Genomic DNA, 121,896 nt, shown 5'->3' on the forward strand with positions numbered 1-121,896 from the left:
CCAAGCTCTCCAAGCTGGATACGCTCAGGCTGGCGTCCAGCTACATCGCCCATTTGAGGCAGATCCTGGCTAACGACAAGTACGAGAACGGTTATATTCATCCGGTCAACCTGGTAAGTGCTCCGGTGCCGCTGCGGCGTCCGGGGGGCCAGAGCGCCCGCAGTGGATCCCCGGTGTGAGTGTGCGCTCCAGGCTGGGACCCACGAGTCTCTGCCACCGCAGCCAGTGCCTCTAGGGGACCAGTGCAGGCGATCCCCACCCGGCCCTCGCTCTCTGCCTCCCAAGCCGCCGGAATGCGGTGATTTATGCGAGGGTTTGACGTGGCAGCCCAATTAGGAGTTTGCAAGCGTGTTGAGCTGGCAGAGGAGGGATCCCTCACACTCGCGCCAACGCCTTCTGGGCTAGTGCGTGACAGAGAGAACACGGACAAGATGCTGCGTGCTGAGGAGGTATTTTGTGAATCCCTTTATTCTTTTAGCTGAAGTGTAGAACTTGATTTGCCCCTCTAATTCTTGTAAATAAAAGACTCCTTCTTTTCCAAGATATATAGGACTGTTAGATATGAACACATTCATGCTACCCCATAATTGTACAATAAATTCCCAACTACTTCAATATTCCGCGCATTTCTTAAAGGTGAATTAATATTTTCAAATCCCAGAAGGTCTAGTAAATATCAACACTATCAGTACATCCTCAAGAATATAACTGTAATAAATAATATTAAAATAGGTCACTTCACCTCAAAATTTAAGAACATGTGACTTTTTATCTTAAAAAGTCACGTTCACTGAGCCTAACATTTTTCTCAAATGCATCCTACTGTTTAAGAAATATATTTTAATTCCCTTTTCCACTTGACTTAATTTTAAAACTTCCAGGCTCTAAAGAAAAACAACAACTAACTACCCTTCTGTTTATGTATGATAAGAAGGAGAGGCTTTCCTCTTGAAAGTGGTCTTATCGGCCAGCACTAGCGAGAGAGGTTTGAAGGCTTGAATTGTCTTCTCCCTGAATTGGTTTCAGGGACTGGGGGCAGGAGGGGGATGCAAAACCACATTTTGCTATCAAAAATATTTTTCTCTCCAATTAAGAGTCAGTTTCTTTTTTTTCTAACAAGTAAACAGCTTTTTAAAATCTGTAACTGAAATGAGAATAGTGTCTTCATTCCCAGCTGCTGCTGCTGCTGCTTTCATCTTTGAATAAGAAACTTAAGTGAACTTTGTTATAAACATCACGGAGAAGGGAAGAGAAAGCTATGCTCGCTCAGTCCAGTGGGAAGAGGATCTTAAAATACGCGAGTATATTCTTTTATTAGCACTATTTGTTTTGAAGAGCTAGCAATTAATTTAGAAACATTGGTTCTAGCCCTCGTTTGTGATGGAGGAAACGAAAGTTAGATGTGGAGAGAGGGCTGGGAAGCCTGACCACTGCCTCAGAAGAAGGGCCAGAAGGGCGCTTCACCTGGAACCCTGTGCCCAGTGGCGCGAGATCCTTCCCGTCTTCCCTGCTCGGGCTCACGGTGGCATCTGCCTCCGCCGGGCTGTGCCGCGGTGGGAGCCACTCTGGGTTTTCCAAGGGTCTCCTCTCTTGGGTTTCAGTTCCAGCCTCTCTGTGCTCCACCAGCTCGAGCTGTGACTTGGCGCCAATGCTGCTCTTTGCTTTATCCAGCCACAGGGCTCACTAGGACAACGAGGAAACTGCAGAGATAACGGGTGTCTCCAAATCACTGCCTGCCCCCACCGCGCCCTCTCCTTTGGTCTCAAGCTCCCAACCCGCCCCACCCCTCCTCCAAGACCACTTACCTCCACCCTCTTCTCCCCTGCAGACGTGGCCCTTTATGGTGGCCGGGAAACCCGAAAGTGACCTGAAAGAAGTGGTGACCGCGAGTCGCTTATGTGGAACCACGGCGTCCTGACCTTGGAGGTGCGAGTCTGGGAAAGGCGCGCTCCCGGGGGGAGCGGGCCCCGGGAAGGCAGACGACCCTTGCCCTCCCTGCTCTCTGTCTCTGCTTTCCCCTTGCAGCGCTCCTCTCCCTGTCCCACCCCGCGAGAACACTTTGCAGCGACGAGGAGATTCGTTTCCAAACCAGAGGACATCAACTGTACTTACAACGATTCCCATCTATTTAACTTTATTAACTTCTACCGTGAATGATTCTGCGAGCCTTGCTGGTCCAAGTGCAATATGTAATTATAAATATATAAATAGATAATAAGAGCCTATCAATGTGTATCTTTTGTACAATACGTTGTAAAATGTAGATCATAGAATAGCTGACTTTGACAGTCACATTTATAAAGTAATTCATTTAAAAATATATTTTTTTCAAACAAGTTTTGCTACTTTCAAAAATAAATCTTTCTTTATGTTGCTAAAAGCCCTGATATTTGGTGTGATTTTTAAAATATATATAGATATTTGGAAGAGAAAGGTGGGAGCTATGGGGGAGCTAGATAATAAAGTTGTTCTTTTGAACTTCTATCCAAACTTCTAGAGGTAGAAAATGATTCAATGCGACTTCCACCATGAAGGTGTGGACCATATTTTGCACTGAAACCTCAAAAAGAAACTGGTCTCTCGGATTTGTAGGTTACTTTCAAGACAATTAGAAATGATGTAACTGTAAACAAAGAAAGGGCAGGATTAAAGTCATTAACAGTTACACGTTTTAAGAGAAAAACACAGCAGAAAAGGAAAATCTTGATTTTCAGGTATTTCACAGTCTAATTGCTGACACCAGCAGGAAGGTAAACCCCACAGTCTATGACTTACCAGGCGCGGACAAGAGCCCAAGCAAGCTTTATTACAAACTAGTGAAGAAATAATGGGTACTGTGAAAAATGTAAATTCCATCCCTTTGGAATGTGTTTTATGATTTTCAAAGGGCTGCAACCTATACCATATATTTATTAATAATTGATAAATTACTTTTAGTAACGCACATGCCTGCCTTTCGGTTACGTTAGCTAGTGCGTTCAGCTCCCCTCCACAACTTCCGGCGGACTGGATTTTAATTTAAACATCTTCCAGGCTACGGAACAGCTCGTTGGGGAAGATTAAGTTGAGATAAACAGAGAGGCGAGTCCGAGAAGCCTGGGACCGGGTTCCCTCGCTGCCCCAGCGCAGCCCGCGGCGGCCGATGCGCCAGATGCCACCGGGGCTGTTTAATGTTCGGGGTTATGACCGCAGTGTTTACAAGACGTCTTCGGTTATTTATACTGTTATTCCTCGCAGAGGGCCTTGAAACTTCCGCTTCATTTGCTCTTTCTTTTAGATTTTTTCCCCCTTTTTCTTGTCTCAGTTTGGTACCTGGAGGAAGAGCTCCCCCGCTCCTGCACTTACCTCCAACCAACCCCAAAGGCCGCTCAGGGGGTGGAGCCCTCAGCCAGGCCAGCAGGGAAGGAGCAGGCGATGCCTGTCTTGACCCGGGGAACCGCAGTGCGGGAGGAATGGTCTCTGCCGAGGGTAGTTACCACATTACCATCCTCCAAGAGCTAGGAACACCGGTAACTCCTATCCACGTGCTTGTGGTTTGCAGCCCGGTCGGAGGACCGCTCAGGTCTCTACTAATCCCCCACCCCCTTCCCCGACTTGACCTTCAAGAGAGCATTCTAAGCTACGGCTGCCACCTCCACCTTTCCCAAATTCTACCCGGGGGACAGTGCCCCGCCTCGACGATCCGGAGCTCAAGTCCGAGATGAGTACGAGAAAGATTCAGTTGTCTGCAATTTACGTTCAGCAGATTTTCCAGGCTCCCACTGACGGTTTTACAAACAAATGCTCAAAATTCTGAGCACCCCCTAGAGAAGAAATTTCTGCTTGATCATTCTGGGTCGACCCTTAACCGCAAATGGATTTGTTAAAAAAAAAAAAAAAGTCCTCCTGCCTCCCACCGACAGTCTGCAGCCTGTGCTTTCAGCGTGAGGCCTGAATCTGTGTATGCGAGACGCACAGGTTAAGCCCTAGTTGTGCGACCAGTTTTCTCCTGAAAAGGTTTAGGTCCAAAAGTGGGGATAAATGTGATTATAATCATAATAATAATCATACTCACTCTTTTCGTCTTGTGCCTCACAAAGCCTTAGTGGGGCTTAAAGGAAATTATATTTTGGCAACTGCTTTGTAAAGGAAAAGATCCGTGCAAATATTGGTCACTTTAACTAAGTGGCTGGCGGTAAGCTGTCTATACACACCGGACCTGAAACTGTTCAGGCAGGAAGCTCAAGAGGGTGTGTTGATAACACAGAGGAGATGGTCTTTTTGTTGCAGGAATCAAAACATGTCTTTGATGCAATGTTGAAGGATACAATTTCTCTCTCTCTCTCTCACTCTCTCTCTCACACACACACACACACACACACACACATGCACACACGCACACACACACATTTATCCCCTCTCAATGTTCTCCAAATTTGTCCAGAGCATTCTACCAACATGACTATTTCCTAGAAATCCAGAATCCAGAAACATTCAGAGAGCAAAAACAGTGTTGGGGACCAGTAGATAGGACTACACTGGTGCCTGGCTGTCAGGAAGCCCTGAGCACAGGGGCCTCAGCCTTCGGGCCTGGGTACACTTGGGGACCCAAGGGCTGTCCACTGAAAAGAGCCAGCAACATGGTGGGAATGGCTGGGTGGTGGCTCCCACTAGTCCCAGAAGGTGGCACTGTGATGGTCCCACACCCCTCCACACACACGTCCACAGTCTAAACATCTCTCCTTCCCATGGGCCCTTCTCTTCCACCAGATCATCAGCACTGCCACACCCACTACGCCCCACCTCCCAGTGTCTGGTGCTCTTCTGCCCCTCAGTTGTGACTGCAGGCGATCACGCCAGCCCAGGTACTTGGTATGTCTACATTTCAATAGGCGGCAAGCAGCAGCTAGGGGAGTAGGGGACCCCTTTTACTACAAGCCGGATAGTTAGGGGTGAGTAAGGGTTGGAGACTGCCCTGTCTGTAACCTCTTCGTTATCAAAACTATCTTAGAAGGTGCTTTCAGAAAGAACCAGAATGACCGAAGCAAGTTGCAGAAGCCTGGAAGGAAAATGAAATGTCTCAAATAAGCATGTCTGCGAGTTCTCAGGAGAAGAGACAGATATTGAAAGTGGACTGTAGCTGGAGAAGTCCCTTTTCTCTCCCTCTCTCTCTCCCTCTCATGCTGTAATCGCCTGTATGTCTTTGCACAGGCAACTCATTGTGCTTCCAGCAGGTTTTCACAGTCACATCAGAGACTTCTTTCTAAAAGAAGTAAACAATGTCGATACTTACTGGTTATATTTAGCAATAAATGGGAAATACTGCCCAGGGAGGCTTTTAAGCCAGTGGTTCTCCAGCTGTGTCGGAATCACCTGGACAGCTCCTGGAAATAGATTGTTGGGCTCCACCCACCTGTATTCCAGATCAAGATTAGGGGTGGGGCCCTAAAATTTCCACTTCTAACAAGTTCCCCAGAGATGATGATGTTGCTGGTCTGGAAATCACACACCAAGAATCACTCTTTGAGGATCTCTCTCATTAGATAAACAAAGACATTGAGGCAGAGGGAAAGAAAATATTGGGGAATTATTTTTTCTTAAGAGGTTGCATGTTCTGAACTCCAGTTTCATTTACTTTCCTATTCACTCCATGATGGCATGCAGTGTATTATTAAAGGTTAAGTGCCAGTCAGGACATCAAACCATTCGTCTTCTGAAAATAAAAGATTTGCGCGACCCTTATGGAAGTACGTACGCTCTCCTCTTGGGCCTTCAAAGAGATTTCAGTCATCGGGTGATGAAGGAAAGACCTGGATGGATTAGGGCCCGGCTGCTGTTGGCTCCGTTGCGACCCCTAAGGGGGAGAGAAATCTGGGCACCTGGCGCTCGTAACCCCTGCGTCTTCTCGGTTGGGCACCAGGTCCGCAAAGATTGCCCCTTCACTCCAGGGGGAGTAGGTGGGTTTGCTCTGGGGTGGGGACCTGTGCTTCCGGCTGGTGGGAAGTCGGCCTGGGGTGGGGGGCGGCGGGGTGATTGCCAGACGGAGCTTGCGGGCAGGTGAGGGACCCGAGCCAAGAGGCGGAGTAGGGAGCGGCTCCTCCGCGGCTTTTCTATCCGGGAGACGAGTTTCTGGAAGTATGCAGGGGGAGAAGACTGGAGGCTCCGAGTTCCGAGCTCCAGCCTACACCGCTTCAAGCGTCCACATCACTTTCCGGGCGCCGCCTCCGAAACAGCTGAGAGCGTGTGCCAAGGCGAACCTGTCCCGCGCCGAGACACCGCTCAGGGAAGGTTCTAGGGTAATAACCCAGCTCAGCCAGCAAGGAGAGGCGTGGTCCCCACCCAGCTGGCAAGCCGAACTTCCTTTCTTAGCTTTGCATCCTTTTCTCCAAATTCTGGCCATGCCCTTGGAAGCTTGCGGGGTGCCAGCGGCATTCTTGAGAGCCCGGCTGGCTTCCTCCAGGCGTCTAGGCTCCAGGCGCCTTTGATCTTCGGATCTGGCAGCCTTAGCTGGCCCACCCTCCAGCCCGTTCACGGAAAGATTAACCACCCAGAGGACAAGGCTAAAGATCCCTTCCCAGGACAGAGCGAGGAGAAAGGGGTGGAAAGGGCGGAGGGAACAGTTCAGAATGTCATCGAGTTATGAGACCAGACTCCTCCAGGCAACACCACCGCATCCTTGTACCCAGCACCCAGCGTAGTGCCTGACACCTTAATAAATGTTGAATCGTGAGTGAATCATTAACTCTCTGAGGCTACCGTGAAGGAGATAAGATAGAGGGCAAACGAGGCAAAGAAATTGACGGTAGGGCTGTTGCCACGGCCAAATTGAAATTGAACCTCTTATTTGAAGTCTGTGTGCGCATTTGAGAAAAGAATAAAGCAAGCAAACGTGTTGGGACCCGATGGCATAAACGGGATGGGATGTTTGAACTGCGCTCCCCGCCCCCCGCCCACTCAGATGAAGTCTGTTCTCTCCCTTTCTGCAGAAGATGACATTATCAGTTTTGAATTTATATGGCCCTTAGGTCAGAATCATTAGCTGAAAAGGTGCTTTGAAGAGTGATGTTAATTTGAGACTATAATGTAGACTACAAGACTAAAAAGACCTTATTTTAAAATTAATCCAGTGGATAATGAGGAAGTAATTTGTTGCCTTTTACAGACGTAGGTTAAATCTATATCTAGTGGATGGTGTACTGGAAAGAGCTTTTGACTGAGTCCTTGGACAAGAAATTTGACCATTAAAGACCTTGGCTCTTCCATCTGAAAAATGGGTATAATGATGACCACTTTAGTAAGATAATGCATGTGGTTATGTCTGGTTATGTGACAGGCATTAATTAATATTGGGTTTTTTCCCTCCCTTCTCCCCTTCTTCTGGTCTTAAGGTATAAAAGTGCCTAAAAGAATGATATGCATTTCCCCTAAATAGATATCTAGTGAATAGCAATTATTAAATAGAATAGTAATTATTATATAACATTATTGAATTCTTGTGATAATTTAATCGCTTCAGGTTGTCTTGAGTATAATTAAAATAGGTTATCATTCAGGTCTTGTATTTCTTTAGTGAGATCTCATCACCTTATCTTCACTAGATCCCACTCTATTTCAGTGCTTATAACCTGATTAATAAGTAATCATTATTTTTTTCATTCAGTTTTTTTTTTAAATGGAGGTACTGGGGATTGAACCCAGGACCTCATGCTCTCTACCACTGAGCTACACCCTTTCCTCATTATTCCTTTGTTTCTTTACTCAGTTTATATTTATCTTCAGTAGCTCCATGAGGGCAGGGAGCATGTCTGGCTGGTTCACCTTGGTTTCCCAGACCCTAGCACAATGACAGGCACATGGTAAATAATGAAGAGGACTGAGCGTACAAAGCTTAATAATAAGTTTCTTAAAACTACCTCTGTCTTCTAGGTGAGTTCATGTTGCGTTGCTATAACCAGGGGCTGGTTTAAATATACAATCTAATTTTAATTTTAGAATTTAGTAATAGACACTTATTCTATAATAAAAATAAATCTCTAATGAAAAAAATCACCATCAATTCTGCTGAAGGGAAATTAACCTGAAATATTGGTCCTCTCTACACGTGGATTCCCCCTTTAGCCCTGTATCTCAAGAAAAGGTCTATGTTAAGTACAGTGTCTTTCAAAACAATGTGTATCTCCCTTCAGTATTCTTCTTATCACTGAGGTCCAGTCACCTCTAAACTTTTCTGCTAGGTTCCTGGGATTATTCACTAATGAATCGCTTTAGAATTTTTTTTCTTCTTTTGCACTTTATGGGAATCCCACAATCTTCTGTTGCCCTCTAATCTCTTATTTTCAGGCATCTGTCACCCGTTCAATAGCTCCTTCCACTATCTTTTTTTTTTTTTCCTTAACAAGCATTCTTTCTCTTCCCATCAAGGACTAAAAAGAAATCCAAGACATCTCTAAACCCAGGGGAATTTTTTTAAACCAATAGGGCCATTTGGTTACAAGGAACAAAAATCCCTTCAAATTGGCTCAAATAAAAAGGGGAATGAGGCATTGTAAAGATAGTCCAAGGAATCTGGCTGACATCTCCAGGCAGAATATAAACAGTTGGGAAAATCTATTGGGAAACTGAAAGCCAGGAGTAAAACTCCCTTCCTCTCTCTCTGGGGCTCTCTGGTCTCTTATCTCTGCTTTCTCTGCCAGTCTTCTGTGTTTTCTCCTTCGATTCTCTGCACTGACTTACTTCTACTCCCTCTGAACTGTCTGTTTCAGATGGGACTGGTTTGTTAGGTTGCTGACTATGATCCCAATTCTATAAGAACATGCAGTTGCAGACTTCGCTATCTGAAATTTTAGTCTCAGCACCTCTTAATTGGAATTCTTACAGTAAGTAATATTCATATGGACTATAGTAGGCTTGTTCTAAGAGGCTCTGATGAAATTCCTCAGATCAGTTGTATGCCTTTTGTCCCATCAGCTGTGGTTGGCTGGGGATGGGTGGACAGGTTGGCTGATGGCTGGGGAAGGTTTTTTGAGAAGGAGGCTCAGGGCGAGACTAGAATCCCAGATCTGTTTGCTACAACTGTAATCTAATGCAATCAGGGCTGAGGTGCCCGTACAGGGGCCACCTGGTTTTATTCTGCTGCACCAGTGGTGAGCAACGTGTGTTTGGGAAAAGATCATGTTCACAGGTAGCACTGTATTTGTGATGCAGGAGAAGGGTAGAGATACCAGCATCAAGAAAACATGCATTCATATAACCAATGACCTGCTTTATGGAAAAGAATAATTTTATTGAGAAAAATCACCACCACTTGTACGCCAATGCTATTGTTGGGAATATCTAGGAAAATACTAAGCCGAGTAGATTTAGTTTTATTAATCTTCTTCATCCATTTGCATTATACAGAGCTCATTCATATACACTATCATATTTTATCTTCAAAACAACCGTAACCAGGAGATATTATCATGCTTGCTTTTCATACAAGGCAACTGAGATGCTGCGAGAGGAAGTAAATCACCGCAAGTTAAATGGTGGACAAGTGGCAGAAAGCTGAGTACAGAATTTTTCTGTTTAATTAAACTGAAATTAGCTCCTGCCTTGAACCTAGGAGACTCCCTAGGGTAAAACAAATGAAGGATGGTTATAACCCTAAGAAAGAAATATTTACAATAAAAGCATGACATGAAGCTTTTTCTATTAGAATTTTTATTTTATATTTATTTAAAGATCTCTTTTAGACTTACTTATAAGTATACTTTTTATCCTCTATCACCAGGAAGGATACAAAAAAGCAAATTATAGGCAAATTAAATTAGTTAATCCAAAAATCTGTTTTATATTCAGAATCCAATTCATTCCAAATTATTTATTTACTGTCATTAAAATCTGTGATTTTTCTACTCACTATATATCAGTTTTTGTCATATAATAAACTACCCCAGACTCCAATGGCTTTGCACTGTAAGAATTTGTTATTGCTGTCAGTTGGACAGTTCTGCTGATCCGAACAGGGCTCCTCTGTTCTTGCTGAACTTGCTTATGTAACTGTGGTTGGATGGCAATTTGTCTGAGAGCTAGCTGGTCAACAATGGCCACACTCACAAGTCTGATGGCAGGCTGGCTCCTGGCTGAGATGATGAGGGTAACAGGGCGACCTATCTCTCATCATCCAGTAGGCCAGCTTGTACTTGTTTTCATGGCAACTGGGAAGGGAACAGAAACTCACAAGCTTCTTGGACCTCAGTTCAAAACTTGTATAATGTCACTTCAGCTGCATTTTATTGGTTAATGCCACTCACAGAGCATCCTAGATTCAAGGGATGGAGAAACAGATTCTACATCTTGATGGGGAAAGCTGCAGTCACATTGCACTGAACATGGATACAGAGAAGGGTGAGATTTGGGACTATTTTTACAATTAATTTTCCATATCAAGGTTTTCCTAAAACTTCTTCTTATTCAGAGTCTAGTCTTTCTGAATCATCTCCCACTTTGAATTGTCAATATCTAGTGATTAACCACCCAATTTTGTCCTCTTGGTTACCAAAAACATTATTGAAAGAGTTCTCCTCTATTATTACTGTGATTTTTTTTCTAAACCACTGATACTCATTCTGCAAATTTCAGTGCTTCCCCTTTCTTGATTTTGTCAGAAGGAAGAATAAAGAAAAGAAATAAAGAATAAAGAACAAAGAAAATTTAAAAAAAAACTTTCTTTTGCCTATTCTTAGAAATTTGGAGTTTTTTCTGACTCTACTTGTCTTGCTGAACATATATGTAAGGGGCTGAAATGGTGACCCCAAAGATATCAGATCCTAATCTCTGAAAACTGTTACCCTAATTGAAAACAAGTCTTTGCAGATGCAATTTTAAGTTAAGGATGTTGAGATGGAGAGATTATCCTTGATTATTTGTGTGGGCCCTTAGTGCCACTGCAAGTGTCTTTATAAGAAAAGAGGAGAGGGAGATTAGATACACAGAGGAGAAAAGGTGATGTGAAGACAGAGGTAGAGATTAGAGTGATGCAACCACCAGGGGTTGGAATAGATAAGAATAAATAGAAAGAAATAGATAATAGAACCTCCAGAGGGAGCAGAACCATATTTACACCTTGATTTTGACCTAGTGAAACTGATGTTGAACTTCTGGCCTTCAAGTGAGAAAGGATAATTTTCCATTGTGCTAAAGGACCATTTGTGGTCATTTGTCATAGCAGCCACAGGAAACTAATACAGCATGTGACAGACAATCTGTTGCCTGTATCTCAGTAACAAAATGTAACGGGGTCATCTACTTATGGTTTACTTCTTTTCTTAAGTTCTATATAGCATTTGGATGTGGCTTTGTAAGAAAGTATGGAAATGTGGATATTCCTTCAATGACAAATACTTCTGTTCCTACATATTAGTTCACTCTATTTCTGTGCCTTGCTCTGCATAACAAAATTATATTTATTATTTATATAACAAAAGAACGTTTTTTTCCTGATGCTGTGTAATCTTTGTAAAGACATTTTCAATGGCAACGAAGCCCAACATGGATGATATCAACAATATAGAAAATTCAAACAAATAGACCAATGTTAAGATGCAGCTCAGTTTTAGACATGTGAAAATAATGCATCTTAGAATGATGATATAGAATAGTTCACTTCATCCCATGAATCATCACTTAGGGTCCACTTATACAAGATCCTGTGTTATACACTGAAAATTGATAGGATGACACCTTCTCGATTTCCAGCTTAGGTCTTCCTCTCCAGTAGTTGCAGAATCTCTTCTCTGCAAGGACCTGAAAGAGCAGGGCAGTCTTGTGTTCTAAAAAAGCACCTACTGTGCCAGTTTCCAGCAGAATGGGCTACCGGGATATACTGGCTGCCTCTGCCACACTCTAAGTTAGTGCTGCAGACACCTCAGCCTGTCATTCATGAAGCTAGCCCAACACGGAGCATGGCCTCTACTCCAGACTATCCAGCCTCCCAGTAGTGGACAAATATCTGGGGAAGTGATTTCTAAACGGCCCTTTCTGCTTCCAAGGCGGTTGTCCTGGAGGCTTTTATTTTCCTAAAGCTAAAATTGGATCTCAGACCATTTGGAGACGGGCTACATGTGGTGGGCCATCTTTATGCCACACTGATACAGGAAGTCATTTTACAAATATGTTCTCTTGGTCCAAAGGAAAGCATTTTCAGAATATGACAGGTGCATTATCAGAAACTTATCTTCACTACTGGAAGATCAACATCAAAACTATGAACGATGGACCGTAAGGGTCAGCCATGCCCTATGAGAGATGAGCTTAACTTTTTATTTCTTCCCCACCTTTCCCTCAGACTTGAACTTCCCAAAGCTTTTTGTCTCCAGTACCTATCTTTTGCTTTTTTCTTCTCTTTTGAATCTTATAAATCAACTCACAAATTATATGATACTGAATTACACTGTCTTTTTCAATAACACATTATCAGGAACATTCTAATTGACTAGAATAAGGTATTTTTAAAGTGATATTTTCAAAAGCTTGTAGACAGGACTGAGCTTTAGGGGTTCCATCAGTAAGTTGCTCTGACCCGAAGGTAATCATTTAATCTCTCTGTGCCTTGATTTCTTCACCAGCAAGGTTTCTGAAGTTCCTTTCAGCATTAAATTACAAAGTCATAACTCTAGAAAACCACTTCATGTGGTCTTTGAGCCAGACTGCTGGTATTTGGCCAGGAAAATGCCCAACCAGTCTCAACTAAATGTAGAAAATCCAGAAAATGCCAGTACCATAACCAGTTTTAGAATCTCTAATGGCCCTGACCATCAGAACCAAGAAAAAAATGTGAGATTTCTTCTAAGACTCTCTTATTAGAATGATTTCCTTTTCCACATGTTACATAATATTTAGAGAAAATTCAGAAACAAACTATATGTTCACATCTTTTTAGTTACCATTCCAACCCTGGTCTGGGCTTATCTCTACCAATGACTGGGTAAGCAAAATATGGCTGAAAAGAGGATGATGGCCCAAAGGCATGGTACTCTCTGAAGTCCTACTGAACCTTTGAAAGATTTAATGTCTTATCAAATTTTATGTATCCCGTCCACAGTTTAGCTAACCATTCCATGATTTTCGGGTAGTTAGGTTGTATTTCACTTTAGAGGATATCCGTTTTAGATCTTTGCCTGCATTTTCCAGAAGTAGAATTCTGGGCCAAAAGCATGACTCATGTTTTAGGTTCTTCATATGTATTACCAAATTGCTTCTCATTTTACACCCTGTCAGCAATTACCTAGATCACTACTTGGACTGAATTTTAAATTGAACTGTTTTTCTCTCTTGCCTGCATGGGGGAGTCTAACCATCGAGCAGGGAAAGAGAATGAGGGGTTCACATGAGTTAGTTTCTCTCGTCTCTGCTAGCTTATATCATTGATCCCTTTTGGATCAACATACAACTTAAAAAAATAATGTTTGTTTTTGGGCAAGGCTGAAGGAAAACATGAAAAAATTTAAATTATTATAACTGTGCAGATGTTGAAGGAGGGAGTAACCTTCTTTCCAAATTTTTGCCTTTCCGTTTCATCCCCAAGAACCTTTAAAAACAACATTTCACCTTGTATGCCATACGGAAAAGACTTTTACTACCCCCAAACCAGATGGTCCCCAAGTAGGTGTTGCCAAATTAAAACAAACTGCTCCTAAGTAATTTTTTTCTGATAATAAAAACAATTTATGATTATTTTAAAACATTTGGAAAGAAAAGGTTTACTTCCAGAGATACAGGTTGATAAACATAACAAAATTAGGTTAATATTGTACAGACAATTCATACTCTACTCTTCATCATTTAATTTTATTAAGCAGGCTTTTTGCCATATCGTACAATTTTTTGGAAACATAATTTTTAAAGACTGGGCAATTTTTCATTTAATGTATAAACTATAATTTATTAATAAGTTTTTTCCAATTTTTCCTATGATAATTCTACATTAAACATCCTTGTATCTTTGATTATCTCTCAGATGATTACTTTGGATAGATTCCTGGAATTGGAATTCTTGGTTGGAGTCAAGGGAGTGTCTGGTTTATCTCTTTCTCTACCTATTTAAGAATTTATTTCTCTGGTGATGAGGTTGAAAGGCAGGATGAGAGAGGATGTTTCTTTATTGACTGTCTACCCCTGTGGTCCTCTATTGGTTGTTGCTTCTTACTTGCCCTCACTGCCCTCTCTGTAGCAAGGGTCCAAATATGTCCTCTCACTTGGATGCAAGAGTAAGTTCTTCTGCAGGCTCTTTCCTGGAAGGGGGTATATTGGGAGGGGAGAGGATGCTGTGAAGCCACCCTTCTGCACAGTTCCTTAAAGTGGAGTTTGTCTTTACATCTTCATGTCCAGCTTTCCCAACCCTTTTAGCATCTGCCTGCTTGCCTCTGGTGTCCTCTCACCCTGTGGTCAGCTCTCACCTGTCTCCAGTTCTGTTTTCCCTGTTCATGTGTGTGTATGGGCAGATTGGTGAGTGAAGTGCTTAAGCTGAAATCCCCCAAATTCCTTCAGGGGAAAAGATGCCAGTCTCATAGTTTTTAAGGCACCCTCAATGTCTACAAGGAATTTTCCTGACCCTCTCTCCCTTACTTGATTTGTGTGTGTTTGGGGGGGTGGGGATGGTGGGTAAGAATCATTCTTCCTTTTTCCAAAGGAAGTCAGTGAAGAATAAACAGATCCTACATAAACCAACAGCATCTGACTCCAAAGACTTTCCCCTCCACTACCACTAGCCCTGGGTCTTCTGTTTATAGGACTGTAAGGGAACACTGAGATGATGTTTGAGGTTGGAGGAAGGGGAGTGGGTGTACTGGGGTAATGATTGGAGGCAACAGAACTAATTCGCCCAGTTGTTTTAGCCCTAAGAGAGATGTCAGCCCACAAATGTTTGTGCTTCCTTGGAAGTGTCACTGTAGAACAGGTTTCTTGATGAACTTTTGCCCATAGCCTGTAGCCTTAGTTGCTCAAATCAATGGAGAAGCCTCACTTAACAATTTTGCTATGTATAGAACATACTATAAATTTTATTTTTCAGCTTGCTTTTTAAAAAGTCATACAATTTCATTTATGGATACCATATTAACCATTCCTCTATTTATGGATTTTTTTCTAATTATGTCCCCTATTATTAAACAATGCTAAAATAAGTCTATTCTTTATGTATTCTTGTTAGTATTTGTGAGGAATAGATTCTTACAAGTAGTATTGCTGATCTTGTTCAAATTTTTGTATGGCTACTATCAAATTGCTGTCACCAAATTTTGAAAAAGCTTGTACTCCCAGTACTAATTTCTTCATACCTTTGATAATACTCAGTGTTATCAAATTTTAAAACTTTTGCTTAGGACTTCTGCTTCCAGAAAGATGAAATAGATGTATTTTTCTCTTTTATGACTACTAAGTATAACTAAAAGCTCTGGACATTTTATATAAAGCAACCATAGACTTCCAAACCAGCTAGAGACCTTGGAACCTAAGAAACAATATGACGTAACTGCCCTGCAGTGTTGGCGGGGACCGTGTGAGGAGCCTGGACTTCCTCTCCCACCTGGCAGTAAAGAGGTCGCCCTCCACTTCCCTGCTGAGGTGATGTTAGAGGAGGTCTACTAGAGAATCAAGACTTTTACCACCACTCAGCAGTAACAAGTAGGAACTAGAACCCAATACCATTTACATTAGCAACCCCCAAAATGAAATACTTAGGTATAAAGCTAACAAAACATGTACAAGATCTATATGAGAAAAACCACAAAACTCTGATGAAAGAATTCGAAGAAGAACTAAATAAATGGGGAGACAGTCCACATTCACAGATAGGAAAACTCAATATTGTAAGGTGTCAGTTCTTCCCAACATGGTCTCTAGATTCAATGCAATCCCAGTTAAAATTCCAGCAAGTTATTTTGTGGATATCAACAAACTGATTCTGAAGTTCATATGGAGAGGCAAAACAGGCAACACAATATTGAAGAACAATGAAGTTAGAGCTATCATAATCAAGGCAGTATGGTTTTGCCAAAAGAAGAAATAGATCAATGGAACAGAATAAATAGCCCAGAAATAAACTCACAAAATATAGTTAAGTGATCTTTGACAAAAAGGTAAAGGCAATACAATGGAGCAAAGATAAATTTTTCAACCAATGGTGCTGAAACAACTGGACATCCACATGTGAAAAAAAAAGGAATCTAAGCACAGACCTTACACCATTCGCAAAAGTTAACTCAACTGGATCATAGACCTGTATACACCATTCGCAAAAGTTAACTCAACTGGATCATAGACCTGTATGTAAAATGCAAAACCATAAACTCTTAGAAGATGACACAGGGAAAAATCTAGATGACGTTGAGTTTGGCGATGACTTTTTAGATACAACAACAAAGGAAGAATTAATAAGCTGGATCTTATTAAAATTAAAACCTTCGCCTTGCAAAATACACTGTCAAGATAATAAAAAGACAGGCCACCGACTAGGAGAAAATATTTGAAAAATACACATCTGATGAAGGATTGTTCCCAAAATACACAAAAACAATTTTTAAAAAATGATTAAGAAATGGGCCAAAGGCTTAATGGACACCTCACAAAAGAAGATACACAGATGGCAACTGAGCATATAAAAAGATGCTCCACATTATATGTCATTAGGGAAATGCAAATCAAAACAAGGGACTACAACACACCAATAGAGTGGCCAGAATCACTGGACTTGCCATGCTCCCCACCAGCCTGACGTGGTTAGTTTGATGGAATAGAGGAATGGCCTTTCGAAGACACTTACGGCACTGGCTAAGTGGCAATACCTGGCTGGGTTGCGGCAGCGACCTCCAAGAGGCTGTATGTGCTCTGAATCAGCGTCCAATATGTGCTGTGCTTCCCATAACCAGGATTCACAGGTCCAGGAGTCAAGGGTGGAAATGGGAATGGCTCCACTCACTGTTACCCCTGATGATACCTATGCACACGGCCTTAGGCTCTGCGGGCCTAGGGGTCCTAGTTCCCAAGGGAGGAAGGATCCCACCAGGAGACACAACAACGATCCCACTGGACTGGAAGTTGAGACTGACATCTGGCCACAAGCAAAGAAGGGGTTATTGTAGTGGCTGGAGTGATTTACCCTGATTCACAAGGGAAATTGAGTTCTACTATACAATGAAAGTAAAGAAGAATATACAGGAGATACCCTCGGGCACCTGTTAGTACAGTCAATTCTCTTTATCTGTGGTGGCAGTGTTCTAAAAGCTGACGCAAACATTGAGTTAGTAAATACTGAACCACTGCTTCTAGGAGAAATATGTATATATTTCACACGTATACATATATTTCTCACATAGTTTACATCTTAATCCTAAGACAACTCAGCCTGGTAAATTCTATTTTCCTCATTTCACAAAAGTAAAAATGCTACAACGATCTCAAAAAGTTTCATTTTTTTTTAAAGTGAAAATGAGGTTCAGAAGTGTTCAGTGACTTGCCTTAGGCCACCCCACTAGCAGGTGCCAAAGCTGGAATTCAAACCCTGTCCCGCTGGCCCCAGAGCTCGAACTCCTTGCGCTACACTGCACTACCCTGCTGCTCTGTCTGCTGGGTATCCTTGTATGAGAGTGGAAATGAGAAGGCAGAGTGGAGCCTTTTGTCTAACCTAACTTAGAGACATGACCGGCAAGTGGTTCAAATTTTTCTTTGCTCTGTTCATGTCTGCCAATGACCACAAGGCCTGCAAGTATTGAGGATTATAAATACATTTTAGCATAAGTGAATTCACAAATTCAGAATCCCTCAATAATAAGGGTCAACTGTACTTCTGGGCAGAGAAACAGAGTGTTAAGGAATATATATATATATATTATATATGTATATATAATATATTATCAGAAATGGGCTTATTCAATTATGGAGGCTAAAGTGTTCCATGATCTGCATCTGCAAGCTGGAGACCCAGGAAGGCCAGGGGTGTAGCTGCAGTCTGAGTCTGAAGACCTGGAACCAGGAGAACCAATGATTCAAGTTCTAGTCCAAGTTCAAAGGCCTGAGGATCAGGGGAGTCAATGGCGCAAGTCCCAATTCAAGGGTGGGAGAAGACCTACGTCCCAACTCAACAGTCAGGCAGAGAGATGGAGTTCTCTCTTCTTCTCCTATTTTGTTCTGTTCAGGCCCTCAACGGATTGGACAGTGCTCGCCCCCCTTGGGGAAGCTGATCTGCTTTACCCACTTTACTGATTTAAACGCTAATCTCATCTGGAAACACCCTCACAAACACATCCAAAAATAACGTTTAACCAAATAACTGGGCACACTGTGATTCGTCAAGTTGACACATAAAATTAACCATCCCATCCTGTAATTAAATCCCTGGAAAGCCATAAAAGTCTAGTTCAGCCGGGACTACTAATGGCCCAGACCCTTCAGGGATGAAGACTTGGGTCACTTCACCAGCTAAAGAACCATGACTAGCTGAGGGCCTTGCTGAGGGAGAGGGGAAGATGAAACAGGTAATGGGAGGAGGTAGCTGTAAACGCCAGCTACAACCGTCTAACCAGCTACGGAATATAGGGCTATACTAGTCACAGTATTTCTTCCTAGTTCTGTTAAATACGTTTGCATGTGTTTAAAGGAATTATTTTTGTTTTCTTCCCTCTCTTATTCCTTTGTCATCTAAGGTAAGATATATTAACGGCAATTACTTTTTATCACATTTTTAAGCATATCAAAGAGAAGAGTGAAAATCGTCCAAGGATACTGCGTCCCCTTCTCGAGGAAGGGTTAGCGTGTTTTGGTTGTATGCAGGATGTGTAATGGCAGGTGGAAGTCTGACTTTGTTGTCGTCCTTATGTGGAGATTAAGGGTGGTTTATGGAGGCATGTATGTGAGCCAAGTGGACAAACAGTGGACTGAAATGGTCTTTTTGACACATCAACTTGGCTAGGCTGTAGTCCCCAGTTACTAAATTAGAAGTCCTTAATCAATTAAAGTTGGCTTTAAGTAAGGGTAACTGTCCTGGATAATCTGGATGACAATTAATTGAAAGATCTTAAAGCAGAGCTGAGGCTTCCTTGAATAAAAAGACATTCTACCTGAGTTCCAGCTGCCCTTTCTGGCAGCCTGCCTGTGTATTTTAGATTTGCCTACACAGCCCCACAATCACATAAGCCAACTCCTTGCAATAAATCTCTTAATATTTATCTCCTACTGGTTCTGCTTCTCTGATATACACGCCAAAAGAGAATTAAGGGTATGGATAGAATTAAAGCTTGCCAATCAGCTGCAGCGGACTTTAAGACGGGGCTTTAGCCTTGATCACCCAGGTGAGCAATCGTAAGGGTTGTTAAATGTGGAAGAGGGAGCAGAAGGGTCAGTATCAGAGGGACGCACATGGGAAAGACTGGACTGCCACTGCAGGCTCTGAAGATAGAAATGAACCACAAGCCAAAACAGTGTCAGCCTTTATAAGCCGGCAATGGCAAGGAAACGGATTCTCCCCAAAGCTGCCAGAAGGAATGCAGCCCCGCTGACATCTTGATTTTAGCCCTGTGAAACCAACCAGCTTCAAATGTCTGACCTCCCAAACTGTAAGAGAATAAATTTTTGTTGTTTTAAGCCATGAAGTTTGCTCAGCAATTTGTTACAGCAGCAATTAGAAACTAATACACCAAATCTATAAAAGCTGTCTTGAAATTTTCCCTACACTAAGACAGCAAAATGTAGAGAGTGAAATATATATATTTAGTTTAGAAATACATGTAGCCTATAATTATATAGTTTATAAAAATAAATATCATTTAGATTATGAAATATATACCTTTGTTTATATAAATTTTGATATAAAAATTATAGCACTGGCAACTTATTCTTTATAAAAGAAATTCAGTAAAAAATAATTACCGCTAGGATTAGTCTTAGGTGAAAGAATGTTCAAATAGAAGTTTTCACTGAGGCACTACAATCTAACAGATGTTAAGATTCACAGCAGAGCCCCCTATGAAGCATTTATAAAGAAAATGGTCTGGAAAAATTAGTTTCATGATCCTTGAATCCCTCAACCAAATCAAAGACTATAAAAGGGAACAGGAAAGTGTGGAGAGAAAGGAGATTGTTGTGTGAAGACTATCTTTGGAAGAATACAGTGTGTGTGGTACAGGACTGAGCTGTGAGCCCCATCCCACCCCAACCCCAAGGGGGAAGGGAGAAGCCTGCCATCACATGGGTAGCAGAGGTTCCCCAGAGAGCTTCAGAAGTTAGTTCTTTTGGGGGGATAGGATTGGCTCCCCCTGAGGCCATAGAGGTTAACATTCCCTGTGGCAGAGCCAAGAGTGAGATACTGCACCGGGTTCTACATACCCAGAGTGTGTCCCCACAGGAGAGTGAGAACAGGCATGAGGTGGCCACGGGTCCAGTCCCAGCAGACCACCTGGAGAGGTAGAGGGGCCCAACAGTAAGTTGAGTCCACAGCTAGAGCCTGAAGTGACCACCTGACGTGGAGATGCATGTGTCTGGGACAAGGGACAGTGCCCATCACAGAAAGATTGCTCTAAACATCTGCCAGGTCCAGAGCATGTGGTCAGGTTATCATGATGCTCTGTTCCTGTAATATCTTTCCTTTCCCTCACGTGTCTCCAGACCCACTCCTTCCCGTTTCAACTTCTGGGGGTCAGAAACTGGCAAGGTTAAGGTGTTAGAGGAGGAGAAAAAAGGGAGGAGAGACCGAGATGAAGCCAAGTATCTGCCCCCATTTCCACTCAAGTAGGTCTGACCTGAGGAGCTGAGGTTTAACACACAGTCCAGTTCAGAATTTGTACCGCTATCTTGGGTTGGATATTCTAACTACTGAATTGAGACTCTATGACACTTAAAATTGTCTGCTATCTAAGAATCAGCACGTACGTTATAGGACTTGCCAAATTTTCATACAGGGGAATAAGAACTCCCACTGAACGCTTTTTAAACAGGCAATAGGAGAATGGATGGATAAAAAAAGTAAATAAAATGTTTATATTACATCAGTATAGCAGTTAGGGTTACAGGGACTTTCTGCTCCTCACGGCATTTTCCAGCTGGCTTGGAAAATCAACACTAACACCTTCTCCCTATGAGCCCCCGTTTCTGTTGTCACACATGAACTGGACACCTAGAATCATCGATGTTTCCTCTCTTATATCCAGCCATTCAGTCTCTAAGGTATTCTGCTTTTAAAATAGTTTTATTTATCTATTCCTTTCTTTCCATCGCCCCTGCCCTCCACCACTCTACTGTGGGTCCAGATTGCCTCCTATCTTGGCTACTATAGTAGTTTCCTCATTAGTGTCTTTGATTAGGTCTTAGGGTCACTTTCCAATTCAGTCTATTCTACACAGAAGCCAAATCTTCATGAAAACATAATATCTCTCCATGTTTCTTTGCCTAACATTCAAAGCTTTCCATGATCCGACTCTACCTCCTTCCCAAATCTATTTCCACGTCTCCCCTAACCAATGTGCTTATTCTAGGTCAACAGTTATGCCTCTGCACCTTTTCCTTATGCCTGAAATAGTCCCATGGTTGTGGCTCTATTTTAGGTTTGTAAAATCCTATCCTTCCTTCAAAGTCTGATTGAAATGCCACCTCCTCCATGAAGCCTTTCCCAATCACCTCAGCTGGAAGGTGTAAGCTGCAGTCTGAGTAAGGAGAATTCTAGAAAGGTACAAATCAACCTAATTAAGTCAGCTAATAATTGGAAAAGGCATAACATTTGCAGGTTCCCGTTATTTTTGATTTTCCCACTTAGTGAAATGTATGCATCCGAGCCAAGGATGGACTGACAAAAGGGACGCGATTGACATAAAAAAAGCAAACCCTCCATTCCATTCAGAACTTTCCAAAATAAAAGACAGAGGAAATTTTGTCACGAGAAAGGTATTATTATGGCAGAACAGAGTTCATTAGGTTTCCACAGAGGCTGGATCAGCCCATGTCCAATCAGAGGGCAGAAACCATATAAGTTATCTGAACAGGAAAAATTCAATTTAAAAAGTTACTAACTGCAGCAAAAGATTAACTAGAAAGGGAGAACCCTGGGGCTGAGGGAGCATACACACAGGGGAACAAACGGAAGAGAAACCCCTTCCCAAGGCTAGGATTCAGGTTTTAGTGAGAAGTCCACTGGACGGAGAAGATCCCCGTGTTGTTCTGGACCAAAGCTAGTCCATAGCAGCTTGGAGCAGAGGCTGGCGAGCAAGGAATTTCAGCAGGGACCAGCATGCAGGGAACACTCCTCTGGGGTGGAGGCAAGCAGAGGCTGTCAAACTGGCAACCTCGGCTGGGACTCACTAGGAATTTGCCCTCTGGAAATTTTACGAGGGAAAGCCATCCACAAGAGGTGCCACTCCTCGGAAGCCACAGAGCCACCAGAGGAGATGGTGGGTACAGGCCCCCGCAGGGAGGTGCTGTGTTCTATTGGCCACCGGATGCTGCAGGCTGCCACACATGCTACAGGCTGCCACACGTGCTGCAGGAGCCTGGCCTGCAGAAGCTGACCCCCGGAAGGAAAACAAGTGAGTGGAATGGAAAGGGGCGCCCCTTCCGCCCACAGTGTCCCTCTGGCGCCCTCTACTGACAAAGCTTAACATCCCACCGGGGCAAAGGAGAGATGCTTATAAAATTCAGCACCGGATGGGTGCGTTTTGAGCTGAGCAGTCAAAAAGGGGGGATTTGGAGCCGAGAGGCAAGACACTGATGACTGGAACACTGCTAAAACCATCCTCTTCCTTTGTTTCTATTTGTCTCTTCGTCATACAAAATGAATATGTAAATCACCCTCCCAGGTATCCAAATCCCAGGGTTTCTCCAGACACCACCACCACCGCCATCATCAAGAATTCCAAGGAAGTAAAAAACATTTCTTGAGACTTACTCAAGAATAGATGTTTGCATACATTATCTCCCTGATGCAGGGTAACACAGTCTGCACTGTGACATAGTAAGCAGGATGTAAGTAAACGCTACTGTTCTTTTTAATAAACATACGAGGAATTTGAAGTTAGAGAACACACAGCTAGTAAGTGATAGATCTAAAAATCTGAACCTGGGACCAGCTGACCAGAAAATTGCTGCTCTGTTCACTAACTCAGCCTGACTTTCTTACCAAGAGACTGAATTTTTTGTTATGTGCTAAGAAATTCCATGTTCTAGGCAAAAACGTAGTGCCTCAACTAAGGTCCTGCCTTTGAGAAATTCTTCTGGCAAGAATCTGCTACTTTTAGGATGACGCACTTTTCCTGAGAATGCTTAAAAAATACAATAGAAGTTACAGCTTTTTCTATGAAATTCGATAGTTCGGTTGTTAAGAGTGCTTAAAGTCTAGTTGTACATACATCTCTGCTGCTGAGTGATCCTATAAGCCTAACATTTATGGAGCACTGAGTACATGCTAGGCATTGTGTTAGGAGCTACCAGCCCCATTTTTCAGATAAGAAAACTGAAGGGTGCGGAGGTTGAACAATTTGACCAAGTCATCACGTGAGTGCTGGCACTAGAATTTGAATCCAGAATTGATCTGACCCCAGAGTTCAAGTTCATGACCATGAGGCCAGGGCGCATCTAGCTGCCCCTCAGTTGTACACTTTCTTTATTTCAAATATTCTAGATTTTCAAGTTTTAAAAATATAAAATAGGCTGAATATAATTTTCAGTTGCTTTCAATTAATAAAAGAGACTGCTCCTTGAAGATTGTTAGGCTCCTTTAAGAATGTCAATCTATTTTACAAGAGGAAGCCCATTTCTAACCCCATAGATTAGCAAGGGAAGAGTTACTGACATGCACCCCTTGCCCGTTTTCATTAGTTGCAAGTGAGGTAGGGCAGCCATAAAAAAAGAATAAAATAATGCCATTTTCAGCAACATGGATGGACCTAGAGATTCTCATACTAAATAAAGACAGACAAAGGCAAATATCACATGATATCACTTATATGTGGAATCTAAAAAATGGCATAAATGAACTTACTTACAAAACAGAAACAGACTCACAGACATTGAAAGCAAACTTATGGTTACCAAAGGGGAAAGAGGGTGGGAGGGATAATCTGGGAGTTTGGGATTAGCAGATACATATATATAAATAGATAAACAACAAGGTCCTACTGTATAGCACAGGGAACTATATCAATGTCTTGTAATAACTATTATGAAAAAGAATATGTATATATATGTATAACTGAATCACTTTGCTGTACACCATAAACTAACACATTGTAAATTAATGATACTTCAATTAAAAAATATAAATAGAAAAAAAGCAAGAATAATAAAGGGGGGAAAATATAAATAAATAAATGCTTCACTTGGCAATCATTAAATTCTATTTAGCTAAATTATCTCATTTATATAACATGTCTATCATGCCAGAAGTATCTGATTGTTTTAAAAGAAAGGCAAGAACAAAGAGAATTTAAAAAATTTAATATCTTATATTATTTTACTTAATTTGGTTTTATAATATAAAATTGCACATATTTAGACCTATTTTTAAGATTAAAAAAATATAGATCCCTAAGGGTCTTCTAGAGACCTCTCAATCTGTGGACATCCACCAATTATATCTTCCTGGGACTTTAGGCAGCTCTATTGCTCAATCTAAAAGCTATGCTAAGAGTTCTTAATGTAGCTTGAATAGGATTTCACGTTCTTGCAAATCCCTCTACATGAGTCAAAATAACAATTATAGAAGTTGGTAATTACTATTCTAATTAACGGAAATTGACCTTGCATAATTTCCCCAGTCTCACACATCTTTGTATAAACCCCTCCTTACTGTTCCAGTATGCCACCACACGGTGGCAGCCTTGTTTCTCGTTTCCTCCGGTATTTCCACAGCAGGGATCCTCATTGTTACTGAATGGGTAGTGGGTTTAGAAAGAAACTAACTGATTTAGAACTATGTCTGGAGGAAACTAGTAGGAAAAATTGTGTGAGTCTTTGTTTCCTTATTTATAAAACTGAATTGATTTCCAAAGTCCCTTCAAGCTGAGATTTATGATTCCAAAGTTGACTTGACACTGACCTTGAATCTACTAAGATTATGAGAAGAGGACGATGGGTCAGAACCTTCAGGAGCCAGCTGACCAGCACAGGCAAAAAGTAAGGAAGTAGCGAGGGAGGGAGTGAGGTGAGGGTTTCCCAGCATTTTTCAAATGGAAGGTAGGAAAACAAGCTCAGCAAACCTCTTCGAACGTTTGAGGTTCTCTTGAGCAAAAGGAATTAAGGAAGAGTGTGGTTGGAAGCTACAAATGAACTAGAAAACACTGATTGTAAGTGTTTAATTTCCATACCCTGGAAAATGTGCTAAAATCAATCCTTATGTATAAAACTACCATCTCAGAAGAAAACCAGAAAGAATCAATTCCTAATGAAAGTGACCCTAACAGCTGCTTCGTGGAGAAATACAAAAACACTCCAATCCAATCAAGGCATAGTTTCAGGGGGGAAATCCAATACCTGATAAATAGTATTGTAACAGCGCTGAAGAAAAAATAAGTTAACAGAAAGATAGCCATCTGTATGATGTCTGAAAAATGGGGAGACAAAGAAGAATTTAAAATGTCTTCTGCAGCATTGTTTAGGAACGTCTTTTTTTCATTCTCAGTATTTATATTTAAAAACACACACAGAGAAATGGAATTAAAAGAAAAAAATGGTCAAAAATAATATATTATCACTAAGAGAAAGTCTTGATCACATTGCAAATGTATTTGGTCCATTTGAGGTAAATATATTTTTTCAGCTTTTTTGGAATTTCTTCTGCTTTTCTTTCTCTAACTTAATACTTCACCCATGAACTTTCAGGCTTTATTCTTTAGAGCAAATAAAAAGTTTGTTAATTGTGTTAGTTAAAACTCCTATGGCTTTATTAATTTTTATCTGCTTTATCTCTCAATAATTCAGGGAGATTCATTGGCATGTCTGCTCTGATATCAATTTATCAATTTCTCATCATATATCTATTCATTTGTTTTGCCAATATTAATCCAGTATTAATATGGCTATTCATTTTCAATGGTTAGCATTTTTGTGGAATCATTTCCATTTTTTAGCTTTCATTCTTTTTGTTCTTTAAATATAAAGAATCTTTAGGAAACAAGTAGTCTTAAGAGTTTATTTTAGTTTTTAATCTACCAGAACATCTCTCTTACTTACCTGATGAGCTTAATATATTTATACACAGAACGTAGTTGAATTATTTTTCATCTATTATCATATTTTCTGGTTTTTTGCATGTGAAGTTAATCTATTTACATGTATTATGTTTACTGGAAATTTTGAAACTTGTTTTCTCTAGCTTACTTTATGCTCTCTTTTGTTCTACTCTGTGTTTTGTTCTCCCTTGACTTTCTTTATATCCATTTAAGTATTTATTTGTTTTATTATTTTTGCCTTCTATTAGATGGGAATTTATACAGTCTATTTTTTTACCATCTCTTAACAGTATCAGTAGTCTGGTAATCTTATTTACCAACTTAACAATATCTCACGTTAAGCATGCCTTCACTCCTCTTTTAAACAATACAAGTCTAACCGCACTTTGCATCAACTTCCACTTAATTGAATTGCTAATTGAATTGCTCCCCCAGTTTAATTGAATTGCTGAACAGCACAGCAAAATTTCCAGAGCAGAAATAAAGTAGACAACTTTCCCACCACTAGAGGGCAAGATGTATTTTCAAAATAATTTTTTATTTTATATATTGCAAAATAATATTATTATTTACATTAGTTGTGAATTGACTTATTTATCCAATGACCAACTAAATTTTGTTTCAAGAAGGTGGCCGGCAGGGGAGGGTATAGCTCAGTGGTAGAGCACATGCTTAGCATGTACAAGGTCCTGACTTCAATCCCCAGTACTTCCATTAAAATAAACAATAAACAAACAAACAAACTTAATTACCTCTCCCCTGCAAAAAAAAAAAAAAAAGGTGGCCTGAAGACACAAACTTACCTCATTAGTGTTTCAAAATTCAACTAAATTAACAGAAGAAATACAAATGAAAATTAATTCAGAGCACTAAAAAGGAGTCTAGGATGCCAGAAGATTAAAACAGTGGAGAATTTCTGAACCATATAAAGGAGACGTCACACTACAGTGTTAATTCTGTGGAGAGGTGGGATGGCAGGAGGAGGGGGATTTAAGGAGACTTAATTTTGTGTGTGTATGTTTGTGTTGTCTGAGTTTCTACAGAGAAGTATATTCGTGTATTATTTGTGTAGAACAAAAGATTACATAGTTATTTATAAATAAGTGGGTTGGGGTAACTACCTCCAAGAGGCTTGGCACTAAGGGAGCTGCATGTGTTGCAGGAAACATATGCTCAAGCTGCTCACATTGTAGGAGCTGCGTGCGCTAGTGAAACCTGTCACCTTTCTACAATAAATCAATGCTGTGTTTCTCTGTATTAAGATACTGCTGTCCTTCTTACAAGTGAAGTTCTCACCTTTCCCCTCAAATGGGCAGACACTGAGTCCTCTGAGTCATTGTATCCGTTGCTGCCTATATTAGTTAATCCTCAAATTCAGTCACCAGTCCCACTGGATATTCTGTTACCTAAAGCCTAACTGCAAAGTCACCCTGGGTAGTGAGTTACAGTGTGGCCTCAAAAAGGTCCGTCCAAGTTCGAACCTGTAGTGCCTGTGAACATGACCTTATGTGAAAATGGGGTCTTTACATAAAAAAACAAATGTATCGTTATTAAAGGGGAAAGGGTGTGGGGGAGGAATAAATTAGAAGTTTGGGGTTAGCAGGTACAAGCTACTGTATATAAAACAGATAAACAAAAAAGTGCTACTGTATAGCACAAGATATTTAATATCCTGTAATAAACCATAATGGAAAAGTATGGAAACGAATATTCATATGTGAAACTGAATCACTTTGCTGTACACCAGAAACTGACACAACATTGTAAATCTACTATACTTCAATAAAATATTTTTAAGAGAAATAGTCTTTAGAGATGTAATTAAATTAAGGATCCTGAGATGTAATTATCCTGGATTTAAAGTGGGTCCTAAATCCAATGACTGGCATCCCTTATAAGAGAAAGAAGAGGGGGCTTTGAGACACAGAGACACGCCGAGGAGAAGACAATATGAAGATGGAGGCAGGGATTGGAGTGATGTGTCATAAACCAAGGAATGTCAAGGATCCCCAGGCAGTCGGTCACCAGAAGCTGGGAGAAAGACATGGAACACATTCTTACACAGAGCTCCCAAGAGAAACCAACCCTCTCAATGCCTTGATTTCAAAATCCAGGCTTCCAGAACCGTGGGAGAACGAATTTCTACTATTCAAAGCCACCAAGTTTGCGTGACTTGGTTATAGCAGCCCCAGGAGACCACCATAACTTTTGACAACTTGAGCATAAAGTAAAAATGGGAAGCAGAGAAAGGGAGAAAATGGTAAGCAAGTACGAATAAACACATAGTTATAATAAGTCAATGGAGAATATACAAAGATGCTGCAGTCCTTGTTTCTGTCATTGTTCACAAGACCATAATGAATATCGATGGCTTCCATTTTCCTCTGCCCTTTCTGTATTTCCCCTGCTCTCAGCCAGGACCTCAGCTGGTTGGGATTCTTGGCTTAGTGAAATGACTCAAATCTTCATTTCTGAAGGTTCTGAGTCATCAAGAATCCTACCTTTTATTTATGACTGCTTTAATTTTTCATTAACCTTAGTATTAGACATGGAAGACTAAGAGGATCCCTGGAGAATCTTCTGGGTTCCAGGCTGCCCTCCTTGCCTCCGTTGTGTAGAATAAGTGAGCCAATTTCTCCTTGGTAATCAGAATCAATCACTCCAGCCAGCAGATTACCCCATTTTTGCTTTTTGTTTCAGTGATACAAGGAACCCCAAATGAGCAGTTGGCAGCTTCAACTTCCAGTTTAGTGGAACCATTGCATTTCCTGAAGGAAGCATTCTCCCCTTGGGGACTAAGATCTCTACACCAGCAGCAAGCAGAGTTCTTACGTAAGGGAAGAAAAATTCTGAGAGCAGAATATTAGGCGAAATTGTGAGAAGAGGCACTCCCAACCCACACTTTGATTCAAATGTGCTCTGGCTCTGGGAGAGAGTATCACATAATGGCCTCTGATTCAAAATGCATCCGGTAAAACAGAATGGCGTTCTTCTGGGTGTTGCCCCCTAATTGGACTGTAACTGAGTTTTCAGTAAGTCATTTTGCTGTTCAGTTAAGCCAGCTGCTTCCAAGTGATGGTGTATGTAGTCAGTTAATTCCATAGGCTACACTTCCTATGTTGGGAAGTGAGTACCCTGATCAGATGCAGTGTTGGGTGTAATTCACTGACAAGAAATAAACCACTTTGTGAGTTCACAGATTGTGGTGCTGACAGAAATATTAGGAGTAGTTGAAGCCAATCTATTTCCAAAACGTGTAATTATTTCAATGAGGATGAATCTTTGCTCCCTCAATGATGGACAAGGTCCAATGTAATCAACCTGCCAGATGGTTGGGTCATCACTCTGAGGACTGGGGCAATATCAGGAACTCAGCATTGTTCTCTGCTCTTGACAAATTAGGCACTTGGCAGAAGCATCAGCAAGGTGAGCCCTCATATGGGGAAATCCAAGTTGTTGAGCACATGTGCAGCCTGCATGCCCACCGCCATGACCACTTGGTTTCTGTGTCTTTAAGCAAGCACTGGGGTGGCTGGGCAAGGAGGCTGTTGATATCACAGAGTGTGCCAATCTGTCCACCTGATTATTAAGTAGATATCTACTGTAGATAAGATAGATTATCTACAGTAGATATGTTTAGTGTGCATTCGAATAGGACACAAATATCTTTTTTAAAAAAACAAAAATTTATTTTTAAATATATATATTTGTATTGACGTGTAGTTGATTTACACTGTTGTATTAGTTTCTGATTGAGTTAAACATATATGAATATTCTTTTTCAGTACAGGCAACTACAAGCCACTGAATATAGTTCCCTGTGCTACACAGCAGGACCTTGTTGTTTATCTGTTCTGTACAGAGTGGTTGGTATCTGCCAGTTCCAAACTCCCAATTTATCCCTCCCTCCCCCCTTTCCCCGCTGGTAACAATAAGTTTGTTTTCTATGTCTGTGAGTCTATTTCTGGTTTGTAAATAAGTCCATTTATATCATCTTTTTAAGATTCCACATATAAGTGATATCATATGATATTTGGACATTTGGATATCAGAACACAAATATCTTCAAAGTTTGTGCCCATTTCGAGAAATCCATTCATGTATTTCCCCACTCTTCCTTGTCACCAATCTTCCAATCCCATTCCATCTAGAAAACCCACTGGCAACTGCCCATTCTGGTCCTCCCTCACTCCAGACATGACGGGCAAACAAATACACTGTTCGAATTTATGCCCGCTTGGAAGATTTTCCTTCACTGCCGACTGCCCTTCAGACCCCTGCATGGGGCTGGGGGAGCTACCTGTGTGGCAGGAGATGGATTCTAGAAAAGCCTTCCATGCTTCAGATGCCTGTCAGGGAAGCACACTAGAACCAGGAAGCAAAACCTTCTCCTACTTCAAAGTCCCTCCAGTGCTTTCTACTGTTAAACATCGTGATAGCTAGCCAAAGAAGAATGCTTAAAGGGCCAGGATCCATCCTCACAGAACAGGCCCACAGTGGGAATCTGGAACTGAGAACAACAACGCAGTCACAGTGCAGATCCTGTATGGTTGCCCTAGCTTAGCTCGGAGACTCACTCCTCTGTCAATCACTGTGGCTACTGCGCCTCCCGTCTGACTCACCTTAGACGGGAGGCAGGCAAAGAGTCGAAGTAGTTTTCCCAAATAGGAGGGAAGAGTACTCTTCCCAGAAAGAGAGAGGAGTTCTGGGTTGACAACACAATAAATGTACCCTTCATATCCCCCTTGGCTGTTCATTGTGTATAAACACACACACACACACACACACACACACACACTATTTTCTCCATATCTATACTTTCTCCTAACGTAAAGCAATGATCCCATATGCAAATAAAAATATGCTCAATCCTTATTCAGTGGGAGGAGAAAACTCAAAGTCACATCCAGGCCAAATTCAGAATCTTTGAGTGTAGTCAGTCTTGATCAGGTCCAGATGTAACTAAATGATGAATGTTAAGTTTTCCCCCAATGCACAGATATACAATAAAGGAGGTGGGGGTAGGATAACAAAAACTAATGAGAAAGGACAAGAAGGAGACGCACGTTGCAGAGGTGGTGAGCACATACCATAGCCTGTCGGACAAAAGTAAGAAGGGTAAGAAGGACCTCCCTTCCCCAGCAGAGAACTGAGATCTTTGGTGAGCCAATCAAAGTGCCAGCATTTACTTTGTTTATTATCCTCAAAGACCCGACCTTAGAGGAGCAGTGAGAAGGAATCTCCGGGGACTGCCTGGGCAATGGAAGTCATCTTTCTACAGATATGGAGACTGGGACATTGCCTTTGAGACAGCAGCACACCAGCAGATGACTTTTGCCAGGCTGAGGCCTTTCTGGCAGTACCTTCAAACTTACTTGGCTGCTAGTCAGTGTCACTTGGGGGAAATCTATTAGCTTGTTATCAGAAATCTCATTGAGACCTAAGCTTTGAATATGGACTCTGCCCTTCCTGCTTCTATCTCTTGCCAGGAAACTGGCCTGGCAGCTCTGTCAATCTCCCTAGATCTTAGTTCACTGTCTGTGCCATAGACTCTGAGAGCAGAGGGAGGGAACAGCTGGGATCATAAAGCCAGGTTACACTATCAGACTCTGACCTCTCAGCTGAACACACCTCGACTGGCATAATGGGAGGAATTACCTTTTGCAATTGGTAAGAGTGCGCACAGCAGGAGATACTGGAGAAGAATCGTGAGAAATGAGGATTCCCTGACTCTACTGCTCTGCTGGGACTCTGCATTCCTAGTTAGTGCGTTAACTTTACACGAGGCAGAAAATTCAGCTTTTCAATTGGCTGAGTAGATACTGATCCCTTTCAGTACAGGATAACCCAATCGCTGGCAAAAAGCACGCCTCTTCACAATGCTGTTTCAGTACTGTCCCACTATCGCATGTCCCTTTCTGAAAGGTCATGTTGGACCACAGTTTTTCCCTCTCAAAGCACTAAGGGAGACAAGCAGTAGCCAACATATTCCAATTGTCTGATTTTTATTTTTTTTTTAACCAAATTCATGAAGCTGGAGCCTTAGGGGGCATAACTCTATGGTGAAGGATCCATTTTTTGTGTATTTATTTTTAGTTACCAGCCCAACACAGACAAATGCTTTCTTAAATATCAAAACTGAATTGTTTAGAAGCCACAGTGATGTCAGATTACTGAAAGTTTCAAAATGCTCCTCTTGACTTCTGTACCTATTTCACTGCTGCTGACCAGTACAGTTTACAGACTGGCTTTGGTCTATATATCGCATTTTAAGTAGCATGGATCTAACTGAGAAAGCTTACTATTCTCTCAGCCTAGGTGTCAATTTCTGTATTGAGTCTTGGTTCAAAACAGACACTATATATATTCAATAAGGAATCATATTATAACCTTAGCTGGCACTTGAATAATGGAGCCCATGATAAGACCTATGAAGCCCCTGGGCTTTATTTCATTGTCTTACTTCTTTCATCTTGAAGTGAATTCCTTGGTCAGAGAAATGATGTTTGAGCTAATGTGATAATGTATAAGCATTCAATAATAATAATAATACAAAAATTCTATGGAGAATGGTGCCTGCAGTAAAATCAAATCCAATGCCAGAGTGGAGAATTACTGTAATGAGATAAATCGTTGACTAATCTGTGACAAAAGGGGAGTAGAGTGCAAAGTAACAAGCTCAATACCAGGTATCTTGCCGGTCTCCTCATAAAGACCTGAGTCACTCTAAAGTTGGCTTTTCATCAGTGGCAGTAATCATTGGAATAGAGCCTTTCCCCTGCTATTTCCTTGGTAAATCAGACTATGTCACTCTACAGATTAAAACCCTTCACTTCCCCTAGCACTTGAAGGAAAATCCAAACTCCCTTCTACTTGGCCCAAAAGGCACTTAAAACTTCCAGACCTTAGTTTCTCTCTCATCTCAGATGCTCTTCCCCTTGCTCTGATCATGATGCCCCATCCGCTAGCGCTCCAGCACAGCTGGTACAGAAATTGAAACAAAATGAAACTTCCATAATTCTGCAGTGCTTTTCAGTGCTCGAATACTTTGCTTAACAGAGCGGGAAGAAAAAGATCAAGAGGCGTCCTTGGAGACTCCGTAAATAGTGAAATACCCAAATGGTCGCCTACTCCCAAATTCCCCCAGAAGTCAGCTTATGTCTTTTCTTTCAAAAGGACTGTGGCGTTACCATTTTTCATGCATAAGATTCACACCAATCAGAGTCCGGGGACCCAGGAGCCCGCCTCAGGGCCTTTTATTAAATCAGAGCTGCCCGTTGGCTTCATCCAGTACCAGAGGTTTCTGACTGCAGCCCAGCTCTGGAGCAGAGGCCTGCGCTGGCCTGGGAGTGGGGCTCCGGGGGCGCTGCGGGGTTCCGCGCTGCCTGGAGCTCCCGGGGCCGTTATTCGGGTCTCGCTCCAGCAGGCAGCGCCTCCTGGATCACCCCCCAAGGGGTCCCGAGAGCACCCGCGGACCCCAGCGCGTCGGTTCAAACTGGCGAATGTGCGCCCCTCGGGGTCCCCCGGGTCATTCCAAGGCTACTGGGGCGCAGAGCGGCAGAAGGGTCTCGGTCCCCAGGCACCCAGCTTCCACGTGAGCCCCAGCCTGCAGCAGCCCTTTCCCACCTCCCATCCTTTTTGGATCCGGCTACGCGGCGTAAAAGCCTGTGAAGTGCCTCCCGGCTCCCAAGGCAGAGTCCGACCGCAAACCCAAGTTGAGTAAGGAATATCGACGGGACACGCGACAGAAGTCTGACCTACACTCCCTGCCTTTTCTGTCTCTGTCTCTCTCCATCCTATCAATCTATCCGTGTATCCATTCTCTCATATCCTACCTCTTTTAGGACTACGGTTACAATTCCTTAATGAGAGCTTTATCACGAAGGCATAAATTAACGCGTTTATTTTAACCGAAAAAGCGAAGCAGGACTTTTTTCAGACAGAAAATATCTTCGTTAGAATCAGCTTCGCTAATTATGTTGAATGGCGAACCTTTTCTACAAATTGAGCTAACGAGAAAGTTCTAAGGTTCTGGGGGAAAAAAAGTCTGTGTATAATAAGCTGTCCGCCAGAAATAACGTGTTCACGTTCAGCTACCAGCTAAAAATGCACAAGGGATATACAGTTCTTTCGAAATCTTTTTAGGCGATTCTCAAGCAAAAAACGTCTATCCTAATCATACCTTTCCCCTACTACCCACACCAATCTAAGCACTTCGGCAGGCGCGGCCCGACCTGGGCAACCAGGAAAAAGGAAGAGAAAGTGGGGGAAGGGGCGGGGGAAAGTGAGGGAGCAGCGAGAGACGGAAGTGAGTGGCTAGCGAGGAATCCAGAGGAGCCCTGTCCGGCGGCGCTCTAGCCTCCGCACGCCGTCTCTATGCTCTCCCGCGTCTTGTCTATTTATTGTCGCGGGGAAGCGGCGGCCGCCCTGTACCCGGAACAACAAAGCACGAAAGACGGAGCCCGGGCCTTGGGGGCTCCTAGCAACGGGCCGGGGCGGGAGTTCCATGGAGACTGGGGAGCGAGCCCGCCTCATCATCATCCTTGTCCTCCAGCTTATTCTTCGCGTCCGCCGCAACCGGCAGCAGCGCTGCCGCCGCGTCCTTTGCCGCCGCCCGCTCTTCCCACGGTAACCCCGTCGGCGACCCTGGGCAGGGGGAGCGCGGGCGGCCGGGCGGCCTGAGTGCCGGGTGCGGGGCGTCTGGGCGCGGGGCGGGCGTGTGCGGAGCCGGGGCCGCGCTGCGGGCGGGGTGTGCGGGGGCGGATGCCTGGAGGAGAGGCGCTCAGCTGCGGGGAATCGGTCCGGGGGCCGAGGGAGGGTCCAGTTCTTGGGAGGACAGGGTGTTATTTGGGGATCTCATCAGGGATAACGGGGTGGGGGTGGGGCGTCACTGCCTGGGAGCGTTATCCAGCGGGGTGTGGGATAAGAAAAGAGGTGTTGTATTTTTCCTGTTAGCCACCACTGCGAAAGACGGAAGGGAGATTGCCCATCTGTCTCTATGGAGCCCTCACCCAGGGGAAGAGAAATCGTGCAGAGATGCTAGGGGTCCGTCGCTTCCCAGGAAACTTACAGCTGCCTCTGCCGCGGCTGGAATGCTCCCAAATAGCACCTTCATCGGTTCCTGGTTCTGGCAATGCCAACAGCCTCGCCTTATTTTATTATTAGTAGCAGAAAAATTAGGCTTGATGAAGAAGGATGAGGAACTGAGAAAGGTAAAATGAATTGTAGAGAGGGCTAAGGAGGATTGAGAGTCGGGATATGCTCTGAGTGATAGCCAGTAAGAGCCCTAAAAGTGGATTTAATTGGGAATGACGATTTTTAAAACTCTCTCCTTCTGCCGAGATGTGCATCTGCGGGCTCTGTCAGTGTGCTCATTGTAATAGGATTCAGACTGCAGCCAATCCACATCTGTGAGCTCTCTGACTGCATCTGTCACCTGCAGTTCCAAAGCGACACTGGCAGTTAACCAGCGTGGGCTTGTGAATTTAGGGTCAAGAACAGTGCCTTAAAATTGGCTCAGGGAAAGAAAAGGAAACAAAGCTTGGTGTGGTTTTTGTGTGGAGAAATAATGACAGATTCTCTGGGGAAATTGAAAAAAGGGAAATATGAGAAGGTTCAGCTATTCTAACATAATCTGCAGTCTCTTTGAAAGTTTGAGAAAATGGCAGTTCATTCACATTGAGAAAGGACTTTTATCTCTGTGCGGTTTGAGGAATTATTTGCAGTTGATATGTCCGGTTACATACTCATCAGCTTATGATCTCTCTTTAAGCTTTACATCACTAACTGCTTAATGATTTTATGCTTTCCAAAACCATTCCAGGACAATAAATGAGGTTTTCCTGTGGTGTACTGAAATGGCCACATTACATACTACAGTAATACCATTTTCTGTCCAGTGGGGGAAAAGCTCCTTATATAAAGTTGAAGATTAAAGATGAAAATAAAGCTGATAAATTGCAGAATCAATTATGACAACCACGGTTTCTGTTTGTCCTTTACCTTTTTCACTAACCCTGGCTTGTCTGAAACAAAAAGGTGTCATCCTTGTTCCCAGCCTCCTCTTTTCGTAGTTTGCCCTCAAAATCAGTCTCAGAAACTGTAACGATCTGCTGCTATGTGCTCTTGACTGGTTGACTGAAGCCAGAATACAGTTTTTGACTCACTAAATTAAGGTTCAGCATCTCTTGTTAAAGGAATTTCATATATGTGCAACGAGGTGGACAGTTTCCTTTAACAAAGATGGGAAGTGTAAACACTGGAAAACTTAAAATTGCATTTTAAGCCTCTTAAGAAGAAAAAGCTGATATTGTCATCTTTAGATTAATGAATCAAGGACTGTTGGTTAATCTTTTCATATAGCTGTACTTCTGTGAAGGATATACTGGAAGATGACCACATTTGAGGCTATTGGATGTTGAGTCCCAGGATTTTCATAGTGCATCTGAGACTTAGTGAATTCCCTCAGTCTCCAAGCTGCCATCACAGTCAACGTCACCTAGATCTTATTTGCTGCTGCCTCTGTCCCTTATCCCTTCCATATTTGGGGGAGGGGGGGGTGTTTCAGCCCTAATTTCCACCTTTATTAACAATCCCTGTTTTCCCTGCTCTCTGCTCCAACACTCCCAACGTTTTGTGTTGTCTTAGTTCCTCTCCTTAATCACATGCCAATCAAAAATGATCTCTTTTTGGTGGGAGGGTATAGCTCAGTAGTAGAGTGTGTGCTTAACACGTATGAGGTCCTGGGTTCAATCCCCAGTACCTCCATATAAATAAATAAATAAATAAATACCCAATTACCCCTCCCCAATAAAGTTTAAAATGTTGTTTTTCTGTTATTTGTTTTATTTCTGTTTCTGTGGAGTTTTTCAACATACGTCCTTGGCCTGTGTATCCTTTTTATTAATGTTACTTTGTCTGTTGCATTTTCCCTCTGTATCCCTACCCTTTATTTGGAGAACTGGCGAGGTCGTATCAGATGTTCTGTGTTCATTCCGAATCACTGTTGGCTGTGCAGTGATGTGTGCCTGATGTGGAGGCTCAAGACGGTATTGAAGTAAGGCGTGTAAAAATGTTGCAACTTTTTGAAGTGAAGGATGTTTTAGAAGTCCAAGTGGTAATACTGTAATTGGAGATGTAGTCACTTTTTTAAAGAGTATTGTAAGACTGCCGTGTGTTTTTCATTGAACCTTAAATTTTCATAATTCTTACTCTAAAACACTTTTCTTAACACCTGTCTTTTCTGATCATTTTGCATCTTAATATTTGACTGAAATTAAATTTTGCCGAATTAGAACAATTTTTTTTTAATGGAGGCAGCGGGGATTGAACCCAGGACCTCGTGCATACCAAGCATGCGCTCTTCCACTGAGCTATGCCTCCCACCCCAGAGGGAACAATGTAAGTGTGTCCCACAATTTTTTTTGTGTGTGTAGAAAACTCTGAAATAAAATTTTTTTGTCAATGTATACATATATAGAATGTGCAGAATTTGCTATAAAGTAGAATGGATACATACCAAATACACAGCTGAATATTTTTTCCAGAGTATTATTTCTTATCATGGATGTGGCACATTATTTAAAAATTAGCAAGTATTGTATAATCTGGTTGAGTGGGTGTCAGTGCTGTTTTTAGGTGAAGGAGGCCTGTAATTACCTGGTGACTGATTTCCTTCTGTTGCATCATAAACCATGTGATGACTTATTATTGCTATGAAAAATTAAGTTTGAATTGAGAGTAGAATGTTCCCATAATGGCCGAAAATCTGTAATGCTTTGAAAGTTTAGCTGTTATTATGAATTAATAAATAAAGATTTCCTGAAATTTACACCCATATTTGTTGCCCCTTTAATATGCCTGGTGCCACAGCAAGTGTGCAAAGCTGATGGAAGGTATTTCTCTTCAGGTGCTTTTTGTGCACTTGTAGATAGCAGAGAAGTGACATACATGGATACCAAAATGTGACAAACAAATTTGAATTTTAAACCCGCTATTACACACTGCATAGTGCTACAGTTGTTGGTGTATGGATTTCATCATATCTGCTAAATTAGAAGTTTCTTGAGCATCCAGACTGTAAGTCACCATCATACTGTATATTCATGTTTTGTTTGTCTGTGTGTTTGTGTGTGTGTGTGTGTGTATTTTGAAGATTAACATGAAAGGATATTTATCTTTTTTAAAAAAAATTTCTTTCACTTCAGGGACTTATTTAGTGGATAAGGGGAACCTTTGGGCATCGAATCTAATTAGGAGTCTAATTCTTGGTGCCTAAAATTAACTTTTTACTGGCTGCAAGTTTTCTCAAACATGATTACATTTGTTTTTTTTTTTTAAACCAATTCAAATAATAAAAAAAAATGGTTTACTGCCTTGAGTAGATACAGTATCTGTTCTTGTCACATAATTACCACTTTGGATAATTTCAAAAGGGTGAAAGAGTGTATGTATAGCTGAGGTCTTTTCAGGCCTTCTAGACAAATTTGATTTCTGTGTTGTGACACAATCCGTCTTTTAGAAGAGAAATGGAGTGTGTGCGTGTGTATAGTGAAAAAGCAAGACTCCAGAAGTATGTCATTCATGGAGAGGAGTCAGGTCCTATCAAAAATTGTACTCATCTGATCTGATCTTGTGACTAAAGGGTGATAAAATTCACGGTTTGGTTTAAATGGCTTGTTTTGTGATGGGAATAATGCTGCTAGGGACCTCATTAAATGTTAAAAAACACACTAAGATCAATTCTGGGAAAGCTCAAATCAGCCTTCTTGTAAGGAATCAGTAATGAAACTGTTTAAAATTTCACCCAAAAAATGCAGCACACAACTTTGGCTGGTGACTCTGTCCATGCAATATTCATCCAATAAGAAAGACAGAAAATCGGGTTGTGTTAAGGACAGTCTTCTCAGGACATGTATGGATGACTCCTGTTACTGTCGTATTTACCTTTATAGACATCTATCTATAGATGCTGGTCCATGATATGTTTTTGCTTTTTAACTCACTGAGAACTCACAACATTTTGAAAGAAGTCAAAATTTGTTTTTATTAATTAAGTGGTTTCAAAGAATCAGGCATTAACCTTTCTCTTCCTGATAAATTATAAGTATTTTCATATCAAAATCAGTTATGCTTTCTTGGGATTAAGGTTAGTGTAGCACTTAAGAGCATGGACTCTGGTGGGAGGATGCAGCTCATTGGTAGAGTGTGTGCTTAGCATACACGAGGTCCTGGCTTCAGTCCCCAGTACCTCCATTAAAATAAATAAATAACCCTAATTACCACCTGCAAACACACACACACACAATTTAAAAAGAAAAAAAGAAAAAGACAAGAGCATGGACTCTGGATACAAGCTGCCTGTGTTGAGCATGGTAGCTTTGTTGCTTACTAGCTGGTTATGGCCTTGAGCAGGTTTTTTCACTGCCTTCATTCCCCAGTTTCCTCATCTACAGAATAGAGTTAATATTAGTACCACCTCATTGGGTTGCTGTGAGAAGTAAGCATAAAGCACTTGTAACAAAGTTCTGCGGAGTTAGCAGCAAAACTGCTAGCTGGTGCTAATCGCAGTGATATGAAGTAGCACATTAAAGGTGAACCCTTAGACCACTTGAATACTTTGTTTCCTTCATTTGGAGGCTGTTAAAACATTGAAATTCTTTGTGATCACTGACTGTTGGACTCAACTCTGCTGTTAGGTCTTGAGAGCGGGGAAGCACTTTTTGTTTTAATTCTGAATTGTCACACGGGCATCTGGTTATCATGGCAGATGGACTCAGTAAAAAGAGACGTCTCTGTTCGTTGGAAAAGGAAGGCCAACAAAGCCTGCTCTGGCGCCATGTTGCAGCTATTCAAACGCTATTTCCCTGCGGACTCGGCTGCTTGTTTAGCTGTATGGTACTTCTGAATAAAAGGAATAGCCCCTGATGGTTTCATTTAGCAGAATTAGTCTTTTTTTAGAAGACGCTATTTATTACTTGTATAACCTTAGGTGATGGTAAACTTGAAACTTAATTGGTGTCATTGTCAAGCCATTTAACTTGAGTTTTCTATGTCACTGTAAACCTGCTCTACATAGTAGTGTCCTCGTAATTTTAGAGGTAGCTGAATCTGCTGCTCTGCACCAATAATTCAAGGTTGCAAAATTATTTGATTATGGTACAGCTCACACCAAATACTGAGGCTGTCTAATCAAGGAATAATCTGATAATTACATAGCTTTGTTTATTAGGCTGCTATTGAAATGGCTAACTTTTTAATGTTAAGTCCAAGTGTTTTAGTTTAATTGTATGTTCCTTTGAAACTGCTGACTAGAAAATAAAATATATCTGCTTAAGTACATAAATCACAAATTCTTCTTTCCTATTTTGGCTAATATCTAGGTCTTTGTTTTTAGTTGAAATAATATTTTTATTAAACATATAGAAGTTTATATAAAACATTATTAAAAATATGTTTTGCTTTATATGTACAAGGGTAAAGTTTTATAACTCCTTCCATATTGTTTTGTCTTTATTTGTTTTAGCTGGCTTACCTTCCTTTCCCCACCCAAGAAGGTTGGCAGATATGCTTGTATTTAGAGGTGTGGCTTTTGTTTTCCTGTTTAAAGAAAGTGACATGTAGTTGCTACTGTTGATTTCACTGAGAACTAATAATTACATTGGCTAGAGTAGATGTAGTATTGATATAATATTGTTAGCATAATTCCTGCAGCCATTGTGGATTCTGGATCTAAAATATTATTGAGATAAGCAAGGAAATGATCATGGCTGTTTCATGTATATACATGTACATGTGTATATCCTTAATGTTAGATATTCTGAGAACTGCATTGGGAGATTTTTAGGAAAACTGGTCTCTAGGTTGTCAATACTATCGTCCAGAATAAAACCTGCATGTTTCATTCTAACTCATTGTTTGTGTTTCCCTGGTGTTCTTCACACCACCCTTTTTCAGGGACGGGTGTTGAAGAGGCTAAAGCCAGTGTGTAACCCAGAAGTGCAAAGCTGAAGATGGGCATTTGGCTTATGACTATGGCTAACACTTTTAGGCCCTGTCCCTGTTTGAACTTCTGCTAAGATTCATGATGAACCTGACGCTTTTGTGGAACAAGAACCTCTCTACTCTTTTCAATTTGCCAGATACTTTTGTTGAACTACAAAGCCTTTTTCTCACCTGCCTGTGGCTACAGTGAGCATCTTGGGTGTCTCCAGTTGCTTGTATGCATGTGCAGACTAGTGAGTTTGTAGTGAGCATCCCTGAATTGCTCATGGGTTGACCACATCCCAGGATCTCTGCTAGTGGCAAGTTAGGATGCTTGTAAGAGGCACAGCCATGTTGAAGGTACAGTCACCAATTCATCAGCCCTTCCTCAACACAGGAAGTGTTGTGCTTGGTGTGCTCATCTCAGAGGTGCCCCAGATTTCTTAACTCAGTTCTCCGTTCTTTTTTGTTGGTGGGGGAGGACCTGAGATAAAGGATATGATGTGGCTCAACAGTTCACAACTGATAAAAAAGAAACTATGAAAGATACTTTTATCATTTTCTCAGCAGCACATTGCTAATGTAAATGTTTAGAGAAAACCTTTTGCTGGCCAGTAATCTTGAAAATTCTGCTTCAATGCATAGGGTAAACCCACTTGGATAATTGTTTAATTTGTGTGTATGTTAAGAATGTGTGCCTTTTAATGAACTCTTTCTAGGCTTTTTTGTTTGGGGCCTGTTAAATTGGAAGAGATTCAAATGTCTCAAACTGTATCCTTGACTTAATTTGTCTTGTGTTATATCCTCACTCTCACTTTGTAAAGACAGGCATAATGGCTTTATTATTAAACCCTGTTCACTAGATGGCTCATGTGCTGAAAGTCAATGACAGGGTAGCCAGTCTGTAACCAGCTGTCATGCAGTGAACTCAGGATATGGATGAGTTAGGACCCTTGCAGGTGAAATGGAGAGTGTAACTCAGGGCAAAAAGAAGGGAATATATATATCAAAAGTGCTCAGGGTTTGTATGTGTGTTTTAGTTAAAATAATTCTTTCCTTACGTCAGAATTGTATTACATTTCTGTATTTGTGAGAGTACCTGGAACGCAGTTGCCCTGTAGGATTTGAGGGTCTGAACTAAGACCAATAATGACTTGTGAGGTGCAGGAGCACCGAGTGGAACTTATCAGAAAGTGAAATGAGATAGTAGGATGCCGTTAGAGAACTTGAGTTTGCTGGGGCTACTAAGAGTCTTGCTGTTATGGTGGAGGGTGTCTGCTCTTTCCACTGTTCCCGAACCCCACAATTCTTTCAGTTGTTCTTATTCATTTAATTCAGCAACTGTTGATTGAGTTGATGACCATTTGCTTGCCACTAAGCCACATTGTAAAGACACATGTTTATATTAAACAGTTCTCTTCAAGGAGCATGGTGCCTACCTACCATCCAGTAGACAGTTTTAATACAGTCAGTACCTTCACATTTGCTGTGCCCTCTGCTTGGGAGTGTCTTCTGTCAGTGTTCCCTGTGACTGGCTCCTTGTCCTTCAAGATCTCATTTTAAAAATAATTTCCCATCTCCAAGAAGTTAAGAAGCCTTCCTGGATGATTCTGAAGTTTCTCTTTTGTCATCTCATTTCCTGGAATGTAAGACATATCACATTGTCTAATTATTTTCATTGCTTGTCAATTTGTTGTCTGTTTCTTCCACTGAATACAACTGCCATGAGGGTTCCTTACCCCGTCGTTTTATTCTGAACCGGTTCCCAGTGTCTGGCTGCAGTGGTACGTTCACGTTAGTTGCATACTAAATGAATGCACTTAAGAGTGAGAGTTTGTTAGTTGAAGGAGTGGGGAAGGGGCATCCTAGGCAGATAGAAAGTCAGGAAAGGGCCTGGTATTGCAAGAGAAATGGTGGAAAGTTGCAATTGTTAAGGTGTGTTGGAAGTGGAGGAAGTGGAAGTTTAGGTTACAAAAGGTAATTTGGAGACATGAAACTGACTGCATTCCAAGCCAAAAAAGTTGATTTTGTGCTGTCAGGGTAAGAGAGCCAAGAGAGATTTCTTAAGCAGGGGTGTGACACAATGAGGAAGACAGTTCTGGTAGCTTGTTTGGTAGACGGGCTAAATTGTGGAGACTGCAAGCAGAGTTCCACTAGAAGGCTGTAGCCGTCGTGACATGTGAAAGCCTCAAATAATACACTGACTCCTGGGCTGCAAAAAAGAAACGAGATGAAAAGTTACTGGGGTCTAGGAGAAAAAGAAGGGATGACGGATGATTCTGCAATTTCTGATTCAGATGTGTGAGTGTTGGGTGGTGGCTCTGTTAACTAAAATTAAGAATCTAGAGACAGCAAGTATTTCTGAGGGGATTAATTTTGAATTGTGGATGTGTTGGTTTAATTGAATGAATATACCTCACGGACAGGAAGTGGATTCAGATCTCTGATAGGTCAGAATTGAAGTCAGAACCATGAATTTACGATTAGCAGTTGAAGCTGGAAAGCTTAAAGAAGAGAAGGATTCAGGGCAGTGGTTTATTACCTTCCGGGATCTTAAACTCACTTGAGAATATGCAGAAAACAAGGGCCTTCTCAGGTACACATCTAAATTTGTGTTTCTGCAATTTCAAGGGGTTTTGCATCTTTGGAACCAATTGTTGAGCTTTTCAGGGGCCGTCATGGACTTCACTGAAGAATTTGATGATTTAAGGGGCCGACGGAGCAGTATTTGAGATGGGAGGAGAACCTGGGAAAGGAGCCTCAGAAGCCAAGGTTAGGGGATGGTGAGGAAGCATTTTGAGAATCGGGTTCCCAGTGCTGTGTGCTCTGGAGAGGTCCAGTAGGAGGAGGTGTCAGCCATGACATTGGATTCAGCAGTGAGCCGTTCATTTCCAACATTTCCTGCCATGCAGAGGCAGGGGGCAGATTGTGACAGGTTAATGCATGAATCCGAGTTAAGGAAACAATGCATGGTAAACAGAGTGCAGAAATCTTGATGTTCTTTCTCTATGATAAACAGCCCTGATATGAGACTATAACCCATTTTAAGGGCTACTGAGAGGGAAATTCCATTATTTTGATGACCTTTTGTGGTGTTTCAGCCCAGTGGTTCTCAACTGACTGCGCATTAGAACCAACTTGGAAATGTTTTTAAAATCAGGGCCCTACAAAGATTAGTTAATCAATATCTTTGGGGCTCATGCCTCCTTATAGCTTTGATTTTGTTTGTTTTGGCTTTTTCTTAAGTTAAGAACCAGTGTTCCGATCAGAAAACTTCCTTATCGCTCTTGCTGTGTGTTCTATGTAAGAATACTTTCTTTTACTTGTACCTTTTTATCAGTTACTCAGTTTACTATTGTGCTGATTTTAAATCAGTATCCTTTAGTCCTTTTCACAGACCTTAGTTTCCAGTTGTAAAAATTGTATGATTTTCTTCTTGTCTGTAGCCAAGTTCTACATATTTGTCTTTTTTGAGTGACACAGCCCTCAATCAATGAAAGATCTGCCCATTTCTGAGTAAAACAAGAAATTCTTAATGGTGCTTACATGCGGAAAGAATATTCACTGTGCAGTCCCATTTGTTTTCATTTAAGTATGTTGCATTTTTTACTAAGCAGTAGAAACTATTTTTTAACTAGAAAAGTGAACTCTGTTCACTATTTTCCAAGTAGCTAATTTCATAATCTCATGTTCTTTTCTTTTTAAAGGACAGCTAAACATGACCTAGACCTTAAGCAGGTTGTCTACATAAGAGCAGACATTTTATATGAAGGGTAAACCTATAAAAGCAGTTAAAAGGAAATCTGTCGAAATAGGAAATGCCACCTATTGTGTGTTCACCTTGCAGTGCTTTCTCTTGATTCAGTTCTTGATAAGCAGTTAGCAGTTCAAGTTTGAACCCTGCATTCGCACCCTTGAAATAAAAATCAGAGTACAGAGAAATTTGAACTTTATGCATGCCAACCCCGACACCACCCACAAGCTGAAAGAGGGTATATTCAGTTTGGTAGTGATCCAATGAATTAACTTTCATACTTGCAAAGAAAATAATAATCTTTTAAAAATTATGCTGTATTATAAGCACCAGCTTAATGGCTAAACTAGCCTCACAAGTTGTAGTTAGTCATGATGGGTAACTTAGAACAAATATTAGGATTCTCTGTAAAGAGATAAACTTGGTGGTTCTTAAAATGATAGCTCATAATATGGGAAAATACAGACACATTTAAGAGCTGCTGGGGAAAACTGAAGCCTTACGCTTGAAAAGAGCATGATAAATTTACACTTTAAATAAAAGAACATGATAAGCAGTTGTGTTGCAACTTAATATTCGACTTTCCTGTTTTGGCAGGTACCCAGCTAAATAAAAATCAGCAAAATACCAGTTTTGTAATTTGCAGTAGACTTGGTCAGATTCTTTCTTGTCCCTGTCTCTCCCCAACGCGCATCCCTCCCATCCAACCCTCCCGCCTCCCCCCAAAAAAAAAAAACCCACACAGTCAACAACTACCTTTTATTGGTTTGTAATCGTTTGGTTATTATTGGAGATTTGTAAAAAATTCACTGTTGAATTTAGATGTTTTTTAAATAATTTTATTTACCAGATACCTCAAAATTGTATTCTTTATTTTTATCCCTTGCTTTTAGACTTGAAGCAACATGTTCTGTTTTTGTGTTACAAAGCTGGAGGCCCAGGACCGCAAGGAATAACTGGAAATCCTTTCCATTTTTGAACATTTCTCTATCCATGGAAGATGAAAGAAGGAGATAATAATAGTAGCAATGAGAATGGCCAAATCTGAATGTTGACCGTGTCCAAGCACGGTGCTAAGGGCTTTGCATGAAATTTTAGTTTGCCCAACACCATGGTAGATGCTGTTATGGGCCTTACCTTGCTTTACAGCCGTGCACATTGAGGCCCAAAGGCGTTGAATAACTTGCCCCAGGTCACATGACCGGTTCGGGTTAGAGTCTGGATGTAATCCAAGCAATCTGCTCCGGAGCCTGAGCTCGTAAATTTGTATGTGTGTGTGTGCTTGTGTGTAGATACTGCTTTTTAATAATTTCAAGCTAACAGTTAAGCTCGCACAGACATTTTATTGAATGTGTTTCATGCCTTGGGAACCATGCCGAGACTTGGGTACAAAAATGAGTAAGATCCGATCCTGCGTCTGAGGTGTTTATTGTCTTCCAGGGAGACATACATAAATACAAAGTGGCTGTGCCGGGGGCGGGGAAGGGGGAGGCCTTTGGCGGTGCGCTCGACCGCGTGGTCGGGAGTGTTCATCGGGGCAATGGAGGCTCTGGCTCAGCCTTGGAGAGCAGATGTCTTAGTTCCTGTGATTTCTTATTTTACCCATCGTGGTTTTAATTACCTTCTGTACGAGAGTTCCCACATTTTCACCTCTGATCTAGACTGAGGCCTGTCCTGAGGAGTGGACTCTATCTGATGGCCTGCCCTGTGTCTCCTCTTGGATGTCTCGCAGGTTCTTTCAGTTCAGCGTGCCCAAAACTGAAGCCCTCTCCCCACCCCCACGCCACACTCCGACAGGCCTGCTCTCCCTCCAGTGTCCCTGTCTCAGTAAATAGTATCTTAGGCCATGGGCTTGAGTCATCCTCCGTCTCCCTTTCCCTGTCCCCTTGTCAGTCCCAAAGCTCTGTTCGGTGTGTCTCCTAAAAATCCTCTCTTCTGTCTGCTTCTTTCCATCCTCATCCACCCGGCCCCGCTGCCGTCACCTCTCCCCAGGACTGCTGCACAGGACCCCGACTGAGTTTTCTGCCCCTCTTACCTTGCAGTCCACGCTCCTGTTCCAGAAGTGGCAGTGATCAATTTTCACTAAAGGCACATACGTTATGTCACATCTGGCTTCTCTTTGGCCCACCGCTGCTCTTGGGGAGCACATGAAAATCCTCCACATGTCCTGGAAGGCATGGTTGAACCTCCCTTCGTCTCCAGCCGGATCTGGTGCCGCTCTGGCCAGGCCGCCCACTTCACCTCACATCTGAATCTTCACTCTTAACTCCCCTTGGGGCTGAGGGCTCCTGTTTTCCCTCTGTGGGTCTTGGTCCCTGCTGAATCCGCACCCCCTGGACGGGGCCTGATGCTTCGGTTTCCATTTCATCGTTTGAGAACTGATTGAAGGAGGGTGGTGCCAAGCTGGAGAACAAGTGGGAGTGAACCAGGTGTAGAAGTAGGGGCTGATCATTTCTAGCAGAAGGAATAGCACAGTCAGGCAGCAGGCTGCTTCTCCTCCACATATATGAGTGCTTAGAAGTCAGTGAGACATCTCAGAGGGAAAGTGGGCAAAGGAGGTGAGGCAGTTCACATAGGATAAATACAAGTATTTAGTAATATTCAAAAAGTTCACTTTCCTTAGTATTCAAGGGAAATCAATTCAGTATTCCTATTTTTCATATCTCAGGTTGTTGAAGATTTTTACAAAATCCTTTGTTCAGATACAACAGTGTATGCATGTGATCCCAATCTTGTCTAATATGCACAGATAAATATATGGATTTAGCCAACCTCCAAACTTGTGCCTATGTGAGCATAGAACAACAACAGTAATTATCACTGTGGTGGGGTTATGGGTGAGTTTTTTCCTAAATATTTCTTACATAATCAGAAAAATGACATGCCATCTTTAAAACTCACATGTTGACTGTTTATTTGAAATACTAAGAAATCTATGTAAAATAAATTTTCTTTTACATAATAAGGAATCTTTATGCCAGATTTCCCATCTATGAATTTAAATTCCTAGACTTCAAGTTGTATTCAGTAAAATATACTTTTTTCTCCTATAATAGTACATTAGTTAAAATTAATCTTAATGATAGCATTGGCTAATATATTACTTTAATGGAGCATATTATAATGAGTTACTCATTAATCCGTCAAATCAGTCATATGGTGAGTAAATAGTGTTGTTTGTATTTTGCAAATAAGGATAGGAACAGTTCAGAGCTGGTCCCCACCACATAGCTTCCATTAAGGTCCACATCTTACATCCAAGTTTTCTTACTTTATAGATACAGTTTAGTACATGTTAAAATAGTGAAATTCTTAAGCTGAGTACTGTTTACACATTATTACTATGGAATAAGCATTAGATTATGTATTCTTAAGTTGCAAAATACTTCACTTTTTCTACTGGAACTTTATTATGACAGTGTAAACCACTGACATATCTTTCCTTAAACCCTCATTCAGAAAATCAGCATCATTCAGATCTTCCTGCACCACCTTTTAGGCACCATTACAAATATTTTTATTGACTGAAACATAGAATACATTCTTCTTTACTATTTCTCAAATAGATAGTTGCTGGCAACCCTCACAGTTGTTATTAAAAAAAAAAACAATGTCTTTGTAATTCTCTTAATATTGATTTTTTAAAGTTGTAATAACCATTTTGATGCCAGTTGTTTACATGACTACCACCTGCTTACCAGTCTTCAGAATTGGTATTTAGATTGAGTCAGGGATAGAAGGTGGAGACATACGAAATGAAGATAGTTTAACTTTCTGTTTAACTTAATGTAATGATGGTTTTGTACATCAACTACTTTAGCTTTTGCTTAAGCATTTCTTAACTGTTTTATTTAATACAAGTGGTATAATATATAACCCTTTCCTTCAAAGTATACAAGGGGGTTTTTGGCCAGGCATACTGTTAGTAACTTTTTCTTTATATGGCTAGAAACACAAAAATGCCAACACCAAGGACTGGCTCCCAGTGTATAGCTGCTGGGTGACATCACATCATGAAGAAATGTCTTCATGATGTGATGTCACCATGCCAGACAAAGACGTTGCAGTTTTGGTCACCTGCCTGTGCTGTTGCCTCGTAGTACATCTAACTTTCTTCCTTTGCTGCCCACTTGAACACAAATGCTTGTTGAAGGGAGAGTGGGAAGTTCAGAATTGGGCTATTCATTTAACTAAAGGAACACAATTCTAGTTCTAGTATTAAAATTGCAATTCAGTATACAATTTCTAAATTTGTAGTATGTCTTCATCTGAAATGTTGGAATCCTGGAATCTGAAAATTAGATGGGATCTAAGACACCATCTAGTTGCATCTTCCACCTAATAAAAGTCTCAGCCTGGAGCATTCCTCACTTGGTTAATTATCCTGTCCTACCTCCCTTTTTTTTGACACTTGCCTTCTGTGGAGCCTGCTGCTTTGCAGGTTTTTGGTTTTTGGTGTGGCTTTGTGAGGTCTGCTTCCCTGTGACTTTCATTGGATCTTTCAGTTTCCTTTTTATTCAGACATTTGAGAACTACTGTCTTTCTTGCGCTTAATGTCCTGAGACTTTCCTCACACAACTATTTTTATATCTTTTGCCATCCTACTTTCCTCTGGGTATCTGGATATCGGTGCCCTCTTTAAATGATAAGGTCAGGGTATTCTAGATATTTTAATAGCAGAGAAGCTAGTACTTCCTTTGCTCTGAATACGTGTATTTAATCTTTTTTTTTAAGTAATGTAATTAAAACCCATGTTGTCTTAGTGTGACCTATTGTGAAGAAAATGTTTTTCATTTTAAACAACTCTTTAAAGTTATTATGGAAATTTTTAAACAGAAATGTAGGGAGAACTGTGTAATGAACACCCACATATCCTTTTGCCTAGATTTAATGATTGTTAAGACCCACTCTCCAGATCTATTCTGTGCTCAGAATAGATTGTCCATATTTGTTTGGTTCCTATGGCAGGATTCCAGATATTGAGGGAATTATCTGAAACTATCCAAATCTATCCATTACAGAGTTCAGATGGTGAAAAATTCCTGTATCCTAAAGTGAATTACAGACATGACATTGCCCACCCCCTGAATATTTCAATATATATGTCTAAAAAATAAGCATAATCATCTACATAGCCACTCTATTATTTCACCAAGCAGAATTAACAGTAATTTCCTAGTATCATCTTACCACACTCAGATTTCCTCTTATAGCTGTTCTGTTCAAACCAAGAGCCAGTCAAGGACCATGATATACAGATGCTTTATTCACTTTAATAAAAATGTGAGCTTTACATGTATTAGCATTACATTTTATTTTATTGATATTGCCCCACTGGGCTAGCCTAGGACTCTGGGAACTTTTTCTTAGAGGACCAGACAGTAACTCATTTTAGCCTTACAGGTCCTTTAGGCTTTGTGACACTACTCAGTACTCAGCTCTGCCACATAGTCATTACATAAACACATGAAAACACATGAGCATGGCTATGTTTCAGTAAATTTTTTGTTTTTTTTTTTACAAAACAAACAGGCCCTGGCCCATTGATTGTAGTTTGCCAACCTCTGCTTAACCTGTTAGGATCTCTGTTTTTTCTATCTGTTAATGTGACTATTCTCAAAAGGTTTGTTTGTGTCAATTCGAAAAATACTGTCTGGTCACAATATTCTACTGCCTGTGAACCTGTATTAGACCTAATAGCCACCATTTAATGAACACATGTTGTGTGCTATGTACTTGACGTAATCATGTTTAAAACTTAAAAGCACCCTGGGAGATGGAGTGATATTATCACCAATTTTCAGAAGAGAAAATTAAGACTTAGAGAAGGGAGGTAACTTCCCAGTGTCTCATACCTAAATATAAACACTAGGTCAGCGCCCCCTTTTGTAAGGTTTATGCAGATGTGCAAGAACACCCTCTTTCTACAAGACAGAATGTTAGCTTTTCCCATCTTGGTCACAGGCATGTGTTAAGAGTCTGTGACGCAGTCTGTTGGAATCAGGAGCACAGAATGTCTATTTCCTACACTGCTATTTTGGGAGCTTTATAAAGAATATGAGGTTAGTTTGGATGGCATGTCTTATTTGTAGCATGAATGATCTCTAGGAGACCACCTGGGTTCACACTGTGTTTGCAAATTGGTCTATATTCAGTCTCCCCCCACCCCCACCATTTCTCAAATCATGGACAGTAATTCTGTGGTTAAATCTTTGAGGACTCACCCACAGTGAGTGCATCCTCAGATGCAACTTGCATACACTTAAAAGTAGCATGTCTACTTTTCTGTATTCTCAGATTTATTTAGTTCTGTTGTTTTGGCTTTTAATTAGATTTTAGAGTTATTTTTGCTTTGTTTTTATAACAGTGTTTATTGTTCCCTTTTAGTTGAAATCTTTTCTGGTGTGGAAGATTTTTAAAAAGTTGTAGTCTCGGATGTAGTTTGTCTTAAAAGCCAGGAGGTGGCGATATTTTCCAAGTGATGCTTTAAAGTTGCAGTATGAATACCACTAGAAAGAGGACAGAGGACCTAAAATACCACTTGTTTATAAAAATCATTGAGAGAGGAAATAGCTGCTTCAGCTTCTATAGTGTATTTTAATACAATGCTAGAAATGTGTTATTTCCTGAAGTTAAGACAGCATCAACTTTCAATTTTGCTTTTTATTAGGAGGAAATATTTGACAAACTCATATTAGGCATTTACTTGAGAAACAGGAGAAATCACCTTATTAAACCATGTCTTAATATTAGGCCTTGGGCAATGGGAAAATTGTAGATAGTTATATTTAATTAAACTGAAATTAATTTTTCTTAGAGTGAATCTACTATAGTATTTGTTTTAAAAATTTAGACTCTACAAAACAATAGAAGAAAAAATTGTTTTAAAAAGTGATTCTGATGTGTGTGTGTGTGTGTGTGTGTATACATACACAATGGAATACTACCTAGCCATAAAAAAGAATGAAATGTTCCCATTTGCAATGACATGGATGGACTTGGAAGGTATTATGCCTAGTGAAATGAGTAAGACAGAGACAAATACTGTATGATATCACTTATATGTAGAATCCAAAAAATGAAACAATAGTGAATATAACAAAAAAGAAAGACTCACAGATACAGAGAACAAACTAGTGGTTACAATGGGGAAAGGAAAGGGGGAAGGGCACAATGAGGGTAGGGAATTAAGAGGTACAAACTACTGTGTATAAAATAAATAAGCTACAAGGATATATTATAGAGCACAGGGAATATAGCCAATATTTTATAACTGTATAATGTATAAATTATACAGTATGTATAAATGTAACCTTTAAAAATTTTGAATCACTGTGTTGTACATCTGAAACTTACATACTATTATTGTAAATCAACTGTACCTCAAATAAAGAAAAAAAAGCTTAAAAAAAAACCCCAAAATAATGAATATGAAGAATGAATAAAAACAAAATAAAGCCTTTAACTTCCCCCACCACCGCAGCCCCGCAAAAAGGTCACCCTGGTACCAACTCTCTGAACAGAGTAATTGTTAAAATTTTGGAGGTATAAGTATATAAGCACATACATAGATATATAAACCAAAATGAATTTTATCAGAGTTTTTTTTGTTGTTGTTTTTGTTTTTACATTGTGGGCCTCCATCTACATCTATGTAGTTGTAATTTATAAAGTCTGTTCAACAGTCTGTTATATGAGACTGTGCTGTACTTTATTTAATCAGTCTCTTCTAGATGGACATGTAGGTTTCTATTGTTAACAGAATTGCAATATATAATTTTATTTATACTTTTGCTCCATTGAATTGTTCCTCCAGCTGTATTCTTAATGATTGCCTGCGATTCAACATACGTGCATATTTTGAATTATTTGAATACACACTGCCAGATCATCTCCTGTAGAAAAGGTTTTGTACCAAATTATGAAAGAATGCTGGTTTACTTAACACCTTCACCAGCAATGTTTGATATTTACCAGTGTAAGTAGTGGTATCTCATTCTTTTACATTAGCACTTCCTCATTACTAGTGAACTTAAAAACTACTTATTTCTAAAGGCCAGGAACTTCTAAATAAATAACTAATTAGCCCAAGAAAAATAATAATGGAAACTTACATACTGTTAGAGTCAAGGGATAATGAAAACATTGTGTATCCAACTTCAGACATATCTACAGCACTTGGTTATAATCACCTTAAATGTTCATTTGAGAAAAGAGAAAAAGTTCAAAACTGAAGTATTAAGCATTCAACTTAATTTCCAGTACAAGAAATTAGGGAGAGTAGCTCTGTAGAAGGAAGGAAATGATGAACATAAAGCAAAAAATTTAATAAAGAGGATCAACTAACTGCCGATAATTTGTCCTTTGAAGAAACATAGAAAAACCTTTCAGGAAGATTGATGATAGGAAAAAAAGCAGGGATAAGTGATACTATAATGAAGAAGAGGTAAGTATACTAAAGTAGAGGCTTTAAAATTTGTAAGAAAACCGTGAAAACTTATGCCATTAATTTTTAAATGTTAAAAGAAATGGAAAATTTCCTGGGAAAATATAATTTAGGAAAACTGACTCAAGAAGAAATAGAAGACATCATCTCTTAAAACTCTTAAATTGACTTAGTCTTTTTAAATCCATCGAGGAAACAAACAAGAAACAAGTTCAGACAGTTTTCAAATAAGGTCTGAACCGTCTTCCAGAGAAATAAAATTTAAAAAAAAGAAGAAGAAGAAAGAAAAAGAAACCAGCCTAATTTGTCTGATAAATCTGGTATAACCTTGATACTCAAACCAGATAAGGAAAGGAATATTATAGGCTAATTCTACTTACAAACATAGACATATTGACCCTAAATGAAATATTAGCAAGCCAAATCCATCAGTGTATTTTTTTTAAATCATGACTTAATTGGGTTCAGGGATATAATATATATGGAGTAACTTTAAAAGGAATGTATGAGAATGATAAAACACAATTCAGGGTAGAGCTTTCGTCCAGAGGGAAGGGATGAGGATGTGATTTGGGAGAAGTGCGTGAGGAGACTTTAGTTGTTTTGTACATTTAATTTTTTAAGGCGGGTTGTGGGTACACAGATGTTCATTTTTGCCCTTTTGTATATTTTAAATATTTCATGCTGTAGTGTTAGGCTTAACAGCTTGGTGAGTGTAAACACCTCTTTGAAATACTGTTCTTTTTGTGGAATTGCTTACACCCATTTCCCTTGGAACCATACAGACAAGTTTTTAAATGTTTGTGTATAAATCTGCGTGAAATAAAGCATACTCCAAATGAGTGTTCATGGACTTCAAGCATTTCAGGGGCTTGTAGGGAAGAAAAAAGACTCTCGGCTCTTTTGTATTCATATGAAAGTAAGTGTCTTTGGAGGTAAAGTTTCAGGCTTGCTAGAACTTAGTTTTTTCCATCTCTAGTATTAAAAGAAATACTTTGGAGTTTTAGGTAGATGAGAAGTTTAATACAGGCTAGGAATTGACATGTTAGAGTTTCTAGCAATCATTCACCAAATAATAACAGAACATTTACTATGTGCAGATATGGTGTTGAGCTGTGGGTGTGTATAGACATGTAAGTTGTAGTCTTTGACCTCAAGAAGCTCAGAATTTAGTAGATGAAATAAGTGATCCAGATATTTAACTATAGGTACCGTAATAGTTACAAGCAATTTGGAATATTTCTTCCCTGATGGGAATTAGTTTTCCCCATCTTCCCTATAGCAGTTTGTGTGTGTGCGTGTATGTGTTTTAACTTTGTTTAAAAAGTTATGTGTATATTTTGGAAAATAATCTAAGCCTTTTGTACTACTTTTAGGGGAAATCAGTTCCTCTTTAATGCTGAAAATAAAGTTTACTCAGACTTTTTTTACCCATTGATAAATGATATAGCTTCACTCAGAATTAAAAGGGGTGTGATAGGCTGTCAGACGTACTGTAGAAATTGAGATTTGTCTCTTTCATTGGATTGCCATTCGAATTATCCTATTTAAAAGGTACATGAAATGTTTAGCTTTAAGAAGTGAATCTTTGCAAACATTCAATACTGTCTTTTTACGAGATAGATAAACTGTTTGCAAATGGGTCTTTTTTTCTTTTTTTTTAGTACTGCTTCAAAATGTGGGGTCTTTCATGTAGGATGCCTTGCCTCTTTTTTCTCTTAAGTACTCACGTCATTACATTATATCCTTGGTTTAAGACCTATTAAAGCAGTGATACCTTCTGAGACTGTTTGCAGGTTACTCTTCTAAAATGTGAGTATTCCTAACTTATGATGATCTGTGCCCATGACTTCATTTTTAGAATTTAAGTTGCTCCTGATGTATAGAAACAATCATCAGTTTTGACTTAATTTCAAAGTTTATTTACATTCTCAAAGATTTATTTTACCCCTTCTTTTTTGACTTGTTTTTACTTTATGTATTCTCCCTCAGACAGTTCAGTAGTTTAGTACTCAAGAGTAGTGGATCTGAGTCAATTTGTTTGAGCCTGTTTGATGTAGAAAGTCTCTATGAAAGGGTAAATTTGACATAGTTTCTTCATGTGTAATATCTCCTTAAATAGAGCTTTTTGTAGCCCCTATCATGGGATGCATATCATTGGCTGCATATAACTTAAAGTCCATCATGGGGGCTCTAAGATAAGAAGTTGATTTTTCTCTCATTTCATGAAGTCTAGAATTAGAAAGTGCAGAGGTAAGAAGAAGTTTTACAGTATCAGGGAATCAGGCTGCTTTTGTCTTAACTGTTCTTCCATACTTACTCATAACCTCATGAACCCAAATGGCTACTTGAGCTCCAGCTGTCATATCTAGACTCGAGGCAGCAAGAATGAAGAAGGGCAGAAAGGCAAAAGGGTCTTGGCTGCATCTGTTGCCAGGGAGGCTAAAATATATAGTGTTTTATTTCTGCCACAGTGCACCTAGCTAGATATCTGGGTTGTGTTCATTGTGAAGGAATGGTGGGATGGATGTTGGGGGGATCAACTTGGGAGCCTCTACCTCACAGTTGTTTCCCAATTTTAATAGGAAAATAGCAGAAAACCTGGTGGTGTTCAGATGGCTCAGTATTTGGGTTATGTTGTAACCATGGGAAGTGATGCTGAGAAACCTCCATTCTGCCTGTTAATTTGAACTTATCCTAATCACTGTCATTTTTATGCTACTATTTCTAGCTGTATGTGCTAAACTCTTCATTTTATGTAATTCCCACAGCATTACCAGGTAGGCACCATCCATTCCATGTCACAGCTGATAAAACCCAGACACAGAGAGATTGTATAACTTGCCTAAGTCCTCACAGCTAGTAGGTGGCGAGTCAGGCATACAGGCTGCTGCATAAGATCAACATTGCTAATTGCTTCTGTGCTCTCCTTATTAATCTGCCCACCTGTGTATCTGTCCCTCAGACCCCGCTGCCGCCCCGTCCCTCCTCTTGGACATAAAAATCATTTGAGCTTGCTCAAACATACACAAAGAACAGAAAAACAAAAAGATAAGCAGATTGAAAACAATAGAGTGAGAAAATATAATGAAGTTGAGGTATAATTGATGCACAGAATTGAATGCTACATGATCCTATAGAGGTGCTAAAAGCCTTGATCTGACTTCACATTGGGTCCTATCAGAAACCAAAAGACAGAAAAACAAGATTGAAATTTTTGACATCTTCATTTTTTCAAGTAATTCATATTTTCATATGTTTATATTCATATATTCACATTCATACAAGAATTTGAATCCTTATCAAGAATACTAGTTCTTCATATTGTGGCTTCGGGGAATTATAAAGATAATTATAATATTATTACTAGTATTTGCTGATTTTCTCTTTGTGGGGTAGGTGAGTTGAATTACCATTAGTTATTTTTTAAGATGTGGAAACCCAGTCAAAGAGCGACTGTTTTAGCGGGATGTGAATCACATGCTTAGTAAAAACGAGGGGTCATTTTTGTTTGTTTGTGTGTAGAAATACTCCTGTCATAGTTTTGAAAAGATACATATTTTGGAAGATTGGGATCTTTGATAAAAATGATATTGTGCTAAGTAACGATTTGTTAGCGCTGTCAGCACACACCGAGGTTTGTGAATTCCTTCAGCACAAAGCTTTTGCCTTATTCCTTTTTCCTCCAGTATCCTCAGTGTATAGAGATGTTCAGTAAGTGAAGAATGGATGAATGACTAGTGAATGAGAGAAGTCTGTCAATAGGTGTTACAATTAATATTGCTGCCTCTTTAAACTGAAGTAAGTTAACGGCTCTACTTGAAATAGAGGGAAAATGGGTTATCCTTTTTATAGCCCTTGGTTGTATGAGGTGGGTTATAATACCATCAGTGGCTGGACATTGGGACCACAAGGTTCAGCCCGTGAACGTGGTGTCTTTGGAGAATCATCGTAATTTGGTGCACTTGGAGCATGGTGGTTGTAGAGGCAAGTCGTGGGAGGGAAGTCTGGCAAGCTCCTGGTGTGGAAAAGTTACTTATTAATTTTAAGGAATGAAAGTTAGTCCCAGAAGGATTTTATGACTTGTTATCTTTTTAAAAGTGACATTTTTCGTGGGGAAAAGAAGGGACAAGATTCGAGTAACACTGGAAAAATAAATAATAGAGATTCACTTCCTGCATTTTAGTTTCTAAGATTATTTTTGAAAAATAACATTTAATGGAACATTTGGGTTTAATCATTTTATTTTGTTTTATTTCTCAGGATGTGAACTTCGTGGTGGGAAGCTAAGTTTTTAAACTACCCCAATGGATGCAGACAGTGATGTTGCATTGGACATTCTAATTACAAATGTAGTCTGTGTTTTTAGAACAAGATGCCATTTGAACTTAAGGAAGATTGCTTTGGAGGGAGCAAATGTAATTTATAAGCGTGATGTTGGAGTAAGTATCTGAATTTTGTCATGTGTGCTACATAGCCTAATTTTATAGAGCCATGAATGATACACTAGAAGTTATTCATTCTACAGATGGTTTATGAGCACCTTACCATATGCTGGTCTTACGTGATCTTGCAGGGAGCCCTGTAGAAGTGGCCTCCCCTCTCATGCAGTGGCAGCTGTTGGAGATCCTAGACTCCAGGTCTTGGCAAAGAACTCACCAGCTGCTAGACTTACTGTTCTCTCAGTTTCTTTTCTTGAAGAAAGGACATTGATACTTCCATGTATGCTTATCCAAATAGAACTATAGACAAATACCCTAATATGTATATTGTAATTTTTGTAGTATGTTGTCATACCCCTTTTGAATTAGCCGAGGTACTTGATACTCTTCAGTAACAAATTACAGAAAGCAGTATGGTTCATATCCTCACTTGGACATTTTAAATTTTAGTTTTTATTGAGCCTATAATATTTAAAATAAAAGCTGATAACTTGCTTTTAACCTTAGTGTTTTGAGATTAACATAAAATACAATGGGTGTTCATTTGGCTTTTATGGAATGAAGATTGATGACAGTATCTTACACATTTATTATAAACATTAAGAATGTGTATGAAAGGCTCTAAATATTTAAGCTCTAAAAATCAGATGCCAGTATACCTTCGTCAATTTTCATTAGTTATTATTACTATAAACTAAGTAAAGATGAATTAAATTCAATTAAAAATTTCAGTGGGTCACAGAGATTTTCAATCCATAATCCCATCTTCACTTTAAGAAAGGAATAAATACATCTAAAAAGAGAAAAAGGCTTATTGCTGCTTTCGAACTTTAGCATCCCTGGGGCAGAGAAGTCATTTTTCCTAGGCAGGTTAACTGAAAAATCTGAGTTAACTGAAAAAGCTGGTAGTGAAGGACAGTTAAACATGGAATAAACTCAGCCACTTGTGTATGAAGTTTTATCATGTGTTTTAGCTCAGATTTTACTTTGGGTTTGTGGTAAGCTTTGTCTCCCCAGATTTAATTCCTAGTTTGATAATATGGCATATGTCAGAGAAAGGGAGGAATTCAAAGTGTTACAAGAGTTTTAAGGAGAAATGTCATTTATTTGTTAACCAGTAAACATTTCTCTCTCTCATGCATAATGGACATACCATAAATATTTACATAACTGAAAAGTTGCAGTGAAAATTTAAATTCACATGTTATCTTTGATCTTAGCCCTTGACCTATTTATACTCACACTGTAGGTAATTTCATTCAAACCCATAGCTTTAAGTGCCTTTCATTTCTAAGGAATCTAAAATTACATCTCCAGCTCCAACATTCCTCCTGCGTTCATGATTTGCATGTCGACCTTGAGTACATGATAGGCATCTCGGCAGTAAGACACAGGATAACATAGTCATGGGAACCAGGAACAGAATAAAGCAGGGTTAGAAGTCAGAGAGCAAGGAAGGGATGGGTGTTTCGGTTGAATGATCAGGAAAGGCTTCTCTGTGGAGATGACATCAGGTGTGAGAGACCTGAATGAAATGAGAATACTGAAGGGAGAGCATTCCAGATGGAAGTAACAGCCTCGCGAAGCCCCTGAGGTGTGGACAAGTTCCGCGCGTTTGAGGATCCGGGCAAAGTGCAAATTCTAGTTGTGTGAATGGAGCAGAGTGAGAGGACGTGTTCCTACGGTGGTACATTGATTTCAAGTCTTAGAGGGCGACAGGTTTATACAGACCTTGAGTTTTTACTTAATGACATGTCCTCTTGGATTAACATGTTCTTTGTGTTCAGTGTAGTTCTTGATTTCAGAATGAGTGATTTGGAGGACAGTTATTTCAGTCTTGGGTAAGCTTGCAGTAGTATTTAAGCATTAAAATGACCACATAGAGCAGAGCTGTGTGTGAAAAGTAACATTTATTATGTAATCAGGTTATTGGGGTTTTTTTTGTTTTTTGTTTTTCCAGAAAGTATTAATGAAGCTTAGAAAACCTAGAATTACAGCTACAATTTGGTCCTCAGGAAAAATTATTTGCACTGGAGCAACAAGGTAAATGTTACTTGGGTTTTTAATTTTAATTTTTTAATTTCCCCCTCATGGAAAGGACATTTTTCTAGACTTAAAAACAAAATGACTTGTACAGGGTGCCTTGTTCCTCAGTATAAAATTTATTTCCTGGGTAACTGGTAACCTTTCTCTTTCTTTCAAACCATAGTGAAGAAGAAGCTAAATTTGGTGCCAGGCGTTTAGCCCGCAGTCTCCAGAAGTTAGGATTTCAGGTAACATTTTCGAAAAAATATCCAAATTGCAAATATTCAGTGATTTATTTTTGTAAAGTTAATACTTTTCATTTAATGGACTAAAGAAATCCCCACAGAAAGTCCTCTTATGATTGACCTTTTTCTGGGTTTTATTATACTGTCCTTCAGCGTAAAAATTTAGTAGCAAAACTTGCCCCTGTGGCTGTTTGTAAAGGATCCTGGCTTTTTCCCAGATCCCTTTCGCATAGAGAGAGAGACTTGTTCCTTACAAGTGAACTGCCTTTTCAACTCTACATTTTTCACTTCTCATTTTAAAAAACAGCCTGTTTTTGACTCATAAGAATGCAGTGTCAGGATGATGATGTCGGGGTGTTGGTGGTGGCCGAGTGCAGCATAGAGAGCCGTGATCGACAGTGCAGCCGCTTCACACGCTTTGTGACTTTCTCCCACTGCCTTGTGCCAGTACTGAGATGGAGGATGCTTAGTTCATCCAGATGTGTAGTTTTGCTGGGAACAGTTGAAAAGATAACAAGATAAAACCGTTAAAATATTGGTAGGAGTGGCTGAAGTGTTTAACATTGAGAGGACATTATTTTTAGCCTTAGAGCCTTTTCTCTTAGCATAACATTAGAAGTGTTGAGAGAAATCCCAATGAGTTAAAAAAAAAAAAAACCTTATCACTCTGTTCCTCGTTCTGTCTCCGCAAAGAAACAAACATCTGACTGAACACAGAAATGTCATTTTACCTTACTGCATATAAGAAAAAGTCTGGCCTTTGGAGCTAAGTGTCCACTGTTTTTTTGTGTTTTAATGACAACTTTTCCATTTTGACTCTTCAAGGAGGACTCAGCTTTAACCTTTTCTTCACTGTTCTCCTTCCTATCCCAGTAGATTAAATATCCCATTTAAAAAATTAAATATAAGATTCAGAAGACCCCAGATGTACTGTTGTAATCATGCAGTTATCTCACACTTCATTTTTTTTAATGAAGTTTTTGAGCCTTCCCCTCACACCCTTTTAATTATAGTATTAAGGATTCCCTGGTAACTTAAAATATTAAATCCATGCTTTAAGTGTTTGTTTTATCTTGTTTGCTCTTATTTTTAAGGATTGAAATTTAATGATTAAGATTGCCCTGATGAGCAGATTGTTTGTTTTGTCTCAAAGTAATTCATTGGTTTTACTTCTCTCCTGAAGGTAATATTTACAGATTTTAAGGTTGTTAATGTTTTGGCCGTGTGTAACATGCCATTTGAAATCCGTTTGCCAGAGTTCACAAAGAACAATAGACCTCATGCCAGGTAGGTCTTTGAAGAGTCAAGACAACTTACCAATTTTGAAAATACTTGTCAGGCTATAAGTATTTAGATTAATTGTGGCTTTTCTATGTGTAGTTACGAACCTGAACTTCATCCTGCTGTGTGCTACCGGATAAAATCTCTGAGAGCTACACTGCAGATTTTTTCAACGGGAAGTATCACAGTAACAGGTATTTTATGACATTGACATCAAGCTTGTCACTTATGGATTGAGTGTGATAAGAGGTGTCCAGGCCAAAATAGAAAATAATGTCTGCTTTGTCCCCTTCAGTCACTTGCCCTTCTCAGGGAGCCAGTCTCCTGACTTTTAACACAGGAGATTAGTTCTGCCTGCTTTTAAATACTGTTGTGTGTCTGTCTGCTGTATCTTCATCATGATCTTGCTGAGAGTCATCTGTACTGTTCCGTGTAGTTGTGCATCAGTCTCTTGTATTGCTGTTTAGTACCCAGTGTGTGAATACATTGTTCATGGGCATTTGGATAGATTCCAAACGTTTGAAATTAAGAATGTTCTAGTATATATTTTTATATGTAATTTTTAAGTTGATGACATCTTGCTTTTAAAGTACTCAAGAGAAACCCATTCTATGAACTTCATGGAGGTTTCACATAAGTGAAGTATTTGAATATAATCGGTACTTATTTGTTATGTTTAATGTGTTTTTTGTTACATCTTTTGAGCCTTTTTAATTGTTTGGAAGGGGTGGTTTCCGATGACGAGGCATAGATGTCAAAGGGTAGTGTTAGCATGCAGGGTGATTTTTTTTAATGGTACTGTGGTTATAAATTGTACAGAGATGTTAATTTGGAAGTCCCACCCAGCCTTTGGCAGAATTGAATTCAGGAAAATTCCTTTAGTATCCTTGAATTTTCTTCTTATTCCTTCAATCCTTAGAGGAAACTAAAAATGATTGCGTAACACCTGTAAACCTTCAGTGAAAAAGCTTTAATTTTGATTCATTCATGGATTTTGATATCTTCCTTGGAGACTTTTAAAGGTTTTTGCCTGGGTCATGGCCTGAATCTTAAAAATAGAGTGGGGAACAAGTCTATTTATTTCTGTCTTTTGACTTGCTGCTTCCACACTTTGGAGCCCAGATTTCACCAAGTCCCCAAGATCTATTGATAACTCCCTAAGTGTGGAATAAAATAATGCATATGTAAAATACATATTAAGTTAGTAAATAATGAAACAATGCAGTAGCAAGCTGAAGACCATTGACCCGGTCAGTTAGTATGCATTGGACAGTAGCATCTGGAATATCCTATGCAATGTGAACGATTCAGCAGACGTGTACTGAATGGTTCTCGTGGACACAGCCCTGTACTGTGTGGACAGGCTGAGGTGAGTCAGGAAGGGGCGGACCAGGGTAAGATGTGGTCATTTCCTCCAAAGGGGTCACAGTGGCTGCGTATATACACTTTTAGGATCTTTTAAAAGGTAAGTGTACTTTAGTGAAAAAAAACATTTTTATTCAAAATAAATTTTATGGAAATGTTTTTCGTTGTCCTTTTTTACGTTTTTTTCTAGCTGTCTGGATGAAAGATTACATTTTTTTAAAGTCATTCCAAGCATTATATGAATTAACTAATATATAGCATCACCTCATTCCTTTGTGCTTTTTTTTTTTTTAATTGACAGAGTAAGCTGTGAGGGTGAATGTTCAGATTAGTAGTAAACACATGAATACTGAAGGGGTAAATTTGGGGGGACGTTTAGACCATGCGGTTTGTAACAGCCCCCAGGTTTTTCAGCACCTGGGTAACAGCTCTGTCTAACTCTGCTGGGATCCTTGGTAATCCCTGAGCTTCAGTCGTACCCTACCCAAACGCCAGACGACAGCAAGCAAGAGGCTAAGCCTTGTCTAGTCTCGTTTGTCATCCCTTTCTTTAATACGCCTGTGATAGCACTTGGCATTCTCCGTGTGCATCTGTGAGGGTTTTTATATACTTTCTTCTCAGTGGTGCCCAGAACAAGATGAATATCATCATTTTGTGTTAATTGTCCAGAAAAAACCCTTATTCTCTTGGTTCTTACTCTATGTGTGTAATTCTGTAAGTGTAGATTGTTTTTAGAAGACACTTAACCCGACATTCTCAACTCCCTGGGTGTCTGTAATTCTGGGAATCCAGCGCTCTCTGTTGCCTCTGCTCACCCCGGCCTTCCTCTGCTGTGTTTTTGCTCCAGGGCCCAATGTAAAGGCTGTTGCTACTGCTGTGGAGCAGATTTACCCGTTTGTGTTCGAAAGCAGGAAAGAAATTTTATAATTCATCACTTAACTGGTTAGAATCCCTAACTGAGCACCTTTGAAAACCTGCTGCACATTGGACTCAAAACAAAAGGAAAACTGGACCAACAGTAATTGAGGAAATAGACTCTTTTATTCATTCACGGCTACAGTGTAAGCTCCAGTCTCTTTGGATCTTATTTCAAACCTTGCTGTAATATAAAAAGGAAGTTTACAAGACATGACATTGCTGCTTTTACAAATGGACATTCTATTTATTTTCGCAGTAATTTTCATGTCCCCGTAAGCAGAGCTGTCACAGTGTGCACTACCTTAAATTGTTGTGTTGTTGTCATTATTTTTTTCCAGTTTGAGCTAATGTTTTATTTGTGAATAGTCTTTTACATTTTTGTATGCTGAATATGGGCACCAAAGAACCTGTAAAAGTTATCTTTTTCAATTGAATGTGCACAAATAAAAGTTTGGAAAAGATCTCTCTTCATATCCATTCTGTAACTTTTATTCCCCATTTTCTATTTTAACAAAAATTGTACTCATAATTCTTTTTTTTTAATCTATGCAAGCTTAGACTTTTGCTGAAGTGTGTTGGCTTCTTTTTGAAGTGTATTTTGTAAATATATATATATATATATATAAATGTAAATATATATATATATATGCGACGTGTGTATAGTATCTTTTAATGCTCTGTTACCAAATATCAAATAGAAATTTTTTTCTTGCAGATTAGAAATAAAAACATGTATATAAATTCTAGGGAACCGGAGTAGAGCTTTATAGATTAAACATAATGTTTTATGTTGCTATTTTAACATGATAGAAAATGTTAACTATCTTTTAAAAGTTGCAGAATTGTAGTTTTAAAAAGAGGAACCTCTCACCTACAAGATGAAGATGAGAAAGAAGCTGTGACGGGTTGTACCTCAGATGTACCTTTGTTACTATGGAAAAACTCAAATCTAGTTGTTGGAAAGTAATCATCTTAGGTTGGGACTCAAGGCTAAACTGAGAGTCTTGTCAGAAGTTGAAACATTGTGCTGTCTTTAGCAAGAAGTGCCCCAAAGCTGCCTCTGTGCCACAGTGTAATTATAATACAGTTCAACTTGAACTTGAAAGCCATTTTGCAAGATACGTCTTCCCCCTGGCTGTGTCTTATTTAATGAGGCTCAAAAGTGACTACTCAGTACACAGGATTGCTACTCTTAAACTTTTAATAAATACGCATCTGTGAAACAGTGGCTCTCCGGCTCACCCGTGAGCCCAGGAAGAGTAACTCAGGCTCATACTGCAGTCACGTTCTGCCATCTGTGTTCAGGAGTTTAGTATGACTAACAGTGATCTTACCTAGAAATAAAGCCGAGTGGAGATCAAATTAGCTTCCCAGTTAAAACTTATTAGAGATCATACTGCAACGCAATCTTCCAGTGAAACCTTTGTGAAAAACTGTAACATCTTAACCTCCATACTCTAGTACATTTTCCTTACCTTCTTCTCATATCTCGAAAACTGCACTGAACAATACCTACTAGTTCATGTTTATTGTCTTTCTTCCCATTGCCTTCCCTTGCCCTGCCTCTCACTCTCTCATAAGTGAGAGGGCAGAGGTTAACTTTTATTATATTTTCTTTCTTGAGGACTGGATTGTGATTTTCAGACTTCTCATTCTTTACATTTGTGTTCATTTGCTTCATTTGAAGATCCAGTAAGATAGGCAACCTCATAAAATACACAGAATAAAATTCAGTGAGAGTTACAGGTTCTGGGCAGACAGTTTCAAACCTTGAGGTTTTCCACTTACATTGAATGAATTTAATAAGTGACCTCCTGTTTTGCTATGTTCACAAAAAAGAAAAAAAAAGGAAAAAAAGAGAAGAACTATAGAAGAGGGGGTAGAGCACGATTGTATAGCCAGGGTGCAGATCCAGATGTCATATATTTTTCAGTATTCATGTGACTTGAAAATAGGTAGGTCAGTAGCTCATCAAAATGCTTTCTCAGAAAGAGGAGGAAAGACAATCTGATCAGGTCTGAAACCAGACCTGGTTTCGGGGCTGCTGCTGGGGCGTGGCCTGGCACGGCGCCGTGGGTGACCTACTTACACGTGACAGAGCTGGTAAGAAGTGAGCATGTCTGGTGTCTTCTGGCTTTTCACAAGTGCTGTACATTTTTTTTTATAAATAAAAACTGAATATCTACATACAAATTATCAGTATTCCCCCTTTTTTATTTTTAAAAGTCAGTAAGCTCGAATTGGGGGTGTACTGGGTAAAAATTAGTTTGAAGACAGAATTGTTTTCATTATACGCTCTGGATAATAAAAGGAAAATATGAGTGTTGAAGATACTGAAGTTGAAACCACATAGTGATAAACCTACTAGGTTTATAAACAGTTTCCTGCCCATTTGCAGTGCAGGGCTAAACCAAGAAATACCTGAAGTATATACAGTATTTGAACTTCACAGCCAATATGTAACAGTTTTGGTAGATATCTTATAATCTGTGATGCTTAGCAAAGAAAAGAAAATTCATATTGATTACCTGTCTTGATTTTTTTTTTAATCTCAGCATATAATTCCACTGAAGGTTCATAATAAATTTAAATTGATCCTCGACAGAACACATTTTTCCTTCTCCTTCCAAAACAAATGAACAAAGTAGCGTTTGCTCTAAGTGGTGTATGAAACACCGTGTAGAATGGAGATGGCAAATCTCCTTTCCTCATAACTTCCACTACCAATTTTAATTTAGATACTATGTTTCAGAACCAGGTCTTTGAGTCATTCTCCCGAGTTTCTGATAATGCAGTTTTACTATTGGTCACATAGATTGTGGTCTTACCACTTCATTACAGGGGGCTGCAGTAGATCATATACCCTTATATCAAACTGGGACAGTTGGTTACGGGGCCAATAGAAAAATTTCAGTCTAATAAAAAGGAGTTTTGACTCTTGGGATTCTCTTTTCTTCAGGTTAATCATTTCTGTATTCTTTTTCAAATTAGGTTGTTCAATACTTTTTGTGTTTCCCAAAGCTTATATTACTAGTGGTTTAATGGGTCACTGCATAAGTGGTTTAAGATTCTTTATTGTAGATTTTCTATCATCGTATCCAAATTCAGTGGGTAAAATGCCTCCCCAGGTCTTAAAACTCAACTGGAGAAATACAGAAGAGTGCAATACACTGTGGTGTGGGTGAAACCCAAGTATCTGGTACACTCGGTGATCTCTGTTTGGTCATAGAGAAGAGCACAGTGAGGGAATCGTCTGGATGTCACTCATTGTGTCTGCAGTCGTATGGAAGTGAGCATCAATTATTGCCCGTACGCCGTAACCTGAGGTAGTGATATTCCTGAGGAGTGTGAAGAGTTGTGGGAAATTATGGACTGCGGTTGAGTTACCATGAAAGCCTTACAAAAGAGAGAATTTTATAAGCTTGACTTATTAATAACTCAAACCTAATTACTTCCAGATTTGGATAAATATCCTAATGGCCTGACTCCTTTTCTCATGTCTTAATTTACAGATACTTCTAAATAAATCTGGCCCCATGATTTTGAAATTCTTACTATTGATATTCTTTTAAAAAATGGATGGAAAAATGTTTATTTTTTTCAACTACTACAGAATCGTTTCTTTTAATACTTTATAATACTAACATCAAATTCATGAAAGGATATTTTGCATTACATTGTAGTTCATAATTCATAAAATAAGATGTATAATCTCTATAGTTGTTGAACTGTTATTAGGAATTATCACTAAAATCCTAACCAGGACCCTGTCTAACCCAGAAGATGTGTGCAATTGTCCACACTGTGTCCTGGTTCTTTTTGACACAAGACCCAGTGCAAGTAGTGTCTTCATAGGCAAAACCTATAAGCTTATGTTCAGACCACTTCTGTGTCTGAATGATAAAGCCACAGCTGGCCTCGAGGCATACAAGCCTTACGGTAAAAGGTAATGGCATCACTGGTCCATAGTCTTTCAAAGGCTGCTCTGAAAAAAAGTTGGAAGATACTGAACCAGCTGGTATTATTTTTAACCTGGTGTTCTGCTCAGAGTAGGAAAGAGATCACTTGGAACCTTGTACCTTATCTCCCTTTTCTGGTTGCTTTTGGGGTGTAGAGATTAAAGATTGTTTCTATAAAACTAGCTCCCCTGAAACTGAAGAGAAAACATGGGAGTGGCCAACGTGTATCAGCGGGAAGACACTCGTAAGTGTCCTTACACTGCATCACCATCTGTAAGGCTTTGAGACCACTAGGTCTCTGGAGAAAGCTACATTGGTTGTCTCCTGCCCCGCAGCTTTTTAGACTCCGAGAACTGTTCTTGGGGTTTTCTTTTTTGAAGCAGTTTTGGCACTAATTCCTCTTGGTGATGACTCATGAAACAAATGTTGTTTTTCACATAGTTCCTGAAAGAGAAAGAGGCACTAATGAAAATGTCATTCTTAGTTTACAGTATTTGGGGGGAAAAATGTGCAGGCTATTATTTTTTAATCACTCTGGGGCTTTGATGTTTCAGCTGTGCAAAAAAAGACCAGTGTTTATTGCAAAACATTGATGTGTCATGAAAGTGCATCAACAGACCTTTGCTCAAATCTCATGCAAAGAGGTGCAAGGTGGGAGGTCTTCTCAGCACATAATCAGGGCATTCCTTTCTGCAGGGAAGGATTCCAGGATTCCAAGGGTAGTCTTACATAGAACTGATGGAGATAACATCCCAGATCCTCTCATTTTTTTCTCTCTTTTCAAGCTCTCCCAGTACACCCCCCCCCCATGCGCACACACATTCTGCCTTCTGCATTATCCCCTTGCTCCTGCATTAATGAATTCATGTCTACAGGATCATTCCCATCAGCATAATAACATGCTCTAGTATTTTATGTTAATTTTTTTAAAAGACCACCTTGGAACCTCTCTCTCCCTTTTCAGGTATCTTTTCTTATAATTTAACCCATTCACCGAGTGGCCACAACATGCCTGCTGCTATGGCTGGTGCTGTGGATGAGTAAAGACCCTTGCTTTCAAGGAACTTAAGCGGAGACAAGCACACAAGCATATAATTTCAGGAGTGCTAAGGAGAAAAGGAAACTGGGAAAGGGATAAAGACTTACTTGAGGGATAGGGGACTGTCCCACACTGCTGGCATCTCTGAAGATTAGGTGACATTTGATCAGAGATGAGGGAACCGTGTGAAGACCTGCAGCTCAGCACTGTGTCGGGAAGCCTAGTGTGGGGGCGAGAGCAGGGCGAGCTGTGCGTGGCAGAGGGGAGGCAGGAGGGGAGGCTGGAGGGGTGGGCAGCAGCCACAGTTAAGCAGCTTGAATTTTGTCTGAAGTGTAGTAGGAGCCATAGGGTTTTGAGCTGGAGGAATGACATTTTAAAAAGATCCATCTAACTGCTGCATGAAGATAGACTGGAGAAGGCAGAGAGAAGAGAATGAGGTCCAGGACCGAGCCCTGAGTTGAAAGGAAGACGGTTTAGAGGCTCGCAGAATCCAGGTGAGAGACGGCGGCTTGGGTTTGGAACGCTGCTGGTGGGATGTATAGTCATGTGTTTTGTTAACAGAGCTAACACGACTTACAGATAGTGTCGACGGGGGGTGGGAGGAATAATGTGGGTGACCCCTAAGCTTCTGGTCCGAGGAGCACCCCTGCCCGGTTACCCTAAGCAAAAGCCTTGTGGAGGAATGTAGGTTGGGGGTGGGGAGGTCAACGGGACTGGGAATCAAGAGTTTTGTGTAGGTCATGTCAAGTTAGAGATACCTGTCGGACATTCCAACTGAAGAGGTTAAGTGGACAGTTAGATTTGGGAATTTGATAACCAAGTAAAAGGTCAGAGCCTAGAGATGTACATTTGGGAGGCATGAATGACTTTATGGCTTCTCAGCCCTGGGAACACATCTAAGAAGTGACTGTAGATAGCGATCTAAGGGTGTGCCCTGTGTATTCAAAGGAAGGGAGGAAGGGAGAGGAGGCAGAGGAGACCACGGAGTGGCTAATGAGGCTGGAGGAAAACCAGGAAAGTATAATATTCCAGAAGACAGGTTAAAAAAAAAAAAGTTTAAAGATAGGGAGCATGAGGAACTGGGCACGTGCTGCTGGGAAGTCCCGTAGTAGAAGCACTGCCCCTGAGGTGTGATGACTCAGCAGAAGCCATGGGAGCCTGGGGAGTAAGAATGCCTGAGTGGAGCAAGGTCTAGAAAGAATGGGAGGGGAGGACACGGGGACAACAAACACAGAGCACCCTGGAACTGAACGGTGGGCGCAGGGAGCTGGTGGGCACCCGGAGGGAGTTGGAGATTAGAGATCTAGGGAGGTATTTTGTTCAGGTTGGGAAATCCTGCAGCTCTGTGTGTGTGTTGCTGATGGTCCCACAGAAGGGGGACATCGATGACCTACTCAGGACAAATGGAAGAACTGGCCTTTGTAACAAGGCAGAGAAGGTGGGCTCAGAGGTAGGCAGTTTAGTAGATGGCGTGGAGGATGAGGTGGTCTCTCTATTTGTTTCTCTTTGTTTTCTCAGTGAACTAAAATACCAAGATCAGAGAGTGGGGCAGTGGGAAAGAGTGATGGAGCCTTGAGGAGAGAGAACAGGGTGTGAGCTGACCAGCTTGGACGGTAGGAAAATCAGCTCACCAGGGACATGGTAGATTGCAAGACACTCCCGAAGACCTACTTGAGATTTATGTTTGTCAGTTTAAAACTAGTCTTGTCAGCTGAGTTAAGTGTTTTCTCCAGCCATGTGTAGTTCCTTGGATGCAGGGATAAAACAAGCTAAGAATTGGCTTCATCAGAATTCAGGTTTGCCTGGATGATGGAGGCAGAGAGGACAGGGTAAAGGGAAGGGTGGTGCAGGGAATCCAAGCAGGGCAAGAAAGGGAGTAAGGACCTGGGTAATAGCTGTTTAGTGGATTCCCCGTCCTGGTGTGTTTGAAGTGCAGGTGTTTGAAAAAGTGAGCTGCAACGCAGAGTGGTCTGAGGGTGAGTGGGATGCTTGTGAGAGGAGCAGTGATGGGTACAGAGTCTAGGTTATGAGCTTCCTGTTGGCTCCCCTTCCCAGCAAAACTCGAAAGCATGGCCTGTAGTTGATGTCTTCATGAACTTCTGTCTCCTCAAATCTCAGTCCTCTGAGACCGTACCTGACAACTGATGGCCACCCCCTCTTTGTCCTCGGCCGCTGAGCAGCATTCAGCATCATCCAGTCACGCCTTCCTCCCGCACTCCTCTCGGCTCCAGTGATACCGTATTCTCCTGGCGCTTCTCCGGCCTCACTCACTGTTGGCTCCTTTTCAGTTGTTTTGATGCTCACTCTCCTCGGCCTGATCTCTAAACGTTGGCACGATCTAGGGCTTGGTCCTGGACCTCATTCTCTTCTCTCTACTCTCTGATGAGATGATCTCATCTGGTTCCATAACCTAAATACCACTTACTCCCAAATTTGCCCTAACCCTGAATGTCTCCAGAATTACATATTTATATATCCAGCTGCCAATGAATACTATTTCTACCTGAAGTCTATTGGCCATCTGTGTAATCCTTCCAGCCCTGAAACCTGTTCTTCTTTCAGGCTCCCCTAGTTTACCATCCATGCACTTTCTCAAGCTGAATTTTTTTTAGGGATCACCCTGACTACCTGATTGCCTCACTCCTACATCCACTTCATTCATTCATTTGTTCATTTGTTCGTTTATTCATTTCAATAATGAGCTTCAATTACATGTGAAGAGATGAATCCAGGTGCTGGGAAACAACAGTGAACAAAGTACACAAAATTCTCTGCTCTCCAGGAACTTAATATAGCAAGGGGAGAGAGACAAGAGACCAAACAAAATGCAGAGGGTACCAGCTTTAGAACAAAGCTGAAGGAGAGCAGAGGCAGAGTTGGGATAAGATTGGGATTTTAAATAGGGCGACAGGAAAATTCTGAAGGGGGTAAAGCAATGAGATAGGTGGATGGACATCTGGCAGAAGGGAATCTAGACAGAGGAAACCAGGACACAGACTCTGAGTCTTTGGCGTAGCTGGTGTGTTTGGGATGCGTCAAAAATGCCAGTGCAGCTGATGAGAGTGAATGAGCAGGCATGTAGCAGGAGATGAGGGCTGTCTGGGCCATCAGAGCCCCGGGAGGATTTGAGCAAAGGAACCGCTTAATCACATTTAGAGGGATCACTGGCTGCTGTGTGGAGAATAGATTGGAGGCTGAAAACAGGACCAGGCTGGTGGCTGCTAGAGTAACATGGGAGAGAGCATGGTGACCCCGATCAGGGGAGGAGCTGTGAAGGTGGCCAGGCTCAGGATCTATTTTGAAATAAGAGTCAACACTGTATTTTCTGGAAGATTGAACACAGGATGTGAGGGAAAGAGCTTCAGGGAAGACTCCAAGGTTTGTGGCCAGAGCAACTAGAAGGCTAAATCTGTTGACATCAACTGAGGTAGATAAGACAGAGGAGTGGGGTAGGTTTGGGAGACAATGGGGTTCAGTTTAGAACATGCTAAGTTTGAAATATTTGTTAGACCTTTGAGAAGAGAAGTAGTGCAAACAACTGAACAGAGAAGCCTGAATTCAGGAGAGGTGTCGAAGCTGGAGATGGAAATTTTGGATTCAGTGGCGGATGGATGGTATAAAGGCTGTTGGCTTTGAGGTTGAGTCAGTGAAGGTGATAGAGAAGCGGTCAGAGGATGAAGCCCTAGGGCACACCAGCTTTAAGATAGTGGAAGATAAGATAGAGCCAGAGAGGATGCTGAGGAGTGACTGGGAGGAGACAACCAGGAAGTTGGTCCCTGAAGGCAATGAAGCAAGTTTTTCTGGAAGGAGGGCTCGCTCACCTCAGTCAATGCTGGGGACAGTCACGATGCCAGCTGCTAAGACAAGGAGTAACAGCTGATCACTGGGTTTAACAATATGGTGGTAATGAGGATGTTAAAAAGAGCAATTTCAGTAGAGCGGTGGCCATAAACATCCCATGGGAGCAGGTTCATGAGAGAAAAGGAAGAAAGGAATTGCTGACAGTGAATATAGACAACTCTGGATGACTTTGCTATAAATGATAGCAAAGAAAAGAGGTGCAAATAAATGATAGGAGAAACCTAGGGAGGAAAATGGGATCAAAATGCTTTTTTCTTTTAAAGATGGGAAAACGATCAGGCAAGGCGTATATGCTGATGAGGAGCGGAGATCCAGGAGAGGGGGTAAGATGTAAGAGAGGTAAGATTTTGTTTTTCATCTGACAATGCCGTTCATATTCATGACATCATTTGGTTGTTGTTTCCTAATAATAAAGGAGGAGATTTAAGGCTGTTGGGCTGATACATATTTGAGGGTCCTCCCTCTCCACCTCCCCCACACACCACCGGGGTGAACAGGAGGAGGAGAAGGAAGATCAAGGCCCACAGCAAAGATTCATAATCTTGAACGCAAGGAGGGAGGAGGAGAGGAAAGGAAGAAAAAAAAAAAAGCAGAAAATACAAACCCTATAATACACGGAGTAGGGACAGTATGGGAATGGGGTAGACATGAAGAAGAGCCTGGGGTGGGCTGCTGGGGGCGGGGTGATGTGGACGTGGGTGACGCAGGGGTGAGCAGGGAGGATGGCTGGGGAATGTTCTGGGGAGGGAGGGGAAGGAGAGAGGATGTGAAGTGGTTGGCTTCACACAGGAAGGAGTAAGAGACCCCGGAGAGGTGGTGGTGTATCTGGGATACAAAGCCTGACGTGCGGGTGGAGGTGGCAGGTTACTGGGGTCCCCTTTCTGATTGTTTTCTCCACAGTGCTGATGTTGGGCGAGGCCATCAGCGGGAGTGAGGAGGGCTAAGGAGGTGGGAGGTTTCAGAGAGAGCGGTTGGTGTTGCGCAGGAGACAGTTCCCGGGTGAGGGCCCTGGGTAGCTGCAGGGCAGCGTGGGGGATGAGGGTGGTTTGAAGTGAGCCTCCGCCCTGGGCTTGTGTGCTTTCTCAGCCACGCTCAGCTGTGTGCCTGCGGACGCTCGCTTGGCACGCCTCAAAGCAGATCGGAGCACGTCACTCCCCTGCTTAAAATACCTCAGTAGCTTCCTATTGCGCTTAGAATGAAATCCGAAGTCAGTCAGCCCTCCCCATCCGCCTCCACTGACATTCTCACTGGATCTGAAAGACCACAGGCTCCTGGGCTTCTTTCGGTTCCTGGAACAGGGCAGGTGTGTTTCTGATTCAGCCTTTGCACACTGACTGTTCTCACTACCTGAATTCTCTTTCTCCCTGTCTTCTCAGGGTTATTGTCTCTTTATTACCACTCAGGTTTTATCTTCCATGTTACCTCTCAGAACAACCTTCTCAGATCACCAACCAAAGGAACCCCCCTCACACACATATCATCTTACCAGCACGTTTTAATTGTCATGGCATTTTTGCTTGCTGGCTGATGTCATGCTAGCACCTAGAACAGTGCCTGGCAGGTAACAGATCCTCAGTAAATGTTAATTGAATAAATGAATTTGGATGAACGCATGAAGGAATGACCGCATAAAATGAACTGCTGAAAGTGAAAAATAATCTAAGCCTCAGAACTAAAATATTTACAAAGCTTTGACTTGTTGGGTTTCTCTAATTGTTTCCACTTACGCTGAGGGAAAGAATGAAAGTCACAGCTGAAATAGCAAAGATGGCAAATGGCCCAGTTTGAGTTTGTAGCTGGCAGGGCAGGAGTTCAAAATGAAGTCCTTTCAAATTACATTACTGCTGAAATCTTTTCTGACCTCTCCGCTGAGTCATTGTTTATCTTACAAGAAACTTAACAACTTTGGAAAGATATTTTCTCAGCCTTGTAGAAATAGGAGGGAAAGAAGCCAACTCCCAGTATAAGAACAGAAAATGTTAAGCGGTGGGAGTATCAAAATTGAAGTTAATTTGATATTATAAATAGTTTCCTTTCTTACCACTTAGAAGAATCATTGAGATGCACACCTCAGGACTCTCTGTTTCCCTGGTGACAAAAGTTGATTCATTGTTTCACTAATTCACAGAAGACTCACTTAATTCAGGAGTAGCCTTCCTCAGTCTTCAAGTTCACTTCAGTGTTCCTGTCCTTGCCAGTTCCAGGGCGGCGGCTTCCCGCCGGCCCCCATTCATCGAACTTAACTAGTTGGATAACTTTTCAATACTATGATGTATTTTATTTCTATTTTTGTCTCTGACATTTCCCTCCAAGCAACCTTGTTTAATGTACATACTTCATACCTACTTGGATCGATGTACACAATCCAGGCTGCTTATGTTTCATTCTAGAAGCATTTGCCAACCTGCTGCTTCAAGTTAAGACCTGTCCCAGGTTCTCTGGTGTTGCAGAAGTCGGTCAGCCAAGATTTCTGAAATTTCCTTTCTGCCCCCAGGTACTGGGCTTCCCCACAAGAGCGCATCCCTAGTAGGTACTGCTGCTGCTGTGAGTTTAAAGTGCAGAAGTGTTTGACAGTCTCTTCTGTCCTAATTCCCACCAGTGCCCTCTACGTGCATTTGTCCTCCCACACCAGCCTCCTGCTGCTCATCGTGGAATCTGCCTAGGGGTGGGCAGTACTCTGTCTTTTCAATCTCTTCTAATTCGCCACTTAAAACTTCCTTGGAGAGGGCCTGGTTTTAAGTTTGTGTAGTTGCATGACTCAAAAGTAACAGAAATATGATTCTTTTCAAAACACTTCATAATTCAGCGTTTTGCTAATCGAGACAGACTCCTTCCCCCCCCCCCCCCCCGAATTCTGAATGAAGACGGTTTGCTGAATTTTAGGCGCCCAAAGCATGCGGTCCTTAGGGAATGTTCTGGAGGTTTACTGGACGGAAAGTTTGGCTTTTTTTTTTAAGTTTTGTCTTCAGTTTTTCATTTGGCTTAAAATTTGATACATTCTGACAGCCCCACATGAAAAAAAAAAAAGATCTAAAAGTTTCTTCACCTTAACTCATCGAGAAGAACATTCCACTTTCAAGTTAGATTTTTTTAAAAAAAAGAGCGAAATAAGAAGCAGTAATAGGAGAGGTCCTTAGCTTTGTTCAATTAATTCGTAACTGCTTTCTCCCTGCCTCCATTTTTTAGTTAGTACTGCTCACAAGAATTTTAACAAGGCTTCATTTTTAAAGGAATTCTCCAGCAGCTTAAAAGTTATGGGTAGCTTAAAAAGTTATACGCAAGGTGGATTTCCATAAAGCCATTGAAACTTAAGACTCAGGGCCTCTCACCTGCACAGCCCTTCCCAAGATCCACACCATCATGCCTAATCTTGCATTCATGGTTTATATTATTTTTCATAAGCAGGGTCTTCAAAAGCTTAGGCTCCACGAGATGGGTCTGCCCCTGCCTATGACCCTCTGTGCTGAGGACCACATCATCCCCAACACATATACTTCTCAACTCCAGCTTCCAACTCACCCGTGCTTTCTTTCCCCTTTATATGATGTCCCACAGGTGCTTCCTGAAACAGTCTGTTCCAACCGAGCTCAGTGAACTCTGTGTTGTTCCCGACCCCCTACTGGACGCCTGCCTCCCAAACCTACACTTCCTCCTCCTCCGGTCTTTCTTTGCTAATTCTCCCTGTTGTATACAGGACTCACTCTCCAAGCTAGAGAGAGATCCCAGTTCCTTCCTTTCCCTCAGTTCGTTTCTCCTACCTGGCTCCAAATTGTATAGGTTCCATCTCTGCATCCCATCCAGCCCCAGGCATTCCCATCTGCTTCCTCCAACAGACTCTTCCTACGTCTCCCCCATCAGCATCTCCCCTCTCCATTTGCCATTTTTTGCCAGAACGCTGCTTCAAAAATGTCACCTTTCTCTGCTGCTGTGTTGGTCTAAAGATGCCCTGTTGCCTTCAGGATAAATCCAAATTTTTTACCAGGATGGATGAGACCCTTCCTGATTGCTTGCTCCCCTTTGCTCTGGGTTTATCTCTCGATTCCCCAACTCAGAACCTGCCCTCTTTATATGACACCAACGAGTATACGGACATCTGCATGTGACCCCTCCTCCTCTGACCGCCACACATTCCTCTTTGCCCAGATAACTCTTTCAGGATTCAGCTTTGGGATTATCTTGTTCAGGAAAATTTTATAGATGAAGTCCTCCAGTACATGTGACCTTCCTTTGCACTTGCCAATACAAGTGTATTGCAATGGTCTGTTTTCTTGTCTGCCTCTTAAAGTAAAGAAACGATGGATTGTCTCCTACATCTTCAGTTCTTCCCTAGTACAGTGTCTGGTCCAAGTAGATGGTCACCAAAGAGCTGAGTGAGTAATATCTGAAGTGGTAGGGAAGGAAGTGATATGGTAGAGCCAATGGGTCTCCCTTTTCTAAACACATACCTCCCAACACACAGATTGTTAGAGCATAGATTAAATCACATCCTATGACCCACAGAGCAAAACCTGTTGTGGTTTGTACCATTATCTAAGCTCTAATCCCCACACACAATGAATTCAGCACTGGTCTGACCACAAGTTATCCAGCTGAACACTGGATACTTTTTAATCACCTGGTAGGAATCAGTGTTAAACTAAGCACTGCAGAGGTCATATAAGAAAGCTAATGGGGTGGGAGGAATAAATTGGGAGTTTGGGATTAGCAGATACAAACTGCTATACACAGAATAGACAGATAAACAACAAGGTCCTACTATACAGCACAGGGAACTATATTCAATAACTTGTAATAGCCTATAATGGAAAAGAATATGTAAGTGAATGTATATGCTGTACACCAGAAACTAACACAACATTGTAAGTTGACTGTATTTCAATTTTTAAAAAAGAAAAAGAAAGATAATGGGCCAAGACTATTCCTGGAAACCAAAACTTTATAACCTACTTAAGGAAGTAGAGCCACAAGAGTTTAAGCGAAGGCAGTATGAAAGAGAATGGGGACTAGAAGATACTGAAGATCCAGGAGAAAGGCGTTCTATCCAGGGCTATGACCACTCAAGGCTTTGAAGATGAGGATTTGTGTTGGCTCTTAAGGCATAAGGATATAGGGCTAAATCTTCAAAGATAACTATAATGGAGGAATAGAGGGAGAAATAAGGAAGTAAAGTTGGTGAGGCAGGAGAAGATTTGGGGAAAAAAATTGTTTCTTAGGAGGTTAAAGAATTTCTAGAAAGAGTGGGTGTGGTAGATTTAAACAAAATCTTTGTCCTTTATTTCATCAAGACATTAAGTCAATCTCTACTCCCCTGGAATCTGGGCTGGCCTTGGGACTTGTACTGACAATAGAAAATGAAGGAAGTGATGTAATGTGACTTCCAGAAAGGAAACCGCATGGAGCCTTGCAGCTCCTGCCTCCACCGCCGCGGAAGGCTGTCCCAAGTCTGACGGGCGAGGAAGCCATGTTAGCCTCCTGGCGGATGCGGCCACTGGAAGAGAACTGAAGCCAGCCCCCTCCCCGCCCCGGCACTGTGTCAGCACCTCCTGCCACCTTGTGAGTGAGGCTCTCTTGGACCCTCCAGGCCAACTGACCGTCCTGCAGCTGTTGTAACCACATGAGTCAGCCCAGGTGACCTGAGCAAAGCCCCACCCAGCCAAACGAAAGAATCATGGAAAATCGTAAATGGCATATTTTAAGCCACCACATCTGGGGAGAGTGTTTTATGCTCAGACAACTGACATGAAACAAGCTATAGGAAATGATGAGAAATGAAGAATGACCAATAGATCAAGTAACTGGAGTAACCAGTGTCCTGGCATCTCAGATCTGGGAAAGGCCTGAATCTGTCGGATATGTTTCCAGATTACAGGTCAGTGCACTGAGTTATCATGGTCTGAGGCTATTAGTTATTGAATCGTGTGTGTGTGCAATTAACTGTCTTTGTTCAGGTTCTGCCCCTCGTCAAGAAATCCAATTATTTGACTTCAGCTTACAGAGAGCCAGGCAATGCTCTGGTCAGGCCAAGGGGCTAGCCGGCCTTCCTGACAACTATCTTTCTCTTTGTAAATATCTAATTTTCATTTTCACTGAATATTTTGTAAAATGGCGCCTTCTCTGTATCAAAAATTAGCCCTATAGTTGACATTTACCTTGAATTAAAAGTTTTTCTGTCTACTGAAGTGAAATGCCTTTTAAAATGTAGACCATTTTAAAGTAAATAAAGTACAAAGTACAAAAATTCCACACTCCTACTTACTGTTTACCATAATAATAAAAAATTATTATTGTATAATAATAATACACCGAGATTAGCAGCTTGGTCTATTTGTACACATATACCAACCATCAGTTCACCTACCGGTTGATTCTTCCTTCAGATAAAAGCTGAAGAATCACTGTGTCCACAATTTCTGTAGCCATCATACATTTCTCTCTCGTGTATGGAAAGTATTTTTAGAAGAAAGTCACCAACTGTAAATATGTAGTTTCCTCCCATTATATTAAAACTGAAGAACAAGTAACCCTCTGTTTTCAAGTTGAGTGATTTCGTCCCAGGAGGAGTAACAAGTTCCCCTTCATTCCTGGCCCCTGTGGGTCGCCTCCTCCCCCGGGCCAGTCTCAGCAGTCAGAGCTGTGAGTTCTGCTACTAAAAGAAAAAAAGGAGCTCTCCCCAGCCCACTGCTAAGTTAAATTGTTTAAGCAATTTCTCCATGTGAAATTTATTTAACCAGGGTTCTAACTGCCTATTCATACAGGAAACTCTTTATCTTTCTTAATGTACTTTGTGCCATATTTGGAATAATTGTTGACATTTAAACCCAGGAGTTTTCCTGATAACCTTAGCCTTCATAAAGGTTTAGAGCTTAGAGACCTCCAAGTGTGACAGAGGTGGAAGGCTGAAGTCCACGGTCTTAGCAGAGGGCATGCATGACATTCCAGGACCTACCCGAAACCTCTCTTTGAAAGGTTCACTTGTTAGAAAGCACTGTTATTCTAATTCCCTCCCTGAGTCACTCAAATCAAACACATGGCAGAGAAACTGGAATTATGCCTTGAGATATGGTTCCCCACCAAAGGGAATATCCTAAAACAATTTCCAATGTTATTATTATTTCATGATTTCTTTGACCAAAGAGTGCTGTTCAGAGGGCAATGCGCATTATACTCACTCTTTTGCCAGCTCCATTGATATTTGTTCCAAAGAGCATCCCTTTGTCTCGGGTATGAACACAATAACGAAAACCAGGGATGCTAGACTCATGATTGTATACACAAAGCACACCCACGGCAGGCCAATGAGATCTAGAGAGGACAAAAGAAGTTGGTTAGAGATGTGTTTTGTGTTGCTCTGATCCCATTTGTGGACAGCCACTTCCTGGAGCACATAGGAAACTGTGTAGTTTCAAACATGCCAGTAATATCCCGGGAAACGGCAAGCGCAGATGAAAAATACAGCCCGCCTCTGAAAGGTTTATTTTCACGAACTATCTCAGCTTTCTCTGGTAGGTAAATGACAGTCTTGTAAGTATCGCAATTTAAATCCAATGCCATCTTCTTGGTGAACATGCTTTTCGTTTTCAAAATGGTAACAGATATGCTTGTTGTGAAAAAAAAGAACCTTAAACAACACAGAAACACATAAAGCAGAAGGCAACATATCTCCTCTCTCCTCCCGCCTCCACAGGTCCTTCCTTGGGAATCACTGCTGTAGCAGTTTGGTTTCTATTTGGTAGACATTTTTAAATACGTATTTATACAGATGGACGCTTCTTGGCATGTGCTCCCCCTTCTTCACTCTGATTTGAGCAAATCATTTCATGTTGACAATATTTCATCATTTTGGTAGCTGGCAGTGTATTCATAATGCTGCTTCCTGGATTCAGAGCAAAAAAGTGATAATGGCTCGAAGGAAAGTCATTCTCTTTTAAAACGCATCTGCAAGAAGTAGCATTCTAACCTGCCAGCCTACTTTTCCCTCTAGATCGCTTTTAGCCAGAGGTGCAGCTCCTCTGTTGTTACTGACCAAGGTCAAGGGATGTTAACTGGTGAGAGGCAGCCCCCAATGCACCAGTCTGCCCCTCACAGTGTGTCACCCTGGGCTCAGAGGCAGAAAGTCCAGTGTGGCCAGGAACAGAGAGGAGGAGGCTGGCCTTTTCTGAACACAGGCTCAGACCAGCCACAGGATGAAACAGTGCAAATAGCCTTTAGCGGCCACAAATCACAACTGGTCACTCAGGATCACTGACCGAGCAGTTAGGCAGTAAGGCAGTTTGGTAAATGCAGTGCGGAAGGACCTATGTATATTAACCACTCCAGGTCAGTAGTTCTGAGACTGGGAGAAGCCAGGAGAAGAAACAGCACTGCAGTCCTTCTGGCAATTTTAATTAAAGCCCACTCCCTCTCTGCTTTTCTTGCTCCTGGCACAGGGTTTTGCCCAAGTCAATGCTTAATAAAGTGCTTGTAGAATTGGTCCTTCTTCTTCTCTAGGGCATAACACCAGAAAATAAAAAGCGAAAAAAACCCAGGTGGTCATCTGATCAAATTCATCCCCGGTACCGTTTGAGCCCTTCAAGTAATCGGGAGTGCATCACTTTTTAAGGATGTGCACTGCTTTGTGAGACAGCCCTGCCTTTTGAAAATGTATTCCTCATGCATTCCTCAGCCCAAGTCTACCTTCTGGGAACTTGAGTTCAGAAGTGCTGCTTTGTCCTCTGGATCAGCCTTCCCCATCCCTTCTTCAGGACAGTGTACAAAGACTTGAATGCACCTCATCACTTCCTCAGCATCCTCTTGTCCAAGTCAAACATCTCGAACTCTCGCAACCGTTCTTCACAGGCTGAAGGTCACACGCCCCAGTCATCCAGATTGCCCTCCCTTGGTGGACACACTGCAAGTCTAAACATTTCACTCAAAGCTGAGCACAATACTGCAGCTGTGTTATGAACATGACAGAATATATCTGTGTCTCTGGAACACTCTGCTGTTAGTGATACAGCTGAAATTGAGCTAAAAGTTCATGTCTAAGGGCTTGTCACCAAGCAGAACTCTTATCAATTTTACTTGGAAAATGGATTTTTGAAAATAAGTATAGAATTTCAAACTTAGTCAAATGAAATGTCATCTACAGGTTTTAGATCATTTCAGGATTTTTTTTAATGAATATGCTTTCCCAATGTTTGTTCAAAAAGCTCATGCAGAGAAGTGGGTACAGCTCAGTGGTAGAGCACATGCTTAGTATGCACAGCGTCCTGGGTTCAAGCCCCAGTACCTCCATTAAAATTTTTTTAATTAAAAAATAATAAAATAAAAAAAGCCCATGCAGAACTTCTGAATCTGTGTTAGTTCATCCTATGTATTAGCTGTCTGTCCAGAGGTCTGTGCCATCTTTATTCATCCTTCATTATTTCCATTCTTTCTTTTATTCATCCTTCATTATTTCCATTCTTTCTTTTGTATTTCCTATTCTCCACACAAACAACAGATAAGGGCGTGCGGGTGTGTGAAGGCGAAGGGCACAGGTCTATGTGTGTGATCTGAGCAGGAGAGGTATGATTAGAGCAAATGACCAGTTCCTTTGCTCCCTGTCATCTTGGGCTATTTCCAAAAATAACTGGGTAAAACCTAACCCTGCTTAATAATGCCAAAGTTAACCCCCAAAAGTAGATGTATTCAAAAAGAAAAAAGTGGTTAACAAGATTCAAAGTGCTATATATAGATATATACTTTTTGTGTGTAAATCCATGTTTGAAAATGAATATATTGTCTCTATATTACATATTATTTAATATTTATACATCATATATGTATTATTTTGAAAACTAAAAAATAGAAAGTTTCAAGCATTAATTTTTTAAAAAAATTTTGGGGGGTGGTAATTAGGTTTATTTGTTTATTTTAATGGCGGTACTGCGGGTTGAACCCAGGACTTCATGCGTGCTAGCACGCACTCTACCACTGAATGATGAAACGAAAACAGCGGATCTGGGTCATGATGCTCAAAGGATACAGGCAGAACGAAGTGGGAGACAAACAGACAGGATGTGCCTCCAGTGGCAAGACACAGACCACCACCTGGGATGGCGTTTGCAAACAAACAAGAAAATCGAAATCTTTTCCAGCCTCTAGATCTAAATAGCAGTTTCCAGGAAACACGAAGGACAGAGGGTCATGTGATGTGACTACAATCAACAAAATCCAGCCTGGGGAAAACTCTATGAAACAAATGACCCAGTTTCTTCATTAAAAATAGAAAGTGTGACGGGGGAAGGGTATAGCTCAGTGGTAGAGGGCGTGCTTGGCATGCACAAGGTCCTAGATTCGCTACCCAGGTCCTCCATTAAATACATAATCATAATGAATAAATAAATGAATCTGACTATCTCTTCCCCCCTAAAAAAAGTTAGCATAAATAAAAATGTTATATATATATTTATATATATAGAAAGTGTAGGGGGAGGAGAAACTACAAACTATGAGACAAATCAAGCAACTGTAAATTAGGTCTTTGAATAGTGATTCAAACAAAGTATGAAAAATAACTATAAGACAATTGGAAGGCTGTGAACCCAGACTGGATACTTGATACCAAGGGAATACTATTTAATACTTTTAGGTGTGATAATGATATTGTAGTTATAGTGTCTAAATGTTTTATCTTTTAGAGGTTGCTGCTGAAATTTTACAGACAAAATGATATGTCTGAGATATGACTCAAAATAACTTGGGGGACAGAGCAGGAGGGGTCATACATGAATTAAGATCAGTAACTGTTTAACCGGCGGTCGGTACATCAGGTTCATTGCCACTCTCTTTACTTTTGAGCATGTTTTAAAGTGTCGATGTTAAAAAAGCACACTCTTCAGGTGAGTGTGCTTCCCTAAATTTATCCTAAGAGCACCCAAGGCGTTAGAGGAAAGGGAGCTCTTACCCGTCACAGTCAAAAATGTCAGAGAGATGAGAAGATTGATGCCCCAGTTCATGCTGGAAGTTAGAGCCATGGCTCGTCCTCGAATTCCACCAGGAAAAATCTCGCTCAGCACCAGCCAGGGCACTAGAAGAAAGGGAAGAGTGGGTGCAGGACAGCAAAATGATCAAAACTCATTGAAATTGAGGGTCAACCCGCTGACCTCTGCCCGAGTCCTGCATGACTTGTGGTCAGAGAGCAGGGCCAGGTCTTTCACAGGAGGAGTGCGGAGCGATGGGCTTTCTCCCCACCTCCAACCACGTGAGGAGGGATTCAGGAGAAACACTCAGAGAGCTTGACAATTGTCGGTGGATGTTGGGGGAGGGACATAGGGCTGGTAGGTGACACTGGCCTGAGAAATGCACGTGGCACGGTGGGTGGGGTGGGGTGTGGCTGGGGCCACCTGCCAACAGCAAGAGAGGCAGCTCTGGGCCTCTGCCAAGCACAGAGCCTCAGTGCCAGAGCCCGGCTCTACCGGATTTACTCTGGGCCTTTTCTGGTCATTTCCTTTGTCCCCAGCCTTGGGGAAATCCAGCACCGTGGCTACTGAGTGGGAGGAGCGAGTAGGAGGGCAGGAGGAAGGAGGCTGGCCATGCGCCCCGCTCCCACTTGGGCTTTCTAGCTGGTGACAAGTGGGGTGGAGAGAAGCTCTAAATTAAACAGAGCTCCAGGATTTGTTATCCTACCAGACCAAACACTTGACTTTCTGAAAGCAGACTCTTCCTGGCATGAAAACTGATCAGAGAGCTTTTTATTATCTGAGAGTGACAGAGGGCATTCTGGGACCTGCCTGATGGGATTAGAGAGGGCGGCAGAGGAGCAAGCTGACTTTCTTCTGCTCACGGCCTCTCAAACCCAGTTTGCCTAATAGCTACAAGTTCTTACCATGGGCCGAGCACTTTACTGGCCTAATCTCATTTGATCCTCCCTAAATTCCCACAGACAGGAGCTAATATTACTCTCGCGCTCTCATAGAAGAGGAAACTGAGACTTAAAGGAGGTGATAATTTGCTGAGGCCACAGAGCTGCTAAGTGGCAGAGGTGGCACTGAGCCCAGGCAGTCTCTGGAATGCATGCTTTTTTTTTTTAAATTGAAGTTTAGTCAATTTACAATGTTGTGTTAGTTTCTGGTGTACAGCATAGTGATTCAGTTATACATATGTGTGTGTGTGTGTATATATATATTCTTTTCTAGATTCTTTTTCACTGTAGGTTATTACAAGATATTAAATATTGTTCCCTGTGGTATATAGTAAGACCTTGTTGTTTATTTGCTTTATATAGTAGTTTATATCTGCTAATCCCAAACTCCTAATTTATCCCTCCCCTCTCCTTTCCCCTTTGGTAACCATAAGTTTGTTTTCTATGTCTATGAGTCTCTTTCTGTTTTATAAATTAAATTCATTTGTATCTTTTTTTTTCAGATTCCACATATAAGTGGTATATGATATTTGTGTTTTTCTGTCTGACTTACTTCACTTAGTATGATCATCTCTAGGTCCATCCATGTTGCTGCAAATGGCATTATTTCATTTTTTATGCCCAAGTAGTATTCCATTGTGTGTATATACACACACACACACACACTTACATACATATATATATCTTCTTTATCCAGTCTTCTGTCAATGGACATTTAGATTATTTCCCTGTCTTGGCTATTGTAGATAGTGCTGCTATGAACATTGGGGTGCATGTATCTTTTCAAATTAGAGTTTTCTCCAGATATATGCCCAGGGATATATTGTGGGATCACATGGTAACTCTACTTCTAGTTTTTTAAGGAACCTCCATACTGTTCCTTGGGCTGCCTGTACCAGAATCATAGAGCTGTCACCTGTGTCTCTGATTGAAAGTTTACCTTTCATGACGAACTCATGCTCTGTAGAGAAAAACACCTGCTCCTAGTAAATTTGCTGTTTTGAAGTAAGAAAAATAACTAAATTATACAAGAAGGCTGGAAACACATTTTTTTTTCTGGATAATCTTCTCCCAGTGAATCAACATAGGTTTACCTTTAGGGCATGGAAGATAATTGTAACGAACAGAACATGATTATTATCATTCTAATTAATCGGGACTTGAAAAATAATATTTCAGACCCTTCTCATCCACTCTGTGCCCTAGGTTCTTGCAGATTATATCCTTGGAGACCAGTGCAAAGCTTAGGGAATCTTGCCTTGACCTTTGCAAGACTGGAGATCTGGCTCCAAGTAGAAAGATCGCTGCATAATTCTGGGGAAACCTTTGTAATGACCTGTCCTTGGGCAAATACAAGATAGAAGTATGTACGCACAATCTGTTGAAGGTAAATAATCCCCGCCACAGGCCAGTCCCTCTAGGCCCCTTCCTGCTTTGGATATTTGATGAGGGTACAGGTGAAACAGAGGATTCCTTACGGCCTTCTGCTCTAGCAGACACAGGACACTCTCATTTTCTTTGAGTTTAAGAGGTACCACCAGTTTTCTTGATCTACTTCCAACCTACTTCATCACCTCTGAAGCCTCCTCCTTCTTCCACCTCTCCCCACTTTGCATCATGATGGCTTCTTAGAATTATTTGATGGGATTTGGGGAAACTCGTTTCCACATTGTCCTTAGACAAGAACGAGCCGATCATGTTGTTATAGAGAGTGGGAGATCTTGCCAACAAGAAGATGGGAGAGCGGCACAAAGCACCAGGTACAAGGGCTCAATCTAGACTGTCAGGGACTTGCCTACAAGAACCCCACACCCACAATGAAGCCTGCCCTCGGCATGCATTCAGTGCCGCAGCTGAGCCAAGTTCTTAGGCAGTTTAACCAGTCTGAGAGCAATGAACTGAATATGGAAAAAGAGATTTCCGTCAGTCTTTGACGGGTCCTTGTTGTCAGGCAAAACTTACACCTGACGTTTCCAAAAGTGAAGTATCATTGCTGAAAGCACCTATGTCTTTTCCCATCTAGTGGAAAGAATTCAAGAATTAATACCTTGATTTATCTAATAGTGACAAACTGGATGTTGCAGCAAATGACAAGGATTTTGACAAGGATGGTTTAAAATCCCCAGTGTGGAACCCATCAAGTCAAAAATAAGAATATTGTTTTAAGAATGATTTCAGAACCGTAAGATCACAGCTTTTCAGATCCAGAAAGAGCGGAGTGAAATGGAAATTGGAAAATGGTACTTGCAGCAAGACGGAACTTGCTGAAAAGGTAAAGTATTTTCCACCGCAGACTTAGGAGCAAGGTGGTGCCAGAGTCTTACAGGCCTCCATGTCCCCTGGAAAAGGGCTGTGACTACCCAAAGCAGAAGGAATGGAGACACTATTTCAGTTAATAAGTAAAGAGCACAGAGGTCCAGAGCATCACATGGGGATTTAATATGTTGACATTTACAATAACAGGTAGAAGTGTTTTTTTTTTTTTAAATCCCTATGTTTTTTCCTGATTTCTCACCAACAAAAATCAAGTTATGGCCACATGGCACAGGAAAGAAGTGGTGGCTCTCTCTAGGTGTCCTCATTATCCCCCACCCCCATGAGAGGCCCGGGGGATGCTTTGTGCTATCTGCTGCTGGTGACGCACCCCCAGCATCGTTCAGAGACACAGTAACCCTTCTGCAGGGAGCGCAGCTGCTCGCTGCAGGTCAGCTGGCCCTGCCACTGTTGTCCTTGACCCCTATTTCCTCACCTTTAATCCCATCCCTCCAGGGCCACCTCGGCAACAGATGCCCCTATCAATGTCAGAGTCTGCAGTGTGTCTCGAAGGCCTTCTCTAGGCTGCCAGGATTGAGGAAATCTGGACTTGCTGGGAGAAAACTGTCCACAAATATTCGAACTCTTATTTCATATGGTATTAAATCACCAAGGCTGCCTGTCAGAACTTGCCTGAGCTGGATGAAATCTGCAGACAGAGTTTATGACTGTATGAAGCGTCATAAAAAGACCAGGAAGGACAAGTGCGTGGAAGCATCTCTGTGTGCAGTGGAGGACACGGACTCGGATTCACAGGGCAACCAGTGGAGATGGCTGAGCTGTATTACACGTAAACTGCGGGGCTCATCTCCCTCCCCCCTCCTCGTTCCTGCCACTGCTGCAGTCCCTCCCCTCACCGGCTCTCACTTCATTCCCTGTGCTTTCAGATCTAAACCCCACCGCTCCAAGCAGGCTTTTCGAGTGGTTTGAGCATTTCCTGAACCACCCGGCATGCTAGCCTCAAGTTTGAAAGACTCAGTGAGGCCTTAGAACTAACTCCCAGCAACTTTGGAGGAAGCACTATACTCAGGCTGCAGAATTCTCAGCAGCTTGTTTGAGCCAGGGTCCTATACTTTGTAGGAGCGAAGCCAAATCTGATGGCTTTATTGCCTTTTCAAGCAGCACGCAGCAAACATAGCTCTTCTCTGACTGTGAAGGGGTATTTAAAATGTGAATTTGCTCTAATAGCCTATAATAAAGAATATGAAAAGGAATATATATGTATAACTGAATCACTGTGCTGTACACCAGAAATTAACACAACATTGTAAACTGACCATACTTCAATAAAGAAAAAAATGTGAATTTGAAAGGGGTTATGCCCATTTCCTCCCAAACATATGTTTAAATTATGGTCTTATACATTCCTTGAAGTAGGAAAATTCTGTTCCTTAAAAAGATACTTCGCCCTAGGCCAGCATCTCCAACATCAGCAATGATGTGGTAGCGTTAACTTATTTTTGTTTTTTGTAGTTTCTCTTCTTTCAGTCTCTCTGAGTTTTGCTCCCTCCCGGCCTCTTTTAAAATGAATACTTTATTCAAGAATATTATCTCGGATTACTTAAATAACAAACCAGAAAAAGTAATGAAACAAAGACTCAGTGTTCCCCCAGTCTTTCTGTCTTAATGATTTCTAGCCACAACCAACTGAAATGATTCTTTAAAAATATTTTAGGGGAAATTGGATAAAATGGAATAACTTTTCATAAAAAAAATGCCAGTTGAAAATGGAACCCTTTTGTGAGCAGGTACCAGCTGAGAATTAGAACTGTGGCAGTGGTCTTTAAACTTTCTTGTGTGTGTAGCCTTTAAAATAATAAGAAAAACTAAGCACTTTCACTTATAAGTCAAAATCTAACTTTTTTTTTTTAGCGAACATTGCAACTCCTATGGTATTAGAAACTCTATATTTCAAATAGAGAATATTTATATCACTCTTAAAAATTTCCAGTGGAATTTAAATACTATACCTATTTGATACTCATCACCATCCATTCAAAAAATATAGAAATAAAGCATTTAACATAAAGTTTACATTGTTTTTAAATAGATGAAATATATTTATTGTTCTCAAGAATAATAAAAATAAGTGGTGAGTCAAAACTTTTTTATAATAGCAGTGTCACTTGATTCTTTAACAACAGAGTTTGTTGTAATGATGGATCAGGTGACAAGTTGATAAGATCATCTTGTAGCTTTACTGAAAGCAAGTTATTGGAAATATCTAGGCTTATTAAAGAATTATTATTTAGTCATTAGAGTCATTTTTCTATACTACATCTACGCTAATATGTCCAGCTGTCTTTCTGATTAGCATTCCTGAGGATTTTTTAATTTGGGACAAGTATCATAATAAGATTTTTGATGGGTAACAGGTATGCTTTTTTTTTTTTTTAAGTGGAAGAACAGTTAATTCTGGGAAGATGGGAAAGAAGCAATTTTAGAAAACAGATTTTTCCTAAAAATCAAGAAATTGATTTCCTTTGATGTATCATTGAAGAAATATTCCAGAAAGTAATCCCCAGGGTATGTTTATCCCAATTTGCAGATTTCTGAACTCGATAGAGTTCAAAATGCAGAATAAAAAAGGGAAGGAGCTCCAAGAAATCAGCCTTTTCTGGTTTAAACTATAACTTGAATGTCATGCTTCAGAGGTAACATTTTATGTTCTGCTTTTTTCATGAATGATGCTTTGGACTTCAGTCAGAAAAGTACTATAGTTTTTAATGTTGCAAGTGTTCCTTGGAAAAATTCTTAACATTGTATTCTGAAAAACAATAAAGTAACAAGTGAATGCTGTGTTTAGGATAGTGTTAAAACCTTAGTCTGTTTCTTTAATGTCTTTACTGCAAGATATTCATAATTTTCAAGGGCATGGGACTATGATTATAGTGCAGGACGGAAAGGAAAGTTAAATACTGATGTATTATATTCTGTGAACTGTGCTCGTGTTAATAGAATAAATGGTGTTATTGCTCTGTGTTTATCTGTGCTCATGTGACAAAAATGTAGTTTTAGACTTTTTGGTTCTGTTAGGGACGACTGCTGCATCACTTAACTCCAAAGAGGAGAATGGAATTTAATTAGCTAAAGACACACATTTCTTTAAGCTTTCCCTCTTTTGCTTGAATAAAAATTTAGCATAAAATCATTCAGATACTATTGTTTGTTTACTTTGCGTAATTACAATGACTAACACCAGAGGACTAAATAAATCACCACTTTAATCAATCAAAATAATATTTAACTTAAGTAATTGGAAAAAAAGGAACATACTGGTGTGAATATTGGTAAGAACTGAAACCTAAGATTTAAAAGGAAAAAAAAAAAGACTTGGAAGATCTTAAATGTAGACACACTTAACACAAACCCATTATGTGAATATGATTAGGTAATGGCTACACTGGAAAATCAAATTCTTCTGTTTAAAGAATAATCATTTAATCAATACGCCTTTCCTCTAAAGGTATGTGATTATCCCATAAGAATGGTAGAAAAAGAAAATAAACCCTAAAAAAGCCTTTGACTGTGATGGTCTTGAGTATTAGAGGCTGAGTTCTAGGAGGAAATCTGAAGACTGTAAAGATCTCTTTGGAAACATTTGGTGTACTTCTGGTCTGCAAGCCTCTTTGTTCTAAACCCTGTATATCTTGGAGTGAAGCAACTAAGTAAACTTCCAAATTAGAACCTGCTGTTCCACATCCCTGAAGCTGTCATCATCTTTAGCTGTGCAAATATCCCATGAACAACTTCTTTTGGAAGAGCGAGAGAGTTATTTAGGTATAAAACCTAAATTTAAATGTTATGGCAGATGAGTTGTAAGCTGCCTACTGACACCTATCCTCCAGAAGGCTGGTTAAACTCCCTAAAGCCAAACAAAACAAAAAGCTAGGCTCTACAATCTTTGCACCTTAAAAAGGTCCGATTTCTTGTTTTAAGCAGAAAAGTGGTCTTTTTAGGATGTTTGAGCTGAAAGACAGTTTTCCGTGGGTCTCTTGCATTTCTGTGTGTCTTGTGAGAAAAGGCACTGACTTTGCTCCAGGCCGTCTTTCTAAGGCTGTTCATATAACAGCCTTGGAAGATAGTCTCTCCTGGAGCAGAGGTTTGTTTACTATCCAGAAAATTAGGTAATGCCTCCCTCCAGGGGGAAAATCAGGCTGGCTTACTATCTATTATAAAAGATTTGGCTTCCCTAAACTCAGGGCTCCTCTCCCCTAAAATAACCCATTACATGTGTGTTACCTGGTCCAGTTATTGTTGCTCTGTGGATACTGGGGTTGGGGGAACTGGTACAAATGCTATTGGTATAAATGCTAAACATTCTGGCTATTGCTATTGCTATGAGTAATAAACCGTCCTTTGACTAAGGAGTCAGTGTCTTTTGCCAGCATCCATGGAACTGTGATAGGCTAACTTGTTAGCTTGCAAGTGGGCTCAAATATCTGCCAGTTTACAGTAACTGAAGGTTTGATTACTTGTGGCTTTGGTATGATTTGTCTACAAAGATCTTTTATTACTATTATTGACATTGGACTGCCTACTTACATCTGAGAGATTTAATGTGATTCTTAAGCCTGAGATAATCCTTTGAAATATTTCTATAAGCTCTAATGTTAATTAAGTAAGAAAAAAAAATTCCAGGTTCAGATTTTTACATATTTCTCCTAGGAAACCATGAAAGAATTGTCTCAATTTTTGTAGAAAGAGTCAAGTTTTAAAATATTCAATTACTAAACCAAGGCAGGAATTATTACCCCATGATATGGCTAATCTCAATCTTTTTTTTTTCCCTTTTCTCCACTACAAGGGAAGGACTGAATCTTGTATTTGGAGAAACAAGTGGAAATTTGGAAATGAATATTCTGTCCAACACCATACATTTTTAAACATGGCCTTAATTTTAATAAATTTGAAACACGAACTTCTTTAATCATCAAATGAGTTAGAAATGGCCCTGAATCCTCAACTGGGTAGCTTTACTCAGACATAATTTTTGGCCAAATGTGCATAGGGTTCCACACAAACCATATTTCGTTCTGGTTTCCTAGATATTAACACAGATTCATACCAGAAGAGATCAGAATACGTCAACCTCAGACTAGACAGGGAGCTCCCCTTAATCACAGAAGCTGTGAGAGTTCCAGAAACTCTTTTTGACTCATCTGACAAGTATTTATTGAGCTCCTGTTGTGGTCCAGGCCTTAGGTTAGGCTCAAGGAAACAACAATGAATGAGACAAAGTTTGCGTGCGTACCGGACATAGTCTCAATTAGTTGCCCCAAATTAGAAGACTGAACAGTTGGGTATCTCCCAGCCTAAATCACACCTTTCATCTAAGCCTCAGAATTTTCTGATATCCTAGAAAGCTCTCGTGACTGTAGGTAATGCAGAATTGAACCATACTTCAAGCAACACATTTATCCTCTTTTAGTCTTGACCTGACTAACTGGACTGTGTAGAAGGGAGGTGAGGAGGACCACAGCACCAAAGTTCAGTCGGAGGCAAAGGAGCACTTTCTGTGTCTCCCAGCTTGGCTTAAGCACAGTGCCTGCTGAGTTCCGTGCTGGCGTTACCAGAATTATTCATCTCCTGTCTAGATCATGGCCAGATATTTACTAGCACTAATAACTAAGTATATTGAGTCCATGCTGCTCTCCAGGCACTGCACTAGGTATACTTTATACACGTGGCTTCATTAAACTGCACAATTACACTGTGAGCTGGGTAAGGATGCTAAAGCCAAGAGAGATGATGGATTTACTTGCCCAGAGTCCTACACTGTGGAGCTGCGATTCAAGGTCAGGGGACCTGATGCCAAAGCCAGGTCCAAATTCAAGCACTCCATTGTACAGGCTTTCTTGCTCTCCTCCTGCACCTCCAAGTGCATGTTTCCCTGAAGATCGTTTGACATGCTGTTACTCCTGATCCTTCTTTATATTTCTTCATCACTCTTCCCTCCACTTCTCTCCTCTGGAAGTTGCATTACACACATAATCATTTTCTGGTTTATTGCCTGTCCCTACCACTAGTCTGCGTGGGCGGGGTGTGGCTCTCACTCGTCCATCCCTGAATCGCCAGCACATGACACTGTGCCCAGTGAGTCGTGCGTGAGCAATCCACATGTCCTGGACCAGAGAATAAACCAGTGAGTCCCCACCACTTTCTCCTTCTCCTCTCTCTGATCACTCCAGGATGCTTTCTTGCTGGGCCTCCTGCCTATGTGGTAGAAGAGATTGGGAGAGGTGATCTGATGTCGCCTGTTATTCAGTCTTCAGTGTCAAGTTCCGCTTGAATGTGTAAATACAAAGGCAGTTGAAGGAGGACAGGCACAGCCTCATTACTGAACTTAGTATGTGACCTTGGACAAATTCCTTCCATCTGCTCTAATGAAAAGATATTAGTCATGAGATGAAAGCAGTGATTAATTAATTAATTTGTGGACACAGGAATTTGGGGATTTTTTTTTAAAAGCCCTAATAATTCTTGTGAAAAGAACAGTCACACACACATTTTTTCTGAGTTACGGAGACTATCTGAAGGAGAGTGGCCACACAAGTATTACCTCAAATGAACTCATGAGATAATAACTTGACGCCTCGGGTTTGGGCTCATCTCTACTTTACTTTAGAAGTCTGAGAAGAAGAGAAATCTCCATGTGGCTCTGTGTCCTCATGTCAGAAATCTTGGTTCTACTCTGAACTTGAACCACGACAGAAAAGTATTCAGTTATTAAAAGCAGCTAAAATGATGAGGACCTTCCCAGAAAGACAGTGGAGAGTAAAGTTAAGATTTTGAATATATTTTAAAATGAAAGAGAAGGGGTAGAAAACAAAATGGTTAGTAAAAGTCTCCAATAAAAGCAGTGGGGTCTATTTCTGATTTTATTTGATGGAAGAGGTTTAGTGTCAGTTCCAGAGAAATGGAGCGTGGAGGCTCTTCTCTCTGGGCTCTGGGCCCCTTTGGCAGGCTGGTGAAGCCTCAGGAGTCTTTCTTAGAATGATATTTTTAGTGTATAAAATAAAGTACAGAGGGTTACTTAGTATGAATTTATGCCCCCTCCTGAATTCTAGATTCGAGGGTAACATTATTATTTTAGAGTCAGGGAAACAGAGGACCAGAAAGTACACTTTTACCTAAAAATAGAAACACTTTTTTGACAGGAGAAACCGTGTGTTGTGATCTGATACAATTAAGACATGCCGTTGTTCTTAGCCAACCCATATTTTTAAAGATTTAATACGGATGATTTAGTCTTGCTTTTGATTTTCCTTTAGAACAGCAAGTACTTTTCCCTTTATCCCTCTGTTTACACGAAGGATTTACTTCTATTACAAGCCATAAACTCTAGAAATGAAATACCTGAGCAATAATCGCATCAGGTTAATAAGTTTTATAATGCATTCAGGATCTGGTATAAAAACCTTGCTCTTAATAAAAATCCTCTTTAAATTCCAACTGGTTCGTGCCAGTGCTCTAGAATACAATTGTTGGTGATTGAATTGGAATTCTTATGGTATGTTTTCTTTAGAAAAGGAAAAATAAACTACAACATGCATATGGACATAAATGACTAATTCTTAGCAGGTGGAAAGGGAAAAAGGACAGTGATTCAGATTCCTTTTAAAAATTCTGGGAGAATTGATAGGATGTGAATTAAGTGCTTGTTTTCCTTAGAGGGCAAGTTAGGGATTCCGTCTCCCGCCGACTACCTTCTAGCCTCAGGCATGGATATCCCCCACAGTCCTTGGAACAGCAATTACAAGTTGAAGAAAACACAACAATGAAGAGTTATTTCCTTCTTTCAAACCCAAACCTCCTTCAACCCTGAGATTCTCCACCTCATCAATATTGCTTGCATTCTGAGAAATGCTCCAAAAAGACTCTTCTCCACGTGAAAGCAAAAGGCTGAGGTGTCTAACAAAATCTGGAACTCCTTTTAGATTCTATGCGTCTGAAATTCCCCCCAAATTCTTTATGTCTTGACAAAGAACTACCCTCAATGCCTCCAACTACTTACTCGTTTCTGAGCACGGCTAACACCCCAGCATCTTTTCTTATAGTCAAAACCAGGGAGAGCTTTTTAGAACTCATGCCCACGTGGTGGATTGTTTTGCAAAAACGTGATGGTTTCAGGAGGAACAGGAGTTTCTGTGGCAGCCTAGCGTGCCTAGCTTCCGTGATACTTAGCCTACCCACTAGATAGAGAGCTTGACACAGGTGGAGAAGCACACTTCGAGATCTTTCTTGCATCTTCAGCTTAGTTTTAAAGTTCTTCTCTTCCTCCCCTCCTTAGAAACAGAACTGCAACTCTGCATGGTTTTCAAGCAGATTTATACAGTGCTGGCTTAAAGGGACAGAAGGAAAAAATATGAGATGTCGTTCCTCCCCTCAAAGAGTTCACAATCTAGTAACCACATTGTGGTTAATAAACCAAGCAAACCTGCAAAGCAATACATTAATACACTATTTCACTAAGGACTAAATTGTGTTATCACAGGGTAGCTTCCATTTACATCATATGCTACAGCATCCGAAGCACCTGCACATGCGCTTGCTCCCTTGATGCTGGCCTATACGCTGCGAGATAGGACGGGTATTATTATGTCCAATTCACGGATTAGAGGCAGCTTTGGAGAAGATAGATGACTTAAAAATCACATAATCAGTAGGCAGAAGAACTGAGATTAGAACCTAGGTTTTCTGACTTTAAACTCAGGTTCTTTGTAGCCCAGAACTGCTCTATGCTAGAAGTAACTAGTACTTCATACAAATAAAGACCATGAAAAAAAAAAAAAAAAGAAACTTTGAGAGGTTGAGATCACACAGATTTAGAACTCTGAGCTTCTGAAGCCTAATTCCATGCTCTTTCTACTGTATCTCTCATCCTGCAGGGAAAAGTAGCATGATTTTCAAAGTTCCCCATCATCTCCCACAACTCCAGCAGGGCGTCTGCACAACTCCAGGGGACATCACAGTCTGTGGAGTTGTGTTCCAGGGCAACTACTCACATAGTACCTGTAGATCCCACACGGGATACAGAGAATGGTGCCCCCGGGCACTTTGTTTTTCTTCTATAAAAGAAAAATACTGGGCCAGATAATTTCTGATCTTCTTTCCATCTTGAAAGGCATTTGACTTCTCTGATATGGTAGAAAGTGGGAAGCCATGGAAGATTTGTGAGCTGTGGTGACATGAGGAACCAGGTATTTAAGGAGTTCTCATATGGAGGATGGATGGGCATGGGAAAAGCCTGGAAGGGGAAAGCACCACAGGAAGAGTCTCCCAGTAATCTAGGAATGAGACTGGAAAGGATAGACTGGGATGGCAGAATCGGGAAGGAAAAGATAAACACAGGAACCATTTGTGAGGGAAAATCCAAGAGCATTTGGTCATTGACTGGATTGAGAAACGGCCCCAGAACATCAGACCTGAGTGACTGACTCATGGGAAAGAAAGGCAATTCCCCCTGGCCTGCGGGGAATGAGAAGTCAGCATTGGCTTCTTTGTGTTTGACTGACAGCGAAGCACCAAAATGGAAAAGTCCAGCACTCATTGGGGAAAAAAGAACAAGAAGTCATGTTAGGCGACGGAACTGGAGATACGTGACAGTCATCAGCTCAAGGGAGACAATTAACGGTCCTGAGAAAATAAATAGGAAAGTTTTTGTAATGCATTAGCTAAAGAGTGTGTTTTGGTTTTATAGCTAAAGAAACAAAAGCCAAGAGACACTAATGAAATGACCTCACCTCTTTTTAAGAAGTGAATGGAATGGAATCTACTCATATATTTTATAAGACATGTTTTATTGAAAAGAAATAAATGTCTATTACAGCAATTGAAGACAGACTACAGGGCCTTTGGCATTCTGACATATTTCTTTCTAGATTCGCATCTATTCTCTTAGCCCCGAGTGCATCACTCTGGCCATTTTGTACTGGGTCAAAGTAGCTAAGCTGGAACTACATTTCCCAGAATTCCCTCCCCTGTGTAGTTCTGGGTGAGGGTTGGCAGGAAGAGAAATTAGCATGAGATTTAGAAGTCCAAAGTGACACTCAGCTTGGTGCCCTGGGCAGCAGTGCAGTTTGGAAACACTGTTATGATCTGCTGGTTCTCCTTGCTGGGGTGGGGGAGCAGCTAGTGTGCCCAGATTGCCTCTTCCAACTTCTTGGCAAAGCTGTGTGGAGGAGGACACCAGCTTTTCTGTAGGTGGCCCACATCGTTAGAACTGACGTGGTGAGACAGATGTGGGTTCCAGTTTCTTCTTACAAAGTCCAGTTTGTCCTAGCAGGGTCCCTTGTCTTTGCTCCCCTCTGCTTTGAGTCCAGCTTTTCCTACATCTGCCCTGCTGACCTGCAGAGATGTCAGGCTGCCACCAGATGCAGAGACCACAGGCTTCCATGATCTCCACCCGCTTTTCCCTGTGGCCCTGATTAGTGACTTCCTCCTTTTCCTCTAACCATCCCCTTCCTGATCTTTGCTTTCTCAATGGTTGCCACAATTATGTGCTGTCCAATCCCTGTAAGAAATTCCTTATTTCATATCATTCACAGTGGTTTTCCTTTTCTGATAAAATTGCTCTCACTGTCTTCTTATCCAGGCCTTTCTACACCCAGCCTCCCTTTAATTGACTGTACTTTGTGCATTTCACCTATTCTCAAGGGATCATTAGCTATCAGAAAAGGATGATGAAATTTTAAAATGCATCTTGGTATTTCTAAACATCTGGAATGATACACTGAGAGCCAGTGTTAAAGCACAGGCTACGGGGAGACCTGGAGACACTACAGAGAGGCTTCCGGTACCTGGTCTGAAAGCCTCCACAGCACCTAGAAGTGCCCAGTTCCTGCTGTTAACAGAGAGGGAGAGAAACTCTTATCTTGTTTAAGGCATTGCTATTTGGGGTCTTTGTCATAGCCGAGCTTGTATTCTAACCAATATACACATTGATCACTATTTGAATCAAGTTCAGTTATTCAAGTAAATGCACACCAAAACCTTCTGCATTCTTGTCATTTATTTTCCTCCTTCTCCACCCCTGCAGTTCAGCCTTATGAAAAAGGTACCTGCTCACTCACCTAGCAGAGCTTCGGAAAAAGAGAGACTGTCTCTATCTTTTTATCAAATGCAGAGTGGCCCATTGAATAGCCTCATGCAATGGACAATGATACACTATTTTCATTCATTCTTATTTCAAATGTATCTTCAAGGAGAGGACTGAACTAACAATTATCAGTTACTCTCAACACCAACACAGTTCTGCAGAGGACTGAACTAACAATTATCAGTTACTCTCAACACCAACACAGTTCTGCCTATTCCTGTCTTGGACATTTCAGAAGACAAGAGATGTTTTCATTTATTTGAGTAAGTCCCTTAACTTCTCTGAGATACAGTGTCTTTGTTTATAAAATCTGGTGAATTCTTTCTTCCCAAGCTTGTCGTGAAGATAAAATGAAGTACTCCAAAATATGTAAAAAGTTCCTAGCACAGTGTTTGACATAAGAGGTATCAATAAATATTAGTTGATTCTAAAACTTAAATTATATTTTTTTAAAAAACTAGTGGAGAACACTATATGAGGAATTCTAAAAGGTAGATAACAAACAGCCTCCCATCATTTTCTTCCAAAATCAGACTGAGTTTCCTGAAAAGGGGAACTCTTGCTCTAATACAATAATGTATCAAATGATATGTGAGTGACTGAGAATTTACTGCACTTTTCAAAGTTACCCAGAAAACAGAAGAGAAGAAGAGTAGGGTGAGCTTGGGAGGACTCTTACCATGAAGAGGTTGGTTCTGGAAGTTTAAGTTCAGTGTCTCTCATAATATAATGTGTGCCATGTTCTGACCTCTGCCAACCTGAGAGGTTCTCTGAATGAAAACAAAAAGAGCATCCTTTTCTTAGATTCTTTGTTGGTTCTTGATGTTTCAAAAGATTAGATCAAGAAAATGGTTGCAGAAAGGAAATACATTTAGTTCTAGGGTGAACAGATGTGGGGGGTAGGGGGTAGGGAAGATGCTGGCCAGGTAACTCAGTGGAACAGTAAATACCACCTGAAGTTTATCACAGGAGCAGAGCTTATTGTACTTACTGATACAGAAAGGGTCACAGACAAGGTTAAGTTGTTCCTTGGTACAAGCTGGCATTCGTATCTTGCCCTTCTAATAGACTTTAGAGTTTCTGAAAATAACAATGTAAAAAAATGTGCTTACTCAAATTTCATTAGATTTATGCTATCAGAGGAGCTATGCATGTATTGTTATTGACTGAATGTTTATGGCTCCTCAAAAGTCGTATGTTAAAACCCTAATCCTCAGTGTGGTGATATTTAGAGATGGGGCCTTTGGGAGGTAATTAGATCATGAGAGTGATGCTTCCATGATGGGGTAGTGACCTGATGAGAAGAGACACAAAAGACCTAGTTTGCTTGCTCTCTCTCACTCTCCCCTCCAGAGAGCAAACAATCTGCCATCTACAAACCAAAGAGGGCCCCACCAAGAACTGAATCTCCTGGCACCTTGATTTTGAACTTTCCAGCCTCCATACTGTGAAAAATAAATGTTTGTTGGCTAAGCCATAGCAACTCAAACTGGTTAAGACAAATATCTCACAGGTCCACCCCCAAGATAGCTGAACCTTGACATAATGGTAGAAACCTGTTTCCAGGAACCTGCTCACTAATGATGTTTATCATTTTCAGTCTTAAAAAGCAAGCTCAAGGTCCAGGAACAAGCCAGAGAGATCAGAGGCTGATGGCATTGTAGTGTTTGCTCTGTCTGCCCCTGCAGAGTTTTACGGGGAAATCTGTCTACTCATGGTGCCAAAGGAAGGGACAGTCTCTGGTCATCCGTGTTTTAGATCATGTGGTCCAATCTTTCCACAGCTGATTGGATGAGAACAATCGTTTATGACTTGGCACAGCAAAGATCAGAGTCGATCAGATTCCCTGTCGGGAATTTGAGTGAATCAATATCTAGAGACTGATCTCACTTAGAAATGGGAGTAGAAACTGAGAGACGAGGAAACGGAGTTGGAGGAGAGGCTGTATTGGCCACGTGCAAATCCAGTTACTAATTAACTGAGATTAAGCAGGCCCAACCTGCTGCTCCTGGCCAGAAAGAAGCAGACCCTGGGGGCACAGCTCAATCCATTCAACCATTCGATTGTAATCATCTTGAAGACAGGGACAATACCTGTCTTGTTCATTACTGTTTCCCTAGCACTGAGCATAGATCCCGGTTATTAAAAAAATTAGTCACTCAGTACATATCATCTGAATGAACAGTTAACAGTGGATCACTACAGCAAGCCCTTCCAGAAGCACAGTCCGGTGCCAGCACCAGAAACCTATGGCCATGCGATTCCTTCTCCTTCCACACAGCCTATGTTTTCTTACTGTTTCTGAACATCCAACATGTCCCTTCATTTGAGCAAATTTGTCTGCTCCTTGATCACTGTAAACAAAAGTTACAATATCAACTCTGTAAGAGAGGAAAGTGAGGAGGAAGGAAGGGGAGGGAGAGGAATGAGAGGTGATGGTGGGAGTTAAGGGTGGTAGAGGGAAACCACCCTTGATTTTTAAGCACATCATTTTCTAGAGAGATGTAAAAAACCTCACAACTTCCCTACAGAGAGGATTAGACTCTGCATGTGAGGTGAAAAATGAAAGAACTGCAACACACAAACTATTCTAGCAAATTCTAGAGAGTTTGCTCAAGAGAAGTGTTTTAACTTTGTCTTTGGAACAGACTGACTATATCAAATAAAACCACCTTGGAGCTACCTCCCTATAAACCGTTTGTACTGTGTTCCACGGGTACTCCTTGACTCCCCTTCTCCTGTTTAATAGGCAAAGTATCCTGAGGGGTTACTCTAGTGATCAAGTGTACTTAAAGAAATAATGCATCTTCTTACCTGTAATAATTTCTTTTAAATTCCTTTCTTCTTCATTATTACTGGAATGTATCATGCATTCACTATTGTGTCTTTTTTTTAAGGGGGGAGGTAATTAGATACATTGATTTATTTAATTTTTTAGAGGAGGTACTGGGGATTGAACCCAGGACCTTGTGCATGCTAAACACACCCTCTACCACTTGTGCTATCCCCTCCCCTCCACTATTGTGTCTTTAAGGAAATCTAAACACTTTTTTTTTCTTCCACTTATGAAAAAACTCAGAATGATATGGAGGGAAATGTTGTCCCAGCAAACTTTGCTTTCATAAAACAATATATTCTCTTGGGCAATAAGTATCTTTCAGAGTCTGATTCACTCCCAATCAATTGGTATTAAAGTATCCTCATGTGACAGATAATGAGAAACTAATCCTTGCTTGAGTACTAGCCCTGCACATTTCCCAAAGCAGAGATAAGCCAAATGTACTTTCCTCATCAACAGAAACATCAGGTGGCCAATATTATCCCCATCTTGCTTCTGGTAGTTCTATGTATGAAGTACTATAATGGCAGGAGGATGCTTTGATTGGTCAAAAGTAATACACGACATTCATAAGGGCAGAGAAGGAAGGAATGAAAAATTAAATACTTACTTGGTCCTAGCCCAATTGAAAATGCAGCAACATAAACAAGCAAGCTGGCTAAGGACAGCCACTTCAAAAAAGCTGGGACATCGGCAGCGTCTGTGACCATCTGGTACTCAGTTCGGCTTAGTCCAGCATTTGGTGAGGATGCCAAGGTCGTCTCTCCTCTCTTATCCATGTCATTTCTTGTGGGCATCAGTGAGCTTCTGCCGTGGGAAGTCATCCCCCTAAAGGATTCTCTAAGACTGTCGTTGCTGGCTGACAGGTTACCTGGTCCATAAAACACAGACTCATCCAAGGATTGGTTGATAGGACTATGGTGTCTGCAGATATTGGTGAAGTTCATGTGGATTTTGAGATTCACAGTGCCCATGGTCACCAGTGAAACTGCCATCACGGAGGAGCCGACACAGAGGAAGGTTTTGCTCCCAACGTGGTCTACAAGAAGGGTGGCCGGGATGGTGCTGATGACCTTGACAACCCCAACCCCCGTGGAGGCGAGGCTAGCTGCCTCATTGCTCTGGAAGCCAACAGACTTCAAAAGAGTTGATGCATAGAACAGTATGTTTGGCTGCCCAGTGACTTGCACAAAAAATACCAATGTTAAGCCTATCATTACCCGAGCCCTCATGTTGTCCTTGGAACGAAACAGATCCCAAAAACTATACTGATATTCATCTTTCAGGGAAGACTTAATCACAGTGAGTTCCTCCGTCGTATCGGAGATGGCTCTCAACTTTCCGAGAACCTTGCTAGCAGCTTCCTCGTGTCCCTTCATCACCAGAAACCGAGGACTCGGAGGAAGAAAGTACATGGCAATCGCTTGCAAAACTCCCAAAGGAATGACAAGGCCGAACATGTACTTCCAGCCGTGGGAAACATTGGCAAAAGCGTAATTTGAAATGTAGGCAAAAAGAATGCCAATGACGATCATCAGTTCATTCAGTGACACAAGAAGGCCTCTTCGGTGTTGGGGAGCAATTTCCGCAATGTACACACAAGTGGCGATGGAAGAGAGTGAAATGGAAACCCCTATAGCGATGCGTCCCGCTATCAGAGTCGTGTAAGATAAGCTGAGGATCAAGACTAGGCTTCCAAGTCCAAGCAGGCAGGACGACAAGATGATGGCGGCCCTCCTTCCGTACCTGTCAATCAGGACCCCTCCGACGAGAGAGGCCAGTAAAGCCCCAACGAGGAGGGAGCTCACAACCATCTCCTGCTCGTGGCAGGTCAGGGCTAAGAGGGTTCTTATCTGAAGGAGAGCCCCAGAGATGAGCCCGAGTTCATACCCCACCAGGAAACCGCTGACAGCAGCCGTGACAGAGGACAGGAGAGTAAACACCCCGCAACCTAGGAGCAGAGAGGAGAAATGGGTCAGTTCTGAATTGGTTGGATGCAGACTTAACCTTGTGTAACTACAATTTTCCTAGTGCTGAGTATAAACACTTACAGTCATATAATACACTAATCAAAGCACGATTACATAAAGAAGGAAAATCCTTTTTCTTTCATTCTTGGGAGACAAAGGGATGGAGACATTTAGAGAGTTATTTCCTTCCATTTGTGATTTGCTGTTGGTTTTAGTTTTGAGCAGACAGATATGCAAGATAAGCAGATGACAGATGATGAGAACTCAACAAACAAGAACACAGTTTTGTTCCTGCCTTGGCGCTGGATCAGAAACTCAGCCAGCCTGGTTTCTTGGGTCCCGCTCTCCAAGGCAAACAGTTGAGGGCAGGATAGCAGGGAGGAGCCTCCACAAGGGCTACAGTCCACACTGTGTAACCTGGGGGAAAATGAAGCATAGTCTCCCGGAAACCTGCCCTCTTGTCTCCTTGTGACACCGGGAAGAACAAATCTGACACCACATGAGATCTGTTCTTTTGGCTCTAACCGTGTGCTCTGTTTCCTGTGCTTAGTCATGCTGGTTCTGCACCTCTGGTAAAAGAATGTTGCCTATAGCCTGAAATATGCAGGAGAGCCCATTCTCAAGGCTCTGGCCTTTAAGGGTATAATACTCTCCCATTCATACAGAGATAAAAAGTTGCAGAACAGACAATAACATTTGTCTTGTTGGAGATTTACAGGAACATCATGACCTGACCTAGGTGGACAGCTGCAAAAACAGGATTCCGACACCAGGAAGTTTGCAACAACCAACCACACCCTTCCCCTTTTTAGTATAAAAGGAGCTTGAATTCTGACTTGGGTAAGATGGTTCTCCAAGATGTTAGTCCCCTGTCTTCTCGGTCTGCTGGCTTTCCATATAAAGTCGTTATTCCTTGCCTCAACCCTTCGTCTCCTGATTTCTTGGCTTGTGCTGAGGCAAGCCGAATGAGTTTGGACTCGGTAACACTTGGCCCCAATCAGGCTACCATTGACTTTTGCTGAAACATGTGAGAGTGTTGGGGGAGGCTGGGCTGTGTCAGAAAGGAGGGAGGAGTGGGTTCAGAGCCGGGACCAGTCAATACCCATGACTCATTCTGAGTGAGGAGGAAGGGGCATGGAACATGGGGAAAAACAAGAGGGACTTCATATTGTTCCAGTCTTTCTGGGTTAAAATCTGAAGGAAAATGGCAAAATGGTAACAGTCATCAATTTTCAGTGGTAGGTACCCAAGTGCTTGTTGCATATTTGTAACTTGTCAAAACAGAAGCTAAAAGAAATAAAAAGTAGGGGGAAGAGTATCATGGGCAGAGGATGCAGTAGTTTCCAGGGCCTGAGCTCAGGGAAGCTCTCCCCGTGTTTCAGGAGCTGTCAGGTGCCAAGCTGCGTGTGGGGCACAGCAGGAGCATGGAGAGGGAGGTGGGAGAGGGCATCAGGGTACATGGGTAGGCACAGAGGGGACACTCCATGCAGGACCTGGCCTGGCCAGTCACAGTGACAACTTTTTATTGCATTCACAGTACAGTGGGGTCAATGCCCACTGGCCAGTAAGAGGGAAAACACTGAGTTTCTTGCTGCTGGGGAGAGACTAGTTCTTTGAGGGGCAAGACTGGTAGCATGGAGTAGTGTGTCACCTTAGTCTTGACAAGAGATGGAGCTAGATTAGACTTGGATGTAAGGAGTGGAACTGGTGACGAGCAGACAGAGTCAAGATTTAATTGGTGGGGAGGGTATAGCTCAGTGGTAGAGTGTGTGCTTGGCATGCATGAGGTCCTGGGTTCAATCCTTAGTACCTCCATTAAAATAATAAAAAAATAATTAATTAATTAATTAATTAACCCAATTATACCCCTTACCCCCCCAAACAAATTAAAACAAACCCAAAAATGTGTTAATTTGGGGGTTAAAATGATGAGACTTGCTCATGAGTTGGCAGTGAATGGTAAGGAAGTGGGTCAGAGCCCACATACATACACATATGTAACTGAATCACTATGCTGTACACCAGATATTAACACAACATTGGTTAATCAACTGTAACTCAATAGAAAGAAAAGAAGATAGGAAGAAAGGAAGGAAGGAAGGAAGGAAGGAAGGAAGGAAGGAAGGAAGGAAGGAAGGAAGGAAGGAAGAAAGGAAGGAAGGAAGGAAGGAAGGAAGGAAGGAAGGAAGGAAGGAAGGAAAAGAAAGAGAAAAATTCTAAAGCACTGAATATTTAGATGGAGGAGCAAATAAAAATGCAATAATCCACAACAAAATAAAGCTGATGTTTAAGCACTGTGAACACAAGCCATTAAACTGAAATTAAATCAGCAATTTATGCAGCTAATCACAAAACAAATATTTAACACCATTACACAGCAGGCATTTTCCTAGGTACTAGGAGATATCTCTGTATATCTCGCTATACATGTATCACAATGAAACAAAACATGTGGTTCTTGCCTGCCAGGAAACTGAACATTCTGGTGATATCCCTATTTTCTATTACTTATTATACACTATTTTAATTTTCACTTGCAAAATGACTTTTAAAGTACTCTCACACCCTCAATTTTCACATTTTCTTTTTTCCCCAGGTGATCTTAAAATCCTCAACAACAAATGCTTCTACCACAAGGAGAACTGGGTCAAATTTTCACATTTGGATAGAATATTGTTTTGTAGCTCTTCTTGTCATTGTTCATTTTATCTGTTTGATGTGTTGATTAGGGTGTGCTTTGGCAATTGGTCTCCAATATTTGGATTGGAGAAATAAGTGATTGTGGAGGCAGGCTGAATGAGGCACCCCAGAAGCAGATTTAGAGGGACAGAGGGCAGCATGGGGATAAGGAGTCAAGGACATGTGGGAAGAGGTGCCAAAGCTGCATAAGAAGCATAAGACGGTCTTTGCACCTTGTCCTTCTCCTTCCCTTTCTTAGTTTCCCCCTTTTGTTAGATGGGAAACAGTGCTTCCCTACAAAAAGAAGACCCCTTGAGATACAAGAGTTCCTTCCTTTGATGCTCTATAATCCTACTTTAGAGAGAGTCTGAGGCAGTGGGTTAAGGAGGAGAAGGGGTAAGGGGTGAAGCAAGTCCCAAAGCCAGCTGCTTGTGGTCTGGGGGAACTATCTCCAGACAGAAGAGAGACTCAGCTTTTTCTTCTGCTTTCTGGACTTAGCTTCATATGCTTAGACCTTTTAGTCAGCGTTCACAGGACACTGACAGACCAGGATGTGTGCAAAGGGTCTGGAAACCACCCTGGTTTGTCAATATCCCTCTTGAGACCCAGCAGCTAGCACTGAGTATAGTTCTTTAGCGATATAACAAAATTGTTTCCATATGAATTGATAAAAAATTTCTTTTTATAATATTACAAATTAAAAAATTATATATCACAGCATTATCTATCTATCTATCTATCTATCTATCTATCTATCTATCCATCCATCCATCCATCTAGGCAAGTTGTCTTCAAAAGCTTAAAAAATTGCAGAGGATATTCTGTAACCTTATTCCCGCAAGGGAGAAAGGAGGGTGCCAACATAGGCTATATGCTACAGAATTAAGTTAAGATCTTCATTTTCTGAATTTTATTTGAAAGGTGTAGCTTCCCCATTATACACTTTAAAGGCTAGTGCCCCTAACTAGCTTCCCCACTCATGTCACAATGGCTGCTTATTACTGCTGAAATTCCATTGCAGTTCTCAAGTTGCTCATTCAGGATTTGGAATTCTAATTCATTGTGAAGTCTAGTCCCTAAAGCATCCAAGATTGTAAGACTGTGACATCTTAGGACTTACCCAAGGGTTTGGTGTTTTTCTTTTTTTTCTTTTCTGTGTCTACTTTTTAGTTAATGATGATAGAAGCAAGATGTTAATGCCAGAAAGCAGAGGTAACTTTTCCAAAAAATCTAATGGAAAACAAGAGGAAAAAGAGATGTTTGCCTAAACACAAATGTCAGAGTCTGGGGCAGCTGGGTGGACTGAGGAGAAGTCAGTGCTAAAGGAGAGAGTCGGGTGAGGAATCATAATTAGAGCCTTTTCAAAAACACACAGCCCTGAGTTCAGCCTGTACTTAAGGTTCATGGTGAAGTTTAGCATTCCTGGCCATTTTGTTCCTGACCTTGCTTCACAAGGGCTCTTCCTTTTACATCCCTGTGTTCTCCCAAAGTGTCACAGGGAATTCTCAGCCTTTTGTGGACATCACAGAAGTAGAAACTGTCTGGAAACTTGCAAGTGGTACCCTAGGCTATTGGGTCACACCCATCCTCCAGGTCTTGCTGTCTGGCTAGACCAGCTGTGTTCCTTTTGATGCAATGAGGATTCCTTAATAAGATAATAAAGGAAAACTGTTCCTATTGAAGATGTGATCACAACCAAGAGGCTTTATGCAAATGAGCACTGAGGCCCACACGGAAGGTACAAAGGACAGGCAACCCCCACAAGCTCTGAGGCTGCAGTCGCTTCCACCACAATAGCTGCATTGTCTGCTGCTCACGGTGACTCAGATGAAACCACAACTTTAATTGGCACTCATGCAAAACACTCCATTTTTCACAATATTTGAGTTTCTGGCCGCTTCCTTCTTTGCTTTCATTCCCATATGCCTATCATAGCATATGCACATAATGGACACACAGTAAACACTTGCAGACAGACTGAATCCTACAGCAGACTGGAAAGCGTGCACGCCCAGGTTTTTTTGGCAGGCAGCCAGGTCATTATACAGCTTGACCAACTGTGAAGGCTTCACACATTTAAAAGACCTCCTACTTTATGTTTTGCTCAAGAAAAATTTGTAGCAGTGGCCCCTGAATGGCTTGGCATTTGTGCCCTCCCCTTTCTCTGCTCCTTCTCCCTGAATACTTTTAATTCTAACCCATCATTCAAGAGTCATCTCATGAGCCGCCTCTCCCATGACGACCACCCTACTCTGCCAACTTCTGCTGCCCCACCCCCAGACCCTCTCTTGCGCTGGGCACAGAATGTGTGTTTTCAGATATATGGAGGCATGTTTATTTACTTGATTATCTTCCCCTCTTCCACTAAAAGACTTTGTAACCAAGCAGGACTCTATTGTCATTGGTGACCATTTGATATCTGTAATGGTGTTTGTCAAGGCTTAACTGAATGATGGTTTAAAGGGTTTTTCCCATGCTTTTGCTGACCAGGGTTAGGCTGCAGAGGAGGGAGACTTGGGTGGTCTGCCCAACCCCCTTGAGGTGCTGCATGAGGTGAGTTGTTTTTGGCCCTTGGTGGTTTCCTTGTATCCTGTTGTTCCAGCTGCAGGCTTCAGCCTGCAGCAGGATGGTCCTAGGCCTCAACCTGCTTAAAAGGCTAAAATCAATTATCAGCCTGAATTTAAACTCCACAAGTTTTTCTTTAGAGCTCTTTTCCACAGAGCCCCTTCTCATGCATCCTTTGTTCTAGGTACAAGAATATAAAGAGGGTCCCAAAGCCAGAGGTGAACTTCATACCCAGTAGAGGGAAGGGACCACTGCATCTGCAAAAATAAGAAAAACTGTGCAATAATTTGTTACCCTGTATGCAATCTCTATGGAAACTAGCTCTGCCCCTTGAACTCTTGAACTTTTACTATTAAACCCCTTGCCTTCTCTCCCCAGGAGGCTCACAGTCTTAGAGGCATTAGCCCACTGTGACCTCCTTTGCCTGGCAAAGAAATAAAGCTGCCTTTTCTACTTCATCCAAAACTCTGAACTCGAGTCTCAATTTGGTAAGCAGAGTACAGAAGTCACCTTTCAGCAACAACTTTGAAGGCAAGAACCCTGCATTCCTTATATCTGTATTCATATCTCTAGTATTTGGCACAAGTTCACTACTCAGTAAATGTTTGTTGAGTGAATGAATAAATGAATGAATGGTAACAGCACTGCAAAATACCAATCCTTGGTCCTCAGTCCTCTCCTCCCCATAGTTTGTCAACAAAGATTAATAACTAGTATTATTTAAGGGTTAGCATATGGAACTTTATGTTTACATAAATGCTTAGTATCTGAACAGCATGCTACTAGCATTTCTGTCACCGAGCAGGACACTATGGGGCCATCCCAGGACAGACCCCCTCCCCCCATATCCTCTCCTTTAGTTCCTCTCTGAAGTACCTACATTTCCTGAGTTGTTTTACAGATGTTAAACCCCCACCAAATGGAAGAAATTAACTACTTGATGACCATGAGCACACAGCCCCCAGACCTCCTGGCACCTAAGGATTGATAATGTTAGCTGCCCTGTTACCTCAATATCAACTAATCAGAAAACTGTGCATGAGCTGATCACATACCCTGTTACCCACACCACCCCCACCCCCTTCCTCCTGGCCTTTACAGGTTTTTTGCTGAAACCCATCAGGGAGTATGGGCGTTTTGAGCACTTGCTGCCCTGGACTCCTTGCTTGGTGCCTTACAATGAACGCTACACTTCCCTTCACCACAGTCCAGTCTCGGTAGATTGGCTTGACTGCCTGTGGGTGAGCAGACCCAAGTTTGGTTTGATAACTTTCCTACAGAGCTTTCAGCACTATTATTAGCCAGTTAATATAGCACCATTGCAGGGACTCTAAAGTGTTTCATTGTCACCCCTAATTTATATTTTAACATCAACCCTGTGCATGGACTTGTTCTTTAGTCACTGAGACCCCATGTTTAACAGTCTCCTTTCTGAGGACAACAGAATTCAGGTGCCAATTCTCCAGCCCGTCTGCACCACTGGCTGTTTCTGAAAAATGCCTGCACTTTCCCAGACTTGGGCTTCTCTCCATACTGTTCCCCCTCACAGAATGTCTGGCCTCTTTCCTTCACAGCTTAGGGAAACCCATCCATCTCTGAAGATCCAGCTGAAATATCACCTCCTCTACAAAACCTTCCAGACACTCTTTCTTTGGTGAGCATTCATCTCTCTTCTCGCTCCTGCCTTTGCGTCCAGGGCCTTGCAACATCCTGCATTAATCTGTCTCCTGCCTTAGACCGGGAGCCCCTTGAGAGCAGGAGTGTCTGTATCAGGGGTGCACACAAGGCCCAGCCCCAGAGCTCAGCAGAGGCTACTGGATGCCACAAGAAGGAAAGCGCTGGCTTAATCAGAAAATTCCCTTGTATGGAGAGTGTGGTGTTGTGGTGTTGTGGTGTTGTGGTGTGGTGTTTCCAGGTCCCAGACGCTGCTGCCTCCTGCCCCTGGTGCATGTACGGTGCTCCCCGTGAGGTAAATATTGGGCACTAGTCTTTATCTAGCCACCCTCCCCTCACCTCTCCCCTGCACCCCAATCCTCTCTTTCACATGCAGTGAAACTCAGACTGGCAGAAAATTTGGCCTCCCTCTAGACCTACTATTGTTTGAACTTTCTAGGACAAAAAGATAGGAATTTTGCCTTCTTTTTCATTTTTCCAAACCCAGGTTTGATTTAGTAGCACTTTCACAGACACGCTTTCTTGAAATGAATCTTCTCCAAATTCTGCTGGCTGGGGAGGTACAAGAGGGGGCACTGTTTTCATTTGCATACGAGCACTTCCCCGAGTTTTGCTCTGTTGTTAACGCTCCTCTTCTGCCTGATCACTTGTAGAACTTCCATTCTTTTCTTTCTTTCCTTCCTCTCTTTTGTCTTTTCTTCAATTTGAAACTTTCACCAGGACATGTCTGGGTATCTGTTTCTTCTACATTGTTTTGCTGCTGGTTGAATTCTTCTACTCAGAAAAGATTTCCTCTAGTATTTTGGGATTGTTTCCCTCCTCATTTGCTTTGGAATAGTTATGTATATATTAGTTTTATATATACATACACATTCATTTCCTTTCCATCTCTGTCTTCTTGCCCTTTTTATGTGCATCCCAGAATAGCTTTCTTACTTATCTTCCACATCGGATATTTCAGAAAATAATTCTGCTCTTGCGGTTTTAGTCTCCTCAAACCTTACACATCTCATACTAGGTCTACTTGCATCTCCGATCTTAGCTGGCTCCATCTTCACCTCAGTTTACTCTTACCACCAGATGTTGTTCTGGACCTCTATTTTCACAGAGTCCACTTAAAAAAAAGATAGAGAACAGAAATCAGATGCTTTCCAAAATGTATTTGTTTCCTGTAAAAATAAATCTTAAAATGCATGCTTTGCCTTTGCATTTACAATGTACTTGCTAATAACCAGGTTGCTGCCCTCTCTTTCCCTGGCCCCCAGTTTTCTTTTTCAGTTATATATTTTTATTTATGATATTTTTGACTGCAAGAAACCAAAAACCTGATAAACAAGGGCAGTTATTCTTTAATTAGTGAGAAGATCAAGTTGTGTTTGGTGTCTCAGAGGATTCACACTTTTATCCATCCTTCTGTTCCTGCCTCCCCAGAGGGTTGGCTTTTGTCCCCAGTTTGTCACCATATGTGCAAGGTGGCTGTCATAGCTCCAGGCATTAGATGCTCTCACAACCAGATTCAAAAGCAGGAGACAGTGGAAGAAGGCTTAGGGTAAGGGTTTATCCTCATATGACTCTTTGATTTTATCAGGGAGGGAACTTTTCAGAAGCACCTTGGAAGACGGTAGGTTCAAGACATGCTACCCCAAAATACAACAATTTGACATATTGAATATTTTAAGCTTAAGGAATTTGAGAAAATGCCAAAAGCAGGAAGATTCTTCTAGCCTTCTCTCTGCCTTTTCCCCCAAAGCAGGTGGTAAAACCCTCACATGAGAGGTGCTCTCCATTATGTCCAGGAGAAGAGCATCCTTATCTCCAAAGACAAAGGGACACCAAGAAGAATTTGGAAAAACAGCCTTGCTAAGTTTCCCCTAGTTAACTACACTTACCTCGTACTCCTTGGCCTCTCATATTTTACAGGACTGTCCACTCTTCATCGAATCTAGCATAGAAATACTCAGGTTTAATCACTTCTTTGGGTCTTTATTTCCTTATGAAGGCTTCCATGCCATGTAAAACGTATTAAATAAACATGGATGCCTTTCTGTTCGTCTGTCTTAGTCAGTTGAATTTTCAGAGTCAGCCACAAGCCCTAAAAAGACGGAGGAAGACTTTTTTTCCTCCCCTATTAAGCCTTACCCTGAGTCTCATTGTCCAGGACCAGTGAGTTCCATAGTCAAACTTGGCTGCAAGAGAGACAGAAGTGAAGATCTGACTCTTCTAGATCCCCAGGGGAAAAGGGGAAACAGTTAGAAGGGGTCTGGGACAGCTGTTGGGTTTTCAGTGTCTGACACACCTTATTCTAGCCACCCAGTTGCTGTTGGAAACTCTTAGTTGGCCCCAGTGGAGCAACTGATGTGCACATCTGGTAGCCAAATTTCTGCTATCTGGACATTATTTTTCTGGTGTGGCCCCACTGAACTGGGAAAGGAATTTTTATGCTTCCACTTTTTGCTCCCCTGACTGTGAACAAAGGATATCATCCCTGCATTGTGTAAAGCAGTCTGTAGTTCTTTATTTGTCAAAAACAGTACTTGCAAAACAACAACTTTTAGAATGCACAATTCCAGTGGCTCTTCTGGGCTCTGTCCCATCTTAACACTGATTTCATATTCTAGAATGCAACGAGCCAGTCTCTCCTGTCTAGGCCAGAGTTGCTGAAATCCTGGAAACTGTTTTTTCTAAGAGATGTAGAGAGAGAAATAATGGTAACAGGACAGGGAGGGAAGAATTGGACTATGGAGCAAAACCATCTGACCCTCTGCAAAAGCAGCTCCGGGGGCAGGGGGTCTGCAGAAATGTCATCCTTTGACTGACGAAAATTCTCTTATTAGGGATGCTCAATGAGAGTTTGTGGAAAGCTAAAATATTACTGCCTTAGTTTATTCATGAGGCCCACATTTGTATTTTATTTAGGGTTAAGTTCTTATTAATTGATGAATTTTCCTGGCTTTAGTGCTGCTGTAATTTTGCATCTCTTTCCATCTATTCAAGGTGGTTTTCAATAGACAGTTAAGGGGTGGGGGGGATCTAGAAAATAAACCAGCAGCAGTTTTACCTAGAGACCTCTGATGTGTCCAGGATGGAGGTTCTCGATGTGCATGGGTTGCAGTGAGCAACGGGCATTTGAAAACTGACAAAATCTTTAAAAAGGATCCTCATCCCATCAATGATTATTGAATGTTGGAAAAAATAGCAACATACCTATTTGTACATCAAGAGTTCATACACATGTAGATGTGATGAAAAATGGTTTTAATTCAAAGAGCTAGTGAATGCAGAATAGCTTTCTGTCACTCTCTATTTTCTAATCAATAAACATACAACTGAAAAGACGACTACGTGAGGATTTGAAGTTGATTTTCTGTTTAAAAAGTAGTCCATGTACTCCAAAAAGGTTAAGAATCATCCTTAGGGCCTTTAAAATGTTTTAATTAAGGAAATTAAAGGGGGAGAGAAAACAAATACTATTGTAAAGCCTGTGGATTTTACAAAGCTCTTAGGAAGAGCCCTTTATTTACTAAAAATAAATATGTGAGATGGTCACCTCAGGGTTAAGGGAGAAGTCCTTGGGAGCATGTCGAAAACATATAGGTGGGCTGTGGGAGAGGGAGCAGACAGGGAGAAAAGGTGAAAAAATGAGAAGTCTGATTCTGAGGGGGGTGTGTGTGTGTGAGAGAGAGAGAGGGAAAGAGAGAGAGATCAAGAAAGAATGGAGAGTATATCTCAGTGGTAGAGCATGTGCTTAGCATGCACGAGGTCCTGGGTTCAATCCCCAGTCCCTCCGTATAAGTAAACAAACAAACAAACAAACCAACCTAACACCCCTACAAAAAAAGAGAATAGCTAAATTAATAAATGGATAAATAATCACTAACAGAACCCAGAAATAGAAATGAAAGAAAAGGTCAAGAGAAGTTATAAGGGATGGTGATGGGGAGCGAGCGTAAGGGGACAATAGGACAAGAGGCCAGTAGATTTTAGAAAAATTAGTGTACCAGAAATTCCCTATGGTGGATTTGACAGGAGAATTTTATGAACGAGTCCACCTAATATTTAATTGCACTGTAGCCCTCTTCAGAATCATCAGTAAGAGTCTACAAAGAACTTGTATGAATGTATATGAAGGATTTGAGTATGTGAAGGAAAATGGGCTGAAATCCACGCATGGATTGGAGCAGGGATAAGAGAAAAGACCAGCTGCAGAAACTAATGGGCAAGAATCCAGGGGAAACAGGAAGTTAGTGCAAATAATCAGAAACCGTAAGACTCCTAAGGTGTATTGCGTGTGTTTGAGGATGGGCAGAGGGGTGGGGAGCAAGGAGGCATGTGGATTTAACTTTATGGGGTCTGGAGCTATTTTTGTTTAAATATTAAAAGAGGGGTGACCCCATAGAGCAGGAGGATTAAGAGCCATGTAGGTGGGGTTTTCCAAGACCCCCTAGTTCTGTCACCACTACCATCACTTTCAGAAACTTTTCTTGATTTCTGTAAACTAATATACTCTTTTCCTAGAGTTCCTCCTCTCGTGGTACTTATGACACCAAAGTTTCATAACATGGCCCCTTCCATCTTCCATCTTCAGATTCTTTCGTAATCTTCTTTCTCCCATTTTGAACTCTGTGGTTTCATCATACAAAAATATTTGTACTTCCCTGAATGTGCCATTCTTTCCTCTCTAAACTTGTATACAAGCTATCTTCTCTACTTAGAATGCTCTCTGTAAAGCTATTGGCCTCAGTGATACTTTCTTGACTTAGTTCAGCCGTGTTGTCTTCCAAGATCCTTCAAAAACTGGCTGAGCTGCCCCATGTGCACTACCATCGTGTTACGTGTCTGGCCACCTCCTTCACTGTAGATGTCCTGATCTCTTCTCTCTCATCACCCATTGGTAATAATCCTTTCCATTGCTTGGATGTCTCTGGTTCACCATTGGACCCAGGGTCTAGCATCTTGTCTGAGTCCTAGCAGATGCTCAACATTTGCTAAATGATTGTCTTGTTATTTAGATTCTTAGCTTTCTGATGAGTTGGTTAGAACCTACGGACCCAGATAATGTCTTAGACATCTTTTTTCTTGTAATCCTGAAGTATCCGGCAGCCCACCATACTTTTTATCCACATGTATCTGTGCCTTTCCCACAGTAGGTAGTCAATAAGTATTGCTGAATTAAAATGCTTTCTTTAGTTCAGCTCAACAAATACTTCTTTACTCATTCACAGATTAAACAACTAAGCATGCACTCTGTGGCAGCACTGTCTTGGACACAGATGGCAGACAGGTTCATCTGGATGGACAATGCAATTAGCATGGTGGTCACTCCGAGCACTGTGTTGAGGCATTTCCTAGGTTGCATCTGGATGTGACAGCACAAGATGGCGGGACTTGTGCCACGTACATGCACATGATCCCAGAAGGAAGAACAGAGGAAAAGGCATAGCTCCTACCTCTTAGGAGATGCACAGTACTTTCCAAATACTTGTAGTTGGCTCAGAGCTTTGATAGGTACAAGAATAAATATTTTATCCAGGAACTTAAAATCTTACAGGAAGAGACACGTTAGGTGCAAAATTAGGGAACTAGCTAAAACAGAATGCAATTAGTTCTGAAATGAGTATAATGGGTACCCAAATCCACAGATCAGATCACGGGACAGAGCAGGAAGTAGAGGCATCAGTACCGGATGGTGTTATTTGTCAAGTCGGCAAAACCCTGGCTTGGATCTAGGATACTGAGGTTCCGATGTCTGTGCTATTATCTGTGCTACCTGGAGCAAGTCACTTTGCTTCTCTCCTGGAGGTGCCTGGGCGTAATGTTGAAGGTACAGTCTGGAACCAGAGCACCTAGTTAATTACCAGCTAGGCCCTGACATGTCCCTTAATCTTTCTGTTTCTCTTGGCCCTCATTCCTAAAATATAGATAATAATATTACATAACTTCATAAAGTTGTTATGAGAATAGGTGAGATAGAAAAGTGGCTGGTGTATGCTAGTAAGTGCTTGGTAAATATTAGCTGTTGCTGTCTTAGCCTCAGTTTCCTTATCTGTGAAATGGGGGCAACACTACCTCATTGGATTGCCCTCAATAGTCATTCAACAAAGATTTGTTTAGTCTGAACCCATGGGGTAAAATCTCCATAATATGAAGGTAAAACTTTGAAACAGTCTCTTACTGATAGCAAAGGAAGTAAAATGATACCTTGTTTCCAGCATAACAACTAGGCCTTTTCATAAATTCTTGTATTTCTTGGTTTTCGGCAATACCTACATAATAGGGCTTACATCATGAAAAATCCTTCCTGTGATTTTTTTGCCTTGGACTTTCCACAGTTTTGTGTCCCAATAGAAATGAAACATTCATTAGCGTGGAGATATTCTCTCACGATACAGACTGATGCTAATTACAACTTCTTCCCCTTCTTCTTAAAAAGCCTTGCACATCTGAGGCTGAGATGCCATTTTTAAATTAGCATTGCACATGGCTCCTGACTCCAGCTTCTACAAAGTGTGGAGACAGGTGCATTCAGGAATGACACAGTTGGGATGAAATAACACGATGGAACTAACAGCCCCAGCACTTGCCGATGCCAGGCAGACCTCCACCGTGAATATTTTGGAGAAATGATTACTTCCAAGGGAAGCACAATTTAATAGCTTGAAGTTAGGTAACATTGGATTTACTCCTGTAAGTCAAAGAAGTGACTGTGTTTTTCTCCCTGGTATTTCGGTATAAAGTGAGTTATTGTTCAAAAAATAATAAAAGCTCCTAAAATGAGAATAATGTGATAAATTATTAATCTTATTACTTCTACCTAAATTGTATAGAAAAATGAATATATCATGGAGGCATAGCCATTTGGCACCTGCGTAAACGCGTGGGCCACGACACAGGAAGAAAAGTGATGCCACGGAGCCAAAACAAAACAAAATAAAATAGGGGAAAAAAACCTGTATGAATTTATGATTTACTACAAAGGTAATATGTTAGGCTCAAATTAGCTGGGAAATATTTGCGGGGATTTTCGGTTCTGTGTCTTTAACTGAGATTGGGTACTTTTTGAAGGAAGGTGGGATGGGAAATTATCCTCACTTGGTATTTGGTCAAATAGCCCCTTGGGAAGACGCTCATTCCAGCTTTTCCCCTTTCTCACCACCGTGACTTGTGTACTTTTACATGGCTTTCACTGCCTTATTTCACTAACTGATCCTCTTGGGGAAGGCTGTTCATGAGAAAAAAAATTAAACTAGGGAGCCCCGACTCTGTTCATTTTTAGAATCTTATGAAACCAGTTCTGGCTCATACAATCTGAATAAATAGTTGCTTCAAGCTCTTAAAAACCCAAGCCAATCCCACCCTAATGGAGGGTCTTTTGGAGCGTTTCGAACTTTTTAAACCCTGGGGTGACATAGCACTTCAGTTCCTTCTGGTGAGAAGATGCTACCTACAAAACCAGATTCAAGAACACTATTCTGGAATGAAAACCATCATCCTACACATCCATGGCGATTAAGAATTGTGTTTTAAAATTGGCTGACTCACCTTTGATACATACACGTAACTGGAGTTCCACAGGGTGGACTCAGAGTATTCTGGTTAGACACTAAAAAGTACCCCCTTGGGAATTCACAAAGACCTTACCTGAGGGCTCACAGTAGGGTCTTATCAGCTACCACCAGGCTTGTTCCTAAGAACTCAGCTGCCTCAGGTTCTGCTGGCAACCTTACCAGAGAGAAGGGTGGTGTTTAAAGTATTTAACAACTGGGCAGAGGCACTGATCTATCAAAACAGATATTGGTTGTAAAATCTGTCCAGGCATGCTCGTGTTTGCTGGTTAGTTTCAGGCCCTCCAGGCCAAAGGCACTGCTGGCGGCTCCTTGGCCTGGCCTTGTCTATCAGGCCCGGCGTCCACAGGCTCCCACCAGTGAGTGTGTGTGGCGGCTGCTGTAGTGGCCTGGAGGTTTGTGGCAAGTGGCAATCCTCTGCTATCTCCAGGTAATGTGAGAGGAAATGTCCTCTAGGTGGAAATGTCACCTCTAGGTGATGTGTGTGAGGAAGAGAGCCCTGCTGTCAGAGCCAAACACCACCAGGGTTGGCAGTGAAACAGCTCCCACCATGTTGGTTTAGCGCCTTCTCCCTTCCTAGACCCTGGAGAAGCCGTTTGCCCAGGCCCCACTGGCACAAAAAGCCTCAAATTTAGACTTTTGATATAATTTCCAAGCGAGGTTGAATATACAGCCCCAGAGATAAGCTAATTGAAGAGAAAGGAAAGATGGTTGTCTTTAAATCTGGTCTTACTTCCAGACAAGAGTCTAGAATCTCTCATCGATTCCCATGTTTATAAATCCTGTCATTTCTCTGGGGATATCAAGCTACACACAACATGTTTTAGTTGTTGTAATCACCATTAAGATGTTAAATATACATATTTTTAAAACAGTCATTTTTGTCATGGGTTTTGTCACTATGTTTTGGATACTTGCTGTATATATTTTATTAAAAATTTTTTTCTTTGCTTTATTTTATTGAAGTATAGTTGACTTACAAGATTACATTAGTTTCAGGTGTCACATTTTAATATATGGCAGGCGGGGAAAATGGGAATGGCGAAGGTCTGGGTCTTCCCAAAGTGACTGGTCTGTTGGTCTCACAACCAAAGCTGTTATCACGTCAGGCTAGTTGGCCTGACCTTCTCTTCCCTGGTGGTAGCTTTGTTCCCCAAAGTCTCCTCAGTCTGTCTTACAAATAGTCTTCCTCTTGGGCTGCCTGAGGAAGCCGGAGAAGACCAGGCTGACTGAATTCAAGGGGGCCCAGTTTAGGCTAAGCCTGGGAGTCCAAGACTCACAGTGGGAGCTCAGTAAATATGCCCCAACCTCAAAAACACGGCCTGCATACCCAGAGTAGTGATGGAACTGAGGTTTGCTAATGGGATCCTGACCTCGGGGCCAGAGGAATGGGAAGGGAGCAGGGAAGCAGCCAGGCCCCAGGCCCTTCTTTCCCCACCTCCACTCTTTCCACTACAGAGGCGCCATGTTTACCTGACTTACTGACCACCTCCTCAGCTTCCATTTGTGAAAAGGAGTTCACAGCTTCAAACATGTTCGAGAACAACTGCCTTAGGATGTTCACCTGGCTAGCGGAAGTGTGAACGTCTTAAATCTCAGACTGTGGCATCTTGAGTTTAGAACGGTCTTAGAATGGATGAGGCGCAGCCCTTTCAGATGGGTTCTAGTGACCTGGGTTCCAGTGCAGAGAACCTGTGCTCATATAGTGAATATTGTTCTTGGTTTCTGACCTTTTCAGGGCAGATCTGAGTGGAAAAAGGAGTGCTGGTGGGGTAATGGGGGTGCTTCAGGAAACCCTCCCCACAGCCAGTTGTTTGAATCATGAAACTAGAAGAGCCTGGGAGACCCAGCTCCTGAGATGGAGGAGCAGGCATGGGCCTCCTGGGCCAGAGGCTGCTAGGGTCAACTTTGCACCAGCCACTGTGTGAGCTTAGGCCAACCGCACATCTTCTGGACTTCTGTTCTCCTTGTGTGAGATGCCCCAGATGGCCATGTTTTCCACCTCACCTATCTGTTGTTGGCTGCAGGTACTAGGATTTCAAATTGAGCTCAACCCCACCCTATCAGCTCAATTATAACTTGTCTATGAACGCATTTACTAAAAATGCACTCACCTTGAGTCATAGCTTTTTGAAAATGAATTTAAATTCATTAACTTCTAGTCATTAAAACAAAGCATTCTTTCCATTTTAGAGGGGTTGGCCAAGGAAGACCTGCAAGACTTTTCATTACACACAGTAACATTAGGGGGTGCAATCAGAGAGCTTAGGGTTTTTGTTTTGTTTTGTTTCATTTTTCAGTATCTCAGATGATTTAATTACCTTGTCCTGGGTTGCATAACTCATTCCTCTTTGTACTTTAATTTTCCCAGCTAGGAATATAGAAAAACTTGCTACCTTCAAGTGCAGAAATAGTATGATAATTATTAAACACAGTTTAAATATTCAGAATTTCCTGGCTGAAACTATGGTTTAAAACGTAAAGAAGTTGTTAAATATTTCATTAACCTTCAACATCTTTGTAAAACAGACTAAAATATAATCCCAAAAGGAGAGATGAAGTTAACTTTTCAAAACCATAGAGCGAGATATACACATATATCTGTATAATTGCCTCTGGGTACCAAGAGATGTTTAAGACAATATAGGAAAATTTATGAAAGTAATAATTAAAGGTTTGTATTTATCTAAATATAAACTACATATAGCACACATCAAAGCTGTATTCCTTTAGGATTTTAGGAAAAGATTTAGGCTTCCTCTCCTACATAATAAAGGTTCATTTAAAATTAAACGTAAAAAATAATTTATGGGATTTATTCATTTATCATTTCTTTTCAACAGCATAAACTGTTGCACTTTAAATTGAATCTTGTGCATACATTCAACCTTTACAAGCACACATATATCTTACCTTCCTTTGGGATAACTGTGAACTTGTGCAATTTAACCAATTAAGAGTACGCTGTGCTTTCAAAGCCATATCAAAATTAAATAGTCAATTTTTAATTGTTATCATGAAGTCCCCTCCAGGACAAAGTTTCTTTTCATCTTCTTTGTGACGGTAGCACTGACTCTATGTAGTTAACCCTTTTGTCGATATCACCACCTCAACCCGCCCTCCAGCGCAATCTTGCCAGAATTCAGAGAACTCCGCCACTCTTTCTCTTTACCCCTGTTTCATTTGTCTGCTCTCAGACTTAGGAACCAAACGTTACACTTAGAGAAAGGGGCAGCTCTGCTGCAGAGAGGGCTGGGCTGTCTTAAAAGATGACCCAGGTATTCATTCTTGACTAGAAGGAGGGAAGCAAGACAAGGCTAAACAGGGAGTGAACAGGCGAGGAAGAGAACTTCCCAGTTCCGGAGGAGGTGCCACTCAGTGCCTCTGTGAGAGAGATTGTGGGTGCAATTCAAGATCAGACAAACCCACAATGTAAACATAAGTATACAGACCCATCCCAAGGTACAAGATAAATGCCCTTTGTACCATTTAGTGTTTTGGATTATTCATGAAATTCCAATACATGGCCTGGGGATGAATTATAACATTAAGGGGAGCAGAGCAGAGGGAAGCAGTGGGAAGGAAGGTGTTATTTGTATTTATTTTCATTTCATATTATGATTAGTTTCTATTCCTTTGAAAACTAACTGAATAGGTTAAGGCAACTAAAAGTGTCTGTGTGTTTGTGAAAATTGTCAATGTGGATGCGAAGCAAAACGTTTGGTTTAGCGAAGATAACTGAAATGAATTAAAACTTTTCCAGATTTCACTTCTGGAAGGAAAAGTAGGAAACCTCAGTCCGAAAGGCCAGTTTTAAAGAAAGCAAGAGCAAATAAGCAGAGATTTTAGGCTGTAAATAACGCTCCAATTCATTACAAACAGATGCTGGGAACTTAAAAAGAAAGTTATGTGTATTGATTATGTAACTAATCATTTTAAGAAGCCCACTTAAAATGCTGATTTTTAAAAGCGTGATTGCTACAGATTGTCCATTTGTGACAGTAAATGAAGATGTGTGTGTATGCCGGTGTGGATGTGTTTACACGTGCGATTATCTTGCCGGTCCGTCTTCCCCACGTGAAAAAGATTTGTACATCATAACATCAACGCAGCTGGTGGGACCCGTCTTATTAGTGGTGGGACCCGGCTTATTATTAGTGGGACTCAGTCTTCACATTAAGGCTCCTTGTCACTCCTGCCACCAAATCCTGTCCCCTTCTCTCCAGGCACCTAGCACGCTCACGTGTGTCTCTCTCTCACACACACACACGCACACGAGTGAGACAGGCGACCAGCTGGCTTCTCTCGCGGTCACCCGAGCCCAGCTGCCTCGCTTTACCTCTCGCCCAGGGAGGATGCCGGCCGCCGCTGGCTCTGTCGCTGCCATCCGTCTCCGCTGCTCGCCCCTTGGGTTTCAGCAGACTGGGGCCCTCTGCGTTTTCAACAGGTACCATGGTCACGTAGAAGTTACAGCCGTTCCCTCGGCACCAAAGCACCCCAACTTCCCCCACTGACAGCAGCGGTCACTTGCCCCATGGTCGCATGCTAAAGAAAGGTGGGGGGGGGGGAACCGGGCAAAGCCAATGTGATTTGTGACCAACTTTGTTTCTATTTCCGAAAGCTTTGCCCTTTTCGGTGACACAGGCTGTTGCTATTCCAAGCAGCCTATCACAGGCAGTGGGAGGGCCGAATCTCGGAGGATTGTTTTTGCCTTCAGATGCAGAGTTGGAAGCAAAGGGTTTCGAGGCTTGGGAACCAGAGCTCCGAGCTCGTGCTCTGACAGCGTTTGGCCATTAGCTGGGCGGGGGCAGCTCTCCTCTTCCTGCA

At 41.3% G+C, this 121,896-nt stretch overlaps 3 protein-coding genes and 1 non-coding gene across 12 annotated transcripts in view; 2 read left to right on the forward strand and 2 right to left on the reverse strand.

Annotated features, from left to right (window-relative positions):
- The window catches only part of TCF21 (transcription factor 21), a 2,941-nt gene extending 561 nt beyond the window's left edge, over positions 1 to 2,380 (forward strand). For 2 of the 3 annotated variants that reach the window (XM_006200070.4, XM_072966318.1), the window contains 2 exons: positions 1 to 113; positions 1,829 to 2,380. The exon at positions 1 to 113 is cut by the window's left edge. In XM_006200070.4, coding sequence (XP_006200132.1) covers positions 1 to 113; positions 1,829 to 1,918 — 203 coding nt within the window. In that variant the 3' untranslated portion in view covers positions 1,919 to 2,380. The remainder of the gene's footprint in view (positions 114 to 1,828) is intronic. The other variant, XM_015235822.3, reaches the window with a different exon arrangement.
- A 31,431-nt stretch (positions 2,381 to 33,811) lies between these two features.
- On the forward strand, positions 33,812 to 64,084 carry TBPL1 (TATA-box binding protein like 1). Of its 4 annotated transcripts, none has more exons than XM_072965900.1 (7): positions 33,812 to 33,884; positions 57,611 to 57,789; positions 59,750 to 59,832; positions 59,999 to 60,062; positions 61,243 to 61,346; positions 61,440 to 61,534; positions 63,553 to 64,084. In XM_072965900.1, exons 2-7 carry the CDS (start codon positions 57,655 to 57,657, stop codon positions 63,630 to 63,632), a joined length of 561 nt encoding a protein of 186 aa, XP_072822001.1. In that variant the 5' UTR covers positions 33,812 to 33,884; positions 57,611 to 57,654; the 3' UTR covers positions 63,633 to 64,084. The 4 variants fall into 4 exon arrangements, with proteins under 4 accessions (XP_072822001.1, XP_072821999.1, XP_006200133.1 ...); XM_072965898.1 differs by lacking the exon at positions 33,812 to 33,884 and adding an exon at positions 34,455 to 34,793 and having other exon boundaries at positions 57,717 to 57,789; XM_006200071.4 differs by lacking the exon at positions 33,812 to 33,884 and adding an exon at positions 34,466 to 34,793.
- Positions 37,476 to 37,547, reverse strand: TRNAT-GGU (transfer RNA threonine (anticodon GGU)). The gene has a single exon. It is a non-coding gene; the product is annotated as a tRNA-Thr (tRNA).
- Positions 64,085 to 64,170: 86 nt separating the features above from the next.
- On the reverse strand, positions 64,171 to 121,683 carry SLC2A12 (solute carrier family 2 member 12). Of its 4 annotated transcripts, none has more exons than XR_012075017.1 (6): positions 121,409 to 121,683; positions 101,230 to 102,570; positions 83,410 to 83,532; positions 79,652 to 79,784; positions 67,841 to 68,026; positions 64,171 to 64,957 (listed from the first exon to the last, which is right to left on the reverse strand). XR_012075017.1 is itself a non-coding variant. In XM_031680034.2 (6 exons), exons 1-6 carry the CDS (start codon positions 121,521 to 121,523, stop codon positions 67,922 to 67,924), a joined length of 1,908 nt encoding a protein of 635 aa, XP_031535894.2. In that variant the 5' UTR covers positions 121,524 to 121,677; the 3' UTR covers positions 66,678 to 67,921. The 4 variants fall into 4 exon arrangements, 2 of the variants coding, with proteins under 2 accessions (XP_031535894.2, XP_006200134.3); XM_031680034.2 differs by lacking the exon at positions 64,171 to 64,957 and adding an exon at positions 98,460 to 98,550 and having other exon boundaries at positions 66,678 to 68,026; positions 121,409 to 121,677; XR_012075018.1 differs by lacking the exon at positions 64,171 to 64,957 and adding an exon at positions 98,772 to 98,860 and having other exon boundaries at positions 67,987 to 68,026; positions 121,409 to 121,677.
- Positions 121,684 to 121,896: the final 213 nt, after the last annotated feature.

The sequence above is a fragment of the Vicugna pacos genome, chromosome 8 (genome assembly GCF_048564905.1).
Source record: "Vicugna pacos chromosome 8, VicPac4, whole genome shotgun sequence".
NCBI classification, from domain to species: Eukaryota; Metazoa; Chordata; class Mammalia; order Artiodactyla; family Camelidae; genus Vicugna; species Vicugna pacos.

Coding starts and splice junctions, on each gene's coding strand:
- TBPL1 (XM_072965898.1), top strand. CDS start 34,672: ATGGAGACTGGGGAGCGAGCCCGCCTCATCATCATCCTTGTCCTCCAG. Junction 57,790..59,749: donor TTTATAAGCGTGATGTTGGA/GTAAGTATCTGA, acceptor TTGTTTTTCCAG/AAAGTATTAATGAAGCTTAG. Junction 61,535..63,552: donor GGGAAGTATCACAGTAACAG/GTATTTTATGAC, acceptor TTTTTGCTCCAG/GGCCCAATGTAAAGGCTGTT.
- SLC2A12 (XM_031680034.2), bottom strand. CDS start 121,523: ATGGTACCTGTTGAAAACGCAGAGGGCCCCAGTCTGCTGAAACCCAAG. Junction 79,785..83,409: donor GACATTTTTGACTGTGACGG/GTAAGAGCTCCC, acceptor TGTCCTCTCTAG/ATCTCATTGGCCTGCCGTGG. Junction 68,027..79,651: donor TCAATGGAGCTGGCAAAAGA/GTGAGTATAATG, acceptor TTTCTCTTTCAG/GAACTATGTGAAAAACAACA.